This window comes from Carya illinoinensis, chromosome 5, assembly GCF_018687715.1.
Source record: "Carya illinoinensis cultivar Pawnee chromosome 5, C.illinoinensisPawnee_v1, whole genome shotgun sequence".
Taxonomy (NCBI): Eukaryota; Viridiplantae; Streptophyta; class Magnoliopsida; order Fagales; family Juglandaceae; genus Carya; species Carya illinoinensis.
In genome coordinates this window covers 36,130,311-36,274,489 of record NC_056756.1, presented here as the reverse complement: position 1 = coordinate 36,274,489, position 144,179 = coordinate 36,130,311, and the positions used below count along the sequence as shown (strand labels likewise).

Here is a 144,179-nt window from a genome sequence, read left to right as displayed (position 1 = left end):
TCACAACTCCCACTGCGTGGGTAATATCCGATCTTGTGCAAACCATAGCATACATAAGTGAACCAATAGCTGAGGTATAAGGAACCTTACTCATGTAATCTTGTTCCTCTGACTCAGGTGACTGATTCTTGCTAAGTCTGAAGTGACTGCCCAAGGGTTTGCCAACTGGTTTTGGCCTTGTCCATATTAAACCTGCTGAGTACATTTTTCACATACTCAGCCTGTGAGAGTCTCAACGTACCTCTGACTCTATTTCTGACAATTCTCATGTCAAGGATTTGCTTTGTAGTTCACAAATCCTTCATTGCAAAGTGCTCTGACATCTACTTTTTCAGATTATTGATCTCATCAATACTAGCTTCTACAATAAGCATGCCATCCACATACAACAGCAGAATAATATAAAAATTGTCAAAGTGCCTGACATAGCAACAGTGATCTACCTGACATCTAATGTACTCTGCACTGTGCATGAAATTATCAAATTTCTTGTACCATTGTCTAGGAGCTTGCTTCAAACCATACAAGCTCTTCTTCAATTTGCAAACTGAACCTTCATTTCCCTGTACCACAAACCCCTCAGGCTAATGCATGTAGATTTCTTTTCAAGGTCTCTATGAAGAAAAGTTGTCTTCACATCTAACTGCTCAAGAAATAAATCTTCAGTAGCAACCATAGCCAATACCATTCTGATGGTTGTGATCTTCACTACAGGAGAAAAGATCTCAGAGTAATCAATACCCTGCTTCTGCTAAAAGCCTTTTACAACAAGTCTGGTCTTATACCTCTTACTTCCATCATGCTCAGTTTTCACCCGGTACACCCACTTGTTGTGTAATGCCTTCTTCCCTGATGGAAGTTCTGTCAACTCCCATGTCTGATTCCCTAACAAAGAATCCATCTCATCTTTCATGGCTAGCTCCTACTTGTTAGAATTTTCATCTTGCAAGGTTTTTTCATAACTCTACGGTTCTCCACCATCTGTCAACAGAATGTAGTTCAAAGTAGGTGAGAAACGCTATGGAGGACGTATAGTCCTAACTGACCTGCGAACTGCAACTGTAGGAGTAGACGGTTCTGAAACTGCCTGCAGAATAATAGGAATGGGTGCACTGGACCCACTCTCCCCGTCACTCACATCTCTACATTGCACTGTGACCTCTGGTAGGTCATCCAATCTTACAAACTCGAACTCCTGAGAAGCAACTACAGAAACTGTACTAGACTTATCCTTGTACATAATTTTTTCATTGAAAATCACATTCATGCTTCTTATCTTTAGAAATATGGAATACTGACTATAAATAAAGGGGACACGAATAATATTACATACAGTTATAGAGTATGCAAGTGTCATGCAGTTGCTTTAAAAAATAATAGGGTCCATTATTAAAAAAACTATTTTCTTTTCATTTGGATCCCTTATTTATTTATTTATTTTTAAATGATTACACGACGTTTGCGCACTCACGATTGTAACTATCATTTCTCTTTCATTTATGCATAAGAATCTTAGAGAAAAGCATATACAACTCAATTTGAAGACTAAACTAATTTAAGGCCGGAAGTATTTGGCTTGCTAACTGACCAATTTAATTGACTTATAGTTTAAAATAGGCGCCTAGATTTTATTATTAGCAGTTAATTTGTTTCTTTCATTTTGAGTTATATTTTAGTAAATCTTAAGTGTGAATCTTATGATTATACCATTTTAAAGAAATTGGTGATGATAGTTCCATTATCTTGGAATTGTATAATATATATAACATAATTACCATAGGCAGTACTAGTAATAAAGTATTGTAACACTCAATTAGTTGAATAGTTTGACATGATCAATGATTTTGGCAATATTATTCACTACAATAGATAAGGATTTTTGTCAGGAAAAAAATCATTGCAGCTCCAATTTTCATTGCAAAAGAGTATTGGCAAGAATGAGATGTCTTTGTCCTTCTTGCAAATGCCGCATTGGGAAAAGTATATCCCGACGATGGTTTTTTCGTTGCAAATAATCGCTTTTGCCACAAAATTTTATCGTTGTAAATAAATTTATCATTGCAAAAGAGTATGTTTCTTTGCAACGAAATGTACATTCATTGCAATTATGTCTATTTGCAAAGAATGTACTTTCATTGCAAATAGCTTTGCAGTGAATCTTCTCATTGCAGATAGTCTTACATAAGAGGAAAAAAAAATACAATATCATAGATTAGGGATAGGGTTCATTATCCCAAACAATAAATAAGAACCAATTCACGTGTTCCAATAACTAAAAATGAATCTAACATAAATAATATGCAAAAAATTAATAAATCTAATATTGATAAAAACATTATATGAGCAATTAAGACAATGGTTCACCATCAATTAGGTAGCATAGTCCAAAATCAAGTATAATCATGCGATAAAACTAAGTGAAGTTTCTACACATGACAATTTGCTTGTTGTTTTTGCACTTATAATTTTTGTTTTCTTCCACAACGAAGTGGTTTATGATCGAGGATGGTGTTTCATTGGTGTCTAATTGTATAATTGTCTAATTGGCGCCTTGCCTTATCCTGAAGTGGATCTCCTACGATTTAGGAATTCATTCTCACACTAGAGGGCCTCCATTTCCGCTATCATCCTTTTTAGCATTTCTTCCATTCTTGCCAGTCTTATCACCATGTTTGTTGAAACGGCTTCCTAGTCTTGGGTTGTGTGAGAACGTGCTATTGCAGGCATGCAAAAACCACGTTAACATACAATGATTCCACAAACGGCGCCAAGGCCCTTGCTATGTTGAGTCTTGCCAATGCCACTCATACTCAGCCTCATTGTTGGTGATCTTTAACTTAGCCTTATTGCGTAGTATAATTTTGTGCCGTTCTTTGCCATCACATACACCACTAGAAACTACAAAAGTAACAGATGGTGAGCAATGACGATGTTGCAACTCAAAAGGGTCAACATTACCACTAGGAGCCAAAGACGCCTCACCCACATCATCAAAAGGGGTAGCAAAGCTTGTCAGGATCGTAGGGGTTGTCTCCAAAACTATATAATGAAGTGTCACTTCAATATTGCCTTCATCAGAACCAGGATTTCCATCTTGACTCCCCACGGCAAGAGAGGCTGGTTGGACAGCCTCTCGATCGAGCAACTTAGAGGACTCAACCTCCAACACAATGAAAGGTCAAGCTTAACTTGTTCCATAATTTCTTCCAACGAATCTGAAAAAGGAGAAACCAGACAAACTGAACTACCTTCCCCAGGAACCAAAGAAGCCCAAATGGGCCTTTCCACTATAGAACTCAACTCATCAAACATGTCAGCCTCAACATGAATGGGACTACGTCTTGAGCTAGGCTTCTTTCCCCTTTGGCTCGAAGGAGTTGAACACCCTCTCTTTTGCCCCCAGGACAAAGAAGGATCACCTTGGAATTAGCAACCAAAAACATGAACCCTACTGGGCAAAACCAAAAACCCATTGATGTTGGCACGAGTAAGAAGAACATATGACCAAGTGTCACTATCATTCTATTTCATCTACACATGAACCATATGCAGACGAGCATCCTCCCAATCAAAAAGAATGATGTCAAAATCACAATTGTCCATAACAGGGCCCTACACTACACGAATAGGGAATTCAAGACGACCAACCTCATCAGTTGGGAATTCCCAACCACTAGTAGAGACAAAATAATTTCTTGTCTCATTCTTTGGCACAAGAATAACAGTGCTCCTAATGCACAACTCTATAGCGGGGTTCGAGACTGTAACCTACATAAGTTTCCATCTATATGCCTAACACCATGGCTATAAAGGAATTCCCTCGCTGTAATGTCTGGATATTCCTCACTGAGGGACTCCAAAACCTGTCGCCACGCAACACAACACGCTAATAAGATCCTATAAGCATTAAGAACCGGTTGCAATTGAGCAAGCCCCAAAATGTCAAGCATATCATGTATGGGGCGACAGAATGGGAGGAGGAGCCCCATCAAACACAAAAGAGAATACAGCGTTACTCAGACGATAAAACCTTCATAATCAACCCCTCCCCCCAACACACACACACACACACACAAAAAGATTCCGAAAAATCTAGCATCACAGTATCAAGAATCCTATATAAATTCCTAAAAGTCCAGGTCGACTTAGGAGGTTGTAGTCAACCACTAGTTTCCTTCAAATTTGAGAGAATGGTGCAAGTTAGTTTCCTTATGTGGATTAGGGGAATTGCAAGGTTGAGATGACCTAGCACCTGTGTGCAAGAGTGAGAAGTCTTGCATGAAGCCATCAAGGAAGAAGGAATTCAGAGAAGAAAGAAAGGTGAATCGAAAGTAGGAAGACAAGGAATGGAAGGAGCACAATGACTAAAGACGAGTGAGTGTTGGAAAATGAATGAAATGGTAAAGGTGGCGATATGAAAAGGCAAACCAAGTGGGAAAACATGGCGTCGTTTGAATATTCACTAATAAAACAAAGAAACATGTCACATGCAAAAAAGGGATGGAAAGAATACAAATAGATCCTCAAGCCACCTAAAAAGAAAGAGAAAAAAAATTTCCATCACATTCATATGATAAGATTTCATGGGGGTAACTAGAGGAACAGAAGTCTTCCCTTGCTAAAGGGCCACCCCTCACACCTTAAAAGTCCAGGGCCCAATGAAGCTCACCAACAAGCATTAGCATTGAAGAATTCACCGATAGGCAGATTAGTAACAACCCGAATCAAGAGGCCTGGCCACGAATATGGTCATATCCAAGTCTCCTAGGGGTGACATAAAGGTCCGAAATGTACTCCAAATAACCACCCATTATTCGATAATGCACAATTCAAATAATAATGATCGTAGGCCTAACCTAAAATAAAGGATTGGGTTGTTACACAAGCCTTATCACTCTATCCCATAATCTATATATATTGGAGGAAATCCGCAGTCAAGGTAAGTGGATCTGGCCCTTTGATTCACAGAGACAATGCACATACAATCTGACTAATATAGGCATTGGAGGCATTTAATACCCTTCAAACTTTCTTTGGTTCTTCTAGTGCAAGTTCGATGCGGGAATTCTCGGGAATGGGAAACGCGTCCACAACAATTTGTGTTTCGAGTTTCCCTTACTGCATGGTACTAGCATAGATGCACCTTGCCTTTTTATAGTTTGGTTGAGCATTCTCTAGGTGCATCACCCACTCCAGACCCAATATCCTTTAATACTTCCTACCCAAGCCTGGCAAGATGGGCGAGCCTGGCAAGTAGCATTCTCTAATACTACTGTCATCGTATCACAACATGTTATGAATTATAATTATTTATATAAATTACAATTTTATGTAACATGACATCCTACTATCATGGAGATATCGCGTACATGTATATGCTTCAAAACTATACTACGCAATAATTATTCTAGTTAAATGATCATAATTAGGTGGCAGCATGAGAGGTTATTTAGATAATAAAATGAGATAAAATGACTTTAGATGAAATTTAAAAATTGAATAAAATATTATTAGAATATTATTTTTTAATATTCTTATTATTTTTAGATTTAAAAAAATTGAATTATTTATTATATTTTATGTAAAAATTTAAAAAAAATTATAATAATTAAATAAGACAATATGATAATATTTTTTTAACCCAAAAGACCTCTTAAATAAATGTTAAAGAATGCGGTCAGTGGTAGAGAAAGTGCTAAAAGAATGCTTAGCCACTAAGAATTCTCAAATGAGAATTTTAAGTTTTAAAATTAAATATTAAAATATTATATTTTAATATTATTATTATTTTAGAATTTGAAAAAGTAGAGAAAAAGTTAAATTGTTTATTATATTTTGTATTGAGATTTGAAAAAGTTGTAATGATGATATGAGAATTTTATATTTAAGATGAAAATTCTTTATAGCTAAATAGTACCTTAAGTTTTTCAATTGAAACTTGGGCCTAGCTTGGGATGGTGAGGAGACCATGCTTGGTTTTGGGTCTTGCCTTTGGAGCCTTTATTACTTGGGCAGATCATTTATCTATGTTATATCAAGGCTAATATTACCTATCTTTTTGTCTCTTTACTAACTCAGTCGTTGAAACCAGTTAAAGAAGTTTTCTGAAATTTAGACAATTCCACGCATTGGGTGCATGTCAACTTGGTTTTTTCGCGATATCTGCATGTGAATCTGGAACATAAGGGCCAACTTATTAGGGCTTTCATTTCAAATTCTAGGAAACAAATGCATGGGCGGCATTTTGGTCGAGTAAATAAATATTTTTTTACCAAATATCAATCAAATATAAAATATTTTAAATTTTAAATTTTTAACATTTTTATCTAATCATTACAACTTTTTTAAAATTTCAAACAAAATATAAAAAATAATACTATTTTTTCAGATTTTAAAAGAAAAATAATATTAAAAATTTATATTCAAACAATTTTTTTAATTTTAAAATATTTTTATTCAATTTTTCTTTCTTTTTTCTTAAAACTCAATAAAACATCTTTTAACTCAAACTATTTTATATTTTCACCATCATTCACAAACCTACCAAATGGGAAAATGGTTGGTGTGAAGATCCTTTCCATTTTATTTTTTTTTTATACTGAGAAAATACTCAACTTCATTACAGAAGTCGAAAACGTGTTAAAAATGGAGATTCAAAGTCTAATCTCTGCAGCCATGTGCTGAGCAAAGGCTATATATTCTTCTCTCTCTAGTTTCTTCTTCTTGTTAAGTTTTGGAGCCCACTTGGCACGTTTTCTGTAAATGCTTTTCTTTTGTCTTGCATTTATTTATTTTCTTTTAACAGGTCATACATAAATAGGGTCCCATCCTCACCAACCATTGCAAATATACAGATCACCATCTATGACCAACAATAATTTATGTATCTACTTTTGATTTCCTGTGATAAATATATTAATCTTTTGCTTGCTTCAACCATATAATAAGATTGAATTAGGGCATTCACATCATCAAAGGATTAAACGGCCTACAGATGGTACGATGATGATATGTAGACTTCAAATAATTAATCTTTTATTTTTTAATAATGTTACATACTATACTCTCAGTACACACTACAAGAAAAATAAATTTTTGACATTTTCGTAAAAAATAGTCTTTTTAATTGTAAAATTTTAGTCGCAAAAATATGTTTCTTTTGTAGTGATACTTTTATCACACTATTTAAAATGTGATACATTTATTATCTTTTGGTCATTTTTTATTTTTAAAACAGAAATTTTAAATGTTGATAGGCAATATCATTTCGTGTGTATATAAAATTCTCCAATAAATTTATAAGAAATGGGATCCAAAGTCTCTTGGTTGTTCTCATCCATTAGTGCTTGTGCATGTCATTACATGCTTGGACCAATATTCCTCATGGTAAACAGCAAGGAAAAATGGTGATGGAATTTTCGCAACTCACTGGGGTTGACAGCTGAAATAAAGGTCAAAAGGTAAAGGTGGCAATTTAAAGTGCTTTAAGTTTGAAGGGATCAACCAACCTGATCTCCATTCTCCACCTCTAATTGCGTCGGTAATTGTTGTAGAGAATCTTGAGGCCCTTTTTGAGTTTTATTAGGCTACTTCTTAATTTGTTGTCACTGAAAAGGCAAGAAATTAAAGTCTTTATATCTAGTGTAAATCGGTCTGGAGGTGCAATGGATTTTAGGTCTATCATTTTTTTCGGATAGGACCGGGAGGTAGCAGTCCGTTCGATTCAGTTCAATTATTGTTTTTTTTCTTTTTTTAAATAAATTAATAAAAATGTCTTTAAATTACTAAATTAAAATTAAATAAATTATTATTTATTAATATAGATTAGGTAACTAACTCATTAGATGATAATAAATTAGATGAAAGTTATATCATTAACTTAGATAATTATTATATAAAAATAATAAATTAAAATATTTTTAATATTTTAAAATATATATAGGAGTTCAGTCTGATCTAAAATTTATAAACCTTGGGATCAGACCGAATTTTTTCAATCTATAATTTATTGGACTGAGACCGACCAGTCTTGAGTTCATTGATGTGGTCGGTTTTTCCTATCAGAACACTTTAATCATGAGAATCGCATACACGTTTCGAGAACACTTTAAAAGAATAATTTCCAAAATTATAAATGATTTAACAAAAAAAACTATATAAAAATAAATGGATACAATTCACTTCAAAAGTTGCAAAGTCGAGCAATCGAGATATCTTGAACCATAAAATATGTTCTATTTAGCTGCAAGCTTTTAAGGGATCTTCAACATCACGATTGATTTCCTTTGAAATAATCAAAGGAATTGAGTTAAAATTTCACTGTGATCTCTTAGTTTATTCTTCTGCAACTCAGTCGTCTGAAACCAATTGAATAAGTCCTTCATGCAATTGCACGGCACCTATTGGATTAATTACGACTTCGACATATTTTCAGAAGTTTTTATTTTATTTTATTTCAAGTTGTAGCTACATTTAGGGCCTAACATACACTTAAATGGGGAATTATAATATCATAATCTAATTGGATATTATTGTTTTGATAGAGTTTCTACCAAGAGAGCATTGAAAATGTCAAATCTAACCCCACTATGCATATATATATGTGTGTGTAATCAAAATATATTGATACATATATTAATGTGCAATTATGCTTATAGTTAAATTTTTTCATATATATATAGATGAAGTACGTGCAACTTCTTCAAGACTCCCTTCTAACAAATGCAACTATTTGATGTGTGATGGTGGTTGCACATTAGAATCATGCATCATAAATTTTTCATAAACTTCGTTTTAGGGTTAAAAGGCAAAATCAGTTTTAGAATTTTCACGTGTTTATTAAAAAACTTCCCCGTTTTCCAATTTTACTATTGTAGCAAATTTATATTTGGGTTTGAGAATTTTTACAATTAACTATCTTTGTCTAACTTCTATTAGATCTATTAATACTTGCGGTTAACACGCGATATTAACCAATCAATGTCAACACATATTACAAGAAAATCGAGTATTTGTGACAGATTATTTGTAATAATAATAACTATTTAAGATAAAAATAAACTCATTTTAGTAGAAAATAATCATTTTCGTAGAAAATAACTAGTAAAAAATAAACAGTTTTCTTATAATGGCGTACAAGGCATAAAAATATCATGTTGCCCACCTTATTTAAAAGAATAATTGTATTCTAATGTTTCTACACAACACATTATCTATATTCAGTCATAATTTGATTTGAAACATAAGTTTTAAAATTTAAATTTTATAATTCAAATTATATCATGTGAATGCTCAATCATGTAGAGGCTTCAAAATAACATTTTTCTATTTAGAAACATAAACAAAAAGTTGGGTAAGGGGCAGTCCCAAAGTTTTGAGCTTCAATTTTGAGAATTTTAGATTGTGTTTGGTTATTAAACCAAAATCAATTCATTTCAAACTAATTATTGATGAGATTTATTATTTTTTTAACTTTTCATAATAAAGTTAAACTATCTCAACCCACTTCATATATTTTAACCTAAAAAATTAAATTTATCTAAATCTAAAATAAGTTAAACACATCTCAATAAAATTTATAAAATATTATTATTTACAATTCAACTCATTTTAGTATCTAAACTTAAGATATTAACAGTATCTTAGATCATCTATAGATAGTAATAAAATAATTTATATATTAATAATAAATTATTTATAAATAAGAGTAAATTAATATAAAAATATTTTAAAGTAATTATGTTCGCTCAATCATTGGGTTTAAAATATTTTACGACTAATTCATTTCCTGTTACACCCACCAAAGGCATGGCATCCGTACCGAAAATCTAGCGGACTAATTAATTTTGTCTTTAACTTGACTTTCTGTTTAAATAAAGCAACAGACATGGCATTATTTTGGCACACGTGGAATTAATTCCACATGGCAGCTGCCCGGTTGGTGGATCTGGCAGGAGTTGGAGGGGGTAGTTTCTCTGCGAAAACTTTTCAAATCCGTATTATATTATATTGTTAAAATGACAAGTTTTTTTTTTTTTTTTCATAATAAATAGACTTTCATTTATTAATGAATAACCATATCGGATAATACAGCCATCTTAACACAGTTATGTATATCTTCTATTTCAATTAGTACATAATTGCACAATAAAGCATCTTTTGCTAATAAATATGCCGCTTGATTGAAATCCTTCTTTGACATATTGTATCTTCATAGTTGTTTATTATTTGTGAATAACTTGATGTCCTCCACTAGGTGACCATATGCAATGAAGTCTTCCTCCAGTTTATTAACAGCTTTTATTGTCACTTTTGCATCTCCTTCCAAAATAACATTATGCAATCTCAGTTCCTTACAAAACAGACAAGTGTTTAAAGCTGCTATTGCTTCTGCTGTAGTAGAATTTGCAGAAAACTCCACAAGTGCTCTTAGTATTGCCAAGACTTCCCCTTGTGAATTTCAAATCACCACTCCAATCCCTATCATTTTGTGCTCCTTCTCCATTGTTACATCCTAGTTTGCCTTTATCCATTGAGAAATTGGTGGCTACCAACATTATTGTTCATCCATATTAACATTGCAAGCCTATATCCTCTCAGATATAGCATTCTAAAAATCTTGTAGTTGCATCTTTTCTTGCATAACTAAAACATTAGGATGAAGAAAACACTTCTCATATATAACAGAATTTCACCTTAACCAAATGTTTCTTATAATTACAACTATCTCAACAAGTTGTTGTTGGTCAGCCTTACTACTGATTTGTTCCACAGACTAATAAAATCTCTCTTCCAGTTTTCCATTTTCTAAAGCATTCGAGGTCCAACACTCCACACATCACTTGCAGCTACACAATTCCACAAAGCATGGACAACATCTTCAAATTTCAATCCACAGGTAGGACAAAGATCAAAGTCAATTACCTTTTTTAAAATTAGATTTCTTCTAGTTGGCAACCCATTATGACATGTCTTTCATATAAACATCTTAACCACCATGAGAGTAAATAAACTCCATAGCCTTTTCCAGAAAATTTCTTCAGGCTAGTTACTTGAGGATTCACCATTACTTCTTTCAGTTATCATTTTTTGTAGATGATACTAGGGCTGCAACTCGTCCAACCCGAGCTAGGTTCGGACCTAATCCACCAACAAAATACAACAACCCAAATCCAAACATTTCTGGTCGAGTCAATCCGAGTTTTCGCCCAATGGCCAACATATGTTGTTTCTCTCCTCCAACGGCAGCTTTGTTACTGGCAGATGGATCGTGTTCGTTGAAGGTAGCTATGGAAGAAGTGGCTTGGGCTTATCAGCTTCCAATATCAGACTAACCATCGCATTGATGGCTATGGTTGGTATCGCCTTGGCCGCCGCTATTTTCTACTCTCTTTGGTAAAAGGGGAAACCCCAAGAAACCAAAATCTGAGCCCTAAAGAAATGAGAAAGAATCAAACCCAACTTCATATTCAGTTTCAGAATCTTTGATATGTTCCTCACAAACATCGTAGCTCCGAAATATATTGTAGTTTCCTCACTTGACCTTTGCACTGATTTTCGGTTTGCCAAAATTCTAGCACAAACAAAACAACTGTGATTCGGATCTCAATCTTATTTTGCACTGTGGATCCAATATGATCACCACCTCATGTAGTTACATTCCTCTAATGAATTAATGCATTTAAGAAACATTTATATATATATATATATGTATAATATTATAATACATGCGAGTCATCGATCATTAATAAGCATTAGTAATAGGATTACCTTTTCACCCTCTTAGGATCAACGATGGAGTTGCCGATGAGGGTGGTAGAGGGCAATGGATCTTGTCGCTCAGGTTTGCATGAGCTTTCAACCTCTCCCAGTTCACTTTTGTGCTATTGGTCTAGAGGCATTATTGGCTTATTCTCTTCATCGATGCTATTATGGTCAGATAGCGTAGATGCATTTGAATACAAGACTTTAGGCGGTACCGCTACCAAGACCTCGTCAGAGAACATTGACATGCGATGGGTGCCATCTTTGAACCATTCCTCACAGAAATGAGAAGATGACTTTAGGTGAGTTGCCCAGGTTGAAACAGGCATTTAATGGGTTTGACCCAAATATTAGTTTAAATTGTATTTAATAGCCGAGTCGGGTCAAGCCATTCGGACGGATCAAATTTGTGATTTTTCTGCATAGTCCTAGATGATACCCACTTTTAACATAATACCTACCAGAGTTTGTATATTGCCAAATCAACTTATCTTCTCTGTTTAGCATACTTAAAGGAACTTGCAATATAGTTTCAGCATCCACCTCTCTAAACTTTGCCCTTATAACCTCTTCATCTCATCTCCAAGTTTCAACATCAATCAAGTCATTCACCTTTGCTAAAAGGGGAAGTATAGAATCTATGGACAGGGTTGGATAAGTCACATATTTAGGAAGCCACTTATCTTTCCATATGGAGATTGTACAATCATTACCAATTCTCCATATCATACATTCTTTTAGTAAACCTTTTGCCCCCTGAGTTGATCTACATGCATAGGAAAGTTTATATCCCAATCTAGAGTTCAAAAAGTCTCCCTGCCTATAATACTTCAATTTCATAACTGTTGCCACTAGTGAATTAGGCGTTTTCTATAATCTTCATCCTTGCTTAGCAAAAATGGCCTTGTTAAAACATTCCAAATCCCTAAAACCCAATCCACCTATGCTTTTTATCTTACTCAGTATTGACCACTTGACCCAATGATATTTTTTATCCTGCTGCTACCATCCCCACCAGAATTTCTTTATCATTACCATTATGTCATGTAACAGCCCCTTTGAAAGTTGGAAAACATTCATGCTATATGTTGGGATTGCTTGCACTACTGCTTTAATCAAAATCTCATTCCTAGCTTGTGATAGAAACTTAGTCTTCCAGTTACTTATTCTCTACCATACTATATCCTGTATATATTAAAAGTTCTTCTCTTTTCTCTACCAATCATGATAGGAAGTCCCAAATACTTCTCAAAATATCTTACTGCTTTCACTCCAATAACACTAGTTAAATAATTCTAAGTTTTTGATCTGGTACTCTACTATAAAATATGTTTATTTTGTCTTTGTTCAACTACTGCCCCGAGGCTAACTCATATTGTTGCAAAAGCTTTTGTAGACACCACCACTCGTGCACTGAAGCTTTACAGAAAATGAGACTATCATAAGCAAACAATAGATGATTAATCTAAAACCATTCACTTCAATTGACACACCCTTTATAACTCCTTGTTGTCCAGCTATCATCAAAGAAGAATTCAGAAGTTCTGTATACAATTTAAAAATGTAAGGAGATAAGGGATCTCCTTGTCAAAGTCCCCTTGAAGGAAGAAACACTTGACTTGGGGTTACATTGACTAACACCTTGTATGATACAAATTGTAGGCACATCATTGTACTGGTGATACATTTGTTTTTAAAACCCATTTCCTTTAGATAGCTTCAATGAATGACCATTTCATTCTATCATAAGCCTTACTCATATCCAACTTTAATGTCATATAACCCTCCCTTCTTGTCATCTTTGTTCCCATAGAGTGAAGTGCCTCATAAGCCACTAGTATATTATCTGAGATCAATCTACTTGCCACAAAAGCACTTTGATATTGACTGATAACATAAGGCAGCACAAGTTTGAACCTATTTGCAAGCACTTTTGAACAAAGTTTATATAGTACATTACACAAATTGATTGATCTATAATCTGTTACCTACATAGAATACTTTTTCTTTGGAATCAAACACAAGAAGGTTTCATTTATAGTCCCCAGTGAGCTTTTTCCATTTAGTAAATTAATTACAGCCATACTCACCTAATCTCCTACAATAGTCCAATATTTTTTATAGAAACAAGCAGAAAATCTATTTGAGCCAAGAGATTTCGAAGGAACCATCTGGAAGAGAGCATGCCTGACTTCTTTAGAGGTATAAGGCTTGTCTAAGTTATTGTTCAATTTTTCAGACACCCTCATTCAAAAATCTTGCAATATTTCTTCAATACCTGTTAGGATGAGGTAGTATAAATAGATTTAAAATGATCAGTAAACACCATCTTTATTTCTTTTTTACTACTATACATTCTACCCCTTGCATCTGTCATACACTCAATCAGATTAACTTTCCTTCTGTACTTAGCACACTGATGAAAGTACTTTGAATTTCTATCCCCATCTTTTAGCCAATGTTTTTTTGCTCTCTACTTTCATGCCACCTCTTCTTGTTCCAAGAAAACCTCAATCTCTTTTTGAATTCTTCGTACATCTTCCATTATTCTAGCATCACCATCAACAATATACTTAGCCAACATTTCTATTTTTTCATAAATATCCTTCTTCATCTGATTACCCATGCCCCTTTTCTAGTTTTTCAGTTGTAGTATACATGTATTCAACTTGTAGTGCACTTGCTACATCTAATCAGTAAGGGAAAATCTTCTAACCGGTACATCTACTTTTGGGCTAAGAACAACGTCCAATAGGAACCGGCCACGTAGCCCACCCATTTCACTAATAATGGGATGCAACGCACCGAAACAACTCTCACCCTTGAACTCTCACCCTCATCTGACTCTCACTCTCGTCTCTCTCTCTCACCTTCGTCTCTCTCTCCTGAAGCCCCTTTCTTTCTCACCCTTGTCAAAATTATTTCGTCACCTTCAATTCCTAAGTCATCTCTATCTCACCAAAATTATTTTGACAACGTAGTCTCTGTCTCTCATCAAATCTGTTGCCATGAAAACGCCGTGAATTGAAGGAAGTCGATGTCGATTCAAAGTGGGAGCAGGTTTGGATTGTGTGGGTGGTTTTTAATTCTCCTTCATCCTTCTTTACTTGTTTGTTGAATCAAATTAGGTAGGAAATTCTTCATCCTTTTTAATTACCATTTCATATTATTTGGAGTTAGTGGAAACAAAGGAAATCTTGAAGTTAGTGGAAACAGAGAGGGGCCCTTTCATGTTTTCTAGGCTAGCATGTCCAGATAACTAGCATGAATTCAAGATTCCTCGTGCCCCACATTCATGAGAATAATGCCAACTATATTCTGCTCTTGAAACATTATACTATGAAAAATAATCCAAGTCTGGCACCGACGTTGGCAAAGTAAAAAAATCCTCCTAAAATAATTTATGCTTGCCGAGCCTGGCACCGATGTGCAGAAACTATTCTTTACATAGAAAAAGCACAGGAAAAAATATACCACCCTTTTCATCTCAGAACCGAATGGAATTCATAAAAATGGGATGTATAAAAATGGAAAGAAGATAACCATGGAGGAGAAGTTGAACATAGAGAATGACAAGAAAAGTTAATAAACATGAAAACAAACCATGGACTGCATCGAACTGGCTGCGATGGTGTCAGACTTGCTGTCGATGGAGGCAGGCTGGCTAGTGGTGGCGACTAGCAGAGAATAACAAAGGGGCTCTGGTCTGGGTTTCATGCATATGATGTGAAGGAAACAAATTGTAATGTATTTTGGGCAAGAATAGGATGTAGTCATCTTCACGGACTTATTTCCTACAATGCTAAGGTGTCAACTGCCTATTGGGTGCTGATTTACCCTCAAGAACAGACTGTACCGCTCCAAAGCGGAACCCTATCAATAATCCTTAAGTCTTTCTTCCATACATTATCAACAGTTCTTTAACATTCTTCATTGAAAGTCCAACTTGCCTCAAAACAGAAAGGTCTTCTTTTCTATTTATATCTTTTCTGCCTTCTAATCTCCTCAACAAAAGACTATGGCCTGAACTTGTTGCTGGCAGCATAGTCACTGTCATATTAGGATACTTATCGATCCAAGTTATGTTTGCCACCACTCTATCCAATATTTCTTTTGTGAAAGATTCATCTTTTCTATTATTACACTAGGTATATCTTGGCTCATTATAATCCAGACAACTTAGATCACAATCATGCGATACCTGTTGAAACTCTTTCATTTGTCCAGGAGGTCTCCATGGAAATCCATACTTTTCAAATTGACACAAAATCTTATTAAAATCACCCAAGCATAGCCATGGAATTGGATCAAAAGTCCTCAGATTTCTCAACAAATTCCAACCTTTTTCTCTTTGAATCACCTCAGGATAACCATAAAAACCGGTCAAGTTCCAAGAAAATCCATTAATAGTGTCAAGAACTTGTGCATTAACATGTTATAACGAGTAATTCTAGATTAGTACAATAACATCTTCCTTCCAAAATAAAACTAAACCACCTCTACTTCCAACACAGTCCACTACAAAGACATTTTCATGACCCAGTTTAGACTTTAACAAGGACATTCTATTTCTATTGAATTTTGTCTCTATAATAAATGGAATGTCAGGACAATACTCATTCACCATATGATGAAGAGTATGACATGTCGAGGTGTCCCAAGTCCCTAACAGCTTCAACTTAAGAGATTCATAATGTTCGGCGAGGCTATTTAACAGTCTTCGTTGTATCATTAGTTACTACTTTCTTTCTCATTTTAAACACTTCAATGTCCTTACAATGGTTAGACTACTATTGTCACTATCCCTTCTATTTTCCTTTTTTGTTGCAATAAATCCCCTGCAGTAGTAAGTGTTTGACTAGCATTCACTCGTGCTCTTCTTTTTCATGATCTTGTTATCTTCTATCCCATATGCAATGATCCCAACTCATTCTCAATTTCTGATTTCTTCTCATTCTTCCCTTTCATCCATTTCTCTTTGTAAATCAGCAAAGTCCTCATCTCTTAAAACTCTTTCCCTTAATACCTTCATGATTCCATGACAATCTCTACTCTTACACTCATCCAGACTATTTTCCTTCCCACTAATTTGTAGATTATTCAAAGTAGATAAAGGCAAGAGTTAGTTTTTTTCAATTATAGCCATTGGGGCAGTTTCAATAGAAAAATAGGATCAAAGTTTTGAATAGAAACAGTTACCTTATCCAAAGTTTGCACCATTAGAAAACTGTTGGCAACGGTATTGCCTCCAATTATAGGTCCTTCATCCCCATCGGAGGGAACACGTTCATCTCCTCCACCATCATGCCAATGAAACTATTTCCACCAAATTTTCTCACAATTGATTGAGCAGCTCTAAGCCAAACTCCATAAGGCTTCATTTGTTGTGACTTAGTAATAGGCATCAATACCTCTGGAGAACATCCATAATGTGCCCCGAGGCTCCCCTTCAGGGTCCAAAAAGCGTGCCTCGCGATGTCTCACAATATTTTGAGGGGTACCATAAGTCTACATTAACTTTCTATACAAACATCAACGTCATACGCGACTCATTTTTCATATCCAACTATATTAGCCTGAAGATACTAGGGCCCAAGTAAGGGGCCATTGACTCATAGGGATTTGCATAGAAGGTGGCTCTGTTTCACATAATGTTCTCAAACGGGTAGTGACTCCCTTTCCATCGTTCCATTCGAGATGTTTTCAATTTAGTCCGATTGGCTCCAATACAACTCCACCTTGACGCTTGGAGGATTCTAATGTCCAACTGCATGGTTTGGCGCAAAGTGTTGCGGGATGGGGGTGAAGAGTACCCATATCCTGTGACACCCCCAAATCCCACGTACGGACACGTGGTAATCGAGACGTCGGGATGATGACAACACAGATCACCACCTAAGTGCCAAGTGTCAAGTGTGTGTACATGCAATAAGTGTGCAAATAAAAACACGCAACAGATAACAAAAGTCTTATAACTAAATACCAGAATTTTTGTTTAATAAAAAACCGATTAAAACATATATAATAAAATATTACAAACCTCAAATATCATTTCAAAACCAAACTACAAGGCATAAAAATCCAAATCAAAACTCTAGCGAAGCCGTCTCCTCGAGCTCAGCCTCCTCCTCCTCCTCGACATCTGCATCAAAATCTACGGTACCAAAATAATGTCGTAGGTAAGTAAAGATCCAAATGCCATAAGATAAAAATATATTAAATTCAAATAATATGCATGAAAGAATGCCAAATGCACATATTTTATAAAATCACATTTTTTCACGCACGCCAAAAACCCATTTTGGCCCAAAAGATAATCTTTAAAACCAGCCCTTGTCATTATCCCAGATAATATCCCAAAACAAGAAACCATCATTTTCCTAGAAAATGGATAACAAAACCTCAAACATAACCTCGTTATTATTCCCGATAATGGCCCAAAAACCAGACCATCAGAGCACTGTAGGCAGGAATCGCAGGCGGGACTCTATCACCATCCCTGCTCACCACCGTCCTTACGCATGCACCGTAGGCGGGAATCACATGCGGAATTCTACCACCATCCCTATGCCGTGTGCACCGTAGGCGGGAACCACAGGCGGGATTCTACCACCGTCCCTTCTTACCACCATTCCTACACGTGCCTCTGACTCAAACCAGTCAATCCAATCGTTCACATATACCAAAAATATTTCTCGTTGAAAGTCCAGTTTTCAAGTTCCAACACATGTATATACATGCAATGCACACCTCAAGACACAATTCATCCAACAAATAACAATATCAATAATAACCAAACACTCTGTCGTCAAATCTATCCGACCCCCGACTCCTCAGACTCAGTCCTGAATTAACCAACCAGTCAATGAATTTATTGAAAAAGCAATAATATATTTAAATCTAAAATATAGTTTAAAAAATACTTACAGCGCTATAAGGTATTTTTTGAAAGATCACAACGTTGCAAACGACGGAGAAAAAATAACGTAACAATGTAAAATACACTGTGGCCGTGGGTTGTAAAATACCCACTTTCGAACGGGGACAAACCAAGACTTGGAATTGATAGAGAATGGCGTAGAGAGGTTTATGAAGCTATTGGAAGTGAGAGTTGGCCGTGAAAAGAGGCGGAGGGAGAGTGAGAGCTATACACAACTCCGTTGGCCATGAAATTTCTTGGGGAAGGTCATGGTGATGAGAGGAACAAGATGGTGGTGGCGAAACACCATGGGTGGCCGTGTACGGCGGCGTACGGTGGTGCAACCGAAACTCTAGCTATGGAGACCCATTGGAGAAAAAGAGAGAGTTAGGAAAAAAGAAAGACATGGGGAGGAAGCCCTTGATGTGGTGAATCCATTGGTGGTACTTGGTGCTGATTTGGCCGTGTATGGTGGCTCAAATAGGAGAAAAAGGCTTGAAGACCCATTTGTTTGGAGGAGAAAAGAGAGAGATTGGGTGGCCAGTGTAGCACACCACCGGTGCAGTAGAGCTCGCCGATGTGGGAGGGCATGCTAAAGGTGGAGGTGGGTCACAGCGGCTGGAAGTGGTGCCGGCTGGGCGGGCTAAAGGAAACGGACGGAGGGAGAGGGCGGGCTGGGTCGCACGGGTTGGGGGGAAGAAGCAGGGGAGGAAAAAGAAGAAAAGAAAAATGAAAGAAAGAAAGTGAGATCTAGTTCTCACATCTTGAGTCAATAAACTGATCCAACGAAAATAATTTTAAAAGCTATAAAACGATTAAAATAATTTAAACATCACATCAAGCTAAAATATAATAAATAACTAATAAAAACAACAACATAATTTTAAATCAAAAAATAAACTAAAATAAATTATATAGCAATTTAAAATCAAAACGATAATTAATATTAAGAAAACTCCACAAAACAAATATTACAACTAAATAAATCTAATTAAAATACAATAATTTAAAATAAAAGAACTAATATTCTAATTAAATTAAAATACTCCTTCAGTGAAAGTACACGTAAAAAGGGGATGTCACATGATCACTAGGGAATTTTCCCATACCCACCACATTCAGTGTCGTAAGGGCAATGTGTGCAGTTTCAAATCCGGCCTCAAGTTTTAGGTTGCTCGTTTGGAATCTTAGTTCAACTGAGCTAAGGATTTGTCCAAAAGACTCTTTTGTGTTGGTATAGGTTTGGGATTTTCCTTCTTGGGAGACAATCCATCAAGAGTTTTTCTTTCGGGCCACATAGGGGGTTATCTCTGAAGATAGACTTTGTGATAAACTTGTCCACCCTGGAGCAAGCTCTCATTGGATGAGTTTACACCTAGGTAGAAGCACACCAAGAAGAAGTCTAGAGCGAGGCCTTGTTGACTAGTGTGAGCATCGAGCAATTTGTGGTGATGTCAGACTGGTCAGGGGTCTTTGGCCATAATATCCTAAGTTAGGCCTTCGATTTCTAGGGTGAAAAATGGCGTTGCAATCCGGGGGAAGATGAGAGGAGGAAGAGAGGCCCCATAGAGTAGACATGGGGCTCGCCGACCCCCAGTTGTAGCTTCAGCAGATTGGAGACCTTTTTCCAACCAAGGAGTACGAGACAAGCATCCCACACTTCACCCATCATCCTAGCTAGCATGTCGACCCCACCACCATCGCTGAGGGAGAACTCAAGGAGGGTGGCAGCGAGGCCTGTGCTCACATATAGCATCCGAATACTCATGGAGCAAACAGAAGTGGACTTCAAAGCAACTATAGGGATCAACCTTTCATCTACGGGTTTGTCAACAACTCCAGTGCACCATTGAAATTCGGTTCCTACCCCACTAGGCAATTAAGGCCAGTCTATGACATTTGACCCCACAAATTAGCAACTCAACATGGATTTCTTTGCGACCTTCCTAGATCCCGTGTCAACTGGCTCAATGGCCATCGATAAGCCTTTCAAGGGTGCTAAATGCGCCCCCTTCGGTTACAACTTCGATCAAGTCGGCGAGAAGATCGGTGCGAGATGGTTGCCCTTCCTACTCTTTCTAATCTACGACCTCTGGGGGTGAGACACCCACCTTCCACTCAGCCGCCGAGGGCTCATCTCGAGGAGATCAACTGATTATAGCTCTAGGTAGGGCGGAAGTTTCCTTGCCCACCCCCCTCCACCCCTTTTTCGGCGCCACGTCTAAGGAAAGACTAATCCAAGGGGATACTGAAGAAGGGATTCCTATCAAGTGCCATGATGACGACGAGATCTACAAACCACGAAGCTCAAGTTGTAGATGTAGAGGAGCATCTAGCCAAAGAGGTGGCCAGCTCAATGGTGGAGGGATCCCTGGTTACAAGAGGGGCCAGTGCTGGGGAGGGCACTAGTTCCCCACCATGTCTCTCTCCCCTGAACCCGCTAGTGAGGCTGGTCGGACTAATGCAATTCCCACTACAAGGAGGGTAGGGCAGTGTTGCCAAGCCTAGCGCCAGTCCAAGTCCAAGCACTGCCCATTTAGAGGTCATTTAGGAGACAACTAGACAACTTAAAGGACTCTTGTCCCTGGTATGTTTCTTTCTTTCACAATTCTCTATTGATAATTTCGCTCTATCTTCCCTCTTTTTTTCTCATGTTCTCCCTCTTTTTTTATGGCTCTGTTGTCCGTATGCCCTAGGGAATCAACCACCTTGTAGCTTAGATCGTAGATAGACGGGTCGACTTAGAAAGGGAGGTGTGTGGATTGCGAGCTTTCACAGGCTAGTCCCATGAAAAGGTGCTTCAAACTAGGGTGAAAAGGGACAATGCAATGGAAGCCTTCGTCAATGTCTTTCTGAAGTGGTGTGAGGAGGAAAGGGAGAGCACTCATATTTGTGACCAGGTTGCCCGACTCAAGGGTTAGTTAGCTGAGAGGGATGAGGAGATGAACCATTGCCAAAGCAAGGCCAAGTTGCTTGCATAGGAGCATGACGCCATTTATGATAAGTTATCTCATCAAGAGGTCGAGTTGGCGGAGCTAAGGGAGCGCTGCCAAGGCCATGGTGAAGTTGTCCGAGGGATCAATTAGTTCCTCTGGCTCCTAAAAGAGTAGTGATTACTGGAACTAGAGGAGAGGAACTGGCTCGAGAGAGAGTTTAGTTCTTAGGACCAACTAACTGTGGGCCTATAGACTCCCCCAACAGAACCACGAAAAGATTGGGTGCCTGAGATCTGAGCTGGCTTCGGACTGAAACAAGATCATTGCCCACGATGCACAAGTGGTCTCCCTGGTGGACGAGCTGGCAGTCACTGAGGGAGATTTGATGTGAATCTCCCCTCAATTAGTGGTGGCAAGGGCAGTTCGCAACAAGGTCTAGGGTCACGGCTACTATGAGGGCTTAAAGAGGAAGCGACATTTCATCCCTCATTCAAATAATAAAGGAGTTTCAAGCTCAAGTTGTCTACACAATGGAGTCAAGCACATCAAGAAACCAAGCATGAGCAAGAAGGGAATAAGTTCATATTAAAGTCATAGAGTAATGTTGTAAATCTCTTAAAAATTTGAAATTAGGATTAAGGCTCAAAATTAATATTTTATTATAAATCATTAAAATACATTTTTTATATGTGCATGAATATTTTAAAAATTAAATTTAAAAATTTTGAAAGATAATTGATTGTCATATTTCACATATGCATTACATGATTAAAAGTTTGAATTTTGAAAATATTAAAGATGATTGATTGTCATCTTTCACATGCGCATGTTTTATTTGAATATTTTCAAAAGTGATTGATTTTTTTTACTTATGCCAAATGTAGATGTTTTTATTTGAACACATTGAAAAGTAAAGTGTGCTCCTTTTAGCATATGCAAAAAGTAAAAAGGTTGGGTTTAAAATTTTTAAAAAGTAAAGTGTACTTCTTTTAGCATATGCAAAAAGTAAAAAGATTAGGTTTGAAATTTTTGAAAAGTAAAATGTATTCCTTTTGTCATATGCAAAAAATAAAAAGATTAAGTTTGAATTTTTTGAAAAGTGAATGATGTTGTCTTTGACGTGTGAATCTTTTTAAATTTGAATATGAAGTCTTATATGCCTATAAATAGATCATTTGAGAGTTTCACATTTACAACATCAAGAGTATAAAAACATTTATTTAAAGCTTTCATTCTCTCTTCTCTAAACATTGAGCCTTAATCCTTGTTCATTTTGAGAAATATATAGTTTACGCTGTGTTGTTCTTATTTCACTCATTGAAGAGTGTTTTATGATAATCTACCCACTATCAGCTCTTATATTAATAAAAGGGTGTGTATAACTCTTGTGCGTATAGAAAGTGTTCTACACAAGAAATAGTTGAATCACCACATATAAGGTAATTGCAAGTGTAGAGGGTGTTCTACACTGATCCTTTGTAGCGGTGTTGTTCAAAAGTGTAATAGGTTTCTATCTCCACCTGAATGAGATTGAATAGTGAATTTGGGGATCCTCAATGGGTAGCTTGAGGCGAGGACGTAGGCAGTGGGGCCGAACCTCGTTAACATACTGAGTTTGTTTCTCTCTTACCCTTACTCTTTATATTTATTGATGTTTCATATTTTGTTTATATTTTATATTGTCTATTTGATTTATAATTATTAATTTTTTTAAATACAACTCAATTCACCCTCCCTCTTGTGTTAGTCGTCTGGGTAACAAACTAGTTAGTTGTTAATCTTCATCTTGACGGTCCATCCATTCATAGTGTTAAAAGCATACACAACTTGTTTTCCAGATTTATCAACCTCCACTTTTTTATCCTTCAACATGCAATTCCACAAGTATCTTGTGTATGTATATGTTCACGTCATGAGCTGAAGCTCATTCCATCTGGTGGTGTGCTTGGAGTATTCATTCATTACTTGCTTAATGATAAATTGCTAGAAATAAAGAACACAAGTATTTATGTGGCTTGACACTAAAACCTACGTCAACAGGTCTTGATTATAAAATTTACCATAAACACAGTCAAATACAAGCACTCTGCTCTCACTAAGCTCTCAACAATCACTCAACTCTAGGAAGTCCGTCTCAAATCTCTCTAGTTCTTATCTTCTCTCCAACAGTCCCTCCAAACCTCAAAGGAAGCATATCTCTTTTTGTTGCCTCTTCCCTCTTTATGTCTCTTCCCCTTGCTTTATTGTATGAGTTTTATATCTCAATTTACCTTTATGTCCGATCAAACCTTGTCATCGTAAGATCTATCTTGATTATAAAATCCACTATAAACATGATCAAATACAAGCTCTCCATTCTCACTCAGCTCTCAACAATCACTCAACTCTAGGAAGTCCGTCTCAAATTTCTCTAGTTCTCATCTTCTCTCCAACAACTCCTCCAAACCTCAAATGAAGCATATCTCACTTTGTTGCCTCTCCCCTCTTTATGTCTCTTCCGCTTGCTTTATTGTCTTGTCATCGAGTTTTATATCTCAACTTACCTTTATGTCCGATCAAACCTTATCATGGTAACAATCTCTTTCTCCCTCCTTATCATAGCGGGTTTTCATTTTCCATAGGCTTAACACTTAGCTCATTTTTTAACCCCCCCTAAAAAAAAAGCAAATATCATATGCTCTAATAATATAGATCAAATTATAGTTGTCCTATTATATTATAATATTATATATTAAAAACTTTATAATATTACGACGGTACCATGTATTCATATTTCAACGATATCAAATAATTAAAATTTGGAAAATGAGCGGAAAGAACACAAGGAAGAAATCAAGGGAAGGGAAAAGACAAAAATAAACAGAGGTTTGACGGTTAGGGGAGACCGAATATTGGGGAGTCGGCGCTGATTAACCGACGGCTCTAAAACAACACAAAGAATGTGAACGGAAAATAAATCCCTAACCCTAACCCTAGAAAGCAATATATTAATACTCCCTCTCTTGCCCTCTCTCCCTGTGCTCTCCAGTTTCGGACCTAATCTCGCTTCCCTTTCGTCTTTCTTTCTTTCTCTTTTCTCCTCTTCTGGAGGGCTCCTTCAAAACCATTTTCAACGATTCAAGCACCGATTTTTGTGAATGGTGGAAATCTTGAGCACTAGCACTTTCATGCGCTCCCTTTTGCATTCAAGGGCGAGCGCTTCTTTTGCTCTCTCTTTCGCTTTCGGATCTTGCAAGGAAGGCTGGTACTACCGCTGCATCGGCCTGGACCCCTGAATCTCTCCGACCCTCTGTCCCCAGCTTTTGAGATTTGTTTTCTTTTGCTGTGTTATTCCTTGTTCTCCAACCCGACCTCCGTAGCCATTCCGCACCCATTCATATCTCTCTCGATTCTTGAAGATTTTCTTTTGGGTCATTTACGATTTTGTTTTTGTCTTTCGGGTTTGTGACAATGTTGTTGTACAAGCCGAAGAAGAATCAGAACGCCAAGGGCAACAGGCTCTTGATTAGTATCACTGTGCTGGGTAGCGCCGGTCCGATCCGTTTCGTGGTTAATGAGCACGAGCTTGTCGGCTCGGTGATCGACACCGCCCTCAAATCCTACGCCCGGGAGGGTCGGCTTCCGGTTCTTGGAACGAATCTCGATAATTTCTTTCTCTACTGCCCGAATGCTGGACCAGATGGTAAGCAAATCCGAAACCCAACCCATTTCAGTTTTCGACGAATTCGATGAATTGCGTCGTTATTGAATGTATTATTGTTTAGTTCTGTTTTCAATCGTTTTTTTTTCGCTACTAAAAATTTTTATATTTTTTAAAGCCCGTCTCGTCAAATTTTCGTTAATTGTCTTCCTAGTTAATAATTTGTTCTTCGCTTTTGATGCTTAAAGGCTAAAGCCCATCTGTTCCATTGTATAGCTGTGTTTTTGTTAAATGGAAGACCCGATCTCAGATAGTGTGTTTTAGATTTCTGGAGTTTTGTACTTATTTGGGTTTGGTTCTCTTTTTTTTTTTGGTAAACTGCTACCAAACGTTTTGACTTTTATGTGCGTCGTTTTGAGGGAAAACTATTAGAATTGGTTTAAATCTTCTCTCTAATTGTTCTTGGGCATATGAATATGGTTGCAGCTTTGAGTCCTTGGGACACAATTGGATCTCAAGGAGCTCGGAATTTCATGCTGTGCAAGAAGCCCCAGCCGGTGAAAATTGCAGACGATGGAAGTTCGATTCCTGCAATAGCTCGTAAGGGGAATGGGAGTTGGAGGGCATGGATCAATAAGTCTCTCAATCTTAAGATTTCTTCCCATTAATTCGTTGTTTTTGTCAGTTTTTCTTTTCTTGGTCATTTGAGTTATGATCTGAATAAATTGTGTCAATGCTAGATGGTCAGACTAAATTGTGGTTTTTTCTTTCTTGTTTGTGTTGGAGAACCTTGCAATAGTCTTACAAATAAAAGTGCTCGAACTCTATGTTATCAACTATTTCTGAGTATATATTTGCTTTTGTTCTATTTCTAACGTGTTTAATGCTCTCTTTCTTGCCACACAGAATACTCTATTCTTTGCTTGAATGATTAAAATGGGAAGGCCCGATATGCCCCATGGAGTTTATCATGGGAGAGTGAGAAATTCTGTTTTTTCTCTAAAAACTGAAGTCTAGTGATTAATTTAACAGGAGATGCATCAAAAAAGGGAAATGTTGCAAAAGCTTGTGAAACTAATGCCATATCAATCTAAAATCTTTTTTAAATCAGGAGAGATAGCAAAAGCTCTAGATTTTTTTTTTTTTTCACCAAGAAAGGAACAAGGCTCTCATTTACATATTAACTAAATTTTCAAATCTGAATTTAATTATGGCTCTGTGAGTGCTGTTGCATCTGCTGCTAGTATTTTTTGGATTTTTTGGAGTTCAGAGAGGGTAGTTCTGACTTCCAAGTATGGCATGTGAGTGATTTCCCATCGAACGAAGATGCTTTGTCAATGTTGTCGGCAAGTTGGTTCCGTCCTGATAGCTACAGAACAAGGATATGCTTATCCTTTGAGTTGAGCAGCGCATCGCCACGTTTCTCATTCGGTGGAATATCCGCTCACCGATCCTATACACGAAAGTCCTTTTTAATTCAACCATCTTTCACCAACTATTTTTTTTTATTTAATAATAGTTTTTTTTTTTTTAAATCATCCATTTGTCAACTTCAAATTCCAAACTCGATTTCTGTAACAAAAATTAACAAACATGGCGTGAATTTTTGAGTTCTGATTAGGGGTGTCTGCGAAATTCTGTGCAATTGGAGACTATATATTTATTGGAAATTGTTATGAAATGCATGGAAAAGGTCCACTGCCAGGTATGGTCATGGCTTATAATTTTGGGCCCATGTGCTTCTCTTTTGATAATAATATTTTGGTCATGGTTTTCCGCTTGAGTAGTGAGTACGAATTTGAGTAGATGCAGCATAAAAGAATCAAAACGATGGATGATAATGTTTCAGTTTTGCCGCCTTCATTTTAGTTTTTTCTTTTCTTTTCTTTGAATGGTCTTTTTCATTGAAGCTCGAAAAACAAGCCCGAGTTTGGAGCGCTGCATTACCTTTATGCGGAGAGTACGCAAGTCTGTCATTTTCCTACACAAAAGGAAAATGCTATTTCCACGATAACAAACCAACTTTTCCATTCTCTCTCTCTCTCTCTCTCTCTCTCTCTCTCTCTCTCTCTCTCTCTCTCTCTCTCAATATATAATATACACATTGCGCGAAGCCACGAACGCAAAAGATGATGCATGCATGAATCTCCCCTCTTATTGCAAGGAAAATAATGTGTAAATTGTACTGCCTTCTGTACAAGTTCTTAAAAAAAAATGTAAGATTTTTGTATAAGATTCAAATCTTTTTTATTTTATAAATTTTTTTGTTTACACAGTATTTTTCTTTCCATTTACCGTTGAAACTTATAAGGTCAAACAAATTCTTCGACCAGCCCTAGAGCTGGAAGAGGACCGGATCGAAAAAATCCATCGAACCAAATAGTTCGGTCTGCACCAGACTGATTGTCTTATTTGATAGTCTTTTGAGTGTATTTTTTTTATTGGACCGAGATCGAGACTGATCGAATGTATATATATTTTTTAAAAAATATTTTTTATATTATATAATATATTATTTATATAACAGTTGTGTAAATTAATTCTATAATTTTCCTCCAATAGATCACCATTGGCCATATATACAATAAAATTATTAATATTCATAAACCATGTATAAAAATGTTAAATAGATCACTTAATTTCATTAACCATATATATACAATGAAAAAAATGTTCATGGACCGATTGGATCAATTGCTAATGGTCCGGTTCGAAAAAAACAATGAACCGAAATTTTCAGCTCATGACTCCCTCGGATTGGACCAATTACACCCCTAACTGACCCCATATTTGATAGTTTATTGTCCAAATAACAAAAAAGAAACATCAATTATCAAACACACCTTATCAATTGAGCCTTTATGGGATGAAGCTTGCATTTATACAGCAAATTGTATTCTTTAATGTAATTATGATTGGAAATAAGAAATTAGGATCAAGAAAAAGAAAGAAAAATTATGAAAAAACAATCAATTTGAATAGGACAATCGAGGTAGTCTGAGGCCTTGTTTGGTTATACATATGAGATAAGATGAGAAATCTGTGAATAGTAGTTAAATAATTTGTGAATAATAGTGAAATAGCTTGATTTAATATATTTATGGGATTTTGGAAAATGAGAGAGAAAAAGTTGAATAAAAAAATTATAAATTTAAAATAGGGTTAAAATATCATTTTTTAATATTATTTTTATTTTAAAATTTGAAAAGTTAAATTAGTTTTTACATTTTGTTTGCAAGTTTAAAAAAATTATAATGATTCGGTAATGATTAGATAAAAAAAGTTAAAATTTTGAAATTAAAAAATATTATATTTAAGTAGTGTTTAAATGTTAAGATAAAATAAGACTGAATAAAATGATTTGAAATGAAATGTTTGTGAAACCAAACCACCTCTCCAAATATACTCTATCAATCTCCAAGATGCTGTGATAACAACGGCATGCTATAAAAGAAAAAAATACAATGTGTTTACGTAACAGAAAGCACATGGGCCCCATTAATATACTAGCTAACAACCCAACCAATAATGGACTCCTAACAAACCAATTGTGCAACGGTCCAGCCCATTAGCTCAGCTTCTACTAGTAAGTTCTTCAGCAAAGGAAGCATGTGAATCTCTTGCACTCAACACTAAAATCTGGTTTCCCACGTGTCCTTGATTACTCACAGCCTAATCATACTTTCCGTAGCACCCGTGTCAGGTAGATACCCTTACTACACATCACTCCTCCTCTACCAAAACCCATAGAGCCCGAGGATGTAGCACGAGACCGTTTAGAGAAGAACAAAGTTTCTTTTTTATTTTTTATTTCTCTCTCTCTCTCTCTCTCTCTCTCTCTCTCTTACTTACCAGCCTCTTTTAGAGAAATAGTATTTTTATGAAACAAACTATAAAATAATTACAGGTGTACCATTATTTTGTAAATGGCTTTTTCCCCTCATTGACGGGCCCAAATATACCAAGGAATAAGAAGGGCCCAAATGGGCTAGATGGTCAGGGGCACACTGACACCGTACTCTCACCTCTAGGAGATCATGTCACCCAATGGGATTAATACGGTAATTGTCGCTGCAAAGGAAATAGTGGGATATTCAAAGTGCTTATCATCTGTATGATAATTCTCTCCTCATTAAGATATATCTTGAAAATTTAGAAATTAAGAACCCGAGATTCGGGGAAGAGATTGGGCTATCCTTATCAATAATCATTTATCCTTATATAAAGGACCAATGTCAACAACCCAATATAATTATTTGATGTATCATTGCAAGGCAATACATTCGTATATATTTCTAACTTAAGGCATCAAAGGTGTTTTAGGTATACTGAGCAACCATCTTTTCTTGTTACAAGTACGCAGTTGACATTAGTGTGCGGTAAAACACATCCAAGAGAGTGACGCCATCTATGGAATCTGTACAAATTCCTAGAGACATTTCAATGTAGTTTTTACATACCTGCTACAATACTCTCCCACACAACCCGTGACCAGGAAACCACTACAGCACACATGGAAGCACAACGATCGAAGAGCAAATGAGCATCAACATAGCAATGGAGGCTCTCCAGTGAGAAAACTAGAGCCTTAAACGAAGAGACCAAAACTACAGCATGGGTGTTGCACCGAACCATGGTGAACAACCAGAAGGAGAAGCACATAATGCAGGAGGAATGAACACAAGGGAAGCGGAAAAGAAAAGCTGCTTGACAAAATATGCAGTCTCTTCAATAAATATAAGAAGATGGCCAAGAAGATGGGAGGGTCACCCTTCGTTAGTCAACTCCTCAACTGAACAGATTTACCATACAGCACAAAGGTGATGATCGCGCCACTCCTACCAAAGTTCAAGGTTCCTTAGATAGACCTATACGATGGATCTCAAGATCTAGTTGATCATCAAGAGAATTTTAAAACACACATGATCCTCCACGGATTTCCCAATAAGGTGTTGTGTCAAGCTTTTCCATTGACGTTGAAAGGCAGGGCCATAGGCTACTTTGGAGACTTGCAACCAGGATCAATTAATAGCTTCAAATAATTGGCCAAGAAATTCCTATCACTATTCATGGCTAGCAGGAGGCAAAGGTGACCTGCGGCATACCTCCTAACCATCAAACAGAAGGAAGAAGAAACCTTGAAGGCCTACCTCACCCGATTCAACAAGGAACGTTTAACTATTGATGATCAACATAAGAAGATTACACTAACGGCCCTTTTGAGAAGCATATGGCCTTGAAGCCCATTCATGGTGGAGCTAGCATAGAGAACTCCGTCAACCTTGAGAGATTTCATGGACAGAGCCAATGAATTGGTCAATGTCGAAGACACACTTCATGCCCTAATTGCACCAAGGTGAAGATGAAAGAGGAAGGAAATGACGCTCAACGATCGAGCAAACGAAGAGCCTCAAAGAAAACTAGCTAAAGCCAGCACAATAAAAGGCGAGAAAGGCAAACCTAAATGTACAATCAAAGGAAAGGTCATCAAACCAAAAGGAAGGCAATAAGGCAAGGAAAGGGCTCGAAATGACACCCATTGGACGAAACATTGCTATATGATGAAAATGAGAGTCAAGGAGTTATGGGGAAGCGGCGAATGAGAAAACTTGGTCACGGAATATTCAAAACCCACGAAGCAAGTGTCTAAGTAGAAAAAGGAACGAGACTGGAATGACAGTTGAAGCAGGAGCCCAAAAAGGCGACGTCTAGCAAGGAAGGATGATCGAGATGATCCTAGCCAAGACCCAAGTTGTGGTGAGGCACCACTGCGCAAAACCAACACAATAGCAGGAGAGTTCATTGGAGGAGAAATCTCTACATCTAGCAGGAAAGTGCACGCTCGCAGGGGGTGATATGAATAAGTTTACACAACAGATAGACTACCTAAGCAACATAGGCGAAAGGGCCCGAAGAGTGTCTCTTTTGGGGAAGAGGACTGTGAAGGGGTTCTATATCCACATGATGATGTATTAGTAGTAACGTTGTTAGTCGCCAAGTACACCACTAGGAGGATTTTGATAGACAATGGAAGCTCAACAGATATCCCATTTTGGGATGCATTCGTCAAGATGGGCATTGATCCTAGCAAACTATGGCCATCGCCAATGCCATTGAAGGGATTCTCTAGGGAGGCAATATAGCCCCTAGGCGCAATAACCCTACCGGTCACAGCCAAGAAGGGGTTGCAAGCAGTCACCAAGATGGCCGACTTCTTAATAGTCAAGGCTCCCTCTTTCTACAACGCCAAACCAAAGCGCACATTCTTAAACAGCCTCAGAGTCGTTACCTTTACCTACCATTTGAAGATGAAATTCTTCATTGAGACAAGGGTAGGATAGGTCCAAGGTGAGCAAGCCTTAACTTGGAAGTGTTATGTGCAAGAGCTCAAGTTGAGGGGAGCTAATGTCTACACAACAAAAAACTAGACTAAGGGTGAAGTCCTGCCCCTGTCACTGGTCCTTCTCGACAGTGGCATGGAAACACTAGATGAAGAAATTTTACAGTAAGTATAAGCGAATGAACAATTGGAGCTAGTAACGCAGTGCCCAAAAAATAACTAGAGAATACTACAACACGGATCGGCACCAAGCTTCAGACCGAGATTCGAGAAACACTAAAGCAGCTCCTGGTCGAGCATAGAGATGTGTTTGCATGGAGCCACAAAAGACATGCCTAGGATAGACAATGCAAGTATTGAGCATCAACTTTGCATCAACCCAAACAGCAAGAAAGTTCGACAAAAGAGGAGGTCATTCAACATAGAGAAGTGCGCAGCCATAGCTGAAGAAGTCGACTGACTACTCACTACAAGATTCATCAGAGAAATTCACTATCTCGAATGGTTGTCCAATATAGTATTAGTAAAAAAATCCAATGGTAAATAGAGGATGTGCATGGACTTCCCTTATCTCAATAAGGCGTGTCCAAAGGACAATTTTTCACTACCATGGATCGACCTAATTGTCGACTCCACAATTAAGAGTTCTGTCGACTAATAACATTGTATATATCATTAGAGGATTACAAATAAGTCTTCCTCTTGGTTTACAGGAATTGTACATTGAAAGGGATTCCCTCTTAATGCTCAAAGAAATCCAAGATTCATTGAGTTCAAGATCATTGCTGTGTAGGGCTGTAATCGAGCTGAGCCAAACAAGTCTTTGGCTTGCCGAAATCAGCTTGATTTAAAATACTTGAACTCGAGATTTTTTTTTATTCTTTGTTCAAACTTGACTCGATAAGCTCAACTCGAGCTCATTTATGGGATAAGCTCGAGTTGAGTCGGGCTCGAGCTCGAGCTCGAGCTCAAATTGTTTTTTTATTTTTATTTCTGAATAAGATTTAATAATTAATAAATTAAAAAATAAAAGATCTAATATTAAATTTATACAACAACAAGTAGAATCTCTATTATATTATAAAATCTTAAAAAATTTATAAATAATTAATATCTAACTAGTTTATATTTATCCAAAATAACATTATATTATATACCTATATATATTATTAATACATACACTTAACATGATAGCATATATCTATTTCATATATGATTTCCACATACTACTAGATGAAATTATTAAATTTTATTTACTAATTATTATACAAATTATAATATATACCTATGAAATATATTCACTATATAGATATAAGTAATTAGATTACATATTATATATTTAATTATGAAAGTGATATACTTATATTATTAGCTAATATATTTATCAATATATGAATCAGTTTTAATCGAGTTTAGCTAAGGAGTAGACTTGAGTATAAACGAGTGAGCCTTAACAAGTTTTAGCTGAGTCGAGTCAAGTTTTGTCGGTTATGTGTCATTTACAAATCGAGCAGGTGTCTACTTTCACGAATGAGCTTTTTTTTTTTTTTCATGAGTCGAGTTCGATTCATATTTAACCGAGCGAGTACCAAGCGGGCTATCGAATAGACTAATTCATTTACAGCCCCATTGCTAGAAAATATTGACATTAAACATGTTATACAGATTTCAAGATGCACTATTCAACATGTTTATCGACACTTAAATGAAGCTGCTCACAAACTTGCTAGATATGCATAGAATATGGATGGTATAATGAGTTTTAATTGAATCAAACTAACGAGTAGACTTAAGCATAAATGAGCGGGCCTTAACAAGTCTTAGCTAAGTCGAGTCGTTAGGTATGTGCCATTTGCAAATCAAGCGGGTATCTACGTTCACAAATTAGCTTTTCTTTCTTTGCAAGTCAAGTTCGATTCATGTTTAACCGAGTGAGTATCGACCGGGCTATCGAACAGACTAGTTTATTTACAGTTCTATTGTTGGAAAATATTGTTGAAGACATTAAACATGTTATGCAGAGATTTTCGAGATGCACTACTCAACATGTTTATCGGCACTTAAATGAAGCTGTTTATAAACTTGCTAGATATGCATAGAATATGGATGACATAATTGTTTGGTGGAAAATGATGGACGCGAGAGAGTTTGCACAGGGATTGCGGACAAAAAGCTGATTTTTTTTTCAACGTAGAAAGTGATGCGGTGCGTTTTGGTTTCACATGTTTTGCGTGTGTTCCCCTCCTTCATCTTCCTCCTCCATTTTCATTCCGAAACCCATTAAATGACAAGCAAGGGCTAAAACCAATGAAGAAAAATGGCACACCATAAAACTACATCATCAAGCTCTTCCCATGAGAGAGAGAGAGAGAGAGAGAGAGAGAGAGAGAGAGATTCTCATAGTTCTTGTATTGCTTTAATCACGTCTCATGGTACTTATCTCTTGTAAAATTAAGCCTCTCCCATGGTATTTCCCGTATGTCCTTTCCATTTCTAGCCTCCAAAGCAAAAGTATTGGTCTTTGTCTTGCTCTATAGATCCAAAACCAAATCAAGCGTAACCTCTATCATTGTCATTCCCGCTCTTCAATAAACTAGAACTGCATAAGTAGCAAATAGCAAGTCTCCAACAGGTAAAAAAGAAAAAGAATTTACTGCTTAGAAGTCGTCCTCAAAGTCAGAGTCCAAAGAATCAACGTCGTTGTGAATTATATACGAGCATGCACAAGAGTATTAACAACAAAGCAATAAAATATTGAGTCGTTGAACAACTTAAGCATTATGCCAGTGATATAGAGACGATTAAAATGAAAAACCAAACCAAAAGAAAACAAAAGGCATCCGATCTTTCATTCATAATTAACTCCATGGGTCATATGAGAAATTACCTCCAAAATTTGGAAAAATCTAGCAACAGGAGCTAGAGGATGGATCGGGGATGGAACAGAGACCTCCAAAGCGAAGGATAAAATAGAATGCAATAGCACAACTGGAAAGAGAAGCAGGAAAAGAAAAGAAGAGGTCCAAAAAAAGATTTTCTTGAGAAACAAATGAGAAACTGTGTTAAGTAAGGGGGTTCAGAATCTAAAAAGGTAATTACGGAAATTGTGATAAAAAAAATTAGAAAAACAAGAAAGTGAATAGAAACAGACAAAAAAAGTGAGAAGACGAAGTGAGAGAGATAATTTTTATGTTTTTCATATCATTCGTATTTTTTTATTTCTTTATTTATAGTTGACGTAGCAAGTGTACACAATCCTTGCACCAAGTCTCCTACCTGCAAAAGAACTGTTGTTTGGCAGGAATATATCCCCCTTTGTAATCAACAAGTCATTTGGACTTACAAGTATTTATAATGATTTTGCTGTTATTAATGAAAATTTCTTTCCTATCAAAAAAAAAAAAAGATCTTGCATTAAAGTTATTTTATAGAGATGTCATTGTATGTATCATTCATTATTGGTTGTGGTCCACGAGCATCGCCAAGGGCATATGCCTTAAAAACACCCACGAGAATTGGAAGTACTACTCATGGGAGGGGGCCCAGCGATTACCTCGGTCTCGTACGTGTCTATCCTTTCGTTTTAGCCGAACTTCATATATGGGCTAGCTGCGGCTGTGGAGCCCACTAAGTTGTGCAGAAAACGAGCCCATTGAAATTTAAGAGACAGATGGGGAACCCTTTGAATGTGGTGTTGCTGTCAAGGAGCTGTCTATTTAACTCGAAATCGAAATTGCAATAAAGATTCTGAAGCATTTATGGCAGTCTTTGCTGAATAGAAGTATTAATAAATGGTGTACTATTCTTTGAATATTGTAGTAGTTGTTCGATTATTTAATAAGTAGAAAGATCCATTTCATTCTTGTAAAGATGATGAAAAAATTTTTAGTCTTAAAGTACCTTATTTCAATGCAATTAGAGTCTTAATGTATCTTGCAAATTGCACTCGGTTATCTTTCAGATCCACACAAAAAGATTATTATAATTCATAAAAAGAAATGTGAAATTGATGTCAAGCAAATACAGTTAAGTATTAATTTGACAAATTTATTCACTAAAGTATTATCAACTGCAACATTTAAGAAGATTATGCAGAATATTAGAATGCGAAAACTTGAAGACCTATTATCATGCACTTTTCAGGATGAGTAATATCTTGAAGACTTATGCCGATTGTACTCTTTTTCCTTCGCTAATATTTTGTCCTACTGGATTTTCCTTTGTAAGGTTTTAATAAGACATTTTAAAGCGTTTGGCGGTACATATGAATAATGTACTCTTTTTTATTCGCCATTGATTTTTTTCCATAGAATTTTTTCTTGATTAGGTTTTAACGAGACATATTCTTTAAATATAGTCATTCAAAAAGGAAGTATTATAAATCGACTTGTATTATAATCAGGTCTTAACCGTCAATTAAGACCTTTATACTCCTTTATATATGGATATTATTCAAAATTCATATAACGAAAATAAGAGATCTCTGTCTCTAATTCTCTCTCTTTATTTTTTTTTTTTTTTCTCTCTTTTTTTATTAATTTTACAACAAAGTAGAATTATTCTTTTATTTTTTATTTATAATTTTTTTTTCTGCCTAATGAAGAAAACGAGAAGAGATTTTGTGGATTTAGGGTCAAAGGCTCGAAGGATGAGGACAGTAGGTCATATTCAGTAGCCCGACATGCAAAACTATTCCAACCTCACGACTCACGAGTGATTCAGACCCATCAACACCGCCTCCACCAGCCAAAGAATGTTTCAAAACCAGCACTGTGAATGTTGAAAACAGAAAGATTAGAAAAAGAAGAATGTTGAAAATAGGAAAAGAAGAAATACAGTTTTGACCCAATCGCCATTTCAGTGCTCGCCACAATATCTACATATAAATATATATATATATATATATATATATATATATATGTTGTGATACATTTAGAAAGAGTTTTATTATATACAGTAAAGTTGTATATTAATTTATATATTAATATTAATTATTTTATATTTAAAATTTAAATTAATATTATTTTTAATAAAATTTATTTTTTAACCAATCACATTAAATTGATATATATATTAATACATACTTATACTTTCAATTAAATTTTTTCATTTAGGAATCGTATAACATGTCTGTTGCCCAGATGACTAACACAAGAGGGGGGGTGAATTGAGTTGTATAAGAAAAATAATAATTATAAATCAAATATATAATATAAAATATAAATAAAATATAAAATAACAATAAATATAAAGAGTAAAGGTACGAGAGAAGCAAACTCAGTATGTTAACGAGGTTCGGCCCCACTGCCTACGTCCTCGCCTCAAGCTACCCCTTGAGGATTCCCAAATTCATTATTCAACCTCCTTCAGGTAGAGATAGAAACCTATTACACCTTCGAACAATACCGCTACAAAGGATCCGTGTAGAACACTCTCTACACTTGCAATCACCTTACACGTGGTGATTCAACTATTCCCCGTGTAGAATACTTTCTACACACACAAGGGTTATATACACCCTTTTTCTGATACAAGAGCTGATAGTGGGTAGGTTATCAGAAAACACTCCTCACTAAGTGAAATAAGAACAATACAGCGCAAACTATATCTTTCAAAATGAATAAGGATTAAGGCTCAATATTTAGAGAAAAGAGAATGAAAGTTTTGAATGAATGTTGTATGCTCTTGATGTTATGAATGTGAAGCTCTCAATTGATCTATTTATAGGCATATGAGACTTCATATTCAAATTTAAAAGATTCACATGTCAAAGACAACATCATTCACTTTTTCAAAAAATTCAAATAAAAGGTTCTTCTTTTTCAATTGTCAAAGACAACATCATTCACTTTTTCAAAGAATTCAAATAAAAGGTTCTTCTTTTTCAATTGTCAAAGACAACATCATTCACTTTTTCAAAAAAAATCAAACCTAATCTTTTACTTTTGGCATATGAAAAAATGAGCACACTTTCATTTTCAAAAAATTCAAACTTAATCTTTTACTTTTTGTATAAGTCTAAAAAAGCATCAATCACTTTTGAAAATATTCAAATAAAACATGCACATGTGAAGGATGACAATCAATCATCTTTAATATTTTCAAAGTTCAACCATTTAATCAAGACATGCACATGCAAAAGATGACAATCAATCATCTTTCAAAATTTTCAAATTTAATTTTCAAAAATATTCATGCACATGTGGAAAATGTATTTTAATGCTTTATGATAAAATATTAATTTTGAGCATTAATCCTAATTTCAAATTTTGAAGAGATTTACAACATTACTCTATAATTTTAATGTGAACTTGTTCCCTTCTTGCTCATGCTTGTTTCTTTGATGTGCTTGACTCCATTGTGTAGACAACTTGAGCTTGAGACTTCTTTATTCTTTGAATTCATTTGTTATCATCAAAATCCATGTGTAGATTTATAATCACATGAAACTTGAAACCTTGAGTTCAACAATCTCCCCCTTTTTAATGATGACAAATATTTGATAGAACTTGAAACCTGTATTAATACTTAAGCTCCCCCTGAAAATATGCGTTAGTTTTTCAAGCAAAAGTATAAATATAATTCCAAGCATATATAACAAGTTTAGCAATTTAAACAATGTTAATGTTCTAGTCTAAAACTTCTCCCCCTTTTGGCATCATTAAAAAGGATCGGCAGAAAATAAATGGACTAAAGAAAACGATGCGTTTAATAGTCATTGTAGATAGTTGAAAAATGGAGCCGTCCGTGACCCGACAAGTGCTGCAAAGCCTCGAGGCCTAACTCTATGAATTTAATACGGCTGAAGATTTAAACAATCGCCTGATGTTGTTGACAAACGGGATTGAAGGCTCCGAGTTTCTATAAAAAAAATGATCATTTTCATCTATCGGATGCTAAAAAAATAATTGCTTCTTGACCTGAGTTCTGTTTTTCCACAACGATAGAATGGCTGAGCAATTCTCTTCCACTAATGTTCCAAACTTGAATCAGGAACCCTTGACGCATCAATCATCAATCTTCTCTCCTGAGGCCGTCAATACCATGATAGGAGCAGTGAACCCTTTTTCTAGTAAGGCTGATTCTGAGATTATTGCAGAATCAAGAATGCTCAGTGGTCAATATGCTGCCTCTGTTACGATCTTGTCTCGAAGGTTAATGGCGAGGGTGAGTGAGATTGATCATCTTAACATGCAAATATCTGAGTTACGACAGAAGCTTGCTAATAAGGATAGTGAGAATAAAAGGCTAAAGCAAGAAAACCAAGAGTTGAAAAAATTTGCAGATTGGTATGCTCATGATCTGCAACCACGAATAGAAGAGCTGGAACGAGAAAGGGTTCAGATACAAGGTCAACATCGGCAGATAACAGCAGAGGTTCACTGTTTACTAGAAAAATAGGGACAATCTACTGTTAATCTCGCTGGGTTAGTAAGAAAACTTTTGACAATGTGTGTCCAGCATATCTTGTATTTCTTTTGACTAAATAAGATTTGAAGAGAAAATAGTTTGTCTTATTCTTTATGTTATCTCTATAAAATCAGTCCTGAAGTTCATCCAATCCGCATCAAGTTTTCATCTCATCTCTATAGCTCATCTGCATTCCTTCAGCATTCTCGTTTTAAGCCTTCTATTTTTTTCTCAATGGCTCATTCGTCTAACATTTCTCTAGATCCATCCATGAGGCATTCTGCATCTCAACCTCCTGTCCTTTCTGCAGCTGCTATTGGTGCCATGTTGCAGCAAGAAAATAATAATCTGACTAATAAGTCAGATTCTGATGCTATTTATGACTTGGTGAGTCTTGGGACTCGCTACTCTTCCTCTATTGTTGCTTTTTCTCAGCGGCTACAAGCCAAAAATCATGAAGTTGAAAGGCTCAAAGAACAAATTGTTGTACTTCAACGAATTGTTCAAGAGTCTCATACAAGGGAAGGAATCATTCGGCAGAAGAATAAACAGTTAAAATCTTTATTAGATTCTTCATTCCGCTTGCCGGTTCCCATGAATAAGAATGACATAATATTGTATGAAGAGAATGAGCGTCTCAAACATGAGGCTAAGAATCTCAAGTTTATGTAAAAGTATTTAAAAAATCTATCTCTATTTTTATTGACTCTGATCTATCTTTTAAGAGATATTCATAACATGCATCATACCTACTTCTCTTCTGATCATACATAATCTATCTTCTGGTAAAGGTTTTGTGAAAATATCTGCTAACTGATCGTGTGTGTTTGTGAACTCTAATATTATATCGCCTTTTTGCACATGATCTCGAAGAAAATGATACCTTATTTCAATATGCTTAGTTCTAGAATGTTGTATTGGGTTCTTTGAAAGATTTATAGCACTTGTATTATCACATTTGATTGGAATGTGATTATACTTGAGTTTAAAATCTTCAAGTTGTTGCTTCATGTAGAGAACTTGAGCACAACAACTACCCGCAGCAACATATTCTGCCTCAGCAGTAGATAGTGCAACAGAATTTTGTTTTTTACTAAACCAGGAAACTAATGCATGACCTAAGAAATGGCATGCTCCACTAGTGCTTTTTCGATCTATTTTACAGCCAGCATAATCTGCATCTGTGTAGCTGATTAGATCGAAAGATGTGTGCTTAGGGTACCATAACCCTAGGTTAATTGTACCACTAAGATATCTAAGAATGCGCTTAACTGCAATTAAATGTGATTCTTTTGGAGATGATTGAAAACGTGCACATAAGCACACACTAAACATAATATCTGGTCTACTGGCTGTTAAATATAATAAGCTACCAATCATACCTCGATATATCTTCGACTCAACTGGCTTACCGGATTCATCTTTATCAAGTTTAGTCGATGGACTCATTGGTGTTCCAATTTCCTTAGCATTTTCCATCCCAAACTTCTTCAGTAATTCCTTAATATATTTTGATTGATTGATGAATGTCCCACTTTTTGCTTGCTTAATTTGCAATCTGAGAAAGAATGTAAGTTCACCCATCATGCTCATCTCAAATTCTTCCTGCATAGTCTTAGCAAAAACTTGACACATATTTTCATTAGTAGCACCGAATATTATATCATCAACATAAATCTGAATCAAAAAAATATCATCATTTTCATATTTAATGAAAAGAGTTGTGTCGATTTTTCCTCTTAAAAAACCTTTTTCAATCAAGAAACCACTGAGTCTCTCGTACCAAGCTCTAGGAGCTTGTTTAAGTCCATATAGTGCTTTTGTGAGTTTGAAAACATGATTTGGGAAAATATGATTTTCAAAACCTGGAGGTTGCTCAACATATACCTCTTCATTTATAAAACCATTTAAGAAAGCACTTTTAATATCCATTTGAAAAAGTTTGAAATCTTTATAACAAGCATATGCAAGTAGCATTCAAATAGCTTCTAATCTTGCGACAGGTGCATATGTCTCATCATAATCGATTCCTTCTTCTTGATTAAAACCTTGGGCTACAAGTCGAGCCTTATTTCTAGTAATGACTCCAGACTCATCTTTCTTGTTTCTAAAAACCCATTTTGTTCCAATAATAGTATGATTTTTGGATCTAGGAACAAGTGTCCAAACATCATTTCTTTCAAATTGATTCAACTCTTCTTGCATAGCTAGAATCCAAGATTCATCAAGAAGTGCGTCATCAATATTTTTGGGTTCAATTTGAGATAGAAAAGCAGTATGATTACAAATATTTCTAAGAGATGATCGAGTACTTACACCTTGTGAAGGTTCTCCCAAAATTTGTTCCACTGGATGATCTTTCACAAATTTCCACTGTTTGGTTGCATCTTGTATTAAATTTTGATGATCTTTCCTGATGGCTCCATGTTGAACTTCCTCTATTGCTTTCTCTTTGTTGAGATTGAGACTTTCTGTGTTATTTATACCTTCTGTTTCTTCATCAGTAGATTTCTTGGAGAGTGGAGAATTAGATTCATCAAATACTACATGCATAGATTCTTGTACAGTCAAAGTCTTTTTGTTGAATACTCTATAAGCTTTACTATTAGTAGAATACCCGAGAAAGATACCTTCATCAGATTTTGCATCAAACTTGCCTAAATTATCTCTGTCATTCAAAATAAAACATTTGCATCCAAATACATGAAAGTAACCAATGTTGGGCTTTTTCTCATTCCAAAGCTCATAGGGGGTTTTATCTAACTTAGACCTTAACATAACTCTATTTATAACATAACATGCAGTACTTACCGCTTCGGCCCAAAAATAACTAGGCAAGTTATTCTCATTGAGCATTGTTCTTGCCATTTCTTGAAGATATCTATTTTTCCTCTCTACTACCACATTTTGTTGAGGAGTTCGAGGAGCAGAAAAATTATGTACAAAACCGTTTTCATCACAAAATGTTTCAATATTTTTATTAACAAACTCTTTTCCCCTATCACTTCAGATACTTGAAATAGTATAGCCCTTTTCATTTTGAATTCTCTTGCATAACTTGGTAAAGGCATTATGTGCCTCATCTTTATGAGCAAGAAAGATGACCCAAGTATATCTAGAGAAATTATCAACAATAACAAATGCATAATAGTTTCCTCCTAGACTTGCAACTCTATTTGGTCCAAAAAGATCCATGTGTATCAGTTGCAATGGTCTAGTAGTGGAAATATGTTTCTTAGTTTTAAAAGAAGTTTTTGTTTGTTTACCAAATTGACATGCATCACAAATTTTGTCTTTAAGAAAATATGTTTTTGGTAAACCTCTCACAAGATCATTTTTTGAAAGTTTGGAAATAAGTTTCATGTTGGCATGACCTAATCTTCTATGCCATAACCAACTAGTTTCATTTTGAGCTGACAGGCAAATAGCATCTTGTAAGGTAATTTCTTCAAAATCAATTGTATAAACATTATTGTTTCTAAAAGCAATAAAACAAATATTACAATCATGATCATTCAAAATAATGCATTTATCCATTTTAAAAGTAACTGTAATTCTTTTATCACATAATTGACTTATGCTCAAAAGATTATGTTTTAAACCTTCAACAAGTAGAACATCTTCAATTATGAGAGAAGATTCATTACCAATTTTACCTATTCCCACGATCTTCCCTTTCGAGTTGTCTCCAAATGTCACGTGTCCTTCTTCTTTAGATCTAAGATCAAAGAACTTAGTCTTGTCTCCCGTCATGTGTCTTGAATATCCACTATTTAAAAACCACTTATTTTTGCTTGTGGATGACTTCATGCATACCTATAAAAACAATTAAAATGATTTTTCTTGGTACCCAAGTTCTTTGGGTCCTTTATTTATTAGTATTAGAAGAAACATGATTTTTAGGTACCCATATGGCCCTAATAGTCATTGTATGATTTCTTCTAATAGGACAAGTATGATAATTATGACCATTTCTATTACAAAAATTACAAATAGCATGTGACATATATGAAAAACTTGAATGATTATAATAATATCATTTTTTGACAAAATTATTTTTATGAAAAGAATTTTGAATATTAGTCTTTGAGGTAGAATGATTATCAAAGAAATTTTTATAAGGTTTGTATTTTTGTTTTGGCATATATCCCAAACCTGCCTTGTCAAAAACACATCTTTGACTACAAAGAAGTTTTTCAAAATTTCTTTTTCCATTTGTAAAGTTTTCAACAATATTTTCTAAATCGGTTTTCTTCTTATTCAATTTAAAATTTTCATCTTTTAAAATGATACTTTCTTTTCTTAAAATTTCAATTTCGTTTGTTAAAGAAGAATTTTTCTTTTTCAAAGCAGTATACTTGATACCCAATTTTTCAAATTCCTCATAAATCTCTTCTAAAACATTTTTGTAATTCTTCATATGAAAGATTTTCAATATTATCAAGATTTGTTACCTCAATGTCATATTTAGCCATAAGACAAAGATTTGCTGATTCTTCATTGCTTGCTTCACTATCTGAGCTACTTGAATCATCATCCCATGTAGCTTTCATTGCTTTCTTGCCCTTGTTTCGATCTTTCTTTAGCAGAGGACAATCTGGCTTGATATGACCAGGTTTATTGCATTTATAACAAATTAAAGTATCGTTTTTACCTGAATCTTTCTTGGAAAACTTTTTGAAAGATTTCCTCAGAGGAGTTCTATTTTTCTTCAAGAACCTCTGAATTCTTCTTGTTATCATCGCAACTTCTTCATCTTTATCGTCATTTTTCTCATCTTCATCACTTTCACTTTCATGAGGAACAGTTTTAAGTGCTAAGCTCTTCTTTGGCTTTCCTTCTTCTTCTCCCCTTTTCAATGTGTACTCATGGGTGATAAGTGACCCGATGAGTTCATTGACTTCGAGCTTCTTGAGGTCTCTAGCTTCAAGAATCGCTGTAACTTTTGATTCCCAACGTTTTGGTAAAGAGTTGAGAATTTTTCTTACTATCTCCACCTTGGAATAAACTTTGCCAAGAGCTGTCAAGCTGTTTATGATGTTAGTAAAACGAGTGTGCATACTAGAAATAGATTCATCATTATTCATCTTAAACATTTCATATTCATGAGTAAGAATATAAATTTTTGATTCCTTTACTTGCGAAGTTCCTTCATAAGTTACTTCCAAGTTATCCCAAATTTCCTTTGCCGTAGCGCAATTCATTATTCTATTAAACTCATTTCCATTAAGAGCATTATATAATAAATTCATAGTAGTTAAATTTAAAGTATAAAGTCTATCGTCTTCACAATCAAACTCTTCTTCTTCCTTTTTGACCTTTACTCCATCAACCACTTTTGTTGGAATATAAGGTCCATTTACAATACATTTCCAGATTTCTCTACCTTGAGCTTGAAGAAATATTCTCATTCTAACTTTCCAGAATGAGTAATTATCTCCACAAAAGAGTGGAGGCCGACTGTTAGATTGACCTTCACCAAATGAAGCTGCAATGTTAGCCATAAGATCTTAACTCAAAAGATAGTTAATCTTATAATAGAGTTCTTAGCTCTGATACCAATTGTTGCCCAGATGACTAACACAAGAGGGGGGGTGAATTGAGTTGTATAAGAAAAATAATAATTATAAATCAAATATATAATATAAAATATAAACAAAATATAAAATAACAATAAATATAAAGAGTAAGGGTAAGAGAGAAGCAAACTCAGTATGTTAACGAGGTTCGGCCCCACTGCCTACGTCCTCGCCTCAAGCTACCCCTTGAGGATTCCCAAATTCACTATTCAACCTCCTTCAGGTGGAGATAGAAACCTATTACACCTTTGAACAATACCGCTACAAAGGATCCGTGTAGAACACCCTCTACACTTGCAATCACCTTACACGTGGTGATTCAACTATTCCCCTTGTAGAATACTTTCTATACACACAAGGGTTATACACACCATTTTTCTGATACAAGAGCTGATAGTGGGTAGGTTATCAGAAAACACTCCTCACTGAGTGAAATAAGAACAATACAGCGCAAACTATATCTTTCAAAATGAACAAGGATTAAGGCTCAATGCTTAGAGAAGAGAGAATGAAAGTTTTGAATGAATGTTGTATGCTCTTGGTGTTGTGAATGTGAAGCTCTCAATTGATCTATTTATAGGCATATGAGACTTCATATTCAAATTTAAAAAGATTCACATGTCAAAGACAATATCATTCACTTTTTCAAAAAATTCAAATAAAAGGTTCTTCTTTTTCAATTGTCAAAGACAACATCATTCACTTTTTCAAAGAATTCAAATAAAAGGTTCTTCTTTTTCAATTGTCAAAGACAACATCATTCACTTTTTCAAAAAAATCAAACCTAATCTTTTACTTTTGGCATATGACAAAATGAGCACACTTTCATTTTCAAAAAATTCAAATCTAATCTTTTACTTTTTGTATAAGTCTAAAAAAGCATCAATCACTTTTGAAAATATTCAAATAAAACATGCACATGTGAAGGATGACAATCAATCATCTTTAATATTTTCAAAGTTCAACCCTTTAATCAAGACATGCACATGCAAAAGATGACAATCAATCATCTTTCAAAATTTTCAAATTTAATTTTCAAAAATATTCATGCACATGTGGAAAATGTATTTTAATGCTTTATGATAAAATATTAATTTTGAGCATTAATCCTAATTTTGAATTTTGAAGAGATTTACAATATTACTCTATAATTTTAATGTGAACTTATTCCCTTCTTACTCAGGCTTGTTTTTTTGATGTGCTTGACTCCATTGTGTAGACAACTTGAGCTTGAAACTTCTTTATTCTTTGAATTCATTTGTTATCATTAAAATCCATGTACAGATTTATAATCACATGAAACTTGAAACCTTGAGTTCAACAATGTCAGTGTTGTGCAATCCTCTTTAATAAAAATAAATAAATATAAAATTTATATGAAATAATTTAATTTTTTTAATAATAAATTTTATTTCATTTTTAAATAATTATACAATACTTAAATATTTCGTAATTGTTCATGCTATATATATCTATCTTGTGAAGCCAAAACTACATAAATCGACATGCAGTATGAGTTTGACTTTAGTTCTCTTGCTCCATTAAACATGCAAGGACCACGTACCGTACGTACCGTTCTCACAAAGTAACTATTAAATTGTTTGCTTTAGAAAAGAGATGAGTACGTTGAAGTTAAAATTAAAAGTTAAATAAAATATTATTATAATATATATTTTTAATATTATTTTTATTTTATAATTTAAAAAAGTTAAAATATTTATTTTATTTTATATAATAATTTAATAAAATTATAATGATAAGAAGAGACGAGTTGAGTTGAGATGATTTGTAAAACCTAACCCTAAGTGCGTTTGAATTTAGAATCAATTAAAATCAATTCCGTTCAGTTTAATTTTCATGTGAGTCTAGCATCCAAATACTCAACTCTCAAATTACTAAACTTATTTCAACTCAAAATATTTTTAGATAATTATATATATAACCTCTTTATCTGGGGATTCATAATTTTTTTTAACTCAACACCTTTTTACATACGGGACCTATAACTTTTTTTAATTTTTCATAAATATATATAAATTTATTTTAATATCTAAATATATCTAAATTTATCTTAAGTGAGTTCCATAAAATTTATTCTATCTTCTCAATTTATTATTATTTATAAAAAACTCAACTGAACTTGACATCTAAATGAGATATTAAGGATTCGATCAACAATTAGAAATTAAGTAGGTGTACCAGTAAGGTTTAAAATGCATGGGGTGAGATGTGGATTTCCTATTGGATAAGGAAATCCCAACATCATACAAGTGGCCAAGTTTCCAGTGGCTACACTAGACAATTTTCATGTCATGCTCGATCTTCGATTAAAATAATGTTATAATGTGTGTGTTTGTGTATATAATATATATCGCTTACGTGTAGTCTAAATTATTACTCCTTTAATTCACACACTAGTACTGAAAAATCTTCCAATACTCGTAGGCTAGCTAGGAAATATATTTTCTTTGCAAGAAGATGTGGGCCCTAAAAAAGAATAAAAAAAAAAATCTGAAAACTGATCTGTACATACTTAAAAATGTAAGTATAAAAGATCTGTGTACTCTAAACCTAAATAACATTATTAAACAAATATGGCGCCTATACATTACAAGATAACTGTTCAATTGTGACCAGTTAGTTTTGTAATTTTCTATTAAAATTAATCTGTTTTGATTGTAAATAGTTATTTTCATTGTATATAGTTCATCACAAATAATCATTTTTCTTGTAATAATTTATGCCACATTTGAGCGTATATTTTTAAAAAAATAACTAATAATTATACAATTGGAACTATTATAAAGAATAATAATATCCTTTTAAATAATAGAAGATCTCATACACTATCTATACTTGTATAGGCCGATATCAAAATAATTATAAGTTGTTGGGTGTTTCCTTTTTTTATTTTTTGCACTGTGATTAATTTTTTGGGGTAGTTGTCCAAAGTTCTTTACCTTTTTTTCCTGTTTTGCTGAGCTTAATTCCAACGTTTTTCTAAAAGATGGGTGGGGGCAATCCAGCTCCTTCATGACATAATAACTTCAAATTAACCATTCAACACATCGATCATATCCATACAAAATAACAAAGTTGACTGAGTTCATACTTTTATATATAGTTTTTTATTATATGGTAGTGTTTCATTGAAGTGATTAGCCAAGTTCAACATTTCTTTAGGGAAACTAATTAGTAAGTGGGTATACTTTAACTGAAAGGAATAAGCACATATGCGTGCCAGGAGAGATATATATTACTTTTGCTTTTATATATGAACTGTATCCCATGGTTTTTGCCCTTCTGATCATAGACGAAAACGCGCACATATATAGACCCACTCAACCCAGTAAAAGAGTCCCCAGTTGCACTTGCACAATCTAGCCTATAAGAATAATGTTATCCTTTGCAAATATCTTTTGCCTCATGTTCCATCTATGAAGTTGTTATAATTATTGAGAAAGATTAATGTTTTTCAATATATACAGGCTTAGAGAAATTATTTCTATACTCTTAGGACGTACATTCTCCATGTATTCTCTTTAAAAAAAATGAATAAATATATGATGTACATGAAAAAACTATTTTAAAATGATAGGCTCTACTTTTTTCTTTTTTTTAAGAGAGAGATGGTTTAAATTCATATATGAGAGGAGATAAGATAAAATGAAATGATTTTAGATGAAAGATAAAAGTTGAATAAAATATTGTTATTATTATTTTAGGATTCGAAAAGGTTGAATTAGAATTTAAAAAAAATTGAATTGTTTATTATATTTTATATAAAAACTTAAGAAAATTATAATGATAAGATAAGGTAATATATTTTTCGAATCCAAACAAGACTTAAATTGCACAAGTTGTTCAACTAATGAACCTTTGATGGTCATCAGATGATTTGTTTAAAGTGAAAAGAGAGATTCAAGTATTGGTTACAAATAACTATAGTCTATTCATATTTGAGAAATGATAGTTACAGTCGTAAATATGTAATCATCATATAATTATTTAAAAATAAATAAATAAATACAAAATTCATATAAAAAATTAATTTTATTTTTTAAATAACTGTCATACTTGTACATTTTATTGATGTACTAACAATGCTCCATATTTTTCCTCCCCCAAGTCCTATGAGCTGTATGTACGAAAAAGTACCGAGTACTTTATTACAACGGGAATGCATGAATGTTAAAAAGGCAATCAAAGGACCACGAACCTTTTTATTTATTTAGTTCTCAAGATCTACACCCAGATAACACCTTTTTTTACCCCTTCTGTTGCAAAGGAGGTCAGCAGTGAGATCATCTTAATTAATGGTGATATATAGTAATTAATATACAATCTCTCCCTTGCTCTCATTCCTGTGTGAGGCAAGTGGAAACCCTCACCTGACCATCATCTCTGAGCCAATCTACATTCAAGGCTAAAGCAAGATTAACCCTACTTTGGTTAACATTTTAGCTTTGTACCAGCTTAAATCCTTAGAAATTGGACTTATCTAGAAAATTTCAACTTTGCTGGGCATGAATGTTTAATATTGTTTCTATATTAGTTTCTATCTGAACCAGAGCTTACCCAGTAATTCTATGAAGTTTTAAGATTTTTTTTCTTTATTTCTATATCCATCACAATATGATATAAATGTTATTCATATGTTAATTTTTGGGTACTTTCAACCATTAAAACAGTAAAAGAACTTGATAATTTTTACCCAACCTTCACCTGTTTATTTATAACATTGTAACTTTAAAGTTTAAAGTTCAATAGGCAATGAAAGGGTCAAACCAGAACATCATGCAACACACGAATCTTAGGATGAGGTTTCTGGTCAAACAAGAACATAGTGCGACACATTGCTTTCAAAGGATGGATTTTCTCAAAAAGTAAAAGAGGTAAAAATAAATTTGGCAAAGAATTAATGATTCAACTCACAAAGCTAGCTGTGTGGAGGGAGTGATACTGATATCTCACAAAAAAGGGCAGAGCAAAAGTGAACCTTTCTAAGAAAGTGGAAAATCACAAGAAGAAACTTGACATAAGTAAGCCCTGCTTTTTTTTCAGTTTCATATTTGATTATGCTGTCCAGACATAAAAAAAAGGATTCTGTAACCATAGTTCTCTGGGAACATAGCAGATTTCGACCAAGTTCATGTTATTTTTTGTTATGAGTGATCAATTTTGAATTAATGCAACTATGCACATGGCTACACTCATTTTTCACATAAACTTCAGTCCTACCAATAGCAGCAAAGCTGCAACTTACACCAAGTGCAGATCCTCTTCTCTTCTCTTTTTTTTTTTTTTCCTTTCTTTTATCACCCTCATCATCATTCTCAAAATGAACGAAGCTAGTTGGCTCTTGCACAACACCAATCACACATTAACAAAAGTTCTAAACTTCATATCATCACAAAGCTAGGCTATTATGGTGTATATATTTAAACTTACAAACATTAACAGACGATAACTTTTGATTCAACCTGAAAATTACAAAAAAGATTTCACCCAGAAAAGAAAAAGAAAAACAAACAAAACAAATGGAGAAATCAAATAGCTAAGAAAATTAGCTAAAGAAAAGGCAAGAGAGAGAGAGAGAGAGGGGATTGGAAAAGAAAAGATGGAGAAGACAGGGAGTAGGGGTCCGGAGTGGTGGGTCTCACTCGGTCTGTGTCAGGGGTGAGCCACCCAGCTCAGCAGAACACATTGACAGAGACCCAGTCCACTAAAGTCTTGGTGGGTGGGCGTTAAAATCGGAAACGAGTTTAGCGGACTCGCTGAGTTGACTCAATGGGCTATTGTAGCTTTACCGGCGAGTTGCCATGCTGAGGTAGCAATGAGTGGACGAGTGTGCCAACCCAGCATCAGACAACCATTGTTTTCTTCCACTCTGTAGCCTTCGCCGCCGGCGAACAGGGCCAGTAACATGCTCGCTTGCTTGAACGCGTTTGACCCGAGATGAACCGGCGCGAACCCGGCAGATCCCAGCCGAGCCCGCCACTGAACCGATGTCTCGTGCCGTTCGACCCTGTCCACACCTTCGCACGACACCACGTTGCATATCTGCTTCCCCAAGTAGACCTCCGACATCACCTTGTCCTGATTGCTCACGGATCCCTCCAGCGAATCGAACATGGTGGAGTAATAGTGCAGCGACTCGGTGAACCGGTCCAAGAAAACTGGTCCGTTGTGGTTCGCTTCCTGCTCGACCACCGTCACGATATCCGGCTTCATTTGCTTTACCACTGAAAACACTTTCTCGATCGCTCCGGGCCGAGCCAACAACTTGTGCAACTCGAACACAGAGTTAACCGCGACCGACTCGACCTCTCTGGGCCGCAGATCGAGCATGGAGGCGTTGAGATCCGCTAGGCTGTTGGCGACGAACCCTCTGTACTCAAACTCGACGTGAATCGTCTCGGCCAACTGGGCCAGCTTCCAACCCACTTCCTGGAGATGATCGGAATTGTCTGGGGCGGGAGGGCCAATACCAGTCAAGCGAAAAGCGGGTGGGCCGCCGGGGCGGAGAGCGAGAGCTTGCATCAGAGCCGGCCACTGCATCCCTTGGTTCATGGAGAAGTCGATAACGTGGACGCGCTTTTTGCCCTCGAAGGCTTCGAGAATGGCTTGATTGGCAGTGAAGTGAGCGAATTTGAGGTAGGGACAGGTCTCGTAGAAATGCATCTGGAGTATGTCGGAGAGCGAGTGGTCGAGAGGGTTCTTAGGGTAAAGCTTGTAGATTCTCCGTGCCAGGGCCTCGGCGAAGTACGTGGCGACCTTCCTCATGGCACCGGCTTGAGACACGGCTAAGTATCCGATCTGCTTGACAAGGGCTTCGGCTAGGCCGAGGTTATTCTGTTGTACGGCCTCTGCGCAGGCCATCAGAGCGTGGACGAGGCGAATTCCGTTCTCTTGCGAGTCGATGAGTAGAACTGGGCGAGTGGACTCGGTGGAAACAGTTAAACCACCGCCTACAGTAGTAGAAGAACCAGAAAACGAGATATCAGGGTTTGACCCAGAGGCCGATGAGGATTTCAAACGTTTGGAGTCTCTTGAGGATGGAGAATATTCGATCTGGCTTTGAGGTTGGCTATACATTGCCTTGCCAGGTATAGCTTTGAGATCGTAATCGGAAGAAGAGGATTCCTCAAAGACTCGGTTGTGACTGTTATTGTTTGGTTGATCGAAGTCGATGGAGGTGATGGTGGAAGATTCGGTCAGAGCCAGCAAAGAATCATCGAGTGGAGCGGGCGGGGCACCGGCAGCAGGCGGCACGATGGGGTCGAAATCATTGGAAGGAGTGTTCAACTCGGAAAGCATGCTCTGGAGCCATGTCGAGAGATCGGAGGGGTTGTAATGGACAGTATCGGTTGCGAGTTGAGAGAGACCTTCACCCTGAGCATTACCCATCAAATCTTCAAGAAGTTCCAGCTTCTGGGCAACCTCTGCCATGTCGGAGGACCTCACCTGGTAACCCAACACAGCCAAGAGCTCGTCCATGCCACCGTCTGGTTGGACCTCATCTTCCCAACACATCTTGGCTTTACCAGTACTACTACCGGAGCTGGCACTTGCAGTGATAGAAGAATCGGCCAGAGAATGGAGATGAGGATCCAGCTCTCTTTTCATGGCTTTGATCTCCTTTCTTCTTTCTTTGAAGAGTGAGTGATAGAGGCGATGGCGATAAGAGTTTCCGAAAGGGTCCGGAGATGGGGAGAGTAGAGCTGTGAATGCGTGAAGAATCTGAGCATTGGGGATTGGGGCCTTCTGCTTGGTTTTTCACTCCTACTACCACTTCCTCGTCAGAGAGAAAATAAAAAATAAAAAATAAAAACCATATTAAAAAGTTTTCTCTTTTTTTCTTAAAAGATAATTATGAAAAAAAAAAAATAAACAGAAGAAGCTCGTGATGAGGCTCGAGCTCCAATAATCCTAAAGGCTAACAACAGCAACAACTATCACTACTGCTAGAGTCTAAAAAAAGCTTGAGCAGATAAAAATGGAGGAAGGTCTCGAATGGGATGCCTTTATTTTAATCCTGTTTTCTAGGACAGAGTTGCTTTATGCTGCACATGATTTGGGTTTGTGAGTTAATTATAGTTAAGAATAGTTTGAACGGTGTTGGGAGTTACTAGGTCTAGGTTTACTCTAAAGTACTAAACGCACTGTTTTCAACACCACAAAAAGAAAGGAAACTTCCTTGTATCATGTTTTGTAAGCCAAGGTAGGAATAGAGCCATTCGGCTTGCTCGATCGGCTGGGAATAAGCCACTTCATAAATACGCCATTTTGAAATAATTATTATTATTGGTGAGACCAAAGATACATTATCTTTTAATACTCATAAATTCGACAAATCTAATTGACAAAAAGCATTTAGAGACGCCATTATTGGGCGTAGGTTGTCCTAAATCCCTCCCTGTCCACAGTAATATGCATCTATTTTAATCAAACATTTCACATTGTCTACTAACCATAACGCGTTATTATGGTCTACATCACTCATCATTGGAAAATAAACTTTTCTTAAGGAGAAAAATTAAGGTTTGGACTTTCATCGAGTTAAAAATTCACTAATAAAAAAAAAGTCAATTTAATTTTTACTTAAAATATTATTTTTTAATAAGATGTAACTGTAGGAGCTGTAAGCCGATCTATCTAGACAGCTGGGACCAATCAATCTCGATCTCAAAATGTGTAAACTAATTGACATTCGTTTTGATCTCAAGATCTACATATTTTAGATTGTACCGAACCAAATGGATCAAACCCTATAAATATATATATATTTAAAAAAATATTTTTAATCATTTAATATATTATTTTTATATAATAATTATATAAGTTAATGATGTAATTCTTATCTAATTTATTATCATTGATCATATAAAATATCTTTTAATGAGTTAGTTATATAATATACATTAATAATTTATTTAATTTTAATTTAATAATTTAAATAATTTTTTTATTAGTTTATTTGAAAAAAAAATGAAGAAAAAAGTTCTAAAAAAATAATTAAGCTAGACTGACCGTATCTATAAGTACTTATTCAGTCTGAAGAAAATGATGAACCCATCATCCCCGGACTAGAGTGGACCGATTTACACCCTTAAATATGTAAGCTAAACCCAAAAATTTATAGTTCGGCATTCCAATTCTGTCCACATGAACCACATTAATGTAATACCACGTTGCACGACCATCTCTTATCCACCCACCAGCTATTAATAGCACATTTGGATTCACATAAAATTTTATTTTATCTCATTATTTTTATTTTTTTAAATTTTTACATAAAATATAATAAATAATTTAATTTTTTTAAATCTTTAATTCAATTTTTTCAAATCTCAAAATAATAATAATATTAAAAAATAATATTCTAATAATATTTTATTCAACTTTTAACTTTTATCTAAAAGTATCTCATCTCATATATGAATTCAAAGCAACTCTAAGTCTTTCAACAAGGAAAATACTTTTTCTCACATTTTATATATGAGTTTTGCTACATACAAACAAAGTCGCGTACTAATCTGTGTACCAATACTGATTCATTCATACTTAAAATTTAAATTAACATTATTTTTAATAAAATCTACTTTTTGACCAATCACATTAAATTAGTACATAGAATAATACATAATTATGTTTGTAACTATATTTTTTTTTACATATAAGATAAAAATTAAATGAAATTTATTATTTAATATTAAACGTTATTCACAAAAATTATTTATAGATAATGCTACTGGGGGGTTGAAAACCTTTCTCCTGAGTGGTTAAAGGTGGGTGCGGGAAATGGTCCCCCGCCCCTCACCACGCGGGTACCACCCCTTGCGTAATTACTATTTTTTTTTTAAACATATTAAAATTACAAAAATCACTAGTCATAATTTTTTATAAAAAAAAAAATTAGGAAAAAAAATACACCAAGGGTTAAACCTAAGGGGCAAATCTATGAACAAACTAGCATTTTCTTCTATTTATAAAAATATATATATATAATAATATAATAATACTAAGACAATGCTAGGAGGCCGTTCAATTTATTTTTAAATATTTTTTAATAGAAAATATACACATTTATTAATAATCGTTTTCTTACTTATTAATTTAAAAAAAAAAACGAAGCATTTTTCAATATTATTATCAGGAGTAGTCTTAAAATTAAATAGAAACCCCATCAAAAAAAGTTAGTGCCAGCAGCAGTAGCTGTACTGGGTCCGTCCCCACACCTCGGAGGCTGCTGGTGGGCTTCGTCTCTGCTCCCGTGTATGTTGTTTTATTATTATTTATTATTATTTTTTATTTTTTATAATGCAACCAATGCAAAGGGTCGTACAGTGTCACATTGCCAACACCTGTTTCGATCTGTCGCCATATCCCATAAAAAAAATTAAAAATTAAAAAATAAAAGAGGCATTATTGGTTTATCCTTTTGCTCTATGGAGGACCAGATCTGAGTCATCTGGCCGACCATTCACTCTAACCTGCCATATAGTTATAAAAATTTATAATCCTACGTAATTATGATTTTAATTGTTGAACAAAGTGATGAAATCTTTTTATTTATTTTTTTACCTAACTATACTAAGGATATTCATTTTTCATATAAATGAAATTCAGCTAAATATTAAAATTTACTTTATTTATAACCTATAACTTATCAATTAGTAGATCAATGTAATTAAAGTAATGCTAGACAGAGTTATGGATTGTAGATGTGCTGCATACTCATTTTATAAAAAAAAAAAAGATTTATTATTAAAAAATTAAATTTTTTAATATTATATTTACTTATTATTTTTTAAAAAAATAAATATGCTGTGCTTATAAACTTTATGACTAAATATCAATTCTCGTACCTTAAATTGTAAAATAAGATAGATATAGACCTTTAAAATGGATTCCACATCATTTATAGCTGCATGAGCAAATTTATTGGACAACAATAAATGATGTGGAGTCCAACGTCCAAGGTATATCACCAGGCCTTAGAAAAACTCTTTGACTCATAGAGTATTTAAATCCAATCTACATATACCACATAAAAGGTTGCCCAAGCGTACAATTGGAGACACTAATATCCCCGAAAACATTAATGTTGAAGGACAAAAAGGATTTGCAAAGTTCCAATTCTATTACTAAAGCGACGGGAGCCGGCCCTAGTTTAGAGAGAGAGAGAGGCTCCTCCTTCTCTCTAGAAACAAACACAAAAAAGATACTGCATAAGGGAGATGAAGGCTCCTAATTTCCTCCCCCTCCTTCCCTCGTCTCTTTTCTATATTCTTTTTAGTTTTTTTCTTATCTTTTTCTTTTTTAGTGTTTTTCAAGACTAAGTATGGAGGAAGGCCAATTTGTTGCTCTCCGGCGACCACCACACACCCTACCGTAGGCTTTCTAAGGCGCTGATCCTTTAAATGGGCAAAGAATTTCGCCGAACCGAGCGACGCGTGAGCCATACATGTGGTTCAAAGTTGGCACATGAATCCCACGAGCCTTCGTTAGGGATGCTATTCTACTGCCACATGTATATTTAATTTATGTAATGTCTTTGGTTTTAGAATAAAAAACTAAAAAAACATATTGTTTATTGGACTTTGTCCATAGAGTGTCCATAGAGTGTGTCATCTATTCCATTTTAGATGGAATATGAGATTTGTTAACTCTGTATTGAATAGAGTTATGCTTTCTCATACTATGTGTCTGTAGATGTTTGCAGTAAAGACTAGACCATGTCAGTCACGGTTGTGTATTAAGAAACTATTAATGTTGTAATTTGATTGTAATGTATGTTTCAGGTCTAATTTGCAATATCCGTTATTAATGAATGCAATATACTTTTATTTAAAAAAAAAAAAAACTCTATTATTAAAGCATTTTTGGCCCTATAAATTAGTAGAATATCTCTATTATTGAAGCATACCAACCATTGCTTTTAGGGTTTTACCGATCTCTTTCCTTTAGGGTTTCACTCGTCTCTTTTCTTGAAGGGATATATTGTATTTAAAAATTATAAAAAGATATGCGCTAATTTATTCATTAAACTTTTAAGAATTATACTTATCATTTCTATACCACATATTTACTTTTATTTTTATTTTTTGTTTTTACTTAATAAGTATGTAGTGTATAGATAACAAGTAGAAAAATTCAATTACTTTAAAAGGAATAAAAAAAAAAATTAAATCAACCGTGATGTGAGGTATAGGTAACTAGATAGAAGAACTCAACTTTTAAAATGGATACATTGCATCTTCAAATACTAAATATTTATAAATTACACCTCTATCTCATAAAAATCCAATTATCAAAATGATGTCATGTCATGAATTCTCATAAGTGTAATATATAATTATAATTATATATATATATATATATATATATATATATATATATTGTTTCTTTCTAAAACAATTTCCAAATTTTCCATTGAGAAACCTAATTTAACCAATTGAAGATAATATTGGAACATGACGATTTAAAAGGCACAATTACGTAAAGGAGGTGTAAGCTATAATGATTTTGAATTATTGCAAGGAATATGAGGACTATGATCCCATGCATGGCTACATGATTTTTGTTTTCTTCCCGCTTCATTTTTCTTGGCTCTTGCTTCAATTTTACTTTGCATTGAACTATAATATATACTCATATTATTCTGCATATCATGTCTTAACCACACATAATTTGATGAATATCACGTGAAAGGCATATACTTTGGTTTGGACGGGCAAAGTAGTTCAAGATATGGACATTGATGCATGTGTTTTACTCACTGATTTTTGAACATTTATTGTATTTCGAAACGCTAACACAAAATAAAAATGTCTATTTTCAGAATGGACAACACAATTTCTTGGATATGATCAATGGAAGGGGTTGGTCCATCCACATCACATTCTTCTTAAAGTTTATAGAGTATAGACCATGCAATGTTTTAAAAAAAAAAAAAAACTAGAAAACCAATTGAACTGGATGGAACCATATTTGACCTAACCGGAGGCTTGATCTAGTTTGTAAGCGGCCTGGTATGGTATAGAACCAAAATCGATCTTAAACCGGTGCGGTACTAGTTTTTATATTAAACCAAACCGAACTAGTATATATTTATAGTTTTTTTATATTATATTATATAAATTATATGTTAAATTGTTAATTAATATAACATGAAATTCTAATCTTATTATTCAAATCTATTAATCTTATAACATAAAATTAATCTAATAATTTTTAAGATAACATATAAATTTTAATCTATAATATAAAATTAATATAACATATAAATTTTAATCTATAATATAAAATTAATATAACATAAAATTTTAATCTTAGAAATATATACTTACTTTTGATATATATATCAATGATAAATACATTTTTGGCATAATAAATTATGTAATATATATATATATATATTCTTTTTTTAAATACATTTTTATACATTTGATCATATATATATACACTTATATAAAAAGTCTAGAATTTATATAAACTATAGTTAAATTCAATATTATACTAGTATATGTTAATTATTATAAAATAATATACTTATACTATAGTATAAATTTACTAATAGTTTAGTATATATAAACACCATATTATTACTAATATAAATAATTCATAAAACTGGAAAAATCGAAAGTTCTAGTTTTGATAATGAATTGGTCCGATATCGATTCTTAAATTTTTAAAACTGGTATATACCTATTCCATTCTAAAAAATATGCAAAACCGAGCCAAACCGACCCCATACACACCCCTATATCAATCCATTAAAACGTCAACCCACTTTTATACAATAAATAATATTGCCTATTTTGAATAAGATTATTAAATGAAGTACATGTTTAAGGAAAATGAATGTTCTTTCACAAATGCCGTGGGAATATCATGGGATGCATACTTGAGTCATTGATCTGCTTAAGTAAACGAGTATAAAAAGTACAGATTAGCGTAGTGCTCGGCCTAGCTTAATTAACTCTCTAAAACATGCTAGAAGTTTTTTTTCTTAATTTTAAGTTTTCGAGAATTATATAAAGAGACTGTACATATATCATTGCTCATAATTATTAAAACAAGTCTAGGCTCGATTATTTTCACAACATATTTTATCTCATTTAATTATTATAATTTTTTTAAATTTTTATACAAAATAATAATAACATAAAAATATATATTTTAATAATATTTTATTTAATTTTTATCTTAATTCATTTCACCTTATTTAATATACGAAAATAAATGAGACCCTAGTCCACCATATGCTAGGGATACCTTTCCTTCATTGTCAAGGACAATTGGTCGAACAAGCAACCAAATTACATGAACCAAAAACATAGCCACTCACACCTCGAAAAACAAATTCTTAATTATAGATCTCATGAACCCTAGACTTGTGATTTGGTTGGCCTCTCACTCACTCCATAGGTCTTCCTTCACTTGGTTTAACATGAGAAAAGTCAAAATAAGCGTGCTCAATAAAATCATGGATTGTAGGGGGGTACCTCTTCTTTTAACTAGGGATCAACGTCTTATATATAACATCAAAATGACACATTTTAAAACCCTTATATACATTGCTAGGAGTCACTACAAAAAAAATAGATAATTGCGACTAATTTATAACAACGAAAAGAATATTAGCGACCAATTTTGATCGCTAATACTCTTTTCGTTGCTATAAATTGATCGTAATTTTCTGTTTTTCTTATAGTGAGTCATGATTTCTCTATCAGTACTAGATCTATGGTCGCGTGAAAGCATATGTATAGACTTTAAACTAGTAATTACTAACCTTAATTTATTCATGATCAAGTGAGTTTCACACACGCTAGATCTACACTACAACTCTCGAGAAGAAAAAGTCTAAACACGTATAACGTACTAAATTAAATGAAATAACCTTCTTCTATACGAAGAATTATCGTAATGCATCTCATTATAAGTAATGCATTATGTACAAATGAAAATGACACATTTAAAAACCTTGAAATAAATAAAAGAGATTTTTATTACACGACTAATTAATCTATATATCCGCGTGGCATGAGACAATAAAATCGATTAAATATTAAGACTTTATTATAATATTGAAGGAAAGATTAATGGATTATATCACAGGTTGAGTAGTGGATGAGATCATCAAAATTGACAACCTGCACGCAAGAAATTAAAAAAACCACACTCCCCTCTCTTTGCTTTGACCAAAATATCTAATTCTCCTTAATTTCAGTCCTATGAAACTCATGCGCGCATGGCCTGGCCGGGGTTTCCATTGACTATTTGGACAGCTATTTATTCTGCCTTTTCGTTTACTATGTTATGCATGTCACATCATGGGGCTAAATAGTGTTTATAAATATCAAAATCATATATATTATCAAATCTCTCTACAAAATTTGCAGTAATTAAGTATCTTTTAATTCTATTGAGAAGTGTTAGATTTACACACAAATTTTATATAAAGGAAATTTGCATATTGACATAGTTTAATGTAATATATTAATTATATATTAGATCTACTTTTTAAACAAAAAAATATTTACAATATGATATATCGCATCAAATTATATCAGTACGTAAAACTTTTGTGTAAGATTTATGTGTAGACGATCGTTTCCTAGTTCCATTTTGCTATAATCTCTTGAAAAAATAGGCTTTATTATTTTTCTATTGTTGCTAATAGTATTGTTTTAGTATAAATAAAATCAACGGCTTAAATGATGTCTAGGAAGAATCGAGGTCGGCCATGTTTAATATTTGAGATCTATTATTAAAAAATTAATTTTTTTATGTGAATCTCGTTGTATTTTTTTCAAAATAACTGCGTGGTGCTTACACAATCACGACTATAACAATCACTTCTTCTTTTGATATTAATGCAATATTTTAACAAAAAAATAAGATATGTTAAAACCCTCAATGATTTTTATGGCGGGATCTATTTATGTAGTGTGAAAACATGTAGACTTAAATTAATACTTAGCCTTAATTTATTTATTAAGTAAATTTTATGCATGCTAGGTCTACATAATTCTCCGGAAAAAAAGTCTAAATACACGTAACGTACGTACAAAATGAATTGAACAGGATAACCTTGTTTCCTATACGAAATGATAAACATAATCATGTCGATCCCTCTAGCTATCTCATAACTCATAAGTAATGCATTATATATGTAAAATGAAAACGACACATTTAAAAAACTATGGAATTAATGGATAAGAGCGATTTTTATTACACGACTAATTATCTATGGTGGCATGAGAGATTAAAATAAGTACATATATACCTTAATTTATTCATTAAAAACGACCTTAATTATAGACGCACGTACGTACGTTCGTACGTGATATCTACATGACTATTTAGAAAAAGTCCAAATGCTCCTAACCTACTAAATAAATTGTATTGAATATATATCCCTTCTTGTAACATGACCGAGGTACATATTCATGTGTATAATATTATATATTGAAGAATTAATTATAAAAATTGAAGGAAAAATGCTAAGAAAAATTAGGCTTTTATTAATTTTGTTGTGCTATTATTATTATTATTATTACTACTACTACACAATCAACCTAGGTTTCACGACTTGAGAACAAGTATAAATTATAAAATCATTGACGACATAAATGATGTCTAGCTAGTAACTTCATAATCAAGGGCGCTAATCATGCATCTTAATTTCCTTTGTTTTTCATTCAAATAGGGAAATGGGAAGATCGGAATTAAATGATATGTACTTATCCTCTATTTCTTTTTTTAAATAAAGGAAATAGAGGATTTCGAATACAGATTTTTTATTTAAAAAATCGAGTTATATGTCATCAGGCCATCAGTCTCCTGACATACATATATTCTATTAATGAGTGTGATCATGTAACCTCCAATAATGTTTATTAGAAAACTCTTAAAAATAAAAGACCTAAACGAAGGGAAGAGCTACAGATCATGCTTTTCACAAGACGAGCTTGAGTCATAGTCGGATGATCTTAGTTCACCAAAGATATATAGTTAGGTACTTTTAAATTGCCAGACATGAATTATAATAAATATAAGTCTCTCTCTCTCTCTCAATTATTATTTGCCCTAGTGCTCCCATGACTAAACTAAGCAAATACTCGTTGATTTGAGCTAAGCATCTTAATTTCAACCTCTACAAACCTATATATTATAATAAATATATAAGTTATTATTATTAATATCAGTATTATTGTTATTATTTTCTTGTAGGTTTCATGTAGGGCTTTGACGGTCTTACATCGGTAAAAGATAAAAATAATAAATAGATTAATTTAAATATATATCAAATTATATTATATTATATGATATATAATAATTTAATAATCATTTTTAATCGTATAACGGGATAATGATAAAAAAGAAGAAGAAGAAGATATGAATAACATTAATGATACGTGGGAGGGTGCATTTATTTATTTATAATTACAAATCCCAATCGATCGAAGATGATTAAACAAATGAATGATTCTTTTAATTCCAGGAAGACTTGCGCCGGCTGTTAAGGATATATTATATGGATCACAAGCTGCATGCATGCCCAATCTATATATATATATGATACCAAACGATTGAGATAAATTAAATTTATTTAACTTCCATCTTTGATCATCATGTTCGCATATCTACAAACATTAATCCTGCATTATGCTGCACACTTCCGTCTATATTATTTTCGATCAGCAGCCAACCTAGCGCATGCATCTCGTTCAAGAAGAACCAGCAGCATGTTAGCTATCTACCTTTATTTATTTGGTTGGTTCCATTACACTTAAATATGTGTGTCTCTCTGACATTTTTTCTTTTTATAAGAATATATATATATATATATATATATATATATATATATAACTACTCTTGAAACGGTATATTAGAACACACCGATATTGATATATTTCATTCTAATATTTAAACTAGAATGATCATTAGAATTACATTTAAAACATTATTGCACACCTCAAAACTATATATTCTAACATTACCCTTTTCCTCTCTTTTCTTTTTTTTTATAAGCTAGAAAGGATTTATGTATTTTTTTTTTTTAGTTTTATTTTATTTTTTGGTGTTTTGTTTTTAATATTCCCAACTTGGCAGTAAAGCTGGTAAACCCCCCACCCCCAAACTTTAAAAAAGAGATTACTGCTCAATGACATGATCGATCTAACACATACATACATACATACATACATACATACATATACACACATTTATATATTGATTTGGTTTCAAGAATCATGATCGATGAGCCTATTTTGAATCTTTGATGTATGAAGTACTGTGATCAAAGTTTCCAAAATCTGCCATCCATTACATTATGAGACTAAATTATATTCTTTTATGTCATGGAAAGTATAGGAAAAGGTACGTTGTTTTTAATAAAGTGGCAGTATCATTATCAGTAGCCAAGCCACCTTTCATGGGAAACAAATTAAATGGCAGCTTGTAAGCAATTGTAACTTATGGGAACGCTCTAGCTAGCATTTTCTTCTGCCTAGCTATAGATCGTCAGACAACCTTTGAAACTAGCATAAAACTGGTGGAAAATATATTCCCTAATTTTATTTTCTTTCCTTTTGCTTTCTACCTAATTAAAGTGGAGCATAAATGGGTGGAATCTCTCTTTTTTATTGTGTACTTTTTTTTAAAAAATGTGAATCACACGATTCACACCTTATTTTAAGAAAAGAAATTCCTTCGAGTCATTGTCCAAATTTTAAGATTTTAAGTGAGTGGGATATAGATCCGTGAAATAGGTGTTACACTATAAGTTATATTACATATAGTCATTTTTACGTATTCTTTACGCACTCTATTAATGTGATTGATTAAAATAATTATTTTATATTAAAAAAATAATGTAGTCAATTACATTAATAGAATGCATAAAGAGTATATAAAAATGATTGCATATAAAGTTTGTGTTATATCTATTTCTCTACCGTATAGATACTCAAATTCTTGATCCAAACCAATATAAATGACTAAAGAATTGAAACAAGCAACAAAAGGAATTGAAACAAGCAAGAAGTTTTTAAGCAATCCACAAATATGAGAGATAGAGAGCGAAGGAGATTTAGAAAATAAAAATTATATTTATAATCCTATTTATCGTCATCATCGCAACATGATCCTTAACTGTATCAAGTTATTAGCCCATGAGTGAAACAAGACAAAAAGTTCACAATCATTAATTACCACATCGTGAGATGATAATGTGATAATAATAAAAGAGATGGTAGGTAGCATTACTATTTGATAAATGTTATAGATACAAAGAAATTTCATAAAGGTAAACTCATAACTAACATAGTTTTATATAATACATTATATATACTTTATATTAAAATTAACTTTATAATATCACATACCACATCAAGCCACGCCAGTTTTATAAAATTTTATAAAACCTCATTATGATTAAAACATTTCTCTTCATCATAAAACATTACTCTTCTTTTTAAGAAAATGTAAATACCCTACAAAACTTATAAAAGAAAAGTTCAGAAAACTTACCTTAATATTGCCACTCGCAAGATAAGTAAAATGGCTCAAGCGCTGAAAGTAGTGGACCTCCAAGATTCGATCATAATATGATGTGCACCTTTCCTGACTCTTTTGTCCGTGGGAAAAGGATGCAGCATTTTAAATGGTTAAGACCCTAAATGGAAAACATGGACAACCAGAGATCCTGACATCTTACGGAAAGATTGCTTGAATCTTCGTCCGATCGAAAAAGGTCACATGAGTTTTGGCATTCAAATTACAAGAACCAAAGATGGCCATGCATGTGTCTCTGACAGGCATTATGGTTTTTAAGCTTTTTCTTCTTTGCCCTTTGAGTAGTCCCATTATGAATCCTGGTCACGCGGTAATGTGGATGAAATTGGTGTCAAATACCAAAAATTTTGAGGACATATAATACAAAAGAAATTATAAAATGGATAATGTGTTGCTCTTAACCTGAATTTTGCATGTTCTCTCTTGTCCCAACAAACTCATGTAACCTATCTTAAGTAATTTCTAATTTAAGTGATTGTTATTAAAAATTACTTAAATTGTGTTTTTATTTTTTGGGCAAACGCCAAATTTCTAAAGTCAGAAAGCCCATAAAGCAAAAACAAATGATGACCACCCTGCTTGTTTGCTTGCTTCCTATAGACACAAATGTAGTAATTTATAACCTTTAATTAATTAAGTGAACCAGCTTATACATGTAAGATCTACTATTGTCAAACGGGTCATATTGTATCGGGTTTGTATTAGATTATTTACATTCAAGTCATTTACAAGTCAACCTAATATGATACTTTAAATAGGTCTATTGTCATGACCTAACACTACTCGTTTATATTATCTTGATTGATTCTATCTGACCCGTTTAATCATTTAATTAAATTAGATTGATGTAACTTAATATGATGCATTTGAAAAAACAAAGGACCAAAATAAAATAATAGAACATACATATCAATTAGAAGTTTTAACTGTGGCTTATGGGAGTTACTACTAGAGGTGAATTTGCAAAAGTTTCATCCTTTGTATTATCTTTTTTACTTTGTCATGACTCATGTCAACTCAACCGACTCAACCTAGACTTTTTTAGATGCTTTATCTTTATTTAAATAAACAAATGCTGCCAAACCAGTTAGACGGTAATTAACATTTACACGCTTAAAGATGCTTGACCTTTGCTTGAAAGCCATAGTGTCTTTATAATGTAAATTAAATTTTAATCAAGCCATGCGGGTCAACCCGCAAGTTGCTAGGATTATAATCATGTCATAAGCGTAACCTCTTATATATTGTTATTAGGTCCGTCTCGAGATCATAAGTCTTTGTATAATATCTTATCTTTGATCAGTTTAGATAATAAAAATATTTCATCTCATCTTATTTAAATCATTTCATCTTATTATTACAATTTTATCAAATTTTAATATAAAATATAATAAACAATTTAATATTTTCAAATTTAAAAATAATAATCATAATATTAAAAATTAATATTATAATAATATTTTATTCAACTTTCAATTTTTATCTAAAATTATCTCATCTTATCTCACTATATTACTGGATTTCTCTGACAATCTAAACGTAATTATTTATAGAATAATACAACATACAATCATTTTTATGTACTAATTGTACATTTCATTGATATAATTAGCTGCATTAATTTTTTTAATATACAACTAATCACATCAATAAAAAGTATAAAAGAATATATAAAAATAACTGTATATAGAACTTTTATTATATAATTCTAACTATATATTACTGCTTGTAATATTCGTGTCGATATCACATCATGTCAAATATTGTCAAATCTAATAAGGTGTACACATGGTCCATACATTTTCCTAAGTTTCGACCATTGATCAAAAAAAATAAAAACTAAGTTGAGTTGTATGCATAGTGGTATACTTCTTAATATGGAATAAAGTTGTCAAAGTCGCACGTGTCAAAATCCAAGCATATATGCCCTGTGATCTTAGGAAAATATTTTAGATATATGCAAATGGATTAAAAAAAAGTAAATTTAAAATTAATATAGTATACCAGATTGTAAAGTAGATTTAATGAATCTTTTAAAATTACATTAATTTATAGATTTATTTTTATATAATCTCTTTATATACATAATAGTTATTTTTACAAAATGAATTGCATCCTTTATTTTCTTTTTTTATATATAATAAAATCAATAATATCATTTCATATTGAATCAAACAGTTGATAGCTTTTCCTTCGTTACATTATTAAAATAGGCCATTCTTTGATCAAAAAAATCAAAACTAAGTTGAGATGATGAATATAATTTTTTTAAAAAGTAAATTGTATGGAAATTATATCTTCTTTTAAAAAAGAGATTGAAGAAAGTGGAAAAAAATTAAAAAAATTGAGAAATACTTTAATTCCAAAATAATTACATAAAAATAATTTTATAAATTGATATGATTTATCATATTATAAAATTATTTTTATTATAAAATAAATATAATAAATTATATAAAAATACGTTAATATAATTCTTTTGAGGCTGCCGCGCTCCTCAAAAAAGATTTGACAACCACAACTAACAAAAAAAGCCGACCCCTGCATTGACCAAAATGCCTTTCTTCCTTCCGTCCCAGCTTTTATGCTAAATATCATGTTACGCTTCCCTACCAACTCAATAACGCACATGGTCTTCTTTCGCTATTTGAACCCCAATTTCTTCTTCCTTTCTTGTTTACTATCTTATTTTATTTCTCACTTTCCCTCGTCTTAATCCAATTTTATGCAAGATTTAATATTCCACACCAAATCAATGGCCGGTACTATGAGATATTCAACATTTTTTTTATTTTTTAAGTGTTAGGTCTCCATAAAAATGTCACGAAAATAAATTTATTTGGTGATGCAATTTGATATGAGACGTTAGATCTATTTTATAATAAATAAAGTTTTGCAAACTGACATCTCATGTCAAGCATATCAGTTTGTGTATATTTTAATTTCGCTTCAACGTGATCATAGTAGCATCTTTTATTTATGGTTCGTGTAACAGCTAATTAAAAAAATGACTAATTAATTTGAGAGCATATGAAATTATAAGGCAAGTAACATATAAACTAATCCAAGTTACATTTTAAATACATAAATATCAGTTTCAGATCTAGATGCATGCAGGTAGGTTACATATTAAATACATAAACAAATGAATGATTCTCTTAACAGAGTTGCACGAATATCACCAACCAATTTAGATCATCAATTTCAGTTCTTAGCAAATCAACAAACAATACCCTATATATTATGATTGAAGAACAATCAACATGTTAGCTAGTTTGTTTGGGAGCATTATTTTTTTAAAAAATATTTAAATTATTTGAAAAGCTCTGGCATATTCTCCTTCGCCTAAGTTTGGATTGTTTTTCGAGTAATGCTATATACTATACTACAATCTTACTTTTATTCTATTATATAAGGTGTAACACATTTATCACTATTGGATAATAAAAAATCATATGATAAAGATTTATGCTATATATAGTCACTAATTTTACGTATTATTTATGCATTTCATTTATATGATTGGCTAAAATAGTTATTTTATATTAAAAAAAAATGATGCATCCAATCACATTAATAGAGTGACTGTACATAGAATTTTTGTCTAATAAATAATTATTATCTTACATATTGAAATGAAAGTGGAATAGTAATATTGTGTATTCTTATTTTTAAAGAAAAAAAAAAAAGAGAAGAAGAAGAAAACAAAACAATTGCCCCTCTCAAGATAGGCCGTAAATGCATTTGAGTGCTGAAACTAGTGGACCTCCAAATCCCATTGAAATATAACAACTTTTAACTGTTGTCTGTGGGAGAAGGATACACACTGAGAATGGCTAGACCCTAAATGGCAAACAAGGGACAGCCAGGGATCCGGACATCTTATGGAAACAATGCTTTGAATCTTCATCCCAAATGGTCACAGTACTACTGACAACATTCAAATTACAAGAACCAAAGATGGCCAGGTGTCTCTCTTCGGATGCATCCTTTTTGGAGCCATTTCCTCTTTGCTATTGAGTATTGCCACCCTTCGTTTTGGCCTGTAAAGTGGATGAAATTGGTGTCTAATCAAACGTCTCATAAAGCAAAAGGGTGATAAGAAAACACCCAAAAATGAGTCTTTCATCTCTTCCCCACAAGAGTTTCCGGATATTTAAAAGGAGTCAAAAGATGTAACTGTAATACAACTTGTAAATGCCATCGATAACAGCAATATTTTATTTATTTTCTATTAATGAACTTTAGGGTTTGGATAACTGAGCATCAGATTTCATCATTTTCGTGGGAAAGCAACTGGGAGAAAATCTCCTAAGAAAGTTCAATTAGATGAAAGAAATGTTCATGATGCCTCGTTACATTGCTGTACCCTCGTAATAATCTAGTTATCTTTTTTCTTTTGGATAATTCCAAGCTGTACTTAATCATTAATGGACCATTTGGCATTTGACCATTGTACATAGCAAACAGCAAATGATGGAGGCAGGTCTGCTTCTTTAGGAGGAGGATAATTTTTTATTCGATTTTGTAAAAGTTAGATTCCTATAATGTTGGAAAAAGAATTTGAAGCTAACAAATTTTAAATTTTTTTCAATATATATAGTTCGAATATCTTTTCCTAAATTTTAAAAATTTTCCTTTTTTATTTAATTATTTTTTAGGAAATACTGAAACTTGCTGATAAAAAAAGTTGAATTAAAGCTTGCTTTTTTGAGAAAAAAAAAACAGTGATTGGAACCTGCAATCTTTATTTTTGGTAAAGTTAGCATAGACTGGTCATAGTTGGGATGGACCCATAGGCTAATTTTAGGTTACCTTTAGGTAATGAGGTGATGTCAATTATTTTGTGAAGAGTAGTAAAAAATGAATAAAAAAATAATTATAAAATATTAAGTAGTAGTTAATTAGTAATAATAAAAAAATAGGTAAAAAGTAATTGAGTATTCTAAAAAATCCTCTTTTTATAAGGTAATTTTTATAAAAATTAGTATTTTATACCCTAAAAAATAAATTTTATAGTTTTATCCCTTATTTACTTGACCTTTTTCTCTTTCCTGGACTCCTCCATTTCTACTGAATAGAAGGAAGGCACTCTCATCATGTATAGAAGAAGAGCCTTCGACTTTGGGTTTGAGTTCAGTTTATTTCTCTGAATGAAGTCACCTTCATGCTTGATAGATCTATCGAACAGGTGTCTGTTAATTTGAGAAATCACTTTACGGTAAAGTCTTTACCTAAGAACACAGACATTTCTTCTTCTTTTTGACAATTAATGAGTTCTCACAAAAATATAGTCTGTCTACCCAAGTCAAAGTGATAAGGAAGGGAAATCAAAACTGAAAGAAATAAATGAAATTATTGACCTGTCTGTGGTGATTGATAGCGAGTGGACAATGGCAACAGACCTAGAAGGATGGCTGTGATGGTGATGCCTCGTTTTCTTTTCCATTTCTTCACTATTTCTTAGGGTTATATTATAATTTAATTAATCAATAGATTGCGTGGAATCATTTTGACTACTAAGTACAGAAAAATAGGTAGAAATTTAAGAAACCTTTCAAGATTTTGAACCACTTTTTTCTATACGTTATAAATCTTTGAGGGACCGGTTATAGGGCCACTGTACAGGGAGTTCCAGTACCATATCATGTGCGTTATGTCCCCATGCATCATGCCTACACATTTTAGCTGAGACGCAATCTCTTTTTCTTTTTTTTTTTATTTCCTTTCTTTTCTTTTGCACTTTGGGTCCCAATTCCCAACTTAGAACCGTGTTTCAACTGTGTCAAAGGGAGCTTTGCCCATAGCAAAGGGACATAGAAGAAGGTGGTGGGCTCAAAATTGGCCTAGCCACGCCAACTCAAACATATCCGTGCATGAGATTTACAGATGACAGGTTCTGGGGAGAGGTGGAAATGGATGAAGATAATGTTATCCCGGAGGACTGCATTTGCTAATAACTAATCTTTTGAATTGACATGACTTGATATATTGCTACCACCACATGGTGGGTTTGTTCTTAGAAGGGTATGAACAAAAATATTTTCATCCAGATGATGATTTCCGGGGGCAAAGATGGGGTTTTCCACTACTTTTATTCAGTACAGCGAACCAATACACGTGTAGACTGTCATCAAGTAAAAGCAAGCCATGGGTAAAACATACAAAACAAGACAACACAGAACACAATTGAAGTTCAAAAGCCAAGGGGATCTTTCCCCGTACAAGAAAAGAATTCTCAGTTGAGGAAAAAAAAAGGAATTCTTAGTTCTTACAATGTGTTGTAAATCAGGTCTACTTGCCGTGACTACAAAATTGGGCGAAAATCCTGGAACAAAATCCCCATGCTACAAGAAAGATGGAAACAAAAACTTGAAAAGGAAAAAAACAGTTGACACCTCAGACATCTGGTATATAATTGAGAGATTTGCAGAAATAATGGGAAGAGGTAAATGAAAGCTTTTAAACTAGAAGAAATATTGTACATATTTTGCTGGCCTCAAGATTCATTTATTAAAGATTTCAACTCTTGGCGAAATGTAGAAATTTTGTCAGCTTCAATAGCCATGACTAGTCCCATAAATCGATAATTTCTGAGCTGCAAAAGATTAATAAAAACCATAGAAACAAAACATTAGGTCATGACTCATGAGTCTCAATAATAGATACGCAGGGCAACCAATGACTGTCCACTTTAGACGCATCAACCAAAAACAAGAAAAGCACAAATGAAGTCTAAAATCCAATGCACAGAAAGGCCTAGGTGGGCACAGTAATATAGTTCACTTATTTCTGGCGTGAACCCTATGCTAAAAATTTTGCAGAAAGCCACTAATTTCGCAGAAGGCTACCCCAGGGAAGAAAGCCACTAATTGTAATAATGTATGCTAACACCATCAGCTACATGACTTAATATATTGCATCACAAGTAATGAGCTGCTAAGTGTGCAAAGGAAGACTGTATTCACACTATCCTAATCTATGTTCTCTATTTTCCCCTCCATCTAGTGTGGCTAACTGCATGGAGAAGCTACAGCAAGACTTCCTTGGTTAGGCGAATACCTGGCCAGCTCAGCCAAAGTATGTACTTTGATCACCAAGGGTGCTTTAAGGGCTTGGAACCTGCTCTTGTTTAGTTATGCACTATTGGGAAAGTGGCTTTGACACTATCAAAATGAGAGACATTGTGGAGGTTAGGTGTAGAGGCTAAGTATGGATGTGGGGTGGGTGGTGTTCTAATGAGGTCCAAGATCTTATATGGGGTGGGATTAAGGATAGGGGAAATACTCTAGCCACAAATGGATTATACAAAAATAATCCCACAAACTAATGTTGCATGATGTAGTTCGTCAGATTGTAAAGTTACTTTCATTGTAAAGTATATCTAATGAACTACATGAAACCACGTCAATTTGCGGGATTACTTTTGTGTAATCTCTTTGTTGCTATAGCAGTACTCTTAAGAATAAACGTAAGAAAAGGTTGGGGGGAAGTTTTCTAATCATATAATATTTGAACTGGGATACAGAATCAGGATTGGAACTTCATTAATGCGTGGTGAAGGGATCGTCTTTGATGTGGATAGCATTGCCAATGTTAAAAATGATCCTGTGACAAACTATCTGGAGATATCGAGTAATCCCCCATCAATGGAATTTGAGCTTTATCAGACTAGCTCACGATGCAGAAATAGAAGCCTTTATTTACTGCACTATTTAGTTTGCTCTACTCTATTAGCTTGAGACAAGGAGGTGAAGACAAGCTGATCCTTTGGGCTTCTTCCAACAAATTGATGTTTAATGCTTGTTTTCCATAAGGTCTTTATTCCATAGGATAGTAATCCACATTCTTTAAGGTACTTTCGAGAGCTGCATTTTTACTTGAACAGCCTCACTAGGAAAGCTTCTTCCTATGCATAAACTAAGAAAAAGACATGTAGTAATTGACTGGTACAATGTGTGAGAAGAGTGGGGGAATCCATGGATCACCTCTTACTTCATGTGTATTTTTAGCCTCAATCATGACAATATCTTTATTTATTTATTTTTTGTTGGGTGGGGTTGGGGGTTTCGCTCTTAGTGTTAGGTGGTATGAGTTTGACTTAATTTAGTGAAGCCAACCTAACAAAAAATGGCAGGTCGCCAAAACAAAAACAAAAAAAGCATAGACACACTAACCTCAAGAGTTGCAGGCTGCTGAGTCTGCAAAGGAAAGCAGAAGGACCACAAGCTAAGCTGAAACTCATATGGGAAAAATGTAGTCAAGTGATAGACACAACATGACATAGGTAGACTTCAAAAAAAGAGTAACTCAAAGATGAATCTATTTATGGCATGTAGGGTATAATAGGTATTGATACCCTATGAAAAATCTCATCTTCTGGCTTTGTATATATTATTGCCTCATCACTGTCACTGCTCAGCTTCTTTTTCTTATTTGCATTCTTGTTCTGTTGCTTGCATCCAAAAACAAATAAATATAGAAACAGTAAGGAGGCAGATAAGAAATTGCAAGAACCAAAAGTACCACAGCTAAAAGTCAATTGCAACCCAAATAGGCATGAGAAGATGCTCTGACAGTGTACCTTGTAAATTTTACTGACAAGAATATAAAACTTAAAGCGGAAGGAATTCTTGAGCTCTTCCGTGGGCTTCAAAAGCAAAACAAGAAGATAATAACTTTAGTAGAGGAAGTTGCTTCTAGCAGGTAAAGAAATAGAAATTTATCTTGCTCATCCATCCATTACTGTTAGCATCTTACCTCATCTTCTGTAGCCCACGAGACTTCATCAAAGAGGGCATCATAAAGAGGTGGCAATAGCTGGGGAGGAAGATTCACCACGCGCTGAGAGACCAGGAGACCCACATACTGTGCTTGCTCTCCCAAGAGTGATATCAAGTTATCTTGTACATCCTTCTCTTGGCATGCTTTAAGGAGGAACTCCTTGAGTTCCAGGATACATTTATGGTCCTAATAAGTACCAAACCCACAATGTCTGATTAGGAGGATAAAATTATAGTCAGCTTATCTACTAATGTTAAAATTTACGAGCCAGTCAGTGATCAATACCTATATTATACACATTGTACCACATTGTACAGTATTATGAGCACCTCTTCATGTAAAAGTACACATGGACTGAAAGTGGATGGATTAACTTTTGAATCATTAGACCAATAGGGCTCAGGGTGGCTTGAGAGGCCATTCGAAGATGATGAAGTGCGCAAAGTGATCTGTAGCGTGGCTAGTGACAAGGCTCCAGGCCCTAATGGTTTTACCATGGGTTTCTTCAAAATTTGTTGGGAAGAGATCAAGGATAATCTCATGAGGGTGTTTCATGAGTTTCATGCCAATGAAAGGTTTGAAAAAAGTCTAAATTCTATTTCTTTAGCTCTAATTCCTGAAAAAAAAAAAAAAAAAAGCGGTCCGTGGATGTTAGAGACTATTGTCGTATTAGCCTAGTGAATGGGGGTGTACAAGATCTTTTCTAAAGTTTTAGCAAATAGATTGAGTATGGTGATGGAGAAGTTAATTTCAAAGCCTCAAAATGGGTTTGTCAGAGGTAGACAAATTCTTGACTCAGCATTAATTGTAAATGAGGTTCTGGATGAAAGACTCAAATCCAAAGAACCTGGATTACCATGCAAACTAGACATGGAGAAAGCTTACAATGATGACAATTGGAACTTCTAGCTCTATTTCTTGCAAGCTGTGGCTTTGGGGTGAAATGGCATGCTTGGTAGCATTTTGCATTTCTACACCTCACTTTTCTATCTTGGTGAATGATTTGCCAGTAAATTTTTTTGACTCCTCCCATGGCTCGAGACAGGGAGATCCGCTCTTTCCATTACTTTTCATTATTGTCATGGAAGCTCTTAACAAGATGATTTTGGGCCATGTGGAAGGTGGTTTCCTTGATGGCTTATTGGTGGGGTATGATGATTATGGCTCTATTTATATTTCTCATTTTCTTTTTGCCGATGATATTCTCATCTTTTGTGGAAAAAATTATGGGCACATTTAATCTTTTGTGGGCTCTCATCCTTTGTTTTGAAGCTTTCTTCAGTTTGAGAGCGAATCTTGCAAAGTCTAGATTGGTGCAGGTGGGGGTTGTCCCCAATGCGGTGAATCTAGCTCGCCTTATGGGATGTGTAAGGTATCTTCGCTACCTATAAAGTATCTTGGCTTACTGTTGGGTGCTTCATTCAAATTGGAGGGGATTTGGAACGCCATGATTGAAAAGGTGGAATGTAGTTTGGTTTCTTGGAAGAGCTAATACTTCTCTAAACGAGGTGGGCTTACTCTTATCAAAAGTACCATTTCTAATCTACCTACATATTTTCTATCCTTATTCCCGCTCCCTAAAAGGGTAGCCAATTGTATTGAGAAACTACAATGAGATTTCTTGTAGAGTGGGATGGGGGACAAGATCAAATTCCAATTGGTCAATTGGTCAATTGTTTGCAAACCAATATGTGGGGGTGGCTTGGGGATCCGTAATTTGATGAAGTTCAATCAAGCTATGTTGGGTAAATGGTTGTGGCAGTACCAGAAAGAAAGTGGGGCCCTATGGAAGTAAGTTATAGATTCGAAGTTTGGGAAGTCTTGGGAAGGATGGTGCTCGAATGTGGTATGTGGACCATATGGGGTGGGTTAGTGGAAACACATTAGAAAAGGGTGGGAGACTTTCCTAAGCCATGCACATATTGAAGTTGGTAATGGTTCTCGAGTCAAATTTTGGCGCGATAAATGGTATGGCGAACAAAGCCTCAACGAAACATTCCCTGAAGTTTTTACAAGGGGAAGGATGCTTCAGTAGTTGATTGCTTGGTCTTCTCTCGTGGCTCCCCCTAATGGAATGTAGATTTCTAACCAAAGAACGACACCTTTCCCATGGAGGAATATATTGAAGACAAAAACTCCTCTGAATGCAGCTTTTTTTGTTTGGACAGCATCCCCAAGCAAGATTCTAAATATAGACAATTTGAAGAAATGTCAAGTAATAGTGTTGGATTGGTGTTGCACGTGTAAGAAGAATGGAAAATCAGTAGATCACCTGCTTCTACATTGTGAGATGGCCAAGACCTTGTGGGATGATTTTTTAAGGGAATAGGATTATCCTAGGCCATGCCTCATAGGCTGGTGGATTTTCTAGCAAGCTAGAGAGGACTCCAAGTCAATCCTTAAGTGGCACCAACATGGAAGGTGGCCCTTATATGTATGTGTTGGTGCATTTGATGGGAGCAAAATGATAGCAGCTTCGAGGATCATGAGAGGGCAATGGATGAGCTTAAAGTTCTCTTCTTTAAAACCTTGTTCTTATGGGCTGGGGTTCTTGATTTTAATGGTCTAAATGTCCATGACTTTCTACTTTCGGTTGTAGACCCTAGCTAGGTACTTCTCATGTATACTTCCTATGTACTTGGGCTATGCCTCCTTTTGTTATGAATAAAATTCTTGATTACCAATAATAAAAAAAAAAAGTCATTGATCAAAATACACATCATTCTGGCAATGCAAAACATATTGGGACGGATGCAAAAGAAAGATAACCAGGGTTGAAGCAAAGGACTTGAGACCCGAACTACGTATGGGTTTGGAGATGTTCTATAAGTTAACCACCCAGATAGTGTCAATGTGAAATGATAACATGTTTGCAAATGCATTAAAATAGACAACATAGTCATTGTGTTAGTTGAGCGGCCACCTCTACCTAGCCCCATTTTTTTTAGGGAATAGGATTATCCTGGGTCACGCCTCGTAGGCTGGTGGATTTTCTAGCAAGCTAGAGGGGACTCCAAGTCAATCCTTAAGTGGCAACAACATGGAAGGTGACCCTTATATGTATGTGTTGGTGCATTTGATGGGAGCAAAATAATAGAAGCTCCAAGGACCGTGAGAGGGCAATGGATGAGCTTAAAGTTCTCTTCTTTAAAATCTTGTTCTTATGGGCTGGGGTTCTTGATTTTAATGGTCTAAATGTCCATGACTTTCTACTTTCGGTTGTAGACCCTAGTTAGGTACTTCTCATGTATACTTCCTGTATACTTGGGCTATGCCACCTTTTGTTATCAATAAAATTCTTGATTACCTATAAAAAAAAAAAGTCAATGATCAAAATACGCATCATTCTGGCAATGCAAAACAACTACCAAAACTTAGTTAACCTGCCCAATAAAATCCATATTGGGACGGATGCAAAAGAAAGATAACCAAGGTTGAAGCAAAGGACTTGAGACCCGAAATACATATGGGTTTGGAGATGTTCTATAAGTTAAGCATCCGGATAGTGTTAATAGGAAATGATAACATGTTTGCAAACACATTAAAATAGACAGCATAGTCATTGTGTTAGTTGGGCGGCCACCTCTACCTAGCCCCATCTTTTTTTAAGGAATAGGATTATCCTAGGCCATGCCTCGTAGGCTGGTGGATTTTCTGGACTCCAAGTCAATCCTTCAGTGGCAACATGGAAGGTGGCCGTTATACGTCGTTGTTGGTGCATTTGATGGGAGCAAAATGATAGAAGAAGCTTTGAGGACCGTGAGAGGGCAATGGATGAACTTAAAGTTCTCTTCTTTAAAACCTTGTTCTTATGGGCTGGGGTCCTTGATTTTAATGGTCTAAATGTCCATGACTTTCTACTTTCAGCTGTAGACCCTAGTTAGGTACTTCTCATGTATACTTCCTGTGTACTTGGGCTATGCCACCTTTTGTTATCAATAAAATTCTTGATTACCTATAAAAAAAAAGTCAGTGATCAAAATACGCATCATTCTGGAAATGCAAAACAACTACCAAAACTTAGTTAACCTGCCCAATAAAATCCATATTGGGAGGGATGCAAAAGAAAGAGAACCAGGGTTGAAGCAAAGGACTTGAGACCCGAAATACGTATGGGTTTGGAGATGTTCTATAAGTTAACCATCCACATAGTGTTAATGGGAAATGATAACATGTTTGCAAATGCATTAAAATAGACAGCATAGTCATTGTGTTAGTTGGGCGGCCACCTCTACCTAGCCCCATTTGTTTTAGGGAAGAGGATTATCCTAGGCCATGCCTCGTAGGAGGACTCTAAGTCAATCCTTAAGTGGCAACAACATGGAAGGTGGCCCTTATATGTATTTCTTGGTGCATTTGATGGGTGGGAGCAAAATGATAGAAGCTCCGAGGACCGTGAGAGGGCAATGGATGAGCTTAAAGGTCTCTTCTTTAAAACCTTGTTCTTATGGGCTGGGGTCCTTGATTTCAATGGTCTAAATGCCATGACTTTCTACTTTCGGTTGTAGACCCTAGTTAGGTACTTCTCATGTATACTTCATGTGTACTTGGGCTATGCCTCCTTTTGTTATGAATAAAATTCTTGACTACCTATAAAAAAAAAGTCAGTGATCAAAATATGCATCATTTTGGCAATGCAAAACAACTACCAAAACTTAGTTAACCTGCCCAATAAAATCCAAATTGGGATGGATGCAAAAGAAAGATAACCAGGGTTGAAGCAAAGGACTTGAGACCCGAACTACGTATGTGTTTGGAGATGTTCTATAAGTTAACCACCCAGATAGTGTTAATGTGAAATGATAAGATGTTTGCAAATGCATTAAAATAGACAGCATAGTCATTGTGTTAGTTGGGCGGCCACCTCTACTAACAAGCTAGAGAGGACTCCAAGTCAATCCTTAAGTGGCAACAACATGGAAGGTGGCCCTTATATGTATGTGTTGGTGCATTTGATGGGAGCAAAATGATAGAAGCTTTGAGGACTGTGAGAGGGCAATGGATGAGCTTAAAGTTCTATTCTTTAAAACCTTGTTCTTATGGGTTGGGGTCCTTGATTTTAATGGTCTAAATGTCCATGACTTTCTACTTTCGGTTGTAGACCCTAGTTAGGTACTTCTCATGTATACTTCCTGTGTACTTGGGCTATGCCTCCTTTTGTTATCAATAAAATTCTTGATTACCTATAAAAAAGAGTCAGTGATCAAAATACGCATCATTCTGGCAATGCAAAACAATTACCAGAACTTAGTTAATCTGCCCAATAAAATCCATATTGGGACAGATGCAAAAGAAAGATAACCAGGGTTGAAGCAAAGGACTTGAGACTCAAACTACGTTTGGGTTTGGAGATGTTCTATAAGTTAACCATCCAGATAGCATTAATGTGAAATGATAACATGCTTGCAAATGCATTAAAATAGACAGCATAGTCATTGTGTTAGTTGGGCGGCCACCTCTACCTAGCCCCTAATAAAACACCTTTGGGCATATAATTAGGTTTCCATAAGTTTTGTCATAAAATAATATCAAACCCAAGTTTCTTAAAGGAGAGATAATGGTCAGGCATTTACTTATAAGTAAAGATGCAACTTCGTTGAAAGAAAAGGGCAAGGACACAGGGTGGATTGGATTCAACTTTGTGTCAACCTATCCAAAACCAGCATATTACCATCCCCAAACCATGCGAAGTTGAACAGAAATAAAATGAATGGTTCCTCGTGTCTAATTATATTGCAGTACACTCCTGCTTTAGATAGGGCACAAAGTTATTGACAGCATGTTGGGCATTGCAAATTTATCAATACTACATAATTATGCCAGGAACCTAAATAGGGTTAAGCTCTGTAGATAAGCCAGATAAGCCAAACCAGTGCAAACAGGAAGAAAGATCTGGCAGAAAATACTGTCTTACCTTGTATCTTTGCATGTTTAGTGCAGTCACGAGAGAAAAAACTCCTTCATCTTCGTCATCCTCAATTTTAACTACAGTCCCCACAGTGGTCTGCCCTAATACCAAGTCAACAAAACCACTCAAATCCCACTGCTTATCATCAAGGTAGGTTTGCAGCAAGGTCTTCACTCCATGAAAGTCGTTGGCTTTGGGATCGAAGAATGCAAAATCTGCTTGAACCACGCCCTTCACGTGTATAGATCAAATTCCCATAAATATACATACTAAATAAACATGAATATGTAATTTTCCAAATTAACGAAATTTCATGAATAGTAAAACTAATATATTGATAAAAATTCCCAACGAAATAACAAAATGCTTACTTCAAACTCTTCTTCATCAGAAGACACGGACTGTTCTCCCTTCGCTTCCAAAGTATTATTCGAAAACCCATTAACTAGAAAGCATGAAAAAAGATAGCAAGTATACTTCCACAAAAACAAATTGCATCAAGCAGACAACAAGTAAAAATAAAGACTGCATATTGAATTAAGATGAAGAATTTGCCAAAATTAAAATTGTAAATACCTGCAGATTTTGGGGCAGATTCTCTGTGTTGTTTGGAGTGTTGCATTCGATGCTTGGCCTTGAAAGATGAAGCTACTTGAGCAACCGAACGTGAAAAAGAGGAGAAGGTCAGAGGCTGAGGATTCAATGAGCGACGATGCCTTGTCGGCCTTCGGGGCATCTTGTTAATCTGTGTAAATTAAAACTGAGGAGAAATCAAAATCCGATTCACCGAAGTTTGAGTTTAAGATTGATGCCCGAAGCAGGATTTGGCAACGATCTGAAAATATTGAGAAAGTTCAGCCGTTCTCAGAAAACATTCATATCACTTATTTATAACAATGTGTATCCAGACCAAGGACGAGCCCAGCCCCCAGGCCGCCGCCCCACAAAATCCCCTTGTTTCTTTCATGTTACATACATTTAAACAAAAAAAAAATGTTATTATTGGCACCTAAAATTTTTAACATAATCCCTTTACTACTCAAAAATCTATAATAACCATATTTTCTGGAAATTAAACAAATACATTTTGCTTTCTGTTCAAGTATATAATCCATCCCCCAATCTTATAATAGCGTTGTTAATGAATTATGCATATGTAAAAGTAAAATAACTTTTAATTATTAAAGATGAAAAGAGACTTGCAATAGATTAACTAAATTCACATTATTTAGCTTTTTACCTACAATATTGATAAATATAAAGTCAAATTTGGTTGTTACTGTTTAAGGAGCAAATGTTTATTCTATTACTTTATATTACTTCTTATTACTAATTTAATTAGAATATCATTACTAATTAACATATAATAGGTAGAATAGTAAAATATGATAAAATAAAATAAATTAATAATTAAAAACTTAAATATTTTTTTAATTATTAATTACTCATTACTATATAATGAATAAATAGATAATCCAATATAGATAATTGATGTGAATAGTTAAAATTAAATTCATCTTATATTATTTTATTGTTATATAATGAAAAAATAATTATTCCAATGAAGAAATTTACGTGAATGGAATAGCCAAAAATTAAATTTATTTTATATTCATCAAAATTTTCCTTTAACTTTAAATAATCCATTGAGGATGTTCTGAGCTTTTTTCTTAAAAACTTCTAATTTTATTGCAATATTTTATTGTGTTTAGATATATATATATATATTGACACTAGATATTTAAGACAAAGTTTTGACAAATTCTAACAAACTTTTGGAAAAGAATTTTTACATTCTTTTAGTTCAATGACCCAGAAAATTTGAATGCTGAATTTCAAATATAGGATATCCAATTTATATGATTTTTCCTAGGATATATATTTATATATACGTACAAGGTATCTAGACATCCTAATTCAATATCTATATTGCTAGATTCTTCTATTTCTGTTGTCGGATCTATAGAGCTAGCATCTTCTTCTGAGATTTCACCATCAGAAATTTCTCTAACGCCAAGATTTTATTGAGTTTTTCTTTTTCTTCAGAGGCATTTGAATGGAATTGTTGGAGTTCATCTTCACTCATATGAGAAGATACTTGTTTGCATATGACATTGAGTAACTTGGAGGTTAGGGAAGATACTTTAAAATTTGTTGGAGTAGACTTTAATTTATGATGGAGGCGAGGCATGGATGTTCTTTGTAATTTAATGTCTTTGCAAATAGTAAACATAATACTTAAAGCAAGTAATAAGCATCAACATAATATGTAAAGCATGTAAACACTAAGCAAGTAAACATTAAATATGCTTTGAAATTCTACTTTTATTTAAAAGAGAAAGATTACTTACAACTTTAAGTTTTATTTGAATATATCACTTAAGATTCCAACTTGGGTTCACACGAATAGGGATACATGAAGAAAATAAAGGAGTTGTTTCTATATTTACAGTTTGCTCTTTGGTTATTGGTGTTTTTCGTCGTGTTCTTCTTCGTTTACTGATCTTCCCTTTTATATGGCTAAGAGTTGGGAATGTTCATGGGACAACATACAATTCATGAATAGTATTTTGTCGAAATTTACTATTTCATTAATAGCCTCAATGATGATTTTCTGTTTACATTTTTACTTTTACCTTGTCTTCCTCCGGGAGCAAAAATTCTCACCAAGGTAAGAATAGGGATCTTGTACTTCTTTAAAAAACTTCCCTAAGTTATGAATTTAGCTTAGTTTTAGGAGTCTAAGTGAGACTTTGGCTAAGTTTTACTGTTAACTAATCATTTTCTTATGTTGTACTTGCTAAAGATGACTTTGAGGAGACTCAAGATGTCTCCTTTTGTACTCCTTCAATTTGCAATAGGGTTTCTTTTATAAGATCTGCAAGGTCATCCTTTGTCTTGACTTGGGTCATGGCTAAAGTCATGACTATTTGGAGTCCTGCTTTTTCTGCAAGAAAATTGGACTGGTCTGTCGGTAATGGGAATTCTTTTTGAACTTGTGGGATAACTTTGTGAAACTTGAACTAATCTGACTATTTAACATAGAATTTTCTTATAAAAGTATCTTGTTTTCTTGCAAATTCTCATTTTAGTATTCATTGGACTTTATACTTGTGAAAAGGAGGGAAATATGAAATTGAGAATCATATTTAACTTGGAGGATAGTAGAAAACTGCCCAATGACTTCTAGTATTTCTTCTGAGTAGATTTCCACGATGGGGCCATAGGTTTTCAACGATATATCTTAAAAACCAACTTGGATTGTCTCGAGAATGCGTCCCGAATGTTTTTTATTTTTTATTTGATGATTAAGGAAGTATTTTTTAACAATGTTGTGGATTTTTTTAAAATGTTTTAAAGATATTAAAAAATGCATGAAAAAAGCAAAAAAAAAAAAAAAAGAAAAAAGAAAAAGAAAAAAAAAAGTGGAATAGACTTCTCGGGACACATTGTTGGGATAATGTGTTAGTGGTTGTAGTGCCACCCAACCAAGAATGAGTGTAAGTCTCATTTTGATAGAGAATGCCTTTAAACCATGCTTCCATATAGTCATAATAACTAAATGGTTCTTCATGATTTTGTAGTTTCTTGAGGATGGATAGGTGAATTCCCCATTCTTTCTTGAAAATTATACTTCAAATGTATAACTTGTGGAATGCTCTTTTTCGGCCAATGGGGTCAAACTTATCCACAATAGAGTTGAAAACAGTTGATTTAGTTTGTTCAACTATTGACTTGTAATACTTTATAGACTTAGCTGGGTGAAATGGGCCAAAATACCATTTCAGATAATAAAAATCTTTGGTTAAGTCTCTTGGATCTTTTATGTAACTTTGATCAGGTTTTATTCTGAACAGGTTACTTATATACTGCTTAAGAATGTACAACTGATGAGTTCTTTGGGACATAAGGCATTCTTTAAGTATTTAGTTGACTTTTGAAGTCCACAACTTGGTATTGGTTTTTCTGGGTGGATGATCTTAACCTTATGTTTGCTGAGGAAGCCAAAGCTGACTCATAAGTGGGTCTAGCAATTGGTCCAAGGGTTGGTCTTGTAATTGGTCCTAGGACTTGATATATGTTTTGACTAGATGGCACTTGGGTAAACTTGACTAGTATTCTATACCATGTCCAAGGATGACAACTAGTTTTTCAAACTCTTATTTCTTGGGTGTTTTAGATTTACTCTTTGGGAGGAAGATGGTTTTTTGTCACTCATTTTTTCCCTATCAAAATGAAAGAGTTAGGGAAGCTGGAGTTGAGTTCTGATCTATATTTATATATTCTAGATCAAAATAATATACATATATATATATATATATATATATATATATATATATATATAATGGACTGCCATCTAGCAAAAGCTTGTTTTGATGCTATATTTTTTACATCTTTCTCCATGAAAAATTTTGCACTTTTACAATCTACTCTTATTAAAAACTTTTTCTTTAAAAGGTATTGTTGAAACTTTGACACACGTAATACCACACATAAAATTTCCTTTTTAATAGTACTATAATTACTTTGAGCAGAATTCCATATACTAGAATGAAATCAAACTATTTGTTTTGGGGATCCAAGTTCAAGCTTCTATTTAAGGACACTGCCATAACCTATGTCAGAGACATTTGTTTCTATGATTTTGAAGGAATCTATAGAAGGAATGCCAAGACAGGTAGTGTTTTGACATATATATATATATATATATATTTTAATTTCCTGGATCAAAGAAGTATGTTCTTGTGTCCATGGTGGATGATTACTTTTGAGTCTATCAAACAAAGGTTTGCACTTTTTTATAAGGTCTTGGAAGAATTATAAAATGTAATTTAAGGATCCTAAAAACCTTTGGAATTGGGTTTTTTCTAAGATTTGATATTGAAATTTATCAGTAAATTGGATAGCCCTAACTATAGGGTTGATCCTTCCTTCATAGATATTATTAGAGGTGTAATCAGTTAGATTCGGTTTGGTTTTGGACATTTTTTAGAACCAAACCAGTATTTAACGGTTTTGAGAATTTAAGAATTGATATTAGACTGAATCACCACTAAAACTGAAACTTCCAATTTTTCAAGTTTTGGTTCGGTCCAATCCATTTCGATTTTACGGATAAATAAAATTATACTCTAACAAAATTTTAGCAAGTAATTGACTAATATCCTTCATTTTATATTATATCAAGATTCAAATGTTATATTAAAATTTACAAGATTAATTTATGTCATATGATAATCAAATGTTATATTATTTTTATGTTATTAGATTAATAGATATAAATAACAACATTTTAAAATTTCATGTTATATTAATTAGCAATATTAGCATATTAATCTTTTTTAGTTTATCATGTGTTTGACTGTTAAGAAAATAAAATTGCAACGTGTTCTCTGTTTGGTTGTTAAAAAAAATAAAATTGCAACTTATTCTTTGTTTGGTTGATGAGAAAATGAAAGAAATTGCAAAGAAAGAGGGGGCAAGGGAGAAACGTTAGGAAAAAATGGTGTGTACATGGTTGCAACAACATCTGCTGTTTGTTAGGTTGGCTCCAACAAACAACGCGGCTACTTGCTTAGTTTATAGGACCTTTTGTGGCTCTAGCAGGAAAACTGAAAGGGATATAAAGGGATCCCACAAACTGCTCTCCCCTCACCCCTCCTGGGGCTCTCCCTTCCCCCACTCTTTTCTCACTTTTCTTTGTGATTTTTTCACAACTTGTTGCCGTCACCCACAACATGTCGTCGTCGTACAAAACCTGTCTTTGACAACCCCTATCACAAAACTCTCTCTTCCCCCACTGCCCATCCCTCTATGATGTCTCTCTCCTCCATTTTCCTTCCTTCCCACCCGCACGAAAACCAATCTATCGCCAACAATAGTCTCCGGCTGCCATCACCGTCACTGATATCACGCTAACGCTAGGTCTCTCTCTCTCTCTCTCTCTCTCTCTCTCTCTCTCTCTATATATATATATATATATCTTTCCACATTTAAGTTATCCTAACACAGACAAAGAGGTTTCGGATTTCCATATTGAAATTAGGCTTGCTCAGTTTCTAATTTCAATATTTGTGAATGGATTTGGCTGGTTGTATGAAAATTTTCATGTAGATCTAATTGAGTTCCACATTTGTTATTAGATTTGTGTATATATGAAAATGGAACTATAATCTAGCTGCTCAACACAATTCATTAGCACTATGCTAGAAAAAAGGAATTTGGTTGAATTACTTGGGTTTGCAAACAGAATTTTTTTTTTTTTTTAATTTTACAATCTATAGTACTGAGAGAAGATATACAATAAACAGTTGATAAAATAATTGTGTAACTACAAATAGTACTTGAATAAGAGGAGGGGATATTTAGATTAAAAGATGTTTAGATTTTTAGAAAAATCTATAACAAAAAAATTGAGAAAAAAAAACCAAAATAGAACCTTTGAGTATAACAAGCAAAATGGTTGGCTTGTGTGAGAAGAGTAGTCCATAACTGAGATAGAGGAAAATATATATCTTTAGAGCTATCAAAGCCATGAACAACGAATGACTTTGTACCTGGCATTTTGCTTAGGAACACCCTCTCTCTGTAGGCCAAATGCCTTCCATCACTCAACCTAATTATTGGTGAAGTAATAGGAGGACCATTTGGTGTACCACATATCTTGGGAGGTGGAATTTTTTTCTTTTATAATATGTACAAATATAGATATATGAATCTACAAAGAATCAACCAAGGATAGAGACAAAGTAGTTTATCTTTATGAGAGATAATAATTGTGGCTGTCATAGATGTGGGTTTCTGTTTATATATATACACATATATATACAAGTAGGGTTTGTTGTTTTCGAACAATAACATTCTTGACTTTCAGTTAATTGCCATCTGACCACCTAACATTCTTACACTTGACAAAAACATATTCAGTGTAAGTGCAAATAAAAACTTCACCAAAACAACCTAGTGAATGGATTTGTGAATTGAGGTGGTATGGTTATTCCCCACCCCACCCCCCCTCCCTTTCCCCTCCCCTCCCCAAGCCCATCCATTTGTGAATGGATTTGTGTATATATGGTTACCTCTAGAAGAGCTAGTTGGGTTGAAAAAAAAAAAAGAACTTATATTCATAGCATCTTGCTTAAAGTTGTCCAAAAGTTTCTAAATGAAGTAAATTTATTACAATCTGAAAATTTATTGTGATATTATTTTGTAATCTGAAAATTCTTGCATGTTTTTCAAATGTGTTGATTCTGAGATGCCTAATTATGCAAAAATGTTGAGTGTCTTAAAGAAAAAAATGAGCAGTTAGCCTCTACAGCGAACCATATCTATATATTAGTTGAGCAGAAGTTGATGAGCCACAAAGTTGAAATGAAAATCAAGACCATTAAACAAAAGTTACCAATTACAAAGTATAGGTAGGCATTTTGTTGTTGTGGGTATTTTTTTCTTGTATTAGTTGCACACTTTGTACTTTGAGTTGAAATGTTAAAAGTTGTTGATAAAGTACTTTGCTATCAAGTATGTAAGACATAATTGTAGCTGCATAAGTTGTACAAGAATTCCTAATACTTAAATAGAAATGGGATTTTGTACTAGGAAAGTTGTACTATGCTTGCTGAATTTATTTCCTTGTTTTCATGAATAACAAAAATCATTATTTAAATATCAAAAGAAGTTATACACTGCAGCTGAATATATTTCCTCGGTTTTGTGTACAATATCAAATTTTGGAATGCCATGACCAAAAATTACATTTAAAACCCAAAATTACATTCAAATCCCAAAATTAGAGTCCAACACCTAATTACATTAAAACCCCAAGATTATAGAGTATTCATGGTTGGGTAAATATAGTATCTTTGACTCTACTCCAACATATATGTCCTTCACTTATGGATTACAAAAATAAAAATAAAAATGTTAGTGGAGTGTTGAAAGCTGGGACATGACAATGTATAAAATGTTTAAAGTCGCACAATTTTTCGATACCTCATCTATCTTGTTTCTTTTTTACTCGTTCTTTTATTTTTCAGCATTCTCTCCACTGTATAGACTTGTAGGACTGCAAACCTCTTGATTTTGTTGTTTTGTTTCACTTGGACCATCTTGACACAAAGCATACTCACTCGTTATAATGTTCTGATTCAAATCTTCCTCCTTAAACTTGCGCATATGATTCTTCCATTTTATGAAGGCCATGATCATTTGAAGCAAGAAAGCTATTTCACAATGATCATTACACAAATCATTAAACGTTTGTGCAACTTGATTATCGCCGAGATCATCATAACTACTTTGTATCATCAAGTACTTTCTTTTCAAATCCTTTCGGCAACAATCAAGAACATACTTGGATGGCAACCGCACGAATTTCTTCCACATGGTGAGGACAATGAGTGCATGTCTATATAAAATTCTCCTGAACTTGAATAGTCTACATGTGTACATCACTTCACATTCATAATCATTGAAATATATATAGTATTTGACATCATCTACAATATCATCATAAATGCTTTAGTCGTCAACAACTTCATATGTCGATATTGCACCTTCATTTTTTTTAGGGAAGACAAACAATTCATAATCCCCCTAAGCTCTATTTGTACCTCTTTGAACTTGGCATTCATGTATACCTCTTTAAATTGCTTCTCAATTGCATGGACTGTAATGCAAGGGATCTTTTGTTGGAATGAACTAAAATTAGCTATCTTTTCATTCTCGACTATCCTAGCCAAAGCATTATCATAGTCCCCAACAAACTTCTTCAATGGTGTAGTAGCATTTACATAGCTATCAAAACAAGCATTCATACTCTTGCTACGCTGGGTTGTAGACATTCCAGCCCAAAATGTACCTCTCACATATACAGGTACCCATTGATGTCGCTCCTCATACAACTTACTCAACCAAGTACTGTCTATTAAACCATTGCTCTAAACAATGTTGTGCCACATTTCTTCAAATTCTTTACGGCTCAAAGAGTCATATATACAATTTAATAAGGAGCCTTAAGTTGTCATATTGTGAATAAGATCCCAGCTTGTGAGGTAATTTGAATAAAATGTACCATAAACAGAATCCATGCTTGACCCTAGGAAAAATGGTTGCTATTGCTGCTTGCATTGCCTTATCTTGATCGGTTATAATCGCATTAGGAGTCCATCCTAACATACACCTTAACCATAAGTCGAACAAACACACAAATGTATCTGTGTCCTCGTTTGATATAAGACCACATCCAAAAAGTATCGATTGGTCATAGTGATTGACTTACACAAATGGGGCAAATGGCATTTTATATTTATTAGTCAAATACGTTATGTCAAACATTATGACATCTCCAAATGATTCATATGCTACCTTACTTCGGGCATCCTCCTAAATCACATTTCTTAACCTCCATTATTTATTTAGATCCATCGCACAGAAAAAGTCATTATTTTTCTCTTACTGCCGCACCAAATAATTGTGAAATGGCTCTGCATCTCCTTCTCCAAACAACTCATTACGAACTTTGTTGATATGATTCCTACACTCATTTTCTTTGAAAGTGAGATTCTTTTAACCACCTCCTTCAACAAGCATAATTTTGTAATTTTTAGTTAAATGGATTCTGGCTTTATCTATCATCTAAATTCTTTTTTTTTTTTTTTTTTTTTTTATGAACTAGATAATTTTTTATAGCAAGTAATATATCTTGACTTACTCAGGCTCGTTGCATGATTGTATTCGAGGACGAAATTGGATAACTAATACCTTCCATTGGCTACTTGCTTTGCATTAATATTAGCCTTGTAATTTGTCCCTCCTACCAATTTTGGCTAATCAATTTTTGATGACTTGCTTCTTAGCTTGTGATAATGAATGCATATTATGGTAAAGTATTTTACTTTCCCATAATTCCTAGTAGTCGATGTTCTTTTCGACACTCCAAAGCCCTCCTGTTTGGCATACTTTGTGTAGTATTCAATAACATCTACTTGAGTCCCAGATATCATATCAACCTTCAATTTTTCAACCTTTTGATTCTTGGTATACTGAGATCTAACCTGTTCTTGTTGGTCTACACTAAGCAAAACATGATATATTTAAAATCCATTAAAAATGCCATAAAACAAAACACATTTAAAAGAGTCCATAAAATAATGTCATTAAAAATTCAATAATAACATATAACCTCATGAAGTGTCAGGATCGTCACTGTCGTGTTCTTCCTCGAAAAATGTCAATCGACTATATTCTATCTTGATTATAGCTACAAAATAAAATAATAAAAAATAATATATAAAAAATTATGTCTTGGGTCCCAAACAAAAACAATATTTTGGACAAATACTTCACAAATAATTCAAACTTGGCGAGTTTGTCTAAATGACATCGTTTAGTTCACAAATCCAATGGATACAATGAAACTCAATATAAAACAGAAAAAAAAAAAAAAAAAAAAAAAAATCCTATATTAGATTACCCACTCAACAAAAGAATAAAAAGGGGCACCATAAACTAGGAAAAATGATTAAAACTCAAAGTGATTAATGTGCCATATAGACTTGTGAGCTAAAAGTGATTAAAACTCAAGAATGTCCACCATTAATGCAGCAATTAGTTGAAGTCTCAAAACAAGCATTAACGAAAAATCAAAAGAAATAGTAAAATACCAGAAGTAGAACTCCTAGACACCTTGAAGCTACCACTTATAGGTGGCCGATGGAAACACAAATGCATGGCCGGTGGGAATGAAAAGTTGTGAAATAGGATGTTGGGATGGGAAAAACCAGAACTTTGAACGAAAATTTGCTAAGTTTTTTAAGAAAAAACTGGCGTGGCATAATGCCACGTCAGTGTGTGGGATCCCTATATATTTGTAGCACTCCCATATATATATATATATATATATGACCTTCATTATTGAATCATCCTTATCATACTTAGCTCAATTCTTAATTAGTATAATAATTAATAAATGTAGATAAGAAGAGCATTGCTCTCAATGCTCCAAATATGTTGGCTATAGAGTTATAGCCTTTTTCTTCAAGAATCAAGGGTAACTCGAGTTAATAGAGTTAATTTCAATGTATGATGTCTATTCATTAACTGATGCATGCACATAGTCGTTAAGGCACCCATAAGCACAGTGTGTAAGAACAACTAGCTTTGACCTACCGGTTAAGCAGTATATATTCCAGTGGCTGTGGAATTTGATCAATCAAGTTAAATAATACAGAAGAACAACCTTAATTAGTGGTCCAAAAGGCTACTTTAATTAGCTTTGACAATTTTTGTAAAATCTTTCCAATAGCTGCTAATCAAGTAAAGGGGCACCAAAATATATATGATTTTACCACCAGCTAACCTTTTTTGAATATTGGATTAGGTGAGAAAAAGGTGGAAATTCCCACTATCCTATCAGTAGAAGTGAGCATGATATGACTTGTACGTAGTTGTGAATCATGGGATACTATCAATTGACAAGCTACTATCCATCTCTTATACACAATGTGCATGCAACAGAGTTTTCACTATAAATATATTGATATGATGCAAAATTGGCTAACGTGCTTAAATGTATGGATACAATATGTATGCTTGTTCATGATGAATAAATGCATGTTTGCATGAATTTTTGGTCTCTAGACTCTCTACCAACAGCTCCTAGCATACATTTTGGATTGGATGCTTTGATATTGTGATATCATAGTCAGATCATTGTTTGTTTGCTCACACTAATCATGTGTGTCAAGCCCATTTGCCTATCTAAAGAGATCCAAATGTGTTAGAAAACACAACAGAATACCTCAAGCACGACTTACTGAATTATTCCACAAGTCTATCCAGCCTGAACAACTAATTCAGCAAGTCTCAAGTGTCTCCTCTTGGTGGTGAAGTGTACTACGTAAAATAAATTAGAGTAACATTCAACACATCCACAACCTAGATACTTTCTCAAGAGAGAACAAAAATAGACTGTACTTTTTGGAACGTCAGAGAATCATCTGGGGGGGCTATATATAGCCCTCCTTCTGCATCTCATACGACTAGCCTTAAAGGCCAGCCTTTAATCACTGCAACAAAATGGCTGTTGCCACTTTTATTCACAAGCATGTAACGCATGTCATGGCCCGTCACAACATAGGAGGGGTTTGCCCATGTGGGTGCCCCTCCATCTTACATCTCCCACTTGCACACAGTGGGAGTGATCCCAAGCCTTGCATCTCTCTAACATTTTCAATTTTGTTCACACAAGCAAATAGGTTGTATGATCACCATGCACACCTACAAAAAGAAAGGGAGGAGCATTATACCAAATCTCTTCCAGAGAAGACCAGCATAGCAACATCCCTAAAGTGTCTTGTTATGTTCTTGACTCATTCGATTGCATCAGATCAAGCATTTTCGAACCCTTTTGAGTTGTAAAAAAAACTCATAACAATGCTTGACTACCTCTAAGTCATTTCGATATGTTCACAACCTTAATTGCTACCAATGTGTAGCGTTATAGTTTGACATCGAAAAATATTATTGAAGATACAATGTCCAATAGTCTTCCATTTGCCCTCTTGTCCTTCAATTTTGGTCGAATTGCTTTCCTAGCAATGCCTCTCTAGACTTATCAATCATAGTCATATATAGCACATCAAAATAGCAGACGTCACAACCTACATCTTATGAAATGGTCAAAGGTAAATAAAGCCCGTTTGGATAGTGAAAGTGTTTTGTCTTATCTTATTTCATTTCATTATTACAAATTTATCAAATTCCTACACAAAATATAATAAACAATTCAACATTTTCAAATTTTAAAGCATTAATAATATTAAAAAATAATATTCTAATAATATTTTATTTTATTTTCAACTTTAATATAAAACCATCTCATCTCATCTCACTATCCAAACCCTAACTTCATAAAATATAAGACTTACACTATGAGAAAGAAGGGAATCATTTACTGACTTACTCGTTTAGTCGATTAAGCAGATGTAGTATCAAATACATGCTACAACGGATTTCTCTTCCTCAAAGATCATATATCTATATTAACACTGTATAGATTTTAGTTCAACCGCTTGTTAAGCATCTAACCAGAGTTCCTCCATTTGCTCACCTCTAAGGCATCAAAGAATATCTCACATTTGGCTAACCACAGGCTATATAGATTGTGGAGTACCCGTGCATTGTCCTCTCAATACAATAGACCTCATCTTAGCTCTCACTAAGGTGACGTATCTTTGTGTCAACCAACTTATCCCCTTAGACAAGTACTTAAGGACAGAATGTGTTATCTTCACTCGCTACTCAAGGGCTAGAGGCGATTGTTGGTGTAAGTGAGCTGACCTAAACCTGTTGATATAACTTATATGTGTATCCCGAAAAAAAAATGATAAAGACACAAAATGAATAAAATCATATTGCATTAATATCCCAAATGAAAGTTTACATCCTAATATCAACTAAAACACAAATTATATTCATAGTCTACGCAATCCTAGATTCCTAACATGAGCCACAAAAAAATTTCTTACTATAGGCTTTGACAGGGGATCAACAACCATGCAACTCATAGAAAAGTATTTCAGGAACACTTCCTTTTGCACTACCATGTCTATAATGTTGTGATACCTTATATATATATATGTGTGTGTGTGTGTGTGTGTGTGTGTGTGTGTGTTTGATTCTTCCATGATACTTTCAGTCTTTAGCATATGCGAGAGCTGCCATGCTATCGTAGAATATCGTAATCGGATATAAAGTATCTTGCCAATGTCTAAATACTTGAAGGACCTTTGTAACCAAAAAACTTATTGTATGTTGAACAAATTATAAATTATGCCTCCATGGTAGTTAAGGTCATACATGGTTGTTTCTTGCTACTCTATGTAATGGAGCTATTATTGAGCAAAAAGACATACCCAGGAGTTGATTTGAGCTCATCTAGTTCACTACCCCAATTAGCATCACTGTAACCTCTCAGTTGCAAATCTGAACCCTAATAGCGCAATACATAGTTTGTAGTTTCCTCGAGATATCTCAAAATCCTCTTGATTACTTTCTGATGGGCCAGTCTGGGGTTAGATTAGAATTTACTCACCAAGCCCAACTGCATAGCATATGTTTGTCCTATTACACATCATTTTGTACAGTATCTTTTGTTACCGTGCATACTAATTTACCCAAATCCACCTTTGCTACCATGCGTCGCTGTTGTCGCCACCTCCTTCGTAAGTCATGCATCACTGCTTGGTAAATTAAGTTTTACTTGTGTTTAGATTTAATTGACTAACTTTTCCAACTCGCAATGATGTTTGCATGCAGTTTTAGGATCCCTTGGACAACGCACATGATCATCTAGAGAATTCCGTTCCGTGTTGTAAGTAAATTTCTGGACCGACCCTTGAATTACTAACATGGAAAACTATCACTGAATGTTGATGTAGTTTGGTTGTGAATGAAAGTGGCCAGGGGCACTGTGGAGCATTGGGTTATAAATCTGTAGTTTGTGATGAATGTCGGCCTAGAGTTGGGTGAAGTGTTGGGAATTGCATGTAGTTATGGAGTTATGGAAAACTGTGATACTGTGAAATGTGATGAATGTGTTATTCTGTGTGATTTTACTTAAATATGCCATGCCATCCAATAACTGTTTATCACGCATTTGCATTCTTCACGTCTTTACTTGTTATTATTTTATTATATATGCTCTGTTTCTCTAGTTGTGCTATGTTATTAGAAAACTTTGATTTTGGTGTTGTAACAAAAATGAGGATTTTGTGATTGTGTGCGAATCATGACCTAACCCAAGATAAGACATTATCTCGGTAGAGTTCTTCTGGTCATTCGGGAGCGTATGAAACTAAGTAATGTCCCTTGGGCTATTGCCGAGCGACAGTAGGCTAGCCAAGACGATAACGCTCTTGGTACGACTATGTGGCCCCTCTACTAGCGGGGCTAGAGGATATTTGGTTACATACACGCTGGGAGTGAAGTTGGGTATCACTCGTTGCGAAGTCATATATATGGCTGTTATTTATGATGTGACGAAAGGAGCTAGAGTGTGCGAATGATCCCTAAGGAGACCATGGTGCACACCATAAGAAATAAATCACTTGTGTGTGTAAATGTGATTTTTGTGTGTGTGGCTTAAATGATGAAACTTTTGAGTAATTTACAAAAAGGAGTATTTTGAGATATCTCTCATGACTGTTGTGCATGTTTGTTTGTATGCTTCTATTTTTGAAATTACTGATTGTTGATATGTGAATTTATTGTTGAAATTGCGAGATCTCATTGTGTTGTTCTCACCTATAGTTCCGTTTAATGGAACCTTGGATTTTGATGTAAATGATGGGTGTGAACACGATGGTCTGACTCCACCTGGTGAGTGATGACTTGAGGGATATTTTCAGTTGTGGTTGAAGACTTTGTTTTATTTTTTTATTTATATTTTGGTTTAACTAGATGATTCTATCAACATTATGGAGGATTTTTCCTTTGGTCTGTAAACTTTAAACTTTCTAGTGCTTAGGTTGAGGCTGCCCTTTAATTTTTCTACTGCGTGTTTTAATCTATACACATATTGCATGTTTGAACACACTTATACTTGTAGATGAGGTGTGTGGCTCGAGTGACCATCATCCCAATGTCACGACTCCTACCAAATTTGATGTGGGGTCAAGGGTGCCACAAAAATGAATAGAAGTTTTATTCTTGTTTAATTTTTGACTAGAGGTTGTTTCACACATGTAAAGCAAATAGTACAATTTACTCCATTAAAAAAAGTTAGCTTACAGAACACCAAGAGAGTTAGTCAACATAGACTTGTACAACAGTGTTGGGTTCCATGCTCAGCTTAGAATTACTAGCATGTTAACGCCAAGAAAATCAGAAAATTAAACGAGGAAATGTGTACGCATTTCTCTTCCTACTTTACTAATAATCTAAAAGAAATGCTAGGGTCTACCGAACCATTTTTACTGATAGGTGCTTTTCTTTTTCTTTATATATATATATATATATATATATTTTTTTTCTTAACTGTTAAGAAATGTATTAAATTATTATTATTTTTTTAACTGTTAAGAAATATTTTTCTTAATATTTAAGAAAAAGAATTTAAAAAAAAAAAGAATTTTGGAGGTAATTGATAGTTCTATCGGTGGACCTCTCGGCTCCGTAGAAACCATAATCTAATATTGCATAACGCTAACGGCTACAAAATTTAAATTTAACAACAGAGAACGGGCTAAATTTACCCCAAATTAGAAAACCCCAGTCTCGATTGAGAGAAAGAAACAGCGACTCGGAAGAATCAATAGAATCAGAGAGAGAGAGAGAGAGAGAGAGACAGAGAGAGAGACAGTCATAGCGTGCAAGATTTTACACAAGGATGGATCAGTGGAAAGACGGAAAGAATCGAGATGACGATCCACGATGGGAATAACAGCTACGGAAACGGGGTGTTGACGTCGGCATCGATGACGGCAACGTCTATCATCTATCATCATCCGCGACGAATGCGCAATCTCTGGGGCTGAAGACGTACTTCAAGAGCCCAGAGGGACCGTACAAGCTGCTCCATTACCAGAATACTCACTCCCCTGTTCTTCTCCTCCCTTATTCCCACGGAAAATCCGTTTCACAGGTTGGGCTTTCTTTTCATTTTTCTTCTTGATGTTTCTGTTTTGGTCTTTCTTCTTCCTCTGCAACATTCTAGAGGTGTTTCTGACTACCTGAGTTTTAAACCCATCTCTATTTGTGGCGGATTCCGCTTGCCTCTAGTGGCATATTAACTTATGGTTGCCAACGTTTCTTGCTTTTAAAAAAAGGGCGGCTGAGATTAAAAATCATAGCTTCCTCCCAAATCTGATCACAAAGCAAGTCATTTTTTTCACCGATAGCAGCAAGGAAATGGGTTCGAAACTAGCTATTCCTGTTAGTACTTCGTTTGAACAATACTTATAAAAAAAGTATTTCGTTCAAACAAAATATAGAGGAAGCTATGGGTTCGGAACATTAGAGATTAGTTTTAAATAAATTTGTTGGTGGGATCCTTGCGCTTTGTGATGGACTCGAATTTATGTGTAATTAGTAATGTGTTGCTTGTAATCTAACAGTATCCTTTTAATCACTTCCATTATAATTGTGATTCTAGTAGTGAAGAAAGACAGGTTTTTGTAAAATGTCCTGTGAGACCAAAGCAGATGGCGGCAGATTAGCTCGTAAAAAAAAATGATATGCTTTGTGTTTAAATTTGAGAGGAAGCTATAAATTTTTAATCTCGTCTTTTATTTTAAAAGGGCAATCATAACAGCCCTTTATTTTAATAAAAAGCAGGGTTTCGCCGAGGTTTATTTAGCCCGGCCCACTCGATTATCTGCAGAATGAAAGAAACGATATTCTTAGAGATTCATTTAGTCACGAGCCATTCTGCATTAGACGCTGTTACCTTACTATCATCCCTGTAAAAACCATCCCGTCCACGGCCACCGCCGCCACTATTAGCCTACAGTAACCCGGAAGCAAAACCCAGGCATGTTTTACTACTATTTGGTATTAAACTTGCCATGCAGACTTGCAGTTCACCAAAATTACAGTATAAAAAAAGAATATAAAAAACATTTTAGACCCACAGGTACCCTAATCCAAAGCTGCTTTCATCTACAAACAGACTATCATTATCTTTAACTTGGTCATTTGATTATCTAAACTGCATCTTACATGTCCTGTTCACCCACTTCAGTCCCCATAATGGCAACAATGGCAGCAACAACGTGCTAAAGGGGAGACATGATCGTATGTTCCTTGGTGTCATAAGATACTTTTTGTGGTCCCAATCACTAACAGGCAAGCAATGCTTAAAAACTACTAGAGCTAATATTCTTCTGTAGGTTCTTGGTATTTTTCTCTTCTTGTAAAGACTCTTGTATTTTGTGATGGATCAAGTAGTTTTCACATGCTAGACCTTACTTGCCGCATATGAGTGTGGGCTAAATATTTAAGTGAAGTTGAATCTCTGGGCCAAAGTGTTGCAGTTTGTATAAGTCCGAGCTAAGTCAAGTTTGTCGTAACTATAAACATCATTTACTTACATAATATGAGTATTGTAGATGTACTTATAAATAATAAAATGAGCATTTTTAGATGTTAAGAACCATCCTAACCGGTTCAAACTTATGAGTTCCTTTCTTCACTTCAATCTTGTTATTAACTAGTTGCTGTTCAGTTACCCATATCCTTTCTATCGTATAATGTGTGCTTCATATTGGAACAGAGTTGTATTATTTAATTTTTTTTCTGCTTTCTCGGCTCTTCTGAAAATGCAAAGTATAAGGTATTCCATCTTGAGGCATATGAGAGGGGGGAATATCAGCTGAAAGTTGGCTATTAGCTAATAAATGGTATTGTTCTCAAGCAATTGAGTCATAAGATGTGCTCATCAACTACAACCAGCTCTGATCAAATAATGAACCGTGTGCTTGAACTGGTTAAGAAATTTGATAAAATCGATGCCTCTAAGGTAATTGATAGTTGTCTTCCAAAGTAATTATAGACTGTGTTATGTGTACCTCCTAAATTTTTGCGGAAACAACAAATCACAAATTCTACTGTAATGCTATTATCTTTTGTATATTGAACAATCCTGCTTGTTGGATAATGTTCTACCTTGAGACAAATGTTTTCACAAAACTTAGCCCATGATCAAAGAAAATTAATGTTTTTTTTCACTCAAATACTTTAATAGGTTATTGATACAGCTGATTTTCAAAAAGACTTGAGCATGTACAGCTTGGACAGGGTAGAGCTTGCTATAGCTTTTGAGCAAGAATTCTCCATTGAGATCCCTGATGAGAAAGCATATACGCTTACTTGCTGTGCTGATGTTGCAAAGTACATAGTTTCTGGAGTTGAGTAAAAAGTTGTGGAGAATTCTTGATTTGGTTTTCAATTTTACCGTCCCTTCAAGTTTTTAAATTTTTGTGGGGTCAATCTCTCTATTCTTATGTAATTCTCTTTTTTACTTATCTGCTTACTAAATAAATGCCTACCATAACATCTCTTTGTGACCACTCCCCTCATGCTTGTAGTGGTCTAGAAGTCAAATGCAAGAACCTAATTCTTCCTGCACTGTAAGAACGGATGCCGTTCCTAACGGATGGCAGCGTCATTACCTTTTGTTTCTTGGCAGAAGCTGATCTCAAGGTGAGTTCTATGATAGTTTAAATACTTTAATTGAACATGTTTTTCCAAGCTCTCTCTTTGTGGCAATGTCATTTGACGATATTCTTGCCTCGCAAGAAACTGGCTCATGCACAAGCAGCAAGATAAAAAAAGGTGGTATCTCAAAACGAGTCTCTTTTAAACGATTTTGGTTTTGCTTAATTCTCTAGTTGCAGTCTCGCGGGTTCTGGTTTTAATGGACTGTGCAAAGAAAAAGGTCATGCTGCAACAATATTGGTGGTACCTCCAAAGAGTGTACCGAAGAGACCCAACCCCAAGGAGGTAAGGTGATTAACTCTGATGAAGACGAGGGTAAATGTGCTGTTTATTTTGTTTTATGGTAACCATTCTACTTGATGATTTTCGGTATTATTCATTTTCTTTATTTGGTGTAAATTAAACTCATACTGCTTATGGATGCAAAAATCAATATTCAACAGAGCATCAACGAGGCTGATGTTCGAATTAGGAGTAGTTGAGAGGGGCAAGCTAGATTCACTCTTTCTCTCTACTGTTTAAGCAACCAGATGAGGTAAAATCTTACAAACTGGTTGAATTTCATCTCTAATTTGAAATTATGCTAGAGACCCTTTCCTATATAATAAATATTGGATATGATTATTTAGCAAACAAAAAAAAAAAAAATTGTGTACGAGCTTATGTTTATGAAAGCTTTTATTTAGGATAGAACTCCATTTAGTAGAATTTACTTGATGCTTTGACTTTGTATTATACGTTCTAATTTTTTGAAAAAAAGAAATTTTTCCCCTTATTTTGTGTTTAAAATAGCTGGTAAGTGACCTTTTCTGAAAGGGTGTCTCAAAGATCTTCTGCAATAGAGGTATGTATTTATTTATCTATTCCTTCTGTTATCAAATAACGTATTCTTTTGTCAAATCAAAATAAGATACATAAAATAGAAAAAGAAAAACATAGACAAAACAAACACCATAAATCCACAACCATGAAAATAACAAACTCCACCACATGGATTCATGGAACCACCACCACCACAAACAATACTCAAAATCAAAGTACACTACTATGGCCACACCACCACCACAACAAATGATATTCATTGCTTCAAAATGAACACTATCATCACAAATAATATTTAAAATTACAAATCTATTTAAAACTTCACTACTTAAATACAACGAATCCAACAACATCTGTCCAACATAAAGGTACAATTCTACTAAAGATTTCTTCTCTCGTTATGTATTTAACATGACTTTAACACCACTTATCTCATAATCGGATTCACATAATGTTGGCTCCACTTGGATGGTACAATTGAGGATTATCATGGTCTAGTAGTTTTTAATACTCCACTACTGAAATACGAGTCCAACAGTATCTGTCTGGCATAAAGGTGCAATTCTTCTAAAGTTTTCTTCTCGTGATATATATTTAAAATGAATTTAACACAACTTGCCTAGTAATTGGATTCACATAATTTTGGCTGCACTTGGATGATACAACTAAGAATTATCATGTTCTAGTAGAGTTAGTATTTTTAATTTTCATACAATATCAGTATACAATAAATTAGAGGTTGTAATGTAATACTTATAGAATGACTTATAGATTTAGTAGGTTCACCAATGTTAGAAAAGAATACTCCGTGGAGATTGCCAAAAGTGTGACAATCTTTTGTTGAAGATCCTTAAATGTAATCAAGGTGTGAGATTCTTTATTTCGCTACTATGTTTTAATAATGCATGAATGTCATATAGAGTATGCTAGTTATTTTAGTGAGTTCTTCACCATTGGAAAATAGTACATAAAGTGGAGATTGCCAGCCAAAAGTCTATAAAATTCTCTTATTGAAGATCTATCAGTGCAATATCAAGGTTTGAGATTCTTTATTAAGCTATGTTTCACTATTCTTTTGATAGTTTTTTTTTTCTATATTCTTATATTGGAATCATGTAGATTATACTAGTTGTTTTCATATTATTTACTTTTCCAATCAACTCTTATGATAGCATTCACTAGTGCCAAGGATTTTGGAGAAAGCAATTTGTATTATCGCTAATATAGAATATAATACCATAATTAAGGTGAGTTAATTAAGGTGTCATATAGATTATACTAGTTGCTTTCATATTCTCATCGCCCATTTCACCATTTTCTCTTCTTCCCCCTTTTGCTTCTTTTTCTTCTCCTTTGTCTTCTCATTATCTTTCCTCCCTCGTCTTTTTCCTATTTCTCTTCTTTTTCGCTTCCACTTCCTCTTCCTCTTCATATTTTTTTCTCTTCATCTTCGTCTCTCGTCCTACTCTTCTTTTAGTCAAATCATCTCATGACTCAAATTACCAATGTATCGAGTCGAAATGTGATACAAAAAGTATATATAAAAAAAAAGATATAGACAAAACCATAACCACAATTCCACAACTATGAATAACATTCAAAATAACAAAGTCCACCACCATAGGTCCATGGCATCACCACCACAAATAATTCTCAAAATCAAAGTATACTACTGCTGCAAAATCAATGCCAACACTAACCTATATATAAAGCTACAAAGCTACTTAAAACTTGGCTATTGAAGTATGACGAATCCAACACCACCAACCCAAAATATTGAATTTACATAATATTAACTCCTCTTGGACGATTCAATTGAGGATTAGCATAAAAGTCTAAAACTCTTGTCCAAGATCTTTCGGTGCAATCAAGATATGATGTTCTTTATTACACAATATTTTAATAATATTCTTTTGATAAGTTTTTTTTTTTTTTCTATATTCTTATATTGGAGTTATATAGACTATGATAGTTGTTTTCGTGTTTTTTCCTTTTTTTACTCAATTCTTATGATGTTTCTCACTTGTGTTTAGATATTTAATTTGGATTACACAATTTGCATTATCACTCATGTTGAATATAATATTATAATTGAGGTGAGTTTATCTATAAATGTTTATATAAACATGACACATATTTTTAAATAGAAATAGCTTAGGAGGTCAAATGACTATATAGCTTTTTATTACCCCACAATGGCTTGCTTCTTCGACTCTTCATTTCCTTCTCTTTGCCCTTTTCCCTTTCTTTCTCGTCTTCGTCTTCTCCTCTACTTCCTTGTCTTCTTCATCTTTCTCATCCTCATTTTCCTGTACTTCATCTTCCTCTTCTTGTACTTCACTTTTTTGTTGAAAGGGTGGAACAACCTCATTTAAGATCTTCTTTCAATACAATATAGGTATGAATTTATTATTTCCATTATTATGCATTAATGATCTTTTAATGTCGGCATCAAACAACGCATACTTATTTTTTAGTCAAATTTTTTGATCGCTCAAATTAGTAATGTACACCAAACGAACGGTGATACAAAAAAATAGAAAAAGAAAACATAGTCAAAACGAATACATCAAATCCTTGACAATGAACAATATACAAAGCTACAAAGTTACAACAATGGTTCCACATCATCGCCACTACAACAAACAATACCTAATATCAAAGTACACCATTATGGTCACACCACCATTGCAATTAATAATATTAGTAGCTTCAAAATCAATGCCAGCACCATAAATAATATTTAAAGCTCTACTACACCTGGATGATACACACTATATTCTACCGTAAAAAAAGAATACTTAGACTGAAGATTGTCAAAAGTCTAAAACTCTCATTGAAGATCTGTACAATCAAGGTATAAGTTTCTTTATTATGCAATACTTTAATAATATTCTTTCAATAGGTTCTTTTTTTCTATATTCTTATATTGGTGTGATGTATATAGACTTTGTTGTTTTCATGTTCTTTACTTTTTCACTCAACTCTTATAATAGCTTTCACTAGTGCTTAGGTATTTATTTTGCAGTACGCAATTTGCATTATCACAAATTGCATTACAAAGTTACCACGAAAACAAACAATACCTAATATCAAAGTATACCACTATGGTCACACCACCAACTCAACTAATAATATTAGTAGTTTCAAAATCAATGCCAGCACCATAAATAATATTAAAGCTAGAAATCTATTTAAAGCTCTACTACACTTGGATGATAGACACTATATTCTACCATCAGAAAAGTATACTTAGACTGAAGATTGTCAAAAGTCTAAAACTCTCGTTAAAGATCTTTTTGTACAATCAAGGTATAATTTTCTTTATTATGCAATATTTTAATAATATTCTTTCAATAGGTTCTTTTTTTCTATATTCTTATATTGGTGTGATGTATATAGACTTTGTTGTTTTCATGTTCTTTACTTTTTCACTCAACTCTGATAGTAGCTTTAACTAGTGCTTAGGTATTTATTTTGCAGTACGCAATTTGCATTATCACTAATGCTAAATATAATTATAATACTATGATTGAGGTGAATTTATCCATAAATATTTATATAAATATGACACATTTTTTTAAATAGAAATAACATAGGAGGTCAAATGGCTATAGCCTTTCATTGACCCACAATGGCTTGCTTCTTCACCTCGTCCTTTCCATTTCTTTGCCCTTTTCCGTTTCTTCCTCATCTTTATCATCTCCTCATCTTCCTCTGCTTCCTTGTCGTCTTCCATTTTCTCCTCCTCCTCCTCTTCTTCTACTACTTCTTTCTATTTTTACTTCTCATATTTTTGTTGAAAGGATGGAACAATCTCATTTAAGATATTTGTTTTTAGTGTAATGAGGTATGGATTTATTATATTTGTTATGCCATTAATGATCTTTTAATGATGGTATCAAACAACGCATTCTTATTTTTTAGTCAAATCCTTTAATGGCTCAAATTAGCAATGTACACCAAACAAAATGATGGTACAATAAATCGAAAAAGAAACATAGACCAAATGAATACTGCAAATCCATAACCATGAACAATATTCAAAATTACAAAGTCACTACCATAGTTTTACAACATCACCACTACCACAAACAATACCCAATATACATCACTATGGTCACACCACCACCACAACAAATAATAATAGCTTCAAAATCAACGCTAGCATCATAAATAGTATTTAAAGCCAAAAATCTATTTAAAACTTCACCAATGAATTACGACGAATCCAACACCACTTGCCAAACATAAACTAGCAAATCTTCTAAAGCTTATTCTTTTGATAAGTATTTAAGGTGAGTTCAACACCACCTGTCCAACATATCGAATTCACATAATATTTATTCATACAACTGTGGATTAGCATGGTATATAGAGTTTTAGTTTCTTAATTGTTATACAATATGAGTGTACGAATTAGAGGTTGCAATGTAATAGTTACAGAGTGGGCTATGGATTTAGATGGTTCTCCATTCAAATACTATGAGTGGAGATTGCCAAAAGTGTGGAACTCTCTTGTTGAAGATATTTTAGTGCGATCAAGGTATCATATTCTTTACCACGCTATGTATTAATAATACTCTTATATTTATGCCATATAGACTATGTTAAATGTTTTACGGGGTTCTTTATTGTTGGAAAAGAATACGTACAGTGAAGATTACCAAAACTCTAAAACTCTCGTCCAAGATCTTCTGGGGCAATCAAAGTATAAGATTCTTTGTGACGTTAGGTTTTAATAATATTCTTTTGATTTTTTTTTTCTATATTCTTATATTGGTGTGATATATATTGTGCTAGTTATTTTCGCATTCTTTACTTTTTCACTCAACTCTTATGATGGCTCTCACCGGTGCTTAAGTATTTATTTTTTAGTACACAATTTGCATTATTGCAAATGCTAAATATAATTATAATACTATGATTGAGGTGAGTTTATCTATAAATGTTTATATAGAAATAGCATAAGAGGTCAAATGGCTACCTTTCATTGACCCATAATTGCTTGCTTCTTCACCTATTCATTTCCATCTCTTTGCCCTTTTCTGTTTCTTCCTTGTCTTTGTCATCTCCTCATCTTCCTCTGCTTCCTTATTATCTTCCTAATTTTTCTTTCCCAAGTACCACTCTTTGGATTTTCTGTGTGGGGAAGTCTAATGGATTGCATGATATGAACACATAAAATTCATTTTTCTCTCTAGTCTCCTGCATGCATACACCATACCCCCACTCTGGCGCTCCTCGCCGGAGTTGATATCTTTCTCCTTTCTTTCCCTCTCTTTCTTTTTCTAGTGCTTTCCTTTTCCAGTTTTAGTTTTAAGATGGAAGAACTTAGACGTTTTACGGTGGAATCTAAAATCTTCATTTTCTCGCAAGTTGGTGGCAATGGTTTTCGCATTACCGAGAGGAACAGACGCATGTTCATGTTCCTACTCTTAAATGGCTCGGCAGTTTCTTGGGTGGTATCTGTGGTGAGGGAAGCCATCAAAACTAGGTGGAGAAATGGTTTCTTCAAAAAACAGAGGGTGGGTAATGGATTTCTTACTCTGCAGCTTCTCAGAAACTCTAGAGGCTGTTACCTCCTTTTGGAGGAATTTAGCAATGGTAGGAGAAGAGGTTATTTAATCATTCCGGAAGGCATAAAGGGTAGTGGTTGGGAGGGCTTCGCATATAACCTCAAAAAGGCAGCTGAGCACATGGTGGTGCAAACAGAAAGAGTCTAGCGACGGGATGGCAAGTCTGCCCATGCTTTGAAATCGTACGCCATGGCTGTAGGTTCTGAGGCAGGGTGTAGTTCTGCCATGGATGTGAAGGATGAAGCTACTGGTCTATACTCTCTGGACGTGGGGACATATTCTGACAACGGTAAAAAGTTGGGAGAGGTTGAAGGCGTGTTTTGGGCTATCAATGCACAACTTTCTGGTATACTAGAGGAAATTTCCTTTTTAATGCAAAAGGTTGATATGGGACTGAGCATGGTGATGGGACTGAACAAGGTGATCACGTCTTCCACTGCTGCATCTCTACGGGTTCCCGAAGTCTATAATGATATGGGAAGGGATGTGCTTGGGTCAAAAGTGGGGACATTGGTCTCCACTGGGTCAAAGGACGTGAGCCCTTCACTGGCTGTTAAATTTCATGACCCACGGCCCACAAGCCCATGAGCAGAGTCTGGTGTATGCATGGATGGGGCTTTGAGCCCTCCCGTGGGCTAGCCCAATCGAAAGTTAAGCCCGAACCCAAGAGCTGAGAACCCCATGGATGGGGCTTTGAGCCCTCCCCGTGGGCCAGCCCATCCAAATCTTAAGCCCTAACCCACGGGCTCTCTCAGCGTGCCCGTCCAACGGCGTACGGGTTATCAACCTCGGCTAACTGCGACCCGCCGGTACAGACTTCGCCGGCGACTCCCCCGACCACCATGTCGGCGCAAAAACAGCCGACGAACATGGTGGTCAACTTTGTTTTGCCGGTGTCTTCCCCAAAGGTGTCATCTGAGCCTCTTTCCCTCGTAGAGGACATGCGTTCGGTCTCCATCAGGGGTTCTCAGGCCACCAATTCTTCCCCACGGTCACAAAAAGGGCCAATGGTCTCCGGCGACCACTCGGCTCCTGTTTTGGCTTCCACCCTAGCCACTAGCAGTTCTAATGGGTTTCTGGAAACTGGGCTTCCGCTGGGGTCAAACGGGGGTGATACTTCTGATACTCCTCAACACTCTCTGGGTTTCTCTAAGTCACTCTCAAGGATTCTGGAAACTGAGTTGGAAGTGGCTGACATTAACTCGATGGATGGGAGTACTTCAGATGAAGGGCCTTTGTACGGTTCTGATCTCCAGTTGGTATGCAAGGAATTTGGCGTAGACGCACTAGCAACCGAACTGTATGTAACCGGGGATACGCCAAGTCCTTTATGCTCTTTGCCACCATCAGAACCTTCGGCTGATCCACAAGTAGATTGGATCTTTTAGAAGGTTAAGGATATGAGCCTATGTTTAGGGATGTCTTGCGAGGGCTATGAGGATCAGTTGCAAGCTCTATTCATCGCAATAAAATCAGGCCAACCTTTACTTGCTAGATCAGCAATGAAGAAGGATAGGGAACTCAAGAGACTTGCTTGCTCCATTAACTATGATGCACGGGAGGGTAGCGCGTACAGGGTGAATCGTGGCGATCCATGAAGCCCAAGATTATTTCTTGGAATGTTCGTGGCTTGAATGACCCGAACAAGCGCCTTAAAGTGAAGAACTTATTACGGGATTGGAAAGTGGATATCATCTGCTTACAGGAGACAAAATTAAAATTTATCGACAGACACATAATAAGAAGCCTGTGGAATTGCCCTTATGTAGGATGGACCACTCTTGTTTCTAAGGGTGCTTCAGGGGGTATCATTTTAATGTGAGATAAGCGAGTAGTCAATTTCATGGAGGACTATGTCAGGGAATTTTCGTTGGCATGCTCTTTCTCGAATGTGGATGATGACTTTGTTTGGGGTTTTGCAGGTGTTTATGGGCCAAATGATGATAGCAGCAGAAAGTTAGCTGGCCTATGTAGTTGATGGGATATTCCATGGTGTATCGAGGGCGATTTCAATATCACTCGGTTTCCGAGCGAGCGGTCGGGAGTTTCTAATATGAGCTCAGCTATGGCTGACTTCTCAGCCCTTCTCTTTGACCTAAACTTGGTGGATCTCCCTTTGGCAGGGGGAGACTTCACTTGGTCAAACGAAAGGGCCTGGTCCAGACTGGATAGGTTTGCTGTCTCCTCTTTTTGGGAGACTCATTTTCCCAATTTGTGTCAGAAGCGGCTTCCTCGGTTATGCTCGGATCATTTTCTCATTTTACTAGATTGTGGAGGTCTTCAGGAGGGACGAAGATACTTTAAGTTCGAGAACATGTGGTTAAAGGTTGATGGATTTGTTGAAAAAATCCATTCGTGGTGGGCCTCTTATCTTTTCACCGGCTCTCCCAGTTTCGTTTTAGCAGGAAAGCTTAAAGCATTGAAGAACGATCTTAGAAAATGGAATTTGGAAGTCTTTGGGCATATCAAAGACCAGCGGGACAAACTCTTTATGGAGCTACAACAACTAGATGAGAGAGACATAGATATGACATCATCTCTTGAGGATAAGACCAGAAGACTTGTTGTACTCGCTGAACTGAAAAAATCACACTCAAGGAGGAAATCTCGTGAAGACAAAAATCACGGGTCCTTTGGTTAAAGGAGGGGGATAGAAGCACAAAGTTTTTCCATAGGATCGCAAACTCCCATAGAAGGAACAATGCTATAGAGGTACTTCATGAGGAGGGCATGGTTATATCAGGCAAAGACAAAATTAAGAACCATGTTGTCCACTCTTTTGAGAAGCTTCTGACAGAGCAGTACCTTTGGAGACCCAAGACGGACAGCCTAGCTTTTGACTCCATCGATCACACAACCGCCGCGTGGTTGGAGAGGCCCGTTGAAGAAAATGAGGTGTTTGGTGTGATAAAAGGTATGAACAAAGATAAAGCCCCGGGACCAGACGGCTTTACAATGGCTTTTTTTCACGCTTGTTGGGAAATTGTTAAAGAGGACATCATGAAGGTTTTCTTGGAATTTCACTCTTTTATGAAATTTGAGAAGAGCCTTAATGTCTCCTTCATTGCTCTCATTCTCAAGAGAGCAAGATCTGTGGAAGTGAATGATTTTCGCCCTATAAGTTTGATAAGTGGGGTTTACAAGATTATCTCTAAAGTCCTAGCGAGGCGTTTGAGCAAAGTCATGGGGAATATCATCTCGAAGTCACAAAACGCCTTCGTAAAAGGAAGGCAAATATTAGACTTGGTCCTCATTGCCAATGAGTGTCTAGAGAGCAGAGTCAGAATCGGCACTCCAGGTATCTTGTGTAAACTGGATATGGAAAAGGCTTTTGATCACGTGAATTGGGAGTTTTTGTTGTATATTCTTAGTAGGTATGGCTTTGGGACAAGATGGTGTCAGTGGATCAAGCACTGTATTACAACTGCCAGATTTTCTGTTTTGATCAATGACACTCCCGAAGGCTTCTTTAATAGCTCTCGGGGTTTGAGACAATGGGACCCTTTATCCCCACTCTTATTCAACATTGTCATGGATGTACTGAGTAGAATGTTGGACAAGGCAGTGGCTACAGGCTTCATCTCGGGTTACTCGGTGGGCGGTTCTACACATGGAAGCATAATGGTCTCTCATTTCCTTTTTGCCGATGATACGCTAATCTTTTGTGATACGGATCTGGATCAGATTCGCTCCCTTAGAGCACTTCTTCTTTGTTTCGAAGCTGTATTGGGTCTCAAGGTGAACTTATCTAAGTCGGAAGTAGTTCCCGTTGGCTCAGTTAACAACTTAGGGGAGGTGGCTGCCATCTTGGAATGCAAGGTTGCATCCTTGCCAATGAAGTATCTTGGACTCCCTTTGGGGGTCCCTCATAATTCCAAGGTAATGTGGGAAGGGATCGTGGAGAAAGTTGAAGGTAAATTAGCGGGATGGAAGAGAATCTACTTGTCAAAGGGCGGGAGAATCACACTTATTAAGAGTACGCTATCCAATCTTCCAACATATTTCTTCTCACTTTTTCTAGTGCCTGCAAATGGAAAAGATATTTCGTGATTTTCTTTGGGGAGGGCTCGAGAATACAAAGAAGTTCCATTTGATCAAATGAGAACAAGTATACACCCCAATATCTTGTGGCGGTTTGGGCCTAAGGAATTTGAGAACCTTCAATAAGGCACTCCTTGGAAAATGGTTATGGCACTTTCATCTTGAGGGCGATGCTCTTTGGAAAAACATTTTAGAAATCAAATATGGGAATGCATGGGGAGGTTGGTGCTCAAATGAAGTCAAAGGGGCCTATGGCGTGGGAGTGTGGAAATATATCCGGAAGGGCTGGGATGATTTTCTTGGCAACTGCAGGTTAGAGGTGGGAAGAAGCACGTGGACAAAATTTTGGTATGACTGTTGGTGTGGAGACGTGATCTTGAAAAATAATTTTCCCTCTTTTTATAGGATTGCGTTGGATCAAGGTTCATCAGTGGCTGATAATATGTGCATTAATTCTGACTCCATCACTTGGATTGTGAGTTTTACTAGAGCTGTACAAGATTGGGAGATGGGGGACATCACTGAGTTCTATAGAGTGCTATATTCGCTTAAGTTAAATGCAGGAAGGGAGGACAAACTACTTTGGACTGGCACAGGGAACAGAAAATTCTCAGTCCGCTCATACCATAAAGCCTTGTCGACACACTCCTCCAATGCTTTTCCTTGGAAGAGCATTTGGAGGAGCAATGTTTCCCCCAAAGTCACTTTTTTTGGTTGGGTGGCCTCCCATGGTAAAATCTTAACAATCGACAAACTAAGAAAGCATGGTTTTTACATAATGGACTGGTGCTACATGTGCAAACGCAACGACGAATCAGCGGACCATCTACTCCTTCATTGCGAAGTCGTTAAGGTTTTGTGGGATGCAATCTTGTCGAGGCTTGACATTGCATGGGTCATGCCCAAGAGGGTGATAGACTTAGTCTTGTTGGCAAAAGATTAGGGGAAATCGCCAGATCGCCGCTGTATGGAAGATGATACCTTTATGCTTAATGTGGTGCACATGGAACGAAAGAAATAGCCACTGTTTTAAGGATAGGGAACGCTCCCTGGACAGCTTTAGGGACTTTTTCTTTCATACTCTATTACTTTGGGCCCACTCTATTGCATGGAATGCAACGGGACTTAGTGTTTTGTATGCTACTATCCGTAGCACATAGTTTTTGTAACTAGGCTTTTCTTGTATACTCTCTGTGTACTCAGGCTTTGCCTATTTACGAGACCAATAAAATTTCTTTTACCTATAAAAAAAAATCTTCCTCTTTCTCGTCATCCTCCTGTTTCTTCTTCTACTTCTTCTTTCTACTTGTACTTTTCATTTCTTTGTTGAAAGGGTGGAACAACCTCATTTAAGATATATTTGTTTTTGGTGTAATGAGGTATGGATTTATTATTTTCATTATATATTAATGATATTTTAAAGATAAATTTTCATTGTTTTTGTGTTTCGCACATATTTGAGTCGGGCTCTTAGCAACTCAGGTTTCCAGTTTAAGCCTGCAGACACAAAAAAAAAAATCGCTAGATGGGACCATGGTGGTGGCGAGGGAGTTTCTGATGCCAAAGTCAGTGTCGTCTTAGAGTTTAGTACAAGTATGCCAAGAGTTCGCAGTACCTGGAGACTGTCTTATATACCTGGTTTCTGGGGGTTTGCTGCCCATTCCCTATGTCAGAGGTACATGTCATCTCAACCATGTCCTCAATCAGATGCCATAAATGAGGTGTGGCCTTCTACCCCCTTTGCTGCCCATTCCCTGAACTTATTGCCCGTCTGCTTGCTCAGGACCTATTGGGCTAGGCAGCATAGGGGGAGGCCAAGGTGACGTGTCCTTTGCTACCCTTACTTTGGGGCCCCCTTCGCATATTTGGGCCTACACTTTTGGGCCTTTGGCCTAGGGGAAAATCCCCTTACACCTTTCATGGCTCAAATTAGCAATATACATCAAACAAAGGATGGAACGAAAAATAGAAAAAGAAAACATAGACAAAGTGAATACCACATATCCATAACCATGAACAATATTCAAAACTACAAAGTCACCACCATGGTTCCACAATATCATCACCACCACTACAAACAATACTTGATATAAAAAGTATACTACTATAGTCACACCACCACCACAACAAATAATACTAATATAGCTTTAAAATCAACGCCAGCACTATAAATAAAATTTAAAGCCAAAAATCTATTTAAAACCCTACCATTCCATTACAACAAATCCAACACCACCTATCCAACATATCGAATTCACATAATGTTTACTCAAATTGGATGATACAACTATGGATTTGCATGGTCTAGTAGAGTTTTTAGTTTATTTATCGTCATACAATGTGTATAATTAATTAGAAGTTGTAATGTAATACTTACATATTACAGACTATGGATTCAGAGGGTTTCTCCATTGTCGAAAACAAACACTACAAGTGAAGATTGCGAAAAGTGTGAAACTCTCTCGTTGAAGATCTTTTGATACAATCAAGGTATGTATGATATTCTTTACTATGGCTATGTATTAATAATATTCTTATGCTAAATGTTTTATGGGGTTCTTTACCGTTGGAAAAGAATACGTAAGAATACGTAGAGTGAAAATTACCAAAACTTAAACCTCTCGTCCAATATCTTCCGGTGTAATCAAGGTATGAAATTCTTTGTTACACTAGGTTTTTAATAATACTCTCTTTTGATAGGTTTTTTCCTATATTCTTATATTAGTGTGACATAAACTATGCTAGTTATTTTCACATTCTTTACTTTTTCACTAGTGCTTAGGTATTTATTTTGGAGTATGCAATTGGCATTAATCCTTAGATTATAATACTTTGATTGAGGTGAGTTTATCTATAAATATTTATATAAATATGACACATTTATGAGTAGAAATAGCTCAAGAGACCAATGGCTATAGCCTTTTATTGACCCACAACAACTCGCTTCTTCACTTCCTCCTTGTCCTCCTCCTCATCTTTTCCCTTTCTTCCTTGTCATCCTCATCTTCCTCTACTTTCTTGCCTTGCTCTTCCTCCTCATCCTCCTCTTCCTCTTCTTTTAGTTCTTTTCTCTACATTTACTTCTCCTTTCTTTGTTGAAAGAGTGGAACAATCCCGTTTAAGATCTTCTTTTGGCAGAATACATTGTATTTTTATTTTTCATTCAAATCTTTTGATGGCTGAAATTAGCAATGTACACCAAACAAGCTATGATACAAAAAAATCAGTAAAAAAAAAAAAAAAAAGAAGAAGAACATAAAAAAAATGAATAATGCAAATCCACAAGCATAAAATATATGCAAAAGTAATGTGAATTTTGCAAGCCCTACGAGTCAATAAAAGGCTATAGCTATATAAAAATATGTACCATATTTAAACTTTTATATATAAACTCCCCTTAATCATAGTATTATATTCTACATGAGTGATAATGCAAATTGCTTATTCTAAAAAATATATAAGTACCAGTGAGAGAAATCATAAAAGTTTAGTGAGAAAGTAAAGAGGACGAAAACAACTTGCATAATCTATATGACACCAATATAAGCATATAGAATAAAAAATTATTAAAAAATATTATTAAAATATAGCATAATAAAGAGTCTCATACCTTAATTGAACCAAAAGATCTTCACAAGAGAGTTTTGGTAATCTCCACTCTTTAAGCATTTATTTTCAAAAGTGAAAACCCATAAAACAACTAATATCGTCTATATATGCCATCGATATAAAAATATTACTAAAGCATAATGTAATAAAGAATCTCATACTTTGATTGTGCTGTAAAATCTTTAACGAGAGAGTTTTACACTTTTGAAAATCTCCACTCTAATTCCGACAGTGGATAACCCACAAAATCCATAACTCACTCCATAAGTATTACATTACAACATCTAAATTGTACACATATTGTATAAGAATTAAAAGTTAACTCTACTAGACCATACAAATCCTCAGTTATATCATTCAAGATAAGTCAATATTATTACGTAAATTCAATACTTCAGTAGTAGAGTTTTAAGTAGATTTATAGTTTTAAATATTATTTATAATGTTGGCATTGATTTTGCAGCTATGAATAGTAATTGTTTTGTGGTAGTGTGGCTATGGTAGTGTACTTTGATATTGAGAATTGTTTGTGGTAGTGGTGGTGATGCCATGGACCCATGGTGGTGGACTTTGTTATTTTGAATATTGTTTATAACGTTTTTATCAGTAAATAATTGTTTGTATTTGTGGAATTGTGGTGTTGGTTTTATCTATACATTTTTTCTATTTTTTGTATCATATTTTGAGTGGTACATTGATAATTTGAGTCAAGATAAGGATCAAAAGAAAACAAAACATCTTTGATACCAACATTAGAATATTATTAAAGCATAATGGAATAAGGAAATTTATATCTCTATTATACCAAAAGAATATCTTCAAGAGGACTCTTCCACCCTTTTAGCAAAGAAATGAGAAGTATAAGTAGAAAAAATAAGTAGAGGAAGAGAACATGAAGAAACTCATACGTTCCTTGATTGCACAAAAAGAAACTCATAACTTTGACAATCTCCGATCTAAATATTCTTTTCTGACGATAAAGAATCTTGTAAAACATAGCATAATCTCGTAAACCACTAATTCATTATACACACATATTGTGTAACGATTAAAAAACTAAAACTCTACTAGACAATGCTATAGTTGTACATCCAAGTGGAGTAAACATTATGTGATTTTAATATCTTGGGTATATGGTGCATGTTGAAATCCCCTTCATATTGAGAGAATAAGTTGTAATAGATTTGTAGGTTATACGGCAAGTGGTGTTGGATTCATTGTACCTCAATAGTAGAGTTTTCAATATATTTTTAGCTTTAAATATTATTTATGGTGTTAGTGTTGATTTTGAAACTATTAATATTATTTGTTGTAGTGGTGGTGTGACCTTAGTAATGTAAACTGAATATTGTTTGTGGTAGTACTGATGCTGTGGAACCATAGTGGTGACTTTGTTATTTTGAATATTATTCATAATTGTGGATTGTTGGTATTCGTTTTGTCTATGTTTCCTTTTTCTACTTTTAGTATCATAGATTGTTTGGTGCATTGCTAATTTGAGTCATCAATAGATTTGACTAAAAAATAAGAATGCGTTATTTGATATCAACATTAAATGATCATTAAAGTATAATGGAAATTAATAAATCTATACATGTATTGCACCGAAAGAAGATCTTAAACATGATTGTTCCATCATTCCAACAAAGAAATGAGAAGTACAAGTAGAAAGGGGGATTGATACCTATCATTGAGAGAAGGTAGGAGGTTCAAGCAGGAGCTTTTATTGGGGCTAGGCACTGCACAATGGCTTGGAAGAACTCTAGAGAATTGTGCAAAAAGGTGAAAGGAATGACTTTATATTTCAAATAAGGGAGGCTTACCGGAGTGTCATAGCTCAATGATGTTTGAATAACTGCAGCAGATTCTTGGAAGTGGCAATTTATGGTGATGGTGGCCATCAAAACTTTATTCTTATACCTGAAGAGGATGGGGGTAGGGGGTGGAGAAGAATGAAGGAGGTGTTTTTGGAGGTTACCCAGACAGACAGAAACCAAGTGGGGTTTGTTGGTGTTGAGCAAAGGAAGCCATGGAAAGTAATATAGAGGGGGGTTGAAAATCATAAAAGGAAGTTCTAGCTCCAGTAGGAGGTGGAGGAGGGATTGGTAAGGGGTACTTTGACAATGATATGTATTGAGCCCCTTGAGGTCACTCTTGGGAGAGAGATTATGGCATAGATGTGTACTACATGTTGAGGGAGGTGCAGGAGCAGTTGGTGCATTTGCATAGGGAGATGGCGAAGGTGGTGAGAAGTGTTAGGGCTTATAAGGAAATTGATGAAACGTGTGCGTGCTAGGGGAGGAAACGGTGCGCATAAGGGGCCTTTAAAGGCTTCAAATAGTGGGCTGGGCCAACAAGCCCGCGGGGTCTCAAATGGGTTTAAAATGGGGAATGGTTTCTTTAAGGATTCTAACAACGGGCTGGGCCAATTGGCCCTGTGTGGCCTCAGAATCAAAGGATTTGTTTCTTTAGGCCTAGGACTAAGCCTAACTCGCTTAAGGTCCGGCAAAGGTGGAGGGCTCTAGCAGGCACTGATTTGAGGCCCTTTCAATGGCAAACGTCACCGCGACGCCACCTGAGGGTGGTGGGCACGCTGCAGACTTCGTCATGTCGGCATCTTCTAAAGGTGGTGGCTACTACGGAGGTTGGGTTGGTGGTGTAGGAGATGCTGTTGATGTCGGCAAAAATGGTAGAGGTTCTTCCACCACCACCATGCATCAATCTACCTCCGAGGAATGGACAGAAATCGCCGACGGTTTGTAGGGGGAAGATGATGGTCCGATGAGGCTCTCTGAGATGCATGGTGAAGATGAGATGGTGGGTATTGAAGACGCGAAGAGAACCCTATTTTGGGTGTTGAAGACGCGATTAGTGATGATCTCTTGCTCTCAAACGAGGAGAACCTTGTAGGGGAAGTGGATTTGTGCTCGGGTATGAGAACTTGGAGGAACAACTGGAGTTCAGAATACAGAACCCAATACAAACTGTTTGTTTCCAGATCAGTCAAGTGTCTCAGATTGGGTGTTTAACATGGTGAAGGATATACAGGAAATTATGGGTTTGAAGTGTGAAGGGATATGAGGAGCAATTCATGGCATTACTCACTGCCATTGAAGTGGGTCACCAACTAAGGGTGCTACCTGCCTTAGAGCGGATACTCGCCCCGCCCTGCTTCATTTTTACTTTAAATATAAACTACATTTTATTATATTTAAAAATTATTTCTAAATTTAAAAGTGATAAAAAAAATATATTTTTAGATCCAAATTGTAAATTTAAATTTTGTAAATAATTATAATTTAAAAATTATATAGTTTTTAAATTTGCTAGTGCATATTTTATGTAAGTTGTAGTGTAATAGTTTTAAACTATATAGTTTTTAAATTTGCTAATGCATACTTTGTAAACAACTCTAACAAATTGTAATATATATATATATATATATATATATATATTTATATATACACAATTTGTAAATATATATTTATATTTATATTTATATATACAAAAATATATTTATGTTTTTGTATATATATAAATATTTATGTTTATATATATAATATATATATATATAATATATTTATATATAGGGGCGAGGTTGGGCCCTCCCCGCCCCTACTTGGGGGCTAGATGCGGGGCAGGGGCCCGCGCCCCCGCCCATGCTAGGTGGGGCGAACGGGGGCGAGGTAGCGATGTGCGGGGCCGGGCAGCGGGCCCCGCTGCCCACCCCTACCAACAACATAGGAAAACTGACTCAAAGAAACAGCATGAACTCAGGAGGTTAACCTAGTTCATGAACTCTGAGGTAGTACTTAGTAGGGACAGGTCAAATGGGAAAGATTTGGCCTATCCCAAATGAACCCAAAAATTGTCTCACAGAATGTCTGTGAATTAATGAGGTCAGTAAGCGTAAGCATCTTCAATTCAAAAACTTGCTGTGAGGGTGAAAGGCAGATATCGTGTGTTTATAGGAGACGAAACTGAAAGTAATTACTAGAAAAATTGTACGAAGCATATGGAGTTGCGTACATGTTGATTGGGTATATTTGGCAGCTAATGGGACCTTAGGAGGTGTATTGGCGATGTAGGATCAACGATTGCTGGAGAAATGGGATGAGTTCATTGGGTTATTCAGAGTAGCATGCTCTTTTAGGAGTGTGTCAAATGGTTATTTGTGGGCTTTTGCAGGTGTTTATAGTCCTAATTTAAACACTGATTGTAGATTATTGTGGAATGAACTAATTGGAGTGCACAGTTGGTGGGATCTTCCTTGGGTGCATTGGTGGAGATTTTAACGTAACAAGATTTCCCAGTGAGTATTTGGAAATAGAAGAATGCGACCAGCAATGTCAGATTTTTCAGAATACATTTTCGAGTTGAACTTAGTGGATTTACCAATAGCGGGGGGTACATGCACGTGGGCAAATAATCAGATGTGGTCTCGTTTAGATCGTTTCTTAATATCCTAGAGTGAGAAATTTACTTTCCAGAGGTTTGGTAGAAGAGATTGCCTCAGCTGTGTTCAGACCATTGGCCTATCATGTTGGATTGTGGGGGGATTCAAAGAAGATGCTGATATTTTAAGTTTGAAAATATGTGACTAAAATTAGAAGGTTTTGTGGATAGGGTCCAACATTGGTGGTCATCCTACTAGATTCAGGTTACTCCTAGCTTCACTTTTGCAAGCAAATTGAAAACTTTAAAGCAATATTTGAAGCTTTAGAATAGTCAGTCTTTTGGAAACATTGGGGAACACAAGAAAAGTAAGTTAAGGGAGATTCATAAGTTAGAAAGGTTACAAGAGTCCAGGATTTTAACATAGGAGGAATTAGCCCAAAAGCTGGTTGCAAATCTTGAGAGAATCATTCTACTAAAAGAGATTTCGTAGCGGCAGAAGTCTAGAGCATTATGTGGGTTGAAGGAAGAAGGCTTGCTAAGTTTTTTCACAGGGTAGCCAACTCTCACAGGAGATCCAATAATATTGAGATGCTGAAGATTGATGGGGCTAATATGAGCATGTGATTAATAATCCATGTAGTTGGTTTTTACAAACAGCTACTAACTGAGCAGGATGGTTGGCAGCCTAAGCCTGATGGTTTGTTTTTTATTCTATTGGGCTTATGGATGGTATCTTTTGGAGAGGCCTTTTGAGGAGGCTGAGGTTTTTGATGTGGTGAGGAAAGATGGCTAGAGATAAGGCTTTAGGTCCTGAAAGGTTTTTTATGGGTTTCTTTCAAACATGTTGGGATGTTTTAAAGGTTGATCTCATGAAGGCATTTCAGGAATTTCATTCAGTTGGAAGATTTGAGAAAAGCTTAAACTCTACTTTTCTTGCTATGATATCGAAGAAGGTTGGGGCTACGGAGATCAGGGAGATCTGACCTATTAGTCTAGTAAATGGGGTATAAAAGATTATTTATAAGATATTTGCGAATCACCTTAGTGAGGTAATGGAAAAGATAATCTCAAAGCCCCAAAATGCTTTTGTAAAAGAGAGACAGATTCTAAACGCGGTTCTCATTGCAAATAAATGCCTGGATAGTAGATTGAAAGCTGGCAAGGTCGAGATTATCTATAAGTTAGACATGGAGAAAGCGTATGACCATGTTAACTGGGATTTCCTTATCGACCTATGGGGAGGTGTAGCTTTGGAGGAAAATGGCGATTTTGAATCCGTTGATGTATATTTACTGTGAAATTCTCAATTTTGATAAATGAAAGTCCAACAGGTTTTTTCAATAACACACGAGGTCTAAGACAAGGAGATATGATGTCCCATTTACTCTTTGTTATTGTGATAGAGGTTTTGAACAAGTTGCCAGTGGGCGGGTGACTGGTTACTCAATTGGATCCCCGATAGAGGGTTTAATTAATATTTTTTATTTATTATTTGCAGATGACACTCTAATATTTTGTGAGGCTGACCATAATCAGGTTTGAGTATTGAAGGCTCTCCTACTTTGTTTTGAAACAGCTTCAGGATTGAAAGTGAACTTGGACAAATCAGAGATGGTGCATATTGGAGGGATACAACACCTCATACAGTTGGCTAATACTCTGAGGTGTAAGATTGCCTCACTCCCTATGTCATATCTTGGCCTACCGTTGGGGTCGCCTCGAGAGTGGCCTTTGTGTGGGATACAGTGATTGAGAAGGTAAAGCATCGTTTAGCAGGTTAGAAGAGAATGTACATATCAAAAAGAGGTAGGATTACCCTGATGAAGAGTACATTATCTAACCTACCGACCTATTTCTTGTCTTTGTTCCCCATTCTTGCAAGTGTGGCACTTCGTATTGAGAAACTACAGTGGGATTTCTTGTGGGGTGGAATAGGTAAGGAATTTAAATTTCACCTAGTTAGGTGGGAGAAGTTTGTAGTCCTCTCTCTAATGGTGGTTTGTGCATTAGAAATCTGAAATCAAGCATTACTTGGAAAATGGTTGTGGAGAGATTTCATAAAGAACCAAAAAACCCTATGGAAGTTGGTGATTGAGTGCAAATATGGTGGTTTATGAGGGAAATTGTGTACCAATGAAGTGAGGGTTTATGGAGTGGGGTTGTGGAAACATATAAGAAGATGTTGGGGGGTCTTCTCTCGGCACTCGAGATTTTGCCTAGGAGATAGGACTGTGATCAAATTCTGGCATGATTTTTGGTGTGGTCATGATGCTCTAAAGGAACTATTTCCTAAACTCTTCAGGGTCACAGATGCTAAGGATGCTTAAGTGGCAGATGTCATGGTGATAATAGGGGAACACATCTAGTGGAACATCACTTTTAGCCGGCCGGCAAATGATTGGAAAATGGACAACTATGCAGCCTTTTTTAGTCTTTTGTGCCGAGAGAATTTGGAGACATAGAGGTGTGTTCTCGATTCGCTAGTTCTAGAAATCCCTTTCACAGGAGCTCCCTGTTCAATTTCCTTGGAAAAAAATTTGGAAACATAAGGCGCCCCCTCAAAACAACTTTTTTTGTGTGGACCACTTCCTTGGATAAGATCGTCACAACGGATAATTTAAAGAAACTAAGGGTGATCATCGCATATTGGTGTTGCATGTGTAGGAATGAGGGTGAATCGGTGGACCATCTTCTACTATATTGTGAAGTGGCTATAGGGTTATGGAACTAGGTATTGGCAGTTTTGGCTAGCTGGATAGATACACAAGACAATCAATAGATCAAGGTTGTATGAAAGATGATTCCTATATGCATCCTGCGGTGCGTGTAGGAGCACAATGATTGAACTTTCAAGGACAGAGAGATCAATGGAGGAACTTATAACTTTCTTTTTTAGAACTCTTTGGGCTACAGTCGTTATCTTTAATGGCCAAAATTTCCAAGATTTCTTTGTATCTATGTTCCCTACATAGTTAGGGCATTCTTTTTATTTCAAATGGCTTTGCCTATTCTTCTATTAATACACTTTGATTACCTATAAAAAAAAAAAAAAAAGTAGAAGAAGAGGAAGAGGAGAAGGACGAGTAAGAGGAAAAATGAATAAGGCAAGGCAAGGAGGCAGAAAAGAATGATAAGAGGAAGATGAGGCAGACAAGGAAGAAAGGGAAAAGAGTCAAGACAAGGAGGATAAGGTGAAGAAATGAGCCATTGTGGATCAATAAAAGGCTATAGCCATTAACCTCCTAAGCCATCATAAGAGTTGAGTAAAAAATAAAGAACACGAAAATAATTAGCATAGTTTACGTCACACCAACATAAGAATATAGAAAGAAACCCTATCAAAAGAATATTATTAAAACATAGTGTAATAAAGAACCTCATACCGAGAGAGTTTTAGACTTTTGGCAATCTCCACTCTTAAGTATTCTTCTCCAAAGATAAAAACCTTGTAAAACAACTAGTATAGTATATATATGGCATCAATATAAGGATATTATTAAAACATAGCATAATAAAAAATATCATACCTTGATCGCACTAAAAGATCTTTAACGAGAGAGTTTCATTGTGCTCATTTTTTACAATGGAGAACCCTCTAAATCCACAGCCCGTGCTCTGTAAGTATTACATTATAATCTCAAATTCATTGTACACTTATATTGTATAACGATTAAGAAACTAAAACTCGACTAGACCATGTTAATCCAATGTTGTATCATCCAAGTAGAGTAAATATTATGTGACTTCGATATGCTGGGTAGGTGGTGTTGAAGTCACCTTAAATAAGCTTTAGTAAATTTGCTGGTTATGCTGGGCAAGTGGTGTTGGATTCTTTGTACTTCAATAGTAGAGCTTTAAATATTTTATTTATGGTGCTTGTGTTGATTTTGAAGCTATATTAATATTATTATTTGTGGTGGTGGTGTGACCATACTTGTGTACTTTGATATTGGGTATTGTTTGTTGCAGTGGTGAAGTTGTAGAATCATGGTGGTGACCTTGTAGTTTTGTGTATTGTTTCATGGTCAATGATTTGTGGTATTTGTTTTTTCTATGTTTTCTTTTGATGTCTTTTGCATCATCATTTATTTGGTGTACATTGCTAATTTAAGCCATCAAAAGATTTGACTAAAAAATAAGAATACGTTGTTTGATATCAAAATTAAAATATCATTAATGCATAAATGGAAATAATAAATTTAATACATGTATTGCACCAAAAGAAAATCTTAAACGAGGTTGTTCCACCCTTTAAAAAAATGAAGTACAAGAAGAAGAGAAAGATGAAGTACAAGAAGAGAAGGAGGGGGCAGAGGAGGAGAAAGAGGAAGAAGACAAGGAAGCATAGGGTAGATGAGGAGAAGATGAAGACGAGAAAGAAATGGAAACAAATAATCTAGTTGCAAGCATAACTGCGCACTAATATGTGCACCAATCTAATGGAATAATCAGTATTAGTACGCAGATTAGTGCATGACTTTGCTTGTACGTAGCAAAACTCAAATAGAAAAGGCTGAAGAAACAAGTCATTGTGGGGAAATAAAAGGTTATATAGTCAACTGACTAAAAGGCTATAGTCATTTGACCTCCTAAGCTATTTCTATTATAAAAATATGTCTCATATTTATATAAACATTTATAAATAAACTCACCTCAATCATAATATTATATTCAACATAAGTGATAATGCAAATTGCATAATCCAAAATAAATATCTAAACACCAGTAAGAATCATCATAAGAATTGAGTGAAAAATGAAAGAACACGAAAGCAATTATCAGTCTATATGACACCAATATAAGAATCTAGAGAAAAAACCTATCAAAAGAATATTATTAAAACATTGCGTAATAAAGAATCTCATACCTTAATTGCCTATTCATTTCTGACAGTGAAGAACCCAATAAAACAACTAATATAGTTTACATCAATATAAGAATATTATTAAAATGTCGCTTAAAAAAGAATCTTAAACCTTGAATCCATATCGAAAGAATAAGTTTTAGAAGATTTGTACCTTATATTGGGTATGTAGTGTTGGATTTTGTTACACTTCAATAGTAGTGATTTATAGTTTTAGATATTATTTATGATGTTAGTGTTGATTTTGAAGCTATGAATATTATTTGTTGTACTAGTGGTGTGGCCATAGTGGTATATTTTGATTGTGGGTATTGTTCTAGCGGTGATGATTCAATGGACCCATGGTGGTGGACTTGTTGTTTTCAATATTGTTTATGATCATAGATTTGTGGCATTGGTTTTATTTTTCTCTACTTTTTGTATCATAGATTGTATCATAGATTTGACTGAAAACTAATAATGTGTTGTTCGATACCCCATCATTAAAGGAAGTATAATACATTTATTTCACCTAAAGAAGATCTTAAACGGGATTGTTCCACCTGTTCAACAAAAAGAGGAGAAGTAAAAGTACAAAAAAGAAGAAAAGGACGAGGAAGAGAAAGAGAAAGAATAACCTCATACCTTGATTGAAACAAAAATAAATTGCATAGTTTATATAACACCTATATAAGAATATAGAATACGAAAACCTATCAAAAGAATATTATTAAAACATAGAGTAATAAAGAATCTCATATCTTGATTGAACCAAAATATAATCAACAAAACAGTTTTGTCAAATTTTCAACGAGAGAGTTTCATACTTTTGGCAATCTCTACTTTAAGTATTCTTTTCTGATAGTAAAGAGAACCCACTAAATCTATAGCCCCACTCCATAAGTATTACATTGTAACAACCTCTAATCAATTGTCTACGTATATTGTATGAGGATTAAAAAATTAACTCTAGTAAGATCATGTTAATCTTCAATTGTATCATCCAAGAGGAATCAACATTATGTAAATTTCATGGTGTTAGATTCTTCATACTTCAAAAGTAAAGTTTTAAGTAGCTTTGTCGCTATAAATATTGTTTAGTGTTGGCATTGATTTTGCAACTATGAATATTAATTGTTGTGGTGGTGGTGGTGTATCCACAATAGTTTTGATATTGAGAATTGCTTGTGGTGGTGATGCCATGGAGTCATGGGGATGGACTTTATTATTTTGAATATTATTCATGGTTGTAGAATTATGGTTAGGGTTTTGTATCATATATATATACTTTTTGTTTCATATTTTGACTAGATACATTGGTAATTTGACTTTATATTTTGAGTACATTGGTAATTTGAGTTATGAAATGATTGGACTAAAAGAAAGAGTAAGAGGAGAGAGGAAAAGGGAAGAGGACGAGGAAAAATACGAAGAAGAAGAAGATGAGGAAGTGGAAGCAGAAGTGGAAAAGAAGAGAAAGCGGAAGAAGACAATGGAGGAAAGATAAGGAGAAGGCAAAGGAGAAGAAGAAGAAGCAGAAGGGGGAAGAAGAGAGAGAGGAGAAAAAGCGAGTCATGAAGAGAATGAGAAAAAAAGAAAATGGAGAAAAGATTAATGATAAATATGTTCTATAAAAAAAATTAGAAGGTGGGCATGTGAATCAAGAGTATTAAACACTCAAAGTTGTACCTTTAAAAGCAATGTGAATTTGCTAGCCTTTGCAAGTCAATAAAAGGCTATAGCCATTTGACCTCTTAAGTCATGTCTATTTAAAAATATGTACCATATTTGTATAAAAGTTTATAAAATAACTCACCTTAATCATAGTATTATATTTTGCATGAGCAATAATGTAAATTGCTTACTCCAAAATAAATACCTAAGCTCTAGTGAGTACCAATAAGCGTTGATTCGAAAAGTAAATAATATGAAAATAACTAGTATAATCTATATGACACCAATATCAAAATATAGAACAAAAAGTATCAAAAGAATATTAAAACATAGCTTAATAAAGAATCTCATACCTTGATATTGAACTGGTAGATCTTCAACAAGAGAATTTTGACTTTTGGCAATCTCCACTCTAAGTACTATTTTTCAATGGTGAAAAACTCGCTAAAATAACTAGCAAAGTCTATATGACATCAATATATTATTAAAACATAGTAGCGAAATAAAGAATCACATACCTCGATTGCACTTAAGGATCTTCAACGAGAGACTTTTCCACTTTTGGTAATCTTCATTGAGTATTCTTTTCCGACAGTGATGAACCCACTAAATCTATAGGTCATTATTTTCTAACACTTTTGGCAATCTTCATTGAGTATTACATTACAACTTCTAATTGATTGTACACTCATATTATATGAGAGTTAAAAAACTAACTCTACTAGACCATGATAATCCTTAGTTGTATCTTCCAAATAGAGCCAACATTATGTGAATTTGATTATTAGGCAAATGGTGTTAAAGTCATGTTAAATACATATGAGAGAAGAAAAGGCTTTAGTAGAATTGTACATTTATGCAGGACAGATATTGTTGGATTCGTTATATTTCAGTAGTGGAGTTTTAAATAGATTTGTAACTTTAAATTTTATTATGATGTTGGTATTCATTTTGAAGCTATGAATATTATTTGTTGTGGTGGTGGTGTGGCCATAGTAGTACTTTGATTTTGAGTATAGTTTGTGGTGGTGGTGATTCCATGAGTCCATGTGGTGGAGTTTGTTGTTTCCATGGTTGTGGATTTATGGTGTTTGTTTTGTCTACGTTTTGTTTCTCTATTTTATGTATCTTATTTTGATAGGTGTACGTTGCCAATTTGTGTCAACTTCAAATTTGACAAAAAAATGCATTATTTGATGATAACGAAGGAATAAATAAATGTGTACCTCTATTGCAGAAGATCTTCAATAGACACCCTTTCAGAAAATAAAGTCACTTACCAGCTTTTTTAAACACAAAATAAGGGGAAAAAATCTTTTTTCAAAAAGCTAGAACGTATAATGTGAACTCAAAGCATCAAGTAAATTCTACTAAGTGGAGTTTTATCCTAAAAAAAGTTTTCATAGGTATAAACTTGCACACAACTTTTTTTTTTTTTTTTTGGCTAAATAGTCATATACAATATTTATTATACAGGAGAGGGTCTCTACCATAATTTCAAATTAGAGATGAACTTCAACCAGTTTATAAGATTTTACCTCATATGGCTGCATAAACATTAGAGAGAAAAGGCGAGTCTATCTCACCCCTCTCAACTACTCCTAATTCGAATATCAATCTCGTTGATGTTCTGTTGAATACTTAAGAAATATTTTCTTTTTGCATCCACCAGCAGTGTGAGTTTAATTTACACCAAATAAAGAAAAGGAATAATATCGAAATCATCAAGCAAAAAGGTTACTATGAAACAAAATCAATGGCACATTTACCCTCCTCTTCGTCGGAGTTAATCACCTTACCTCCTTGGGGTTAGGTCTCTTCGGTATACTCTTTGGAGGTACCACCAATATCCTTGTAGCACAACCTTTTTCTTAGCACAGCGCCTTAACACTAGAACCCACGATCCTGCAACTCAAGAATTAAGCAAAACCAATATCGTTTAAAAGAGATTAGTTTTGAGATACCACCCTCTTTTATCTTGCCACTTGTGCATGAGCTAGTTTCTTGCAGGCAAGAATATTGTTAGACGACTTTGCCAGAAAGAGAGAGTTTGGAAAAAACATGTTTGATTAAAGTATTTAAACTATCAAATAACTCAACCTGAGATCAGCTTCTGTCAGGAAACAAAAGATAATAACACTACCATCCGTTGGGGAACAACATCCGTTCTTACAGTGCACGAAGCATTAGGTTCCTGCCTTTGACTTCTAGACCACTGCAAGCATGAGGGGAGTGGTCACAAAGAGATGTTATGGTAGGCATTTAGTTGGTAAGCAGATAAGTAAATAAGAGAATTATTGAATTGCAGTTCCAGTAAGAAGATTACATAAGAACAGAGAGATTGACCCCACAAAAATTTAAAAACTTGAAGGGACGATAAAATCTAAAACTAAATCAGGAATTCTCCACAACTTTTTGCTCAACTCCAGAAACTATGTACTTTGCAACATCAGTACAGCAAGTAAGCTTATATGCTTTCTCATCAGGGATCTCAATGGAGAATTCTTGCTCAAAAGCCATAGCAAGCTCTACCCCATCCAAGCTGTACATGCTCGAGTCTTTTTGAAAATCAGCTGTATCAGTAACCTATTAAAGTATTTGAGGGAAAAAAACATTAATTTTCTTTGATCATGGGCTATGTTTTGTGAAAACATTTATCTCAAGATCGAACATTATCCAACAAGCAGGATTGTTCAATATACAAAAGATAATAGCATTACAGTAGAATTTGTGATTTGTTGTTTCCGCAAAAATTTAGGAGGGACGCATAACATAGTCTATAATAACTTTGGAAGACAACTGTCAATTACCTTAGAGGCATCGATTTTATCAAATTTATTAACCAGTTCAAGCACTCGGTCCATTATTTGATTAGAGCTGGTTGTAGTTGATGAGCACATCTTGCGACTCAATTGCTTGAGCACAGACCAATTATCAGCTAATAACCAACTTTCAGCTGATATCCCCCACTCTCACATACCTCAAGATGGAATACCTTATACTTTGCATTTTCAGAAGAGTTGAGAAAGCAGAAAAAAATTAAATAATACAACCCTGTTCCAATATGAAGCACACATTATAAGTTAGAAAGGATATGGGTAACTAAACAGCAACTAGTTAATAACAAGATTGGAGTGAGGAAAGGAACTCATAAGTTTGAACCAGTTAGGAAGGTCTCAACATCTAAAATGCTCATTTTATTCTTTATGAGTCCATCTACAATACTCATATTATGTAAGTAAATAATGTTTATAGTTCTTTTTTTATACTCTCATTTTGGTGAACTGCAATTCTGCATGGCAAGTTTAATACCAAATAGTGGTAAAACATGCCTGGATTTTGCTTGCTGGTTACAGAATGTGTAGGCTAATAGCAGTGGCCACGACTGTGGACGGGATGGTTTTTATGGCGGTCATAGTAAGGTAGCAGTGTCAATGCAGAATGGCTCGTGGCAAAATGAATCTCTAATAATATCGTTTCTTTCATACTGCAGATAATCAAGTGGGTCGAGCTAAATAAACTTCGGCGAAACCCTGCTTTTTATTAGAAACCATTTTATCTGTAAAATAGTCTAAAGCCAAGAGCTCCAACTCGATCAAAGCATGAAAGGGCGATGGTGAAGGAAAGCGGCACTGAAATTGCAAATTTACAATCTGGTTACAAGCCTATAAAAATATACATACTGCTAAGCAATAATCGCAGTTAATTATACAGCTTTTATATGCTCTCTTTAATAGCAGATACTGGACGTTCGATCAAGGAAATCAAAATGCAGATGCTACAAACGGATTCGGCTTGCCTCCAGTGGCATATTAATAGGAGATCTCCTGTTATGGTTGCCCCTTTAAAACAAACGGCTGAGATTAAAAAATCCTGGCTTCCTCTCAAATTTAAAAAATCTCATAGCTTCCTCTCAAATTCAAACACAGCATGTCATTTTTTTTACGAACTAACCTGCCACCTGCTTTGGTCTTACAGGACATTTTACAAAAACCTGCCTTTCTTCACTACTAGAATCACAATTATAATGGAAGTAATTATAAAAGCATACTGTTAGATTACAAGTAACACAGTACTAATTACACATAAATTCGAGTCCATCACAAAGCGCAAGGATCCCACCAGCAAATATATTTTAAATTAATATCTAATGTTTCGAACCCATAGCTTCCTCTATGTTTTGTTTAAATACTTTTTTTATAAGTACTGTTCAAACGAAATACTAACAGGAATAACTAGTTCCGAACCCATTTCCTTGCTGCTATCGGTGAAAAAACTGACTTGCTTTGTGATCAGATTTGGGAGGAAGCTATGGATTTTTAATCTCAGCCCCCTTTATTTTAAAAGCAAGAAACGTTGGCAACCATAAGTTAATATGTCACTAGAGGCAAGCCGAATCCGCTACAAATAGAGATGGGTTTCAAACTCAGGTAGTCATAAACACCTCTAGACTGTTGCAGAGGAAGAAGAAAGACCAAAACAGAAACATCAAGAAGAAAAACGAAAAGAAAGCCCAACCTGTGAAACGGATTTTCCGTGGGAAGAAGGGAGGAGAAGAACAGAGGAGTGAGTATTCTGATAATGGAGCAGCTTGTACGGTCCCTCTGGGTTCTTGAAGTACGTCTTCAGCCTCTGAGATTGCGCATTCATCGCAGATGAAGATAGACACCGCCGTCATCGATGCCGACGTCAACACTCCGTTCTGTAGCTGTTAATATTCCCATCGTGCATCGTCATCTCGATTCTTTCCGTCACCCCGCTGATCTGTCGTTGTGTAGACTCTCTCTCTCTCTCTCTCTCTCTCTGATTCTATCCATTCTTCCGAGTCGCTGTTTCTTTCTCTCTACAGAGATTGGGGTTTTCAAATTTGGGGTATATTCAGTTCTCTGTAGTTAAATTGAAATTTTGTAGCCGTTAGCATTAAGTAATATGAGTAGCCGTTAGTAAACAATAGGAAGAGAAATGCGCACGCATGAATTCGTTTAATTTTATGATTTTCTTGGCGTTAATATGCAAGTAATTCTAAGCTGAGCATGGAACCCAAAACGGCTATACAAGTTAAGTGACACGATTGGCATGAGTCCAGAGGTCTATATATATATATATATATAATCATTGTACGTACAACTTTTTTGCATCAACCCCAACTTTGACCGCACTCAAAAATAATGTTATCGGCTAGAGATATAAAAATAATGAGGGCAAGTGTAAAGTCCATCAAAGACCCATAAAAGATGAAAGCTTGCTATAAGAGGAAGAAATAGAGAAACAGATGGTTTGTTTCATAGGATCAGATTTTTTTTATAATAATAATAAAAAAAAAAAAGACTATTCTTAAATTGTAAGATTTAATTTGTAATATTTAAATTTAAAATTTTCTTTCTAAATTAAATTATGTCAAGTAAGCTCTAATTTTATTATGTGTATTCTCTACACTGTTTATAAATTAAATATTGCAAAAAACAAATGGGACATAAAGCTAGAAGACAAGATATAAAATAAGGGGAATAGACTTAAAAGAGGGAGGAGAGGCAATAGAGTATTAGAGAGAGTGACTGCTTCCTTTGAGATTTGGAGGGATTGCTAGACAGAAAGGGGGAACTAGAGAGTTTCAAGTTTACTTTTTAAGAGCCGAGTGATTGTAGATAACTTAGCGAGAATTGAGGGCTTGTATTCAATTATGTTTATAATGAGTTTTACACCCAAAAATCTAGGACATAGGCTTTAGTACCGAACTATGTAAATATCCGTCTTCTTTATTTTCAATCATATATCATTAACCAAACTATGAGTGAATGCTCCAGGTATACCACCATCAAGAACCACGACATGAGTTAAGAGACCCATTTGACCATACTATTGAAGCCAAAAAATGCATCATCTCTTAACCCTTAATTTCGATCTTAACACCTCAATTCGATATTGGGAAATTTGTACTGATATCTCCAAGCTACCATCCCTTCTGCCATGAGACATCCAACCATTAGGGTAACAACCTCAATTCGATATTGCTGTCAATGCTCTAATTATGTTGGCTATAGAGTTATAGCCTTTTTCTGCAAGAATCAAGGGGTAACTCAAGTTAATAAAGTTAATTTTAGTGTATGATGTCGATTCATTAAGTACTGCTACATGCACATAGTCGTCAAGGCACGCTGACCAAGCAATATATTCCAGTGGCTATGGAATTTGATCAATCGAGTTAAATAATACATAAGAACAACCTTAATTAGTGGTCCAAAAGGCTACTTTAACTAGGTTTGACCATTTTTGTAAAATCTTTCGAGTAGCTACTAATTAATCAAGTAAAAGGAGCCAAATATATATGTATATGATCTTACTGCCAGTTGACCTTTTTTGAATATCGGGTTATGAAAGAAAAAGGGGAGAATTCCCATTATCCAATTCGTAGAAGTGAGCATGATATGACCAGTGGTTGTGAATCACGGGATACTATCAATTGACAAATTGCTATCTTTTATACATGATGTGCAAGCAGTAGAGTTTCCACTATAAATATATTGATATGATGCAAAATTGGTTGTCGTGCTTAAATGGATGGATACAATATGCATGCTTGGTCATGATGAATACATGCATGTTTGCATGATTTAGCAAACATGCATCCATAGCTAATTAGGAAGACTCCTCTATTACAACAGTTAATCAAGAAGACTCCTGCATCCATTCCAAATCAATATCAAATGATTTTGCATATCCTTAGTTACCACATGATGTTGTGTATTCCATAAACATTTAGATACTCATTAGTGTTAATACTCATGCCTTGTATAGCATTATTTTGTATCTTATCAAATCCCACTGATTATGGGATTCTCATCATGTATGAATGTATTTCATAATTCTATAAATAATATCATACGCTCACTCTCACATGACAAGGTGAAGAGATTTCACAAAAAACTGTGCATTTTCTTCACTTTCTAATTATTTGATGGTCTCTACCAACAGCTCCTGGCATACATTTTGAATTGGATACTCTAATATTATGATATCAGAGTCTTATCATTGTTTGTTTGCTCACACTCATCATGTGTGTCGAGTCCATTTGCCTTTAAAGAGATCCAAATGGTAATAAATTTCATGGCTAGCTTACTCATTGAACACAAAGAAGTTAACTAAACAATTAAAGCTTCTAGAATTGGACGAAATCTATTTGAGTAATATTTTTTCGTTTATATATTCGTTAGTAGCTTTCTGATCTTATTCTAGAAAGAAATACTATCATAAACAGCAGGCTTACTACTTGTTTAGCTAGTAGTACTCTTTACGGTCGCATTAAACTATAAAATTACGATAAAAAAGGCTTATATCTATAAAATTGTAAAAATCAATATGCGAGTAGAAGTATTGTAATTCTAAGGGCGGCCGGCTGATGGACACATGCATAAGTACTCCCTATGGCCTCGATATATTAAAATACAAATAGCTCTTTTCATAAGAAAAACTTGATATTATTGGCATCGGGGAAAACCCAAAATACGTGCTATAAATCTTTACCAAACATATGCTGTCTATATACTTCATAAGCTCGTCTCTTTGGACAAATGGTTGTGCTGCATACTCCTCGAATGGCATCCACTGCAAGCAATTATGATCAATGTGTGATGCAATTTAATTTAATTTGTGGGTTATAGCAAACAATGCTACTGCATGTGTCTCATATATTTTCACTCTTTTATTTGTTAAATATACACAACGATACAACCTAAAATAATTAGTTTTTAAGACTTTCAGTTAAAATAACACAGTTGAAACAACAACTAAAGCATTTCCTTCTGTATAAGAATAGATGCTTCAACATCTTTATGATGCTAAAAAAAAAATTGATTACCTTAGCTAGCATGTATCTTTGATTCATGTTTCTGAATGTAAAAGGAATGGGTCTCATCATGCAAATTAAACAAAGAATAAATCTAACTTCTCAAAGAAGAACTTGTGGCTTTTTGGGTAAATTTTTTCAAGAAAAAGTACTACTCAGTATTCTAGTTAATTCCAGAAAGCTACTAGAAGCATACAATTATAAGCTTTAGAGATTAAAAAAAATATTATATACATGGGAGCAAGACATATTGTTTCAAATTTTCTAATTTGAAGAAAATTTGATACTTGAATGCTAGTACTTCAACAAATTCTGAGTCGATCTGAAGTCAAGAGTAGAAGTTCCACATATTTTGGAAATAAAATCACATCAATAAAATAAATGGCTAAAACAACTGGCATTAGTAAGGAGGCCCCATGTAATCCATCATTTGTCTTTTAGTCCATATCAGCATGTGTCAAATTTCCAAAATGTCATTCTTAGATTTGCCCAAAAATTGTATACGGAGAAGGGAGCAATTCGATTTTGTTTTTGCTGCTCATCACCCTGCCTGCCTTCTCCTCTTGTGTGCCATTCGAAATCTGGCATCATGGTCACCACCACTAGCATCGTCCTTAGCTCCTCCACTACCACCACTGATGACGTAAACCCAACCCAGCCCAGCCGACACAAGGTTCCTTTCAATGGGAGTATTGTTCAAGTTCCAGCATCGTTTGAAGCTCCTCCACAACTAGCGTCATCCTCAACTCCCCACCACCATCAAAGGTAACGTAGACCCAAATCTTAAAGAATATTTTTTTGCCCAAATCTGAATGTTATATGTGTTTAATATTATACTTTGCTTAATATTATACTTTGCTTAATGTTTAATAAACACCTAAATGTGTGTAGATCCATATTTTTTGGGTCAATATTTATTTATATAATGATGATATTAGATGATAAATATGAGTCCCCTCTCACAAAAATAGGTTGATTTAGCATAGTAGTGCAATGCTATATGCTTCTTGAGTAATATATAGCTAGTGGTATGCAGAAGCTTTTGAATCTAAGATTTTGGTCAGAAATGAGCATGACAAATAGACATGCATATACATTCATGTTCCCATATAACTAGACAACCATATTTTCATTCATATGGGTCTATAAGGAAACAAATACTACATTACATGCAAAGTGCCACAGAAATTAGAACACGAGATCTAGCATATTGAAATCCATAATTATTTGTTTTTTCTAAGATTGGATCATTACTTATTAAATGTTATTAAATATTATTAAATATTACATAGAGGTGAGTCCATTTTTGGTGGACAAGTCGATGGAGAAAGGGAAGAAAGCACAAGTCCTACCAGTAGTGCTACAAGGCCTATCAACATTACTGCATTCATTCAGATGTTCTTTTCTCATCCAAAAGTTATTGGTGTGATTTATAATGTGATGATAAATTATTATTCAATATTATTTCAGCAAATACCAAGACCATTTTATCCAAATTGGTTAGCATATAGCTATATGTATGGTTACTATGGGATGATGCCACCTATAATTTTTTCCTCTATTTGCTCCTCGTCCAAGCTTATCCATGGAGAAACGAGGTAATAAACTTTATGATTTAGAAGTTTCTATGTTTAAATCCACTCCAAGAATGCTACATTTATGATTTTTATTTTACTTATAAAAGAAATACATTTATGATTTTTTATTGTAAATTGTAACAACTAACTGGAGTACCGTTTAGACCACCAGTTCCCTATCCTTTTGATTCTTCAATTCCCTATTTAAGATTTTCAAGTAATCCTAAGGAGATGACAGAACCCACCTTATCTACTAGACAATTGTTCTGAAAATAATACTTATCAGGATAGCTCAAATGCAGGAGACAAGTTCATTGAACAACAACAGGTATATCACAAATTGTTGCGTTCATGTACATATAAATAACCAAACTTTATAAATTGTTGCCTTGATCTGCTTTATGGTATAATGCAGGAGGCTGATAATTCACTAGTTGAGGAAGTACCATCGAGCAGCCATGAAAATGATGATGATGGTGTTATAGAGCCAAGGTTGGGATGTCATTTAAAATTGAGTTTGAGCTTTTGGACTTTTCTAAGCAATATGGAAAACAGACTGGGTTTTGACATAATGACTCAAAGAAGTAAGAAGAAAGACATGTGAGTGTTAGATATTTAACACCTGGTTGTGCTCGTGGTGGTAAGGAAAGGAACCATATTTCGAATGTTTCTAAACCACATTCGACAATGAAGAAGGATTGTAAGACAAAGATTAATGCAATTTTGCTTGATAGGGTGTTGCATATAACTACCGTTGAGAATGCACACAATTATGGGTTAAGTCCACGAAAGGCAAGGTTCTTTAGATGTAATTGAGCTATTAACGACCCCATAAAAAGACAACTAGATATCAACGACAAGACAAGCATAAGTATGTCTAAAAGTTTCAACTCATTGGTTGTTGAGGTAGGTGGATACGATAATTTTCCATTTGTTGAGAAGGATAAAGTTTGTTTCTTTTTTCCTTTTCAATAGTTGTATGCTATGATGGATTTTGAATATTGACAAAATTTTTATTACTAAAAAATAACCAACTTTTCAACACACATGATACATTGACTTGTATAATATAAATACAAAGTTTACAAATTCTATTTTAGGAAAGCAAGTTAGGATTGTGGCTGTAAATGCTAAATGTTACAATGATTAATTTTTGTGATTTAGTGATTGTTACAAACATTATTCTTGCCTTATTTGTTGCCGTGTGATCTTTGCCTTAATTTGTAAAATTATCCTTTATACACCTATAAACTAATCTTGAGTATTGACATGAACTATAGGTTTGGATAGTAAGATGAGAATTTTTAGTTTTAGATAAAAGTTTAAAATATTATTTTTTAATATTATTATTATTTTAAGATTTGAAAAAGTTGAATTGTTTATTATATTTTGTGTAAGAATTTGAAAAAATTATAATGATAAGATAAGATGAGATGAGATGAGAATTTTGTGTCTTATCCCACTTGCCAAACTTGTCCTAAGTGTGCCTCTTTGAACCATGTCACAAACAAAATGAAGATCTATCTGAATATGCTTTATCTGATAATGCTAAACAAGGTTGAAGCTAAGCTGGGTTGCTCCATAATTGTCACATAACAGTTTTGATGGTAATGAAAATGGGAACCCAAGTTTAGTATATAGTACAAGTAGCTAAACGGTTTCAGATGTAGCATTTGCAAGGGCTCTATACTCAGCTTTAGTAGATGATCTAACAACAGAACTTTATTTTTTTGAACTCCAAGAGATTAGATTGGAGCTAAGGAAACTTATGTATGCAGAAGTGGAGGTGCAATCATCAAAGTTGCCAGTACAATCAGCATCGATGTAGGTTGTAAGGTGTGAACTAGAGCTCTTGCGAATGTGAATGCCATGGAAAATAGTCTGCTTCAAGTAGCGAAGAAGCCTCTTTGTAGCTGTCCAATGAGTGGCAATTGATTTATGCATAAACTAAGAGAGTTTCTTCACCGCAAATGATATATCTAGACGTGTAAAGGAAAGGTATTGAAGAGCACTTATGACATGTCGAAATTCTATGCTATCAACAGAGAAAGTGTTATCAATGAGCTTGAGTGCAGTACTTCTAGACAACAATGTAAACACATATTTGGCACCAAGCATATTAGTTTTGGATAGTAGTTCATGAATGTATTTATGTTGAGATAATAATAAATCAGATTTAGTAGAGATAACCGCCATGCCCAAGAAGAAATGAAGCTAGCTCATGTCCTTTAGAGAGAGACATCCAAGTTTGTCGATGATTGAACAAACAAAGTTAATGTCACTACATGTTGTAATCAAATCATCCACATAAACCAACAAATAACATATAATGGAGCTAGTCTTATATATAAACAATTGGGAATCAGGTTTTGAATTCTCAAACCCAAGCTCCATGATTTTTTCTTTAGAGCCAAATACCATGCTCTTATAGCTTGTTTGAGGCCGTAAATGGCCTTGTATAACCTGCAAACATGGTTATATTTGACAAATTTTTGAATCCCGGAGGTTGAACCATATACACATTTTCAATCAACTTTCCATACAGAAATGCATTGTTGACATTAAGTTGTCTTAAAATCCACTCCTACATCACAACAATAGTTAAGAAAGTTTAATAGTGGCAAGTTTCAAAACCAGATTGAATGTTTCCTTGTAATCCAACCCAAAGCATTGATTATACCCTTTGGCAATAAGTCTTGTTTTGAATCGATCAGTAGACCCATTAACCTTTCTTTTAACCTGAAACACCCATTTGCAACCCATTGGTTTACAATGGTTAGGGGGAGGAACCAATTCCTACATACCATGCCGCATCAGGGCAGTGAGCTTATCAGACATGGCATTTCTCCATTGAGGCTCATAGAGTGCTTGACTCACACAACTTGGTTCAATGGTGGATGGAATTGGGTGTTTTGTAACTGAGTGGAGTTGTTTGGACTTGTAAATGTTGTTCATGGAATGGGTAGTCATGGAAGGGGTTCATTGTGGTTCGATAGGTGGATGTGGTTGAGGTGACAATATTCATTACACTTATATTGTCTCTTTTAAAAAAATTCAAAAGTTAATAGACAATGACATCTCATCATAATAGGATAAGAATTAGATAAAAGTATAGTATGTAATATTTTCCTTTATTTATGTTAAAATATGTCCCACATGAAAAGGTAATATGGACATTATTTGGATTTAATGAAATAAGGTGATTACTAGCTTTGAAAAAGAGATGCACGGTTACTTAAATTAGTGAGAGATAATAGGGGAAGTTATTTTCCTATCTACCTGATTTTATGGGAAGTAGGATAACTATTTGTTTTTTTGTACGTAGGAATTGTCCTCTCTCTATCCACATTTTTCATTTTATCATATGTTTCCATACGTTTTGGTGAAGAAAAGAAACTGGGTTAAGTGAGAGAAATAATTTCTACAAGCTTTCTTCAAGAAAGAGATTTCATTATGGTTAATTCTAGAATATTTTATGAAACTTTTATTTCCACATAAAAGATGATTATGCGATTTTCATGATAGTTGAAAATTCCTATTTCAGTAAATTAAATTTTTACATCCAGTATCAGAGCCATGGTTGAAACTATCATGATTTTCCTTTTAATATAGAGATCAATTTCATTAGTATTTTTTGATCTTGCTATTGTTTTATGTGCAATGTTTTGTATTCATAATGTCTGGAACTCACTGTTCACTGATTCCAAAAATTCTTATGATATTTTTCGGATTTAATGAAATTTTGATGAAAGCATGTAGTGGCTGGATTTATTGGGGTTTTACGTTATTGGAATATCATGATTTCATGTGGATATTTATTAGCATGTGTCGGGTTGATTTCGTATGAGTTGATTTTGAATTTGTTGGCTACATAGTAGTTTCATTTACTTACAATTCAAACTGTCCAATTATTGGCATAAATGTTCCATTAATTGTTTTGAGTTTTAACGTTTGCTAGTCATCTTTTTTATTTTATTGGGCTCACTATTTTGTTTAAATGATTACCTTTTAGTGAGCATTTATTAAGCTATATGGTTTAATGCATGCAGGCCCCTTTTTTTGTATTATTTGATTTCGTATGGGTCACTTATATGTTTTATAATAGTAAATTAGTAATGGTGGCTATGTTATGGGCTCACTTGTATTAAGTTAATAATTGTATTTATGCATGCATGGGCTAAACTGTTATGGGCCAGATTTTGCATGTAATTGAGAAAATTAAAAAAAAAAATGCTGGTATTGGATTTTGAACTCAGAACATAGTGTTCATTATTGGCATAAATGTTCCATTAATTTTGAGTGTTGACGTTCATTGGCCATTTTCTTTGTTTTATTGGGCTCACTATTTTGTTTAAGTGATTACTTTTTAGTGAGCATTTGTTGAGCCATATAGTTTAATGCATGCAAATCATATGGTCCACTTACATGTTTTATGATAATAAATTAGTAATAGTGGCTATGTTATGGGCTCACTTGTATTGAGTTAGTAATTATATTTATGCATATATGGGCTTAACTGTTATGGGCTGGATTTTGCATGTAATTAAGAAAATTAAAATAGAATGCTAGTATAGAGTTTTAAACTCAGAACATAGTGTTCAAAACAATGCATGCTTACCAATTGAGCTACTCTCTTTCATATTTTTATTATGGGATATTATTTATCTATTTTGAACATGGAAAAATGTTTTCTTGGTTATTTATCAATCAATATTTATATTATGATTAGCATGTTGTCACCAAAGTGATCTTGCTAGGAAAAGTTATAAATATTGAATTGAATTATGACTTTGCAAAATTATTATAGAATGATTATTTGATTATTATGGTTTGACCCAAAGGTACACCAACTTTCAAGTAGTCATTAAATTAATTAGGATAACTGATAGAATGATAGTGAGATTGGAATGTATGCCCAAATGTAACAAACCAATCAAACTTTAAAGGGTTATCAATTATGGTTAGGTGAGTGAAAATCACCATTAAATTTGAATATTAGTATATTGTATTAGTTAATCTAAAGATTGAACGCAATATTATTAATGGAAGTGATGTTCTCAAGCATTAATGCTGTGATGATTTTATTGCAATGCCAGTTCCTGTTTCGCTTCATTCGCTACCTTCTTCTATTCTGATCTTTAATGGAACTAATTTCTCTGACTAGAAGGAATAGATCTAGTTTCACCTTGGTGTTCTAAATCTTGACTTAGCACTGCGAATTGACAAATCAACTGCTATTACTGAAATAAGAAGTTCAGAGTAGCAAGCTTTATCTAAGTTAAGGGAAAGATCAAACAAATTAAGCATCATGTTTATGCGAATGTGTATTGTGAACAATATTAAGTCAACACTTCCTGAAATTGAAAACGTAAATGAATATTTCAAGGCCATGGAAGATCAGTTTCGTTCAGCGAACAAGTCCCTTGGAGGGAGATTAATGACTGAACTTACCACTATAAAATTTGATGGTAGCCATGGAATGAATGAGCATGTCCTTGAAATGACCAATTTAGCTACCAAACTCAAATCTCTGGGTATGAATGTTGATGAAAGTTTCCATGTTTAGTCAGTTCATTCTGAATTCCTTGCCTACTCAATATGAGCCATTTTAGATTCACTATAATACTATTGAGGAAAAGTGGAATGTGAATGAATTGGTGAGTATGTTAATTCATGAAGAGGCAAGGTTTAAGCAACAAGGACAATATTCAGTTAATGTTATGAGTCATAGAGTTGGAAGTAAAGGAAATAAACTAAAGAAGAGTTTCAATAAAGATCCATTGAACGTTGCGGGACCTTCTCGTGTCAATGGGGCTCGCAAAAGGAAACATAATGGACTAAAATGTTATTTCTGTCATGGCTACGGGCATTTACAGAAAAGTTATCCCGAAACATAGAGCTTGGTTTGAGAAGAAGGGTAAACTATTGGCTTATGTATGTTTTGAATCAAATATGACACAAGTTCCTTCTAATACATCGTGGATTGACTTCGGTTCTACTATTCATGTTTCAAATTTGATGCAGGGATACCTTTCAATCCAGAACATAAAGGAAAATGAGCATTTTATAGTCTTGGGAAATGGAACTCAAGTACCAGCTATTGGTGTTGGAACTTTACATTTGTTTTTAGAGTCAGGCCACTGTTTGGACCTATTTGATACCCTTTATGTTCCTTCTATTTTTATAAATTTAATTTCCATATTAAGACTTGATTATGATGGTTATGCCTTGTATTTTGAACATAAGGGTTTTCGTTTATTGGAAAATGACTCATTTGTTGGTTCTGATGTTTTATCTAAGGGGTTATATAGATTTAATCTTAACAAAAATTTTACAAAAATACTTCTCACCCTGCATCATGATGTTGGAACTAAACATAGCAGAGTTAATGATAATTCTTCTTTCTTGTGGCATAAAAGACTAGGTCATATATCCAAAGAAAGAATAGAGAGATTGGTAAAAGATGAGATTCTTTCAAATTTTGATTTTACTGATTTCAATATATGTATGGATTTCATTAAAGAAAAGCAAACCAAACATGAAAGCAAACCAAGCATACAAAGAAAGGCACCACAAGAAGTGGAAAACTTTTGGAGATTGTCCATATTGATATATGTGGACCTTTTGACTCACTGTCTTTTGGTGAAAAAAGTATTTTATCATTTTTATTGATGATTTTTCACGTTATAATTATGTCTATCTGTTATATGAAAAGTCTCAAGTGATAAATACTTTAAAGACATATATTGCTAAAGTTGAGCGACAATTAGATAGAAATGTGAAAGTCATTCGATCAGATAGAGGTGGTGAGTATTACGGAAGGTATGATGAAATAAGACAATGTCTAAGACCATTTGCTAAATTCCTAGAAGAGCATGGTATTTGTGCATAATAAACAATACACGGTACACCTTAGCATAATGGTGTGGCTAAAAGGCATAATCATATTCTTATGGAAATGGTTAGAAGTATGTTAAGTAACTCCTCAATACCCATTTCATTGTAGATGGCGGCCCTTAAGACAACCATTTATTTGCTTAACCAAGTTCCTAGAAGGCAGTTTAAAAGACTCATTTTGAATTGTGGATGGGAAAGAAATCGAGTTTGAGACACTTTCATATTTGAGGTTGTCCAGTAGAGGCTAAGATCCATAATCTACATGAAAAGAAGTTAGATTTTAGAATTGTAAGCAAGTACTTTATTGGTTACCTAGAGAAGTCCAAACCATAGTACGAGAATTGTAGAAACTGAAAATGCCAGATTCCTTGATAATGGTGAAATTAGTCGGAGTGATGTATCACGTAATGTGGTCATCGAAGAAGTTTGGGTGTCTACCCCAATACCTGTAACTTTAACGGAAATTGTTGTTTTTCTAGTTGTTAAACAGTATGATAACATTGAATAACAATATATTGATCAATCACTCCAAATGAGAATGTCACTAATGAACCAGTTGGAAAATAATCACAAGGAATAACATTAAGGAGATTTCAAAGAGAAAGGATATAAGCTATTTCAGATGATTGTTTAGTATATCTACAAGAATTTGATTATGATTTAGGGACAAGTAAAGATTTGGTTTCATTTTCACATGCCATTAAAAGTAGTGATTCTGAAAAATAGATCAATGCTATAAATGATGAGTTGAAATCAATGGAACAAAATGAAGTTTGGAACGTCATTTATTTGACTGAAGGTTTTAAGACAGTCGGGTATAAGTGGGTCTTTAAGACCAAATACAACTACAATGACAATATTGAATGACATAAAGCTAGACCTGTTGCAAAAGGTTTCACTCAAAATGGAGGTGTTGATTACAAAGAGATGTTCTCCCTTGTATCGAAGAATGACTCTCTTAGGATCATAATGGCTCTGATGGCTCATTTCAATGTGGAGTTACACTAAATGGATGTAAAAACAGCTTTTCTAAATGAAAATTTAGATGAAGAGGTTTATATGGATCAACCTGAAAGTTTCTTGATTAAAGGAAAAGAGCATATGATATGCCAATTAAAGAAGTCAATTTAGGGATTTAAACAAGCTTCCAAACAATGGTATCTTAAGTTTAATGATACCATCACTTCCTTTGGATTTAAGGAAAATACCGTTGATTGATGTATATATCTAAAGGTTAGTGGGAGCAAGTTTATTTTCTTAATTCTATATGTTGACGATATATTGCTTGCCAGTAATGATCTTGGTTTACTGAATGAAACTAAGAGATTTCTTTCTATGAACTTTAAAATTAAAGATATGGGTGAGACAACTTACGTGATAGGATTTGAAATATTTCGTCATAGATCACGTGGATTATTAGGGTTGTCTCAGAAGAGGTATATCGATAAAGTTCTTGAAAGATTTCATATGGCTGAATGTGCGGCCACTCCTGCTCCTATTTGTAAAAGGGACAAGTTCAGTGAAAAAGATTATCCACAGAATGCATTAGAAAAGAAAAGAATGAAAAATATTCCTTATGCATCTGTTGTTGGAAGCTTGATATATGCTCAAACTTGTACAAGATCGGACATTAGTTTTATAGTTGGAATGCTCAGGAGATACCAAAGTAATCCCGGAATGGAGTATTGAAAAGCTGCAAAGAAGGTTTTAAGATACCTGAAGGGAACAAGACACTATATGCTCACGTATCGAAGGTCTGATTAGTTGGAGGTAGTTAGCTACTCCAACTCAAATTTTGCTAGTTGTGTTGATAGTCAGAAGTCAACTTTTGGTTATTTGTTTATATTAGGTAGAGGAGCAATATAATCGAAAAGCGCCAAACAAACTATCAAAGCAACATCTACTATGGAAGCTGAATTTGTGGCATGCTTTACGGCCACCATTCATGCTTTATGCTTGCAAAATTTTATCTCGGGACTTGAAATTGTCAATAGCATTGACAGGGTATTGAGAATATATTGTGATAATTCCACAGCAGTTTTTTTTCCTCCTAAGCTCAAATATTTGGCCGTTAAGGAGGAAATTCAGAAACAAACAGTGTTTATAGAACATAATAAGATTGATCTCATGATTGCAGATCCTTTGACTAAAGGGTTAGCACCAAAGACATTTAATAAACATATTGATTGCATGGGTTTTTGTTGCAATCCCTAAGGTATGTTTGTGGATCTTTTTATGTTTTTTGTTCTACAACATCTATAGAGATATCACTAATTGTGTTACTGACATTTTTCTACTTATCATCAATTACGTAATTATGAAGATAGATTATTGACGACATGAATCGTCTTTGACAAAGACATTATAGGAACATTATAGTTACTTCCTATTATGGATTATAATTAAGTGATTTGCCAGCATTGTAATGCATGGAATGGAAGATGTCGCTTTATTGATATTTACTATCATGACTCGTGTTAGTAAGTTATTTAATTATGATATTACTGTAATCTCACTAAAGTATGAATAAGCTAATGTTATACGCATATTATGTTTACTTTGTTAATCCATGTTATTCATATGGGCCAAATGAGAGAATGTTAAAATATGTCCCACATTAAAGGTTAATATAGACATTATTTGAACTTAATGAGATAAGATGGTTATTGGCTTTAGAAAATAGATGCACAGATAATTAATGAGAGATAATAGGGGAAATCATTTTCCTATCTACCTACTTTTGTGGGAAGTAGGATGACTGTTTGTTTTTTCGTACGTAGGAATTGTCCTCTCTCTACCCACATTTTTATTTTAGCACATTTTTCTATACGTTCTGGTAAAACAAAGAAAATGGGTTAAGTGAGAGAAATAATTTTTACAAGGTTTTTTTTAAGAAAGAGATTTTATTATGGCTGATTCCGGTATGTTTTATAAAACTTTTATTTTCGCATAAAAGATGATTATGTGATTTTCATGATAGTTGAAGATTCCTATATCAGTAAATTAAATTTTTACAATTTAATCTTACTTTCTAAAAATTAAACCTTTTATATAAGTCTCATATTTAAACTTTTCATGGTATATTCATTTTATAAAACTGTCGAATCTTCTACACATAAACCTACAATGAAAGCCAACAATGTAAAATTTATACTTTCCCATGAGTTTCCCGTGAAACCATACCCATAAATGTATTAGCACTCATAAATATATTCAATATATAAATTCTTAGTTATCCACATGTAAAATCAAAATAATGCACTGGTGTATACCAATATCTAAATATTATGTCCATGTGCCTTAATTGGAATGGCCGCAGAAACAGAATTCAAAATTTTGCTAATAACATCAATAATATCAGTGACTTTTGTAAAAAGAAGATAAGCTGCACAATGTCATACTTGAGTACTGCGAGGGCTAATTTTGGAAATGGTGCTACAGAGAGTCTGAAATTGCAAAAAATTAGTTAGAAAATTAAAGAAGAAAATATTTTTTTCTTCATCCTCATTGAATAAAAATGTCATTTATCATTGATCTGCTTGCTACGAATGTTTCTTTCTTCATCCTTTCTTTCTTCATTCTCATAGGATCAAGTATTAAGAACCGAATTTTTAAAAAAAATAAAAATTAAGGATCTTTCTTCATTTTGGCAAGGGACATAAATGACTAATTTGGGTGTAGGGCCTGGCCCAAGGCAATAGCAAGCCCACAAACTTTAGAAGTGAGATAAAAAAAATTGAACAATCTGAGTGTTGAACTTTAGAAGTGAGATAAAACAAGATGAATGGCCGAATCAATAGGCGAGGAGACGCTACTGCGAAAGGTAACATATCTCGAACGATAAATGAGATTTTTGGTAGTAGAAAATGCAATGGTCATATAGTTTTTTTTTTAAAAAAATAGGTAAATATGAAATTTATATAAAAAGTCCAATTTTTTAATGATAGATTTTACTTTTTTTTTTTTTTTAAGAATGTATAGTAGTTATACAACTCATAATTATATTTAGTATTATATTTAAATAGTGAGTTGAGATGATATGAGTTGATATGAAAGTTGAATAAAATATTATTTTTTAATATTATTATTATTTTAAGATTTAAAAAAATTAAATTATTTATTATATTTTGTATGAAAATTTAAAAAAGTTATAATGATGATATGAGATAAAAAACTTTCACTGTCCAAACGGGATTTAGATAGAGAGGTGCTTTCATCTCATTTCATTTCATTTTATTTCATCTTATTTCATTTCATCTCGTTCCATTTTAGCTCAATATCCAAATGCCAAAAAGACTAATACTTTTTAATTTTAAATTTTTAACTTTTTCATCTAATAATTACTTAATTATTACAACTTCTCTAAATTTCTAAATAAAATATAAAAAATAATTTAACTTTTTCAAATTTTAAAATAAAAAAATTTTAAGAATAAAATTTTAATTATATAATATTTTTATTCAATTTTATCTTTCCCATTTATCAAAATCTCATAAAAAAATTTAACCCAAATTATTTTTAAATTATTTCAACTCAAATATCTAATTATTATTTATAAAATATTACGACTCATCTGATTTCAATATTTAAATCAGACATTAATAAAAGGAGGGCACAGCTTCTACGTGGCCAACATAGTTTCGAACCTCTACGAGACTAGCATTAAATACACATGGAGAAGTGACCCACATTAATTGCATGCATTTGATGACCTGACTAAACTTTCTCGCCCAAAAGCAGGATAGAAGAACCCCTATCAATACTCACAAAAACCTTTGTACGCTCTCTGATCACGCTTCAAACCAT

General features: G+C 34.5%; 3 protein-coding genes and 1 long non-coding RNA gene across 9 annotated transcripts; 2 read left to right on the top strand and 2 right to left on the bottom strand.

Annotated features, from left to right (window-relative positions):
• Positions 1-24,462: 24,462 nt before the first annotated feature.
• LOC122311652 (uncharacterized protein At4g22758-like) lies at positions 24,463-26,097 on the top strand. The gene is made up of 2 exons (XM_043126275.1): positions 24,463-25,300; positions 25,745-26,097. Exons 1-2 carry the CDS (start codon positions 25,069-25,071, stop codon positions 25,924-25,926), a joined length of 414 nt encoding a protein of 137 aa, XP_042982209.1. The 5' UTR covers positions 24,463-25,068; the 3' UTR covers positions 25,927-26,097.
• A 23,873-nt stretch (positions 26,098-49,970) lies between these two features.
• On the bottom strand, positions 49,971-52,447 carry LOC122310854 (DELLA protein GAIP-like). Its single transcript, XM_043125057.1, has one exon. It carries the CDS (start codon positions 52,214-52,216, stop codon positions 50,375-50,377), a length of 1,842 nt encoding a protein of 613 aa, XP_042980991.1. The 5' UTR covers positions 52,217-52,447; the 3' UTR covers positions 49,971-50,374.
• Positions 52,448-70,369: 17,922 nt separating this feature from the next.
• Positions 70,370-79,828, bottom strand: LOC122310860 (protein BCCIP homolog). Of its 6 annotated transcripts, none has more exons than XM_043125065.1 (8): positions 79,449-79,828; positions 79,244-79,317; positions 78,879-79,103; positions 72,941-73,150; positions 72,765-72,830; positions 72,540-72,635; positions 72,358-72,381; positions 70,370-70,778 (listed from the first exon to the last, which is right to left on the bottom strand). In XM_043125065.1, exons 1-8 carry the CDS (start codon positions 79,606-79,608, stop codon positions 70,680-70,682), a joined length of 954 nt encoding a protein of 317 aa, XP_042980999.1. In that variant the 5' UTR covers positions 79,609-79,828; the 3' UTR covers positions 70,370-70,679. The 6 variants fall into 6 exon arrangements, with proteins under 6 accessions (XP_042980999.1, XP_042980998.1, XP_042980996.1 ...); XM_043125064.1 differs by having other exon boundaries at positions 72,358-72,414; positions 79,244-79,287; XM_043125062.1 differs by having other exon boundaries at positions 72,358-72,414; positions 79,449-79,827.
• Positions 79,829-97,834: 18,006 nt separating this feature from the next.
• Positions 97,835-112,773, top strand: LOC122308875. Its single transcript, XR_006242272.1, has 4 exons — positions 97,835-98,075; positions 98,264-98,375; positions 98,534-98,625; positions 110,919-112,773. It is a non-coding gene; the product is annotated as an uncharacterized LOC122308875 (long non-coding RNA).
• The last annotated feature ends 31,406 nt before the right edge of the window (positions 112,774-144,179 follow it).

Coding starts and splice junctions, on each gene's coding strand:
- LOC122310860 (XM_043125062.1), bottom strand. CDS start 79,608: ATGCCCCGAAGGCCGACAAGGCATCGTCGCTCATTGAATCCTCAGCCT. Junction 79,318..79,448: donor ATCTGCCCCAAAATCTGCAG/GTATTTACAATT, acceptor CATGCTTTCTAG/TTAATGGGTTTTCGAATAAT. Junction 72,831..72,940: donor CGTGGGCTACAGAAGATGAG/GTAAGATGCTAA, acceptor TTGCTTTTGAAG/CCCACGGAAGAGCTCAAGAA.
- LOC122311652 (XM_043126275.1), top strand. CDS start 25,069: ATGTTGTTGTACAAGCCGAAGAAGAATCAGAACGCCAAGGGCAACAGG. Junction 25,301..25,744: donor CCCGAATGCTGGACCAGATG/GTAAGCAAATCC, acceptor ATATGGTTGCAG/CTTTGAGTCCTTGGGACACA.
- LOC122310854 (XM_043125057.1), bottom strand. CDS start 52,216: ATGAAAAGAGAGCTGGATCCTCATCTCCATTCTCTGGCCGATTCTTCT.